Below are 112,973 nucleotides of genomic sequence, written 5' to 3'. Positions count from 1 at the left end.
GTAGGCAGACAGAAGCGGGAGGTCCGAGCGGGCGACGCCCCACGGAGCGCTGCGGCCTTGAGAAACGCCACCCAGGGCTGGGAGCGACCGCCAGGGAAAAGGCGCACCTCGGGCTTCGGGTTTCTCCGAGGAGCGAGGCGGGGCGGGGCGGGGCGGCGGGCCAGTGGCTGAGCCCGGAGGAGGGGCGTGGCAAGTAGCGTAGCCTCCGCCCCCTGCGCTCCGCCTCGCCCAGAGACCCGTGCGGGAGGCTGCTGCGGCCAGCCTCGGTACTGAATGGGCTGGTGGCGCCCGGCTCCGTCCCGCCCGCCGCCGGCCCCCGCGCCTGCTCCCGCCCCGCCCGGGCCTCGGCCGGCCGCCGCCAGCCCCCGCATGGGCTGTGAATGAAAGGCGGGCGCCACCAGGGGCTGGCTGCAAGCGACGCGGCGACGCCGGCCTCCTGGGAGGCGCGCGCCCCGCGGAGATGTACGGTAAGGAGGGCTCCGCTGCGGGGCTCGGGCCCGCGGGGGTCGACTCCGCAAACTTCCAGGACGCGAGCCTTTGTCCCCCTGCGTGGCCCAGACATAAGGCGAGAACGCCGACTCGGTGCCCGGCAGGGCTGTGTCGGTCGCTCTATGCGCGGTTGGTTGTCTGTGCGGAGAGGACAAAGATGCCTCGGATCAGGAGACTCTGGGGTCCTGGGAAGTCCTTTGGGCCCGGCGTGTGCAGGCGCTGGGGCGCTGGAAGGTGGTCCGTCGCGGGCAGGGGAAGCCGGTGGTCTACAGCGATGGGGCTCTGGGGGAAGCAGGTCTCTCTTGGAGCCAAGCAGACAGGGTGGGTTCGTGGAGGTGGTCGTGTGACAGCATTTGCAGAATTAACAAAAGCGGTTTGTGCTTGGGAGTTTCATGCGGGAAGCTGGTTCAGGATGGAGGGAGTCTCTCGCTGCCGGCTTTCTGCCCGCTCTGAGGATGTGGGAGGCGGCGCTCTAGACGCAGGGGCCGGGGAGTGAGCCCGTGCTGGGAGGCTCATCTCTCCGCCTTGGATGGACTTGGCCTTTGCCTGCCTCAGGGATCCAGTCTCCCTAACTTCCAGAGTGGTCCTCCGTAGGGATGAAGGGAGTAGATGCTGACCTCGCATCCCCTTCCACAGCTTGCCTCCACTAATGTGCAACAGTTCCGCAGACCCTCGCCTTGCATTGCTCTGCTTGATAATTTGCCAGGAATTCCTCTGGTTTTGCAGGCAGTGTGGGTGAAGAAAGAGAGTGCTTTGGATCCCACATTGCAGCTCTGTTGAATGGAGCACTGAAGACCAGGACCAGTCTAGGAAGGGGCTGCATTATGGAGCCTCCAAGGGCTGTGTGTGTGTGTGTGTGTGTGTGTGTGTGTGTGTGTGTGTTGATCCCTATGGATCTAGTCCATCAGAACCCAGGTATCTGGTGGTTATTCTAAAGCCAGCAAAAGAATTGAAGCTGTGATCACTTCCCATTCTCATTGCAGGGTAGGGGCTCAGTCTGCACCTGAGGGGTGAGTGTTCCAGAAGAACACATTCCCAATTTAACCCATCATCACGAAGGCTGCTCAGCTGCCTTTCTCTGTGAACAGACCATGAGTCACAAAGTTTGTTAGTGGCAGAGGAAGCTGAGAACCTGCTGAAAAGACTCAGCAATTGGTGGGCCTCCCTTTTTAGAAGACAAAGACTCAACTTTTTGAATCAGCCTCTTCCTCTGTCTGGTTGGTAATCCATCTGCATTTTTTATCTAGGTCCAGACCCCAGTAGGTCCCCTTGGCAAGCATTATTTCTCTTAGGTGGACAGAGTAAGGGAAGCAGGGGAGCTGACCTCAGAGGCTGTGCTGCTGACCAGTGGGGACTCTGGGGGAAGATAACCCAGCACTAGTACTTTATAAGCTGGGAGGTTGTAAGGTTCCCAAGAGAGAGTTGCACTTTTTTTTTTTTTTTTTTTTTAACTCTCTGTTTCCCCCCTATTCTTCTCTGCAGAGGGAGCAGCCTAAAGCTGCAGATCATTTGACAAAAGCATGTGACTGCAGGGGCACCTGCAGTAGGGAAGGAGTTAGATCTGGTCCATCCGAATGGTTCAGAATTGGGAACCCTGATTCTTCCAGACCACCCCACTGCATTTGTAGATAATTTGGTAACTTATCCAGGATGTCTGAGAGTTGGGGGTCCTGGTCTGCCTCTTTTGGATGCAGCAAGTCAAGCAAGAGCTGGATACAACAGAAGGGTGAATGGGGAAGCCAACATATCTGGGTGCTATTTTTGGATGCATCACAGATTTTCATTTCTCTTTAATAATATGTTTTTATTTCCCCTGATGCAGAGTGGGGACTTACTCTGAATGATTCATAGAAAGATTATGATGAAGGGATCCTCTGGGCAGTTGCCTGCAGCAAAGTCACATTAGGGCTGGGTAGGAGATTATTACATAGTGTTGCTTTCTGGCTCTGTGCAAAGCCTAGTCTGGGGAGGTGTGAGAGGGAGCCCACTCTCTGCTCATCTGCCTGGATTTGGTATGTTCCTGACTTTGTGAAATGAAAGAATCCATGTGATACCTGTAATCATTCTTTCCCCAGAAGTCAATTTGATGATTTAAAAAGATGGGCACAGAGCATCCTAGAATTCTGTGATCGTCTTGTTTTCCCTCATTTTCCAAGTGACTTGTCTAAGATAACATAGTAAGATGGATGAAAACTGGGGACCCCTGGATCCATCTCCTCCTGACCCTACTCAGATGAAGGCTCCTTAGGATAATGCAACCAGGGATTTTATTAGTGATGGACTGTGAAACAAGTTACCTAAAAGCTTTAGGTAAAGGTGACTCTGAAGCACCCTGCTTTGGAACTTGATCCATTATAAATTCCTGTCCTCTAATTCTGTCTTCCCATCTTGTCAGCTCTGGACAGGTCTTCATTCCCTCTCTCTCCCCTCCTCAACTCAGTCTTCCTGGGTTCTCAGTCTTTTATGTCTTCTTCCTTCAGCCTATGGGAAACTAAGGGCCTCTTGTCTTTGCTGGAAGGCACAGAGCTATCTGGGACAGAAGGAATCCTAGACCCAGGGTCAGGCCATCTCAGTCCAAGAGCCAGTTTCTTGCTCTGTGACCTGAGGCAAATGGAGTCGTGTCTCAAATTTTTATCTCTGTATAAAATGGTGAAATGCCATCTTCCTTCCACGTCTGCTGGGAGCCTCAGAGCTGGACAGTGATGTCACTGTGCCTCCTAAGAGGTTCTGCACTTGCAAGACAAGTTACATAAGAGCTTGTCCCTTTCAGGTCCCCTTACCACTCACTCATGCCTAAACCCCAATCACTTTCTGAAAATGACTTTCCAAATGAACATAAGTGATTTCCCACAGTCTTGTTTATACCTGTGAACATGGATTGACAAGAGACTTGGAAAAATAAGAGCACTTTGTACTGGGTTGGGAAGGTCATGGATACATTCTCAGTTAGTCTCTTTGTTAGGTTTCTTTGTTTTTTAAATTTTTTTTTAGTTGTAGATGGACACAATACCTTTATTTTATTTATGTGGTGCTGAGAATCAAACCCAGTGCCTCACACGTGCCAGGCAAGCAAGCACTCTACCACTGAGCCACAGCCCAGCCCTGTTAGTTTTTCTTTTTGTGGGAATTACAGAATTAGGACTTCCCCCACTCCTCTTACCCAGGCCTGATCCCTGGCTGTCCTGCCTGGGAGCACCTTACTTATCCTGAGGTGAGCAGCTCTCTGAGAAATGCTGTCTGCAGACTGAGGGCAGCCAGCCACCAAGAGCCACTGGAGAGGGTTTCCCAGTGGATGCCACCCAAAGCTACTTTAATTCCTCCACATCTCCAAGTCCTGTCTCATCCCCAGGACCCCCATTCCTTTATTCCTCTTAGAGGGGTCCTGGGAGGTCATTTGTTTTCTCTCTTGCTGCTCACAGCTCAGTGATTTAGGCAGTTGCTATTTTCTTCTTGCATATAAATAAAAATAAGAAATTAGTAGCACCTTACTGATAATCTGGAAAAGAGAGGGGGGTTAAAATATATATATATATATATCATCCCCCAAAATTGTACTCATTAGGGTTGGAGAAATAACTCAGCAATAGAGCCCTGGGTTTAATTCCCAGCCCCACAGAAAACAAAACAAACAAAAAGTCTTGTATGTTATAAAATCAGTTGCCTCTATGATTTTGCCACTCATCCCCATTTGCCTTTCCCTTTCTCTTTCTTTCCCAAACCTGTTACCCCTGATAGGCAGGCCTATGCTTAAGGGGAGAGTCCACAAGCCTGGGTCCCAACCCTGGCTCTTCCCTGCGGATGACCTTGGACATGAGCTCTTCAGAGCCTTTTTCCTGGCTCTAAGAAGGTAATAATGCCCACCTCACCACGGCGTTTAGTTAGAATAAAGAGCTGCCATCTCTCCACAACCCCCTTTTTAACTCATTCTTCTCTGCTTCTTAATTTTTTAAAGAGGCAAAAATCAAATGAACAAACCAAAACTTACGTCCTAGAGCTTAAGAACAGTGTTTGTGATACTGTTCTTTGCATTGAACAAAGGAAAACCTAATTTTTAAAAAAATGACCATTTTTTTTCTGCTAACAAGTCACCCTAAGAACTGCTAAGAACCCCCCCTAAAATACAGCAAGTTATAAACAAATCTTGTTTTGACATCTTTCCTTCTATGCATTTGTTTACGTGGCTGGAATTATTTGTTTTGCACAATTTCGTATTCTATTTTTTTTCCACCCCACCCCCACCCTGTTAACAAAAACTCACTGGCTGCTATTAAAACTTATATTTACATGGGACTAGGGTTATAACACAGCAGTAGAGCATGCACTTGGCACAGGTGAGGCCCCAAGTTCAATCCTGTGTTAGTCAATTTTCTGTTGCTATAACACATACCTGAGAGAAATCAACTTAAAATAGGAAAGGTATATTTTGGCTTACAGGCTTGGAGGATTCAGTCCATGGTCAGTTAGCCTCATTGCTTTTGGGTCTGTGGTAAGGTAGCACACAGTGGTGGAACCAAGAGGAAGTAGCTGCCCACGTCATGGCAATCAGGAGGCACAAAAAGAGAGACAGGAAGGGATCAGGGCCCTAATATGCCCTTCAGGGACACCCCCACTCCAATGATAAGGAGCTGTGACCTTCAACTAGCCAGGTTCTTAAATGTTCTACCAACTTCCCAATAGAACCAAGCTGAGAACTAATCCTTTACCTCATGGATCTTTGGGGGACATTTATACACACACACATATAATTGTATGTATTTACGGGGTACCAGGTGATATTTTAATACATGTATACATAGTATAATGTTCAAATCACGCTAAGTGTATCTGTTGCCTCAAATATTTATCATTTCCTTATAGTGAGAACATTCAAAATCTAGTTTTTTAAAAATAAGCAGGACATCCTTGTGATCTGGAGTCACCCTACTATGCAATGGAGCACCAGCTGGCTGCCATTTTTAACAGCTATATAATAGTATACTGAATGGAGAAGTAGCTGGTACCCCAAGCCTTCTCTGAACTTTGGAATTTTCCCCTAGGTTATAGCTCTCCAAATAGGCTGGTCAAAGTCCATGGGTATAAAAACATTTTAAAGACTTGTTATATATTATCACATTGTTTTCAATTTGTATCAGTTACGCTCCCACTAGCAGTTATGGGAATACCTATCTCCCTGTACTCCCTGTACTTAATGCTGAAAATTAAGTACTGAAAATTTCCAACCAATCTTTGTTAACTTGGTAGAAGAATTTATATCATTTTAACTTGTATTTCTTCATCACTAATGAAATTTAATATTTCCTGTGTGTCTTTTTTTAATAACTTATATTTATTTATTTATGCGGTGCTGAGAATCAAACCTAGTACCTCACATGTGCTAGGTAAGAGCTCTACCACTGAGCCACAGCCTTAGCCCCTCCTGTGTTTCTTAATCATTTGCATTTCCTGGAATTGTCATATGGGTGTGAGTGCTTTATTTATTGAAGATATTAACTGTATGCCTGTCATTTGTTTTATACTGTGTTGAAGGGAAACAAACATAAACCATGGGGTATTTGTGGAGTAGCAGCTATGTATGATACGATATAAGGACATCAGAGGGGATACAGATGTGTATAAAAGTTCTTTCCAGTAGAGAAGATTATGATTTAAGTGGACAAACAAGTTGTAAAATGTACAAAGAAGTAAATGATATAAAGGTACATTCAGTAAAATCACACAGGTTTGACAAGTCGGAAGCATGTTACCCATCCTTCTGTAACAAGAGGAGCTTCTGTTTTCCTGATAATTTGGCTATGAATTAAAATTTCCAGTGGTCAGTCAAGACTGAGTGCATTTTGAGTTGATTTAATTTTCTCCAACCTCTATGAATTAAGGACTATCATTTCCATTTTAGAAATAAGAAAACTGAGACACTGAGAACTTGCCCATGGCCATACCCAGTCATATGATAAGGCCCCTCTATAGCACTGTGCCTAGAACTTGCTAAAACTTCCAGAGAATTCAGGTCTTTCCTTTGCAGAGCTCACTGTACCCCGCAACAGACTCGGGTGCGTTAGGTTGAGCTGCTGAAAGGGACATGCTTCTCTCTGTCCCAGGCCAGTTCACAGTAAAGCTGGGACTGCTCACTTCCAGATGGAGTCCCTAGCTCTTGGCACCTTTTCCATCAACCTTATCCTTGTTTTGCTTTGTTAAAGACAGAAAGGATGCTAGGAAGAGCCTTGGGGATCTAAAGGAGGATGGGTAAATTAGGAAGAGCCAGGCGAGTAGGTGGATGAGGCGGATGGCAGAATGCAAAAACCGTTGGTGGCTTGAGAGAGGAAGAAGCCTGGGTATGGACTTCGGAGACAGGCAGGTGACAGGTAGATAGACAAAGCAGAGTGGGGCTGTTACCTCCAAGACTGGGTCGCACACAAGCTTGTATTAGCAGTGTTAAAGAGTGTTCCCTGGTCAGTGCTCTGCCTGGAGATAAGTAGACATCAGGGGACCTTCTGTAACAGGAGGAGCTTCTGTTTTCCTGATAGTTTGGCTATGAATTAAAATTTCCTTAGGCAAATGTGGTGTGGTGGCATACACCCCGTAATTCTGGCTACTTGGGAGGTTGAGGTAGGAGGATTGCAAGTTCAAGGCCAGTCTCAGCAATTTAGTGAAATCTCAGCAATTTAGTGATATGCTGTCAAAAAAAAAAAAAAAAAAAAAAGGACTGGGATGGTGCCCTTGGGTTCAATCCTGGGCACTGGGCAGGGTGAGGGACAACTTTCCCACAACTTCAGGTCCAGGCAGTCTGCATGCAGCGAGTGCTGTCTCTGGGATGTGGGATTGGGACTGTGCTGTGTGTTGCAGACCCAATCCTGAGCAGATCTCATACTTTAGACGGCAAAGCTGTACAGTGTTTGGGCCTGACTAGAATTAAGAGAGACAATGGTCTGAGTCCCAGATGTCCACTGTTGAGCCATAGGACCTTGGGCAACTCATCTTTCTCTGAGCCCATTCCTTTCCTAGAAAATGGGGATACGTAGTTTGAGGGTATAGTCAGGGGATCAAATAAGATAATATCTATATAAAATATATTCTCCATTACAGAGCTCTCTGCTTATAAAAGACAACATTATTACCATCCAGGCAATTCTCACGGACCCTTCTGGGACATTGCTATACCCTTTCTAGAACCTAACAACCCCTGCATATGAGGATGAGTGTGTCATGGTTAGGCTGGATTTGTAAAAACCCCTGGAGAGGGAGGTCTAATAGGAAGAAACAAGAAACAGCTCCCACATTACTGGCGAGTCTGCTTCAGTGATGTCTGCCCACAGACTGGGGCCCTGCAAGGCAAAAATCTTGATTGCTTCTTTGTCTCCTAGAGAACGCCCACCATTGCAGGTCAGTGGTCCATGACTGTTCCTCTCATCCTTGCACCAGAAAGACACACACACACACACACACACACACACACACAAAAGGGGGGGCGGGGGGATGTAGCTCAGTGGTAAAGTGTCCCTTGATTCAATTCCCAGCCCCGGAAATAGTCACAAAAACCATTCTTACATGCCTGTATGTATAGCAGCCCATGCTTCCAGGGACTTAATGACAGTGAATTGGGGATTTTTCTAAGATCAGAGAGAATCCTACAGTGAAAGTAACAGTAAGTTGTGGTCTTAATTGTGCCTTCCCACATTGATTGTAAGTCTGTATAAAGAACAGACCAGAGCATAACCATTGGCTTTTCCTCTCACTTGGAAGTATTAGTCATAAGAAAGGGCCATTGTTGGGACTGGGGTTGTAACTCCGTGGTAGAGCGCTTGCCTAGCATGTGTGAGGCACTGGGTTTGATTCTCAGCACCACATATAAACAAATAAATAAAATAAAGCTCCATCAACACTCCATCAAATATTTTTAAAATATTTTTTAAAAAAAGAAAGAGAAGACCATTGGTCTACTTGCTGAGATGGTTAAGGAATTAGAATTTGTCATGTATTTCTTCCTTGGTTTGGGGAGCTCAAGTTAACTGTCACAATATTTTCAAAAAAGAAGGTCCTTTAGTGATATAATTATGGATAAGTCTTTATTTTGATTTCTATTCATATTGTTTCTATTATTATGATTATTATGTCACTGGGAATCGAACCCAGAGTAACTTAACCACTGAGCTACATCCCCAGCCCTTTTTTAAATTTTTATTTTGAGACAGGGTCTTGCTAAGTTGCTTAGGGCCTCACTATGTTGCTGAGGCTAGCTTTGAACTTGTGATCCTCCTGCTTCAGCCTCCTGAGCCACTGGGATTACAGGCATGCACCACTACACCCAGATTGTGCATTATTCTTTTACAAAACAAAGATGAAAAGGCCCTTTGAGTTAAAGGCAGCCAATGTGTTTCTGGTTGCCTGGAAGCCCTGGCCAGAATGTTCCTGATAAAGCACCATGAAACCTTGGGCACCTTCAAGCTCCAGATCAGAGTGTGTGGGCACCGTGTGAGTAGTGGGTGTGCAGATAAGGCAGCAGAGGGAAGACACAGCAGAATCTTCTGTTGTCATCAGATCCCTAAAAATGTGGTCCCATTAGCAGATCTGAGCCCAAAGGCTAGCAAATACAGGAAACACACTTGATTATCCAGGCGCTACTCTCCAGGACTGCTAGAAATGTCTTCTTCTGCCTAAGACTCACTCCCAGGACTGAGTGTTCTGGAAGGTGTGGGCGGCTCCGGGCATCACCAACACTGTCCTGTTTTATCAAGGATGTTTCTGGAGTGCGTGTGTGTTGGGAGGGGGGATTGGCTAATAGGGTTGATTCAGGCTCTGTTGCTGTGTGAATTTGGCCAAAATTCTCATCCTCCCTCCGTGTTAGCGTCACCATCTGTAAATTAGAAGAACCAGAGTAGGTTTCGGAGCTCTTGCGTTCTGTGAACAGATCTGTCCCCTGGCTAAGGCAGCAGGGGCCGGGCTGCACCCAGAGCAGTTTGCAGATCTTGGTGGGAACGCCAGCCCTGGCACAGTGGGCTTAGGCTCTCTGCGGAAGCTGGCTGTGCATCAGCTTCCTCATTGGAAGACAAGGATAAGGATCTCTTTGTTAACACAGTGCCTGCCCTGGGGTCCTGTCCAGTAGGAAGACCCATGCTGCCAAGAATGCTGGGGCAGGGCTGGGGCTGGGGCTCAGTGGTAGAGCGCCTGCCTAGGCCGGGTGAGGCGCTGGGTTTGCTCCTCAGCACCACATTAAAATAAACAAATAAAGTAAAGGTATTGTGTCCATCTACAACAACAACAAACAAACAAAACAAAAAGAAAAAAAGAAAAAGAAAAAGAAAAAAGAAAAGAAAAAAGAAAGTAAAGGAAAAGACTGCTGGGGCAGGAGTGGGAAAGAGGCATGCTCCTTCCAAGAGCCCCGAGTCCCAGCTTGCTTTGAATGCATTCAAGTTTCTGAGAAATGCTGCTGATGGCTGTTCCTTTCTCCACTCGCTCTCACATTTTCAAGGTTAATAAGGCTCAGAGAAGTTAAATGCCTAGTCCAAGGTCACCCGGCTCACTTGGTGGCATAGCTATGAAAAGAACCAGGTCTGTTTTATTCCACCACTCTTCTCTTCTGTTCCACATGGACTCTTCCTGAAAACACTATTATCCATTGGGCAATGTCAAGATCCAGAACTTTTGTGTATCAAGGGATACTATCAACAAAGTGAAAAGGCAGCTCAGGCTATGTAGAATTGCAGAAAATATTTGTAGATCATATGTCAAATAAGGGGTTAATACCCAGAATCTTTTTAACAAATTTGTATTTGTTCTTTTTAGTTATGCATGACAGTAGAATGTATTTGGACATATTATACACACATGGAGTGTAACTCTCCATTCTTGTGGTCGTACACGATGTGGAGTTACACTAGTCGTGTATTCACACGTGAACTTAGGAAAGTTATGTCCAATTCATTCTTCTGTCTTTCTTATTCCCATTTCCCCTCCCTTGCCTTCATTCCCCTTTGTCTAATCTAATGAACTTTTATTGTTCCCCCCTCCCACCACTGCTCTCATGTGTTAACATCTGCATATTAAAGAGAGCATTCAGCCTTTGGTTTTTTGGGATTGGCTTATTTCACTTAGCACGATAGTCGCCAGTTCCATCCATTTACTGGCAAATGCCAGAATTTCATTTTTCTTTATGGTTGAGTATTGTGTACATATACCACATTTTCTTTATCCATTCATCTGTTGAAGGGCACTTAGATTGGTTCAGAGCTTAGCTATTGTGAATTGAGCTGCTATGAACATTGATGTGACTACATCACTGTAGTATGCTGATTTTAAGTCCTCTGGGTATATGCTGAGGAGTGGGATAACTGGGTCAAATAGTGGTTCCATTCTAAGTTTTCTGAGGAATCTCCACACTGCTTTCCAGAGTGGTTGTACCAATTTACTTTCCCACCAGCAACGTATGAGTGACCTTTTCCCGCACGTCCTCACCAACATTTATCATTACTCACATCCTCGCCAACATTTATCATTACTTGTATTCTTAATAATTGCCATTCTGACTGGAGTGAGATGAAATCTAAGTGTAGTTTTGATTTGCATTTCTCTAATTGCTAGAGATGTTGAACATTTTCTCATATATCTGTTGACCAATCAATACCCAGAATCTTTAAGGAATACTTATAGCACACCAATACAAACAACTTAATTCAAAAATGAGCAAAAGACTTGACTAGATATTTCCTCTAAGAAAATATACAAATAACCAAAAATCTCATGAAAACATGATCAACATCACTAATAAGGGAACTGCAACTCAAAACCATGGTGATATACCACTCCATAGTCATTAGGATGGCTATTGTCAAGAAAGCAGAAAATAACAAGTGTTGACAAGATGTCGAGAAATTAGTACCCTTGTGTACTAATGAGAATGTAAAATGGTGCAGCTGCTGTGGAGACATTATAGTAACTCTTCAAAGAATTAAAATAGGATTACTATATGATCCAGCAAGTCCCCTTCTGAATATATCCAAGAGTTGAAAGAGGGAACTTGAAGAGATATCAGTATGCCCGTGCTCACAGCAGCATGATTCACACTAGCCCAGAGGCAGAAAACTTTTGATGACATTTGACAAAAAGAGCTTTGGAGATGAATAGCGGTGATTATTGTCCAGCGATGCAAAAGTTCTTAACGTCACTGTCTATCCACAGGTGAATGGGCAAACAAAACGTGCCATCTCTCTACAATGGAATATTCCTCAGTCTTAAAAGGAAGGCAATCCCGGCAGACTCCAGCATGAATGAACCCTGAGGACATCATGCTAAGCCAGCCACAATAGGACAAATACTGTCTGTTCCACTAGTCTGAGGGCCCTAGGAAAGTCCAGTTCATAGAGACAGAAAGTCGAATAGAGAGCAGAGGAAGGCAAGACAGGGAGTTGTAGTTGCAGTTCTGCAGGAATGAAGAGCGCTCTGGAGCTGAACGGTGGGAATGGCTGGCCACAGCGTGGGTGTAGTTAATGCCACGAATGCCCCAGAGGTGGACTCTTCAAAGTGATTAAAATGGCAAATTTCATGTTATGTAAATGATACCAAAATTTTTTTAAAGTTTTCCTCTCACACATACACATACGCACTCCATTATCAGAGCTGATCATACCCTCTGCCAATCACATGGATCATGTCGATGACAGTATTAGTCACCTTATTGCTTAATCAATGGAGACTCAAACTGACATCATCATATTCTTTTGGATCTCTGGAAGAGTCCTGCAACTCAAAATGAGAATGTAATTAAAACTTTTTTTTTTCCCTGTACCATTAATAGCACCCAGGGATGCTTAGCCACTGAACCACATCCCCTGCCTTTTAAATAATTATTATTGTGTTTTGTTTTTTTGAGACAGGTTCTCACTAAGTTGCTGAGGGCCTCACTAAGTTGCTGAATGAGATTGACCTAAAACTTGTAAACCTCCTGCCTTGGCCTCCCAAGTCACTGGGATTACAGGTGTGCACCATCCCACCTGGCTAAAGCAATTTTTTTTTCTTTTCAGTGCTGGGGATTGAACCCAGGGCTTTTGCTTGCAAGGCAAGCACTTCACCAACTGAGCTATTTCCACAGCCCAAAGCCATTTTTTAAAGAAAGTTTACATAATTAAGATTAAGGGCATGTCTGGTACTGTGGTTTGTGAAAGTGGTTGGAGGGATGATCATGAGATCTGTAGGGGAGGAGATCTCAAGGAGCTAGCCATTGTCCTTCTGAGCAGAGAAACAGATACCATGTGACTGTCAATGGAGAATCAGATGCATTCTACAGAAGAAAATAAATGTGGTTGGGCTTAGCAGTGGTGCATGCCTGCAATTCCAGCAACTCCAGAGACTGAGGCAGGAGGACTGTAAGTTTGAGGTCAGCTAAGTCTCAAAAAAAAAAAAAGGGGGAGAAAAGAAAAGAAATTCAGATCTCAGCTTCAACTGAGTCATAAGGATTGGGTTCCTGGATTATAGGTTGATTCTTCATTGAGCTGTCTCACATGAGCCACTCTAGATGGCCTACTCTGAAGTGAGTAGCAAACTTCACGTGTTTAAAAAAAGGAAAAGAAATGAAAAAGCTAATGCCACACCAGGGAGCCAGCCTGTAGTTAATGGTATTTACCAGCCCTGAAAGAAACAGGAGAACTGGAACAGTGGTATTTCTGGGTGAGAGGATCACAGATGATTTTTAATTTTCTTTTCAAAAACATTTTGTGTTTTTCATACTTTGTATAATGAGCATTTTAATGGTGGAACATAAATATAATTAAAAGTATTTTTCATCACTAACGACTTTGTGGATAGTTATCTAGAATCTTCTAATTATGTTTTAGAAATGGTTATGCAAGGAAACATGCAAAAACAAATTTAATTGATAGGAATTGATGGTTGGGTGGGGGATTGGTGGGAAAGGGGAACTTTTTGAGGGAACTGGAAACATCTAGCTGTTCTTTGGTGGTTACAAAACTCAAGGTGCTGAACTCTTAAAATCTGTCTTACTGAATGTTAATTGGATCGCAATAAAACAGTAGGAAGCCCAGAAAAAGAAAAAAAAAAAAAAAAAAAAAAAAACATGCATGCAAACAATCACAGGGCTGTTTTGCAGCTGGGGCAGTGGGTGTGCTAGGAGACAAGGCCTGTGCCAGCCTGCACCAGGGCTCTTACCACAGCCCAAGACGGTCCCCAGCACACAGCTGAAAGGGCTCATTGAGGGCTGCTGGGCAGAACCCTGTGCTACAAGACAACTTAGGTGCTGAGCAACCAGCGGAAGAAGCTGACTGGAGAAGTCCAGCCTGCTAGCAGCTGGGAGGCTGATGGTGCTGGCAAGGCACTGGGCAGACAGCCCATAAACAGGGCCATCTGGGTGTAAGACCTGGCCTTTGAGCACTGCCATTGACATCACTGACTCCCCGGGGACCTGGAATGACAAAACCAAGCCCAGCTCTACCAGGCCTCCAGCCCTGTTGCAGCACCGATGCAGGCTGTGCAAAGGATTGGTTTTTTTCCACTTCCTCCTTGAGACTTGTGTGACCTCACAGTAATGAGTTCTCCTAAGAATGCATCGCCTTTAGTGGCCTAATCAGTCACCTGCTCCTTAGTAACTTTCTGGCTGGTGACATCTCTGCCCAAAGACCTATATCTCCCTCAAAAAATAATTTTTTTCTCTAATGACACATTGAAATGAATAAATCTCAGTGTCTGTTTTGCAGGCCATGGATGATAAGAGGAGTCAGACAGGCCAGGGTTTGAATCCAGCTTCCCCAAATACCAGTTATGTGACTTTGGAAGCATTACTTAACTGGCCTATGCCTCATTTTCCTTATCCATAAAGTGGGGACTACAGACTCCACCTTAATGCCTTGTGAAGGATTAATTTTTTTTAAAAAAGGCACTCCCGATACATGGTAAGATGTGATGAGTGGTAGCTTGTGTTGATGGTGCCACCAACCAGTCCTTTCTGATGACAAGACAGTACCAGGTCCCCTCCCCAGAGGCTCAAGGATCTTCATCGGAGGAAGGACATGCCTCTCTTCATTTAGAGCTTTTCACAGAGCTGCTTTCCCACTCTGCCCTTTGCTACTTGCGGCAGGCAGCCTCTGTGGAAGGACTTTCTTCCTCATTCAGGTATAACAGAATGCCCATGCGCACTAGAGCTGCTTTATTAAAAATGGGTCTTGGCTCTGCTTGGATTGCTGCTTACTTGGCATTTTTAGTAGGGCTCAACCTAGTACTGGGTTTGCATTTTTGCAGAATTCTGGTGCTTGCTCCTGATTCTGTTTTGCATTTCAAAAGCATGGTTGCTGAAATTTCCTGTTGGCACTGTGTGAGCACCCTGGCCTGGCTTTATGATTTAGTGGACCTGGGCACAGTGCCTGTTTTGTGTCCTGGCTCCCCATGTGTGCTGCTACTCTTTGATGATATCTTTGGGCATCTGAATGATTGATCTTGAGTTCTTAGCCTGTAAGAGTCTACGTCTTAAATCTGTTAGTTCATCTGAATATTAAAAGCACTAGCACTTGTTCTCCATCAGTTTGGCACGGTAACAATGAAGCTTCCTCTGGTTTCTATATTTGATACTGTGTGTTCATTTGGAAAACTGGAGGTGAGTAACCCTGCTTTTTATAGGTTGGCTGGTGACCACAGTAGGAAACTGGGTATATTTTGGGAAAGAGGAAAGCACAAATGTGTTATACATCCCAAATCCTGATTCTTAGCTCCAAACTTAAACCAAATCACCAGTGAAATTTTTAATGCTGTATTTTTTGCTTTCATGTGATAGGTTTTCTGTGCTGTAACCCCTTTGAGAATGGGATCTATTTGTTGGAGTGCTTTTTATCCCCCATAGTTCACATATACTAGGGAAAATAAAATTTTCCTGCAATGTGCCAAGAAGTAGGTATTCAGATGAATGAATCCCCAGGAGGAGCTCAAATTACCTTACAGAGAGTCATACACACAAGCGAAACTTCATTTTTTCCCTTTGCTCTCATTTATGGGCATTCCTGGTGTTTAAAAGACCCACAAAGAATTTCCTCCCATAAATGTAACCAATATGCTATTTATATTGATAAACAAGGCTTATAAAATGAGTACACTGTACCAATCAAATTATAAAATAAAATACCAACAATGCTCCGACAATAATTTCACCATCAAAGCTACAAAACATATTTAGGATCCTAAAGCCATAATTTGAAACTGGAGGTATCAGGACCACCTTAAAAGTTCACCTCTGACCCAGTGCAGACAGGCTGTCGAGGGCCTGCGCGCACGCTGTTGGCAGCAGCTGTAGACTTGTTAGGCACATCTGGCAAGGTGGGGAAGGCCTGAGCCACACATCTGTCCCAGGCTGTGCAGAGTTGCCATTGTTAAGTCAGTGATTCCCATAAGGTGCATGATGCTCCTCAAGCCGGTGGTCATTGCAGCTGAGATGACACCTCTCCTGCTTTCATAGGCATTCTTCATTTACTCTATTTGAAATTCCAGTGTCACTCACGACTGAAAGTCTCCCCCGAAGGGCACCAGTGAAGGCCTGGTGGCTGGGCTCTGTGCCTTTGCCTCCTTCCCCATTCTCACGGTTTCTTCCTCTCTGGGCCATTCTTCCTTCTTGAAACTCCAGCTGCCAGAATGTGGTACCCCTCTGTGACCATGTTCCATTGCTCCTTGACTGGCCCATCCATGTCACACACTAACCCAGAGTGACCAGGCCAATGTCATGAGGCTCTATCTGCAGCCCTCTGCCATTCTGTCTCTAAATGTCTTCCCTCAAACCCCTCCATTCATGCTTGGCTGCCAACTCTATTCAGAGACCCTCTGGGTAGTTCAGCCTGTGTTCAGCCCTTCTTATCCTCAGGTCTCTACCTATGCCCATCACTTGACTGTGGGACAAGTGGACACCAGTCAGACACCTCTGCTTTCTCTGTTTTTTACCTAGTGCTTCACCAAAGACTCACTGTGTCCCTGCCCACCTGTGCCACACCGTAACCCAGTGTGGCTCTCTCCAGTTTATCACACTTCCTACTGGACACTGCTAGTTCAGGGCCTTGTCTTGCTCCTTTTCTGCTCCTTTTCTGGCACAGTCATGTTCTTAGTGGCCTCTTAGGAGAGCCCAGCAGGCTCCATCTGTTGAGCTGCTGGCAGTAGCTCCTTTCACATTCCGAGAGCACAGTACAGGTAATGGGCTGTTCCTGGGTAGTAATGGCAGTTCTCCCTGCTCAGCCTGGCATTCGAGGGCATTTCACCATGTGATCCCTTCCCGAATGCTTCCAGCATCCCTAATGCTGCTCTAGACAGTGGGCCAACTGACTTCTCTCAGGATGTCCCCTTGAACTCGGCTCCTCTGTGCCTTTGCTGATGTTGTTCCCATGGCCTGGAACGCCTGCCTTTCCCTTCTTGGCCCCCATGCTGTTGACACCCTGGCTCCATGGGGAACATCTTGACAATCTAAACTTCAACATGGCCACCCTCGGAAGTCCCAGCCTGCTGGCTATATAACTCAGGTGACCCTGTTCCTCTTGTTCCTCTTTTTGTTATGACTGGGGCGCTTGTGCTGTCACTCCAAGGGGATGGGACTCGTGCATTCTATGTCCTTTGCTGCCCACCGTGTCTAATGTCCTCGATGCTTTTGTGCTGCACGTGTGCACGGAGGAAGAGACAATACGACTTCCGGTCTTGAATCAGCTCCTTTGCATCAAAATCCCAGCAAGAACAGAGCCAAGCAAATACAGAAAACTGTGTGTGTGTGTGTGTGTGTGTGTGTGTGTGTGTAACTCCAGGATTCCAAACCTTGAAACAGAAAATTATTAGATTTTGTGAATTTCATCCTGAAGAGAAAATAGGGGAAACATTAAAAATTATATTTGTTTTCAATTAAATGAGTAATATGTAAAACATTTCTGTTGAAGAAGAAAATTCAATTAAAAATGAAAGCCCTAAGTCAGAACTCTCCGGGGGACCTTTCTCTCATAAAGCATGTTTTATATCTGTGCTGTTTATTTTTTATTCTTATTTTTCTTGTTTAAAACTTTATTATTAAATCTATTTTTTAATTAATTTTTTTATTTTTACAGACTGCATTTTGATTCATTGTACACAAATGAAACCGATACATAAAAACAAAAATTGCTTATTCTCATAGGGTAACCTGTGATGTTTAATACATGTATACATTGTGTAATGTATAAATCAGGTTAAACATGTCACATACCTATCTCCTCAAACATTCATCATTTCTTTATGGAGAGAATATTCAACATCCTTTCTCCTAGCTTTTTGACAAATACAGTACATAGTTGTTATCTACAGTCACCCTACCGGGCAATACTACACCAGAACTTCTTACTAATCCTATCGACCAGTATCTTAGTGCCCAGTCACCAGCCTTTCCCACATTTTGCTATTGAACACATAAAATGTAGCCTGTGTGCTGGAGCAGCTGAATTTTAAAATTTATTATTATAGCCACAAGCAACTCCAGCTACCATATTGGATGGTGCCACTTAAGACCTTCATCACCTCCTCCCACTTCTCCTAGGTCCCCCAGCTCCAGCCAGTAACCAGCATGAACACTGTGCTGTGGATCCTTCCAGTCAGTCTTTGTGCATTTGCAGCGTGTGTTACACACATATTTACACACTCGGCAAGCTTGTTGCACACAATGCCGTCCTACCACACATGGTCCACAGCTTCCTTTTTCATTTCCAGTGTGTGGAGAGCTGACTTGGGTGGTGCTCATAGCTCTGCGTCATCCTTTCAGCTGCTGCATAGTGTCCACAGCATGCATGTCCCCTGGTTTGTTCAGCCAGCCCTCCGATGAAGCACGTTAGGCTATTTCTAAACAAAGCCACCAGAGCCATCTCTGACCTGCTTCCCTGTGCATAAGAGCAGGAGCAGATACTAAAACATGGAATTTTTGAGCTAAGGGGAAGAAAAGTTTCCATATTTTATCTGTGGTTTCCCCACTCGATTCTCCTGACCTAGCCATACAGGGTAAGGGCTGAGGTATGGGGCTGGCCCTGTATCTGAGACTCTGCTGGACAACCATTATTTATTTTCTGTAGGAAGCTGGCAGCCATGCCCTACTCTGATCTCTGTTTTCACTCCCCATGCTGAGAGGCTGGAACCTAGATTTTTATCAAACAGGCTGTGAGGAGCTTTGAAAATACTGAGACATTAATGACAATTTGAAGATGACAGACACAGACAGTGTTCATCTGCTGACCGAGTTACGTGCCGACTTGAGGAAAATCCAGAATGCTCAGGGCCTTGTTTGTGAGTTAGACTGCTCAAGCCACCCTGTGACAATCATCTTGGGACGATGTATAAGATCGCTGAGGTTAAAGACCCATGTATTTGCTACTATTTGGGGCATACGTTCTAAGACCACCAATGGGCACCAAAAATCGCAGAGCATGCTGAATCCTACATAGACTATTTTTTAGCAATGAATAAAACAAAGATCCACCATGTGTTTTGTGGAGTCACTTTCTAAATGAAGTGAAGGGGCCGTGACAGGAAATTCAGCAAATTAAACTGAACCAAGAAGCCACTGCCTGCTTCTGGCGGCCCCAGTGTATCTTACCCAATGTTATTTACCTCCTAATTTCAAAACATGCAGAACTAAAGATTATTAAAGATTCCTACTAAGTTTTCTTCTCAGTAACTGTCGAGGGCTTATGATGACTTCAAAATTCAACACAAGAGGAGTTGGTGACACCTGAGTTGGATAAAAAATGGAGGAGCAAAGTAGTGAACAGCAGGTAGCATCCTTTCAGTGGTCCAACAGAACTGAGGGAAGGAGTGAAAGTGTGAAGAGGTGAGGGGAGAGAGGCTCTGAGGAGTGGACCCTACTATCAGGCACAGGGGCAGGCTGTGAAGGAGCACCAAAAAATCGGGGTGAAATTGCAAATTTCTACACAGCATTAATAAAAATGAAAACAAAAGAAAATTCACTGTGGTTTGCTCCTCCAGCAGATCAAGCTGCTTTCTTTTCTGAGCATTTTCTATTTTTATTTAATCTCATTTTCAGAGTGTCCTACTGTGGGTATAGTTCAGTATACAGTAACAACTCCTTTCACCTTTTCTGAAGGGAATATGTTTTAAGACCACCAGTGGGCACCTTGAAATCACAGAGCATACTGAATCCTACAAAGGCTGTTTTTTCCTATACATACTACTTAAGATAAAATTTATAAATTAGGTACAATAAGAGATGAAAAATTATAGTAATGAAATGGAATCATAATAATAATAAATAATACAATAAAATAATCCACATCAAGGGTACTTGAACACAAGCAACAGTCCATCTGATAGCCAAGATGTCTACTAATGGGGGTAGGAAGCAATATATAGTATAGATATGCTGGACAAAGGGTTAATTCACAACCCAGGCAGGATGGAACAGGCCCTAATGAGATTTCATTGTGCTACTCAAAATAGCATGAAATCTGAAATTTATGAATTTTTTATTTCTGGAATTTTCCATCCAATAATTTTGGACCAAAATCGACATCAGGTAACTGAAACTATAGAAAACAAAAACTGGATAAGGGGGGACTATTGTATACCTTTCCCATTAACATTCCATCCTAGGAATTTTTCCATGTTGTCATATAGTTTTTACAAAATGCCAGTGAGGTTTGTACCTAAATGGTTATTCAAATACATTTAAGCTAGTTGGCTAAGTTCCACCCAGAGTGCCTTTGTTTACAGCCATCACAGTGAAAAGGTGTCCTGTGCTTGTGATTAGTGAATACCTACAAAATACTGTGCCAGTGCTGGAAGCCCCCTCTTCATTGTTTTCCCTTCGGATTTTGAATCCGCTTTTCAGCACGTTGATTCTGGGCAGTTTTCAGACTCTGGCTCCACCTGCCTTGCTCCTCATGACTCTTCTCCTGTCACTCTGGTGAGATTATTGCTAGAGTCATTTCTCAGTCGTGGGATGAGTTCTAACCCACCTTTCAGACCAGCACCCTTGGGAGTGGGAGGGGGCCCCATTTTGGTCACCAGTTCCAAGCTTTTGACTCCTGCTCTGCTGTCAGTGTAGCCAGAGGAGGTTCTTCTGCAGTCTTTAGTCCATCTGGCCTTTCCTCTCTTGCTCTCTTTGCCTCCACCCTGGCTCTGACCCATGTTTCCTTATTCTCTGGCTTCAGATCCTTCTCATGATGGTCTCCCTTCTGTTCTCTCTAAATTCAAATTCACCTAGCCAGATTACTCTTCAGAACATGATGCTCTCATCCTCTCACAGCTCAAAAAATCCTTCAGTCTAGGGATGTAGCTCAGTGGCAGAGAGCATTTACCTAGCATGTGCAAGACCCTGGGTTCAATCCCCAGTGCAGCATTAAATAAAAATAAATAAATAAATAGATAGATAAATAAAATTTAAAATCCTCAAGTAAATCCCCTCACCTTTAGAATAAAGGCTGAGTTCCATACCTGGACAATGAGGGCTCTTGAACCCGCAAGGCTCTGCATGAAGCCTCCTCTCCAGCCACACTCAGTCGTGTCCTGTCCCTGAAGAGACAATTCAGATGCTTGAATCTTGTGAACATTCGTACCTTTTGACTTGGCTTCTGGAAAATCCTTAGGATTAAGGGAATAATCCAGAAAACAAAAAAAATGTGCAATGCATATACACTCTTTCCAGCAATATTTTAAATAGCATGAAAGTATAAATAAGATAAATGTCAAATAATATTGAAAGATTCAGTAATTATGGATCTTCTTACTGTTTTTTTCCCCTCTCCAGTGCTGGGATTGAACCCAGGGGTGCTCTACCACTGAGATATTATCCCCAGTCCTTTTAAAATAATTTTTATTTTGAGACAGGCTCTGTGTTGCCTCAAACTTGTGACCTCCTGCCTCAGCCTCCCAAATAGCTGGGTGTGCACCACTGCTATTTTAAGCAAACATTCAAAATTATGATTATGATGACAGTTTGACAACAGAAAAATGCATATGAAATAGGATGAAGGGGGCCAGAGAGCCCACATTTCTGGCATCTACTGTGCACCAGCTGTGCTAGGTGCTTTGCTCACCTCTTACAGACAAGGAATCCAACCGAGGGCTGAGATGAACTGCCCGAGGTCACATAGCTCATAGTCCCAGTTTTGTGGAATTCTAGCACATGTTTTTGCTGTGTTGTAAAATACAGAGCTGTATCTACGTCATGGTATGATTTCTATTTGGAGTGACAATATTGAGGATCATTCTTTAGAAATCATCTTCTGTGAATATTATTTAAGCTGTTCCACCATTTTATTGAATGCCACATTGAGCCAGGAGCCTGCAAGAACTCCCAGACAAGCTTATCTTCCAAAGCCACTTCCACGTGCACCCTGGGTACAGAGGTTTCTCTCACCTGGACTTGCCTCTTCCTCCCTTTGCCTGGAGGCCTACGTCCTTCAAGGCTCTGTGTACATTCCACCTCCCCTGCAGTGTCTTCCTTGACAACCCACTTGAGGAGCACAGGTGCTCCACAGAATCTCTGTAACACGAGACTTCCTGTGAGAAGCCTCGGTACGTCCAGGCCACCTAATTTTATTTAGGTGGTGGTGCATTTTCTCTCCAATTTGACTAGTAAGAGTTCCCCAGACTAGATCTAGGTCTCATAAAGCTTCATATCCCCAGGTAGCCCTTGGCACCATGGGGACTCATAATGGGGCTCGATATACTCATTGACCAGTTTTCTGCCCTCCAGTCGACGCCGCTCTAGTGCAGGTCTGGTTGGCCACTCAAAGGCAGTGGGGAGACAAAACCATGCTCTTGATCCCCCTGAGCAGATCAGGCTGAGTCAGCTCCCATTTCTACTCAAAAGAAGCATATTTGCCTGCATTATAAACAAAGTTTTTGAAAATTTTTATTCATTTGTACACAAATGGGGTACAACTATCGTATCTCTGATTGTACACAAAGTAGAGTCACACCATTTGCGTAATCGTACATGTACGTGGGGTGATGACGTTTGTCTCATTCCATTATCTTTCCTTCCCCCACCCCCTCTCCACCCCTCATTTCCCTCTACACAGTCCATCCTTCCTCCATTCTTCCCTTACCTCCCCCCCACCCCGTTATGTATCATCATCCACTTATCGGAGAAAACATTCAGGCTTTTGCCAGCTTTTTCTCAGCAAAGGAAACAATCAACAATGTGAAGAGAGAGCCTACAGAGTGGGAGAAAATCTTTGCCACACACACTTCCGATAGAGCACTAATCTCCAGAATCTATAAAGAACTCAAAAAACTTTACACCAAGAATACAAATAACTCAGTCAATAAATGGGCTAAGGATATGAACAGACACTTCACAGAAGAAGATCTACAAACAATCAACAGATATGTGAAAAAATGTTTAACATCTCTAGTAATAAGAGAAATGCAAATCAGAACTACCCTAAGATTTCATCTCACCCTAATTAGAATGGCGATTATCAAGAATACAAACAACAATAGGTGTTGGTGAGGATATGGGGAAAAAGGTACACTCATATGTTGCTGGTGGGGTTGCAAATTGGTGCAGCTACTTTGGAAAGCAGTGTGGAGATTCTAGAAAACTTGGAATGGACCCACCATTTGACTCAGCTATCCCACTCCTCAGCATATACCCAAAGGACTTAAAATCAGCAAACTATAGTGACACAGCCACATCAATGTTTATAGCAGCTCAATTCACAATAACTGGATTATGGAACCAACCTTGATGCCCTTCAACAGTTGAATTGATAAAGAAACTGTGGTATATATACACAATGGAATATTATTCAGCCATAAAGAAGAATAAAATTATGACATTTGCAAGTAAATGGATGGAGTTGGAGAATAAACAACTTTTAAAAAATGTTTTATTTTGAAATATAGATTTCTGAGTTGTTGCAAAGAAATGCATAGGGAGGTCCAAATACCCTTCATCCAGCCTCCCCAGTGCTAATATCATATTTAGTTGTGGTTCACTGAACAAGGAACTTGGGATGATCTATAGAGCTGGTTCAAATCTCACCAGTTATAGATGACTTTAAAAAAAAAAAAAAAGTGATCCATCCTGGAAATCCATCCAGGGAGCATGTTTTCTTCATACCCCTCTCTGATATATGTACTCTTACTTCAGATCTGTATGGGTACCAGTGCTCTGAGGTCAGAGGGCCTCCCTGGCTCTGTTCCTTGATCCCTGCATGACATTTCTTTGGTCAATTAATTAACTTCTCTGAGCTTTGGTTTCTCTCATCTGAATAGTGACAAAACTAACCTCATGGGATTTCTTTTTTTAATGTAAAGTGTTCAAGTTAGGCACATAAGATAATATGCATTCAGGAAATGTTTTTTGTCTTCTGCCCTCTCCACGGAGAGCCATCTTTTTCTCTCAATACAATGGAATTCTTCTTTTTTAATAATGTTCAAAATTAGTCTCCTCTGACACTTTCCCATCCCATCTCTGGTCTCCTCAGCAGCCCTGCTCTGTGCATGTGTAACATTTAATTCGTAGGATCCTGATGATATGCTCTGAATTCCTGTTGGGTATATTTCCATTTCTCTTTTTACCTAACACCAGTCTGAGGTGTTTGCAGGCAGAGGCCTCTCAGTTCTGTCATTTCTACAAGTCCACATCATGGAGAAGAGCCTAGGTCTGGTGCCATCTGTAAAAGGAGGATAAGTTGATCAACGTCAGAGACGTTCTGTGGAGATTAGTGAAAGCATCAAAGTACCTGGCACAGACAAGCTCAGAACGTGTCCGTCCACTGCTGGGGCTGGGGTGGTGGCTCAGTGGTGGCGTGCTTGCCTAGCACCTGTGAGGCACTGGGTTCGATCCTCAGCACCACCTAAAAACAAATTAAAAATAAAGGTGTTGTGTCCAGCTGCAACTAAAGAAATATTTTTAAAAAGAAAAGAAAAAGAATATGTCCACTGCTGCTGCTGGTCACCGTGACACCCTTTCCCCACTCTTTGTCCTTGGGCATCTCAGAGGCGATGCTGGGTCTATTTGGATTTGGACATGGCTTTCTTAACAACTGTTTGTGCCCCACACTTCAAGCTCAGGTGAAAGACCGCAGGGCCTTCTTGTTCTGTTATTCCATTTTATTCTACCCTGCCTCATTTCTCCTAGAGTGGGAAAGAAATCTTACCAATAATGAATTACCTTGTGGTGGTGACAATGAAGCAAGCTAGCAGTCACTGAGAACTTGTCATGGCCAGGGACAGTTCTAAGAACTTTGCGTCAGGTTGCCCAGGCTCTGCCACAACCCTGGGAAGTCATTCCCTTAGTCCCATCTTGTAGATAAGTAGGCCAAGGCACATGGCTTGCCTCAGTTTGTTCAGCGTGGAGAGCTGGGGCTGGGGTTTGAAGCCAGGCAGCCTGGCACTTGAACGTGGTTGAGATAAATGTTTCCTACTGTTAGTGGTCCCAAGAGACAGTGCATGGGAAGAGATTCTGTTTATTTTTATCTATTATTTGCTTGAAAAGTGATACCAAAGCTTAAGGAAGCCTACAGTTAATAAAGACTCAAGGCCTGGCATTAAATCAATCAGACATGTTTCTCTCTTTTTAAATTCCCATCCTCAATTAAGGTGGCAATCAGATGAACTGAGACTGGCCGGAAAGCGGTGAGCTTTGGAAGCTGTGGAGTGCGGAAAGGTCAGGCTCCTGACGGCTGCTGGTTTGTCTGCCTCCCCAGGGAGAATTCAGCTGCTTTTTAATTCCACTTTCAGTGAGATCTGTCTAGAAACCCAGGCCCCGCCTCCTCCCCTGTGTCATTTTCCACAGCACCTCCTCTTGGTCTCTTCTATCCAGAATCTTCCCCAGGTCCTGGTCCCTGTGGACGTTCCTCTCTGAGGCACACCGGTCCTACAGCCATGCAGCACCATGTGATTTCCTTATCACCAATAAAACAAAACCAGGCTCCGGTGGGATTCTGGGCTTCAGTTACCAAGGGCAAGTGATTGCCTCACTCTGAATGATGAACAATTGGAAACAACAGAGAATAATTAAATAAACTGGGGTCTGCTCCCAAGATGAAATAAGTAACCATTCAGACAAGGTTTTTTGAAGTGGACTGGGAGTGTGGCCCAGCGCTTGCACTTGCTAACACTTGTCCAGCATGTGCTAAGGTCCTGGGTTCAACTCCAGCACCACAAAAGAAAAAAAAAATGGAGCTTGAAATATCTAGTAAGAAGATAAATTTTTTTAGAAATATGCATAAGCAGAAACACAATTTAGAGTGAACACATTACAGTTTTAGTAGTTGTCTCTGAATACGGTGATATTTATATTCATTTCCCCCCTTATTTTACAAATTTGTCCCCATGAGCATGTATTCCTTTTGAAAATGGAAGCAAAGGAAAGGAGAGAAACAGGAGGGGACCTCTGGTTTTCCTGCACCTTCCCCAGCACTCCCCGGCGCCTCCACCTTAAGGATCCAGTCAGGCCTCACCTCTTTCAGGAAGCCTTTCTAGACTCATCCGACTGGGGAATTTCTTCACTTTTATGGACTCCTTGGGCTCAGCGTGACCCATCATCAAATTTAAATTGCGAGTTCCATGTCCCCAACTTGAGAGTAAGTTCTTTGGTGGCAGAGCCTTCAAGTTGAACCTCCTCCTGTCCCCCCTACCACTCAGCCACTCCAGGGCAACTGCTGGAGTTTAATTAATGTCAGCTGAGCACAAGGCCTGGCCCTCCCGGGAGACACTGGATGCAGGGGGACACTGGATGCAGGGGGACACACCTTTCTCTCTGAACTGTGTTCCATTTCCTCCAATTCATTTGAAAGTGGCGCCTGTGCCAAGGCCCTGGGTTAGACTTTGTTGCGGATGGTTTAAAAGAATTCCCTTTGCTTTGGTAGGAACGACCAGGTCCAGCCCTTGTCTTTACAAGGAGATCGTAAAGATAAGAAATAAATGTGAACTATTTTGAGCAAAAAGGCATTTTTCTGGGTGAATGGGGATAATGGAGTTGATGTTTATAAAGAGGAAACCGAGCGCCAGGGGAGGTGGTGATTTCCCCGGGTCTCACGCTGATCAAAGGCAGGTGAGACCACCGGCCCTGCCGGCCTTCCGCCTGCCCCGCTGGGCGCGCGGTCCTGCACGGGGCGGGAGGCAGAGGCGAGGAGGAAAGAGGAGCTGAAAGGGCGCGGCCTGCGCAGCGGCGGGAGCGGAGCGCGCCGGGCGAGCGCGGAGGTGCGCGGATCCGAGCTGCTGGAGGAGCCTGGGCCCCGCTGGAGCTGCGGGGAACGGGCTCCCAGGGCGTCGCCGCAGGGACCAGGACCCACCCCGGACCTGGGCTCTCGCTCTGCCCCCGTGCGTGCCCGGCCGCTGCCCCCTGAGCACCCTCGTCCACAGCGCGGGGCTCCCAGGCTGCACGCCCCGCACGGGCCGCCCCTCCTGGGACCTCCGCCTTTGTCCCTCCGGTCTCTGCTGTGGCCCCTATTGGACCGCGCCGCTCCGGGAGGCAGAGCCTGGACCCGAGGAGAAAGGGCTGCGGGGTGGAGCGACTGCCCACCGTTGGTGGGCGCAGCTTGTTAAATACTAAGTGGCAGTGTTGACACTTTAACGTAGGAGGGAGCCACACTAACTGCTTGACTGTGAAGCAAACCAAATCAAAGATTTGCCTTAAAGCTACATAGAGAATGAATTGAAGCAAGATGGCCAGGTTTACAGGCCTAGTGTCAGATGCCACCAAGGAGGTTTCCAACCGTGATGGTGGCAAAGGAAAGCATGGACTGAACTTGAGAAGTTGTTGGGGATGTACTGGGAGTGCGGAAGTAATGGGAGAATTAAGGGAGCCTCATGGCAGAAAGGCACATGCTGTTTGACCTTGGACAGGGTCCTTAACTTCTCTGATCCTGCCTCTTTATCTGTGAAATGAGAATATAGTACTTACCTTCTGGGGTTATGACAAGTATTATATGAAATATTGGTCAAGTGCTTGGCCTAGTGCTTAGCACAGCACAGGGGTAAAGCCTGAGACTTTTTTTTAGCTACTAAAGATCTCCCAAGGGAGATGTAAGGCAGTGATGAAGGAGAGGAAGGCATCCAGCAGGACCCACCCTGTACCTCAGTGGGCCTGGCAGATGATAGGGGTTGGTGATGGGAAGTCTCAGGGAGGAGGCCTAAGTTTTTAAAAGTACACTGTGTCTAGTGTTGAGACTTTGTTTCAAACCTCCATTCGCCCCGGGTGGTAAGCAGGTCTGACCATGGGGACAGATGAGTCAAGGACTCAGAATCAGGCAAGCAGTTCCAAGAAGAGACAGGGCTGCCCTGCACAGGAATCCAGGACGTCGCTGGCCCTGGCCGGGCAGGCGAGAGGCGAGTCCAGGCTGGCAGCAGGGGTGTGACCCACTGCCGCCTGCGGGGCAGCCCGGGAGCCGGGCCAGGCCTTCCCGCCCTGGCTGCGCGGTCACAGAAGGGCATTTCAGACACCTCTGCCGCTCCTCAGGACCAACGGGCAAGTCTGAAGGGCATCAGGGCATCCAGTGCTGCGGCAGAAGGAGCCGAGCCCTGGCTGCCCGCAGGCAACGCGTGTCTCCACAGCCTCCACCCCAGGGAGCCACGCCCCGAGTTCGGATCTCTCCCCGCAGCCTCCGGGAGCACTGCCCTGCGCCCCCTGGAGAGCCTCCCACCGGCCTTCCCTGCCTTCGCGACCCTGGCGTCCCCATCGCTCTTCGGCTTCTTGGGCTGTTCCGCCTTCATTGGGCAGAAACGGGTACAAGCCGCTTCTACCACCTCCGCTCGTGGGTTAGACCCTGTTCCGGCCCAGACACAGGGGCGACTCGGTGTGGGTGCAGACAGGAGTCGGCTGGCGAAGAGGAATAAATTGGGCACAGAGAATCAAAGGGTAGTGGTAGCCAGGGGGCCTCTGGCAACTGGGTGACATGGTGTCAGAGACCCTCAGGAAATGAGGAGTGGGTCCCTGAAGACACTGGGAAGAACATGCTGGAAGGGGATGTTTGGTGCATGGGCGCTAAGCAGGGGCAGAATGAGCCAAATGACAGGAGCAGGAGGGCCGGGGACTTGGACAGGTCATAGGGTTTGAAGCCCCTGACGTTGAACATTCTGTTGGTGACTTGGCTTTTCAGTAACCATTGCCCTTCATACCAGTGAAGTTGCTCGTATCACTTTTTCTTAAGATTAGGTAAAGCTAGGTGCAGTGGTGAGGCCTGTAGTCCCAGCTACTTGGGAGGCTGAGACTGGAGGATCCCTTGAGCCCAAGAGTTTGAGGCCAGCCTGGGCACCATAGCAGGACCCCTACTCAAAAATAAACAAATGACATACTACAGATCCGAGGGGATCCTTTGTAAATCAGTCCTTGGTGTAACATGCTTAGATCTGCCAGATACCATCCCCGGGGGGGTGAGAGGACCCTGATAGAGAGCGAAACTCACCTCCAAATAAAATGGCTCAGAATTAAATGGCTCCCCATGGGCATGTGGCTGTGAGAGAAACTCTACCTTCTTCTTCGTGCTGGCACTAAGAATAACTGCCCTCAGAAGTAGGATATAAAAGCATATTATTAAACACTCTTACAATCAACTGTCTTCAATTTTGTTTTAATGTGCTCCATTCTTTGTTGTTGTTGTTTCCTAGCTAGATGGCGGCTACTCTGAATTCCCTTAGAGCTGGAAGCTTTCTAGGGGCACCTGGGTTCCCAGCACCTCGGGAGCTGCTCTGGCTCCCAGAGGGGGGGCACCTTTGCACCTGACCGAAGCCCTCCCCAGCGCTGCCTTATCTAAGAAGGGACTTTATCTCCCACATTTTGGGTCTGATTACCTACCCAGGAAATGCAGGCTTTCTGCCCTCTGGCCGAGATTCCAGAAAATGTCTTTAGCTCTGTGATTTGTCTCTTCCTGAAGTGGAGCAGATAGGATGGTACAGTATCAGCTCGGGTTCCCTTCTCCCCAGGGAGTCTTCTCCGTGTTTCCTCCCCCGCTCGGGAATTCACTGCCTGGCTTTGCCCATACCCAGGACAGCCACTTTCGAAATTCAGCCTTTGGGGAACTACTTCAAACAAACAAAACTATTGCTTTTTCTATGCTTTTCCTCCTAAGCCAGGCTATTAATTTTGCCTCCCTACCTTATCTTTTCTCAAAACTGGGTTTATAAAGGATTAAAAACAAAAAGTGAACAAGCAAAACTCCAGAGCCCAACAGAGCAGGATTGTCTGCCAACACTTGTGTACTGGTTTTCTCGTGTAAACACCCTGATGCCCAAATTTCTTGAAGGTTCTATTGTTAGAAATTATTTTCTTTGGCTTGACTCCAGGTGTCTCAGCTTAGAGAAGCTCAAGGAAGAAGAAGAGAAATGAGGGAAAGAAAGATGAAATGTTCTACAGAAAATGGTTGGAGGGGAAACTTGGAGGAATAGGACAGGTCCTCCCTCCCTGGGTCCCTGAGCAGTTGGATCCTCTCCCACAGCACAGTGGGTCATATCCAGCACATGATGACCTCCAGGGCTTCAGCCCTGGTCTTTCTCAGGAGCCTTTGCTGTCCTCACCAATGCTGGCTGGATGGTCCCATCTAGGTGTTCACCTCCCCCAACTCCAGCCACTGCTGTTTCCTGCATTCTGCAGGAGACCTGCTCTTCCCTAGGTGTCCTGTGGAAAACCCAGGCGACTTTCCTGCCTTCTTCCTCTTGTTCCTCTTGGGACCACTCAGGTCTGCTGCTTCTGTCCCTCCCTGTCCTGCTGTCCTCTCTCCACCCAGACATCCCACCCCCAGCCTTGGGCCGTTCACTCACCCCTGTCTCTGCCTGAAATCCTGACATTCCTTGGTCCCATCTTCCCAGCTACCTGTAGATAGATCGTCACTGTCACCTACTACTCAGGAAGCTCTTGGAGCACCTATTCAAATGAAGGCAAGTCCCCCACCATTATGTATAATTATAGTGCACCAGTAGAATATATGGGAAAATTTAGGCAATTAGTTGGAGCCCAGCCTAGTCCTCCATGTCTTTTTTCAAGGGAGTTGGGAATAGGGAGGAGGCAGTGGGATTCATTAGCTCATGTAACTCCTGGGCAGAAACCATTATTATCTTCAATACATACACATACACGTACATACACATATACATTTATATATACGTGTGTGTGAGTGTGTGTGTGTTTGGACTTAGGTTAAGTAATTTATTCAAAGTCATACAGTAAAAAATTGAAAGATCTGGGATTTCAGCCTAAGTCTGCCTGAACCCTGAGCCCAAATCCATATTCACTATTCACCAGTCCTCTGCAGACACCAAGTGTGGTTGCTGACCAGGGGCATCGGCATCACCTGGTGCTCGGTGGAAAGGCAGAGTCTGAAGCCCTAATCCAAAGCTGCGGGATCGGAATTGCCTTTTAACAAGATCCCTGGTGACCTGGCGGTGCGTTGCCCTGTGGTCCTCTCTTTGCATATGTGCCTGGTGTTTTCCTGGCTCTGAGAAAATGTGACCCATTCTTCCCAGATATGGTGGGTAATCGCACAGCCTCTGAGGCTTGATTTTTAGGATTCAGATCCTGGGCTGCCGTTCATTTGAGTTGTGTGACCTTTGTCGGGTAACTTAACCTTTAAATACCTCAGTTTCCTCTTCTGTAAAGTGGGGATGAAAATACTATCACCCCATGGTGTTGTTGGGAGTAAACACGTTGATGAAAGTTCTTCCTGTGCATCTGGGAAAAGCATCCTGAGAGCCCTACTGAGCAGAGGACAGGCACGGCCACTGCACAGCCCAACAAGCCCCTCAGGAGCTGCCCTGTCATGAGAAATAACCCTGGTGCCAACCAGCCGGAGCCCTGACACCTTCTCCCAGAAAGGGGCGGAGTGGGGGAAAAAGATGCCAGGCCAAACCTAGAGGTCAGCCTGGGATGGAAGCTGAAGACCACACAGCTTTCCCTGTGCACGTGGGGGCTGGGGTCACAAACCAGTGACCCCATGTCCAGAGGTCAGCCACCTGATGCCCTGTCTCTGGGTGCCCCTGGGCTTATCCAAGGACACCCCCATTCCCTCACATCCAGATCAGCCCTAGAACCCAGATCCTGGCTCTGTCCCCCTGGGCAGCGTGGCCCCCATCCCTCCCCACCAGAACCAGGAAGCGGCTTCGCCTGTGTGGGGCTCTTTGTGTGGCAGTAATTCCCCCTGAAGGAATTCATTCTTTTCTCAACGACCCACAGTCTTAATCTCCCCCGGGCACATTTGCATGTCAAGTAGAACACTTGTCCAAGCAGAGTTCATCTTTAATTGGTGGAATGAAGGGGTGCTTATTTTTCTTGGCGGGGGATGCAGACCTTCCCAGGCCCTCAGGCCCTTCCCAACAGCCGCCTCCCCTCTGCCTCCTCGCTGCTGGGGTGGCGAGGAAGAGGTTCCTGCATGGGGCAGAGGTTGGCGAAGGCCATGATTCCCGGGTGTTCCGATTTCCTCTTTGACACAACATGTACAGCAGAACCTGGGGTTACTTTGCCAAAGTTCGTTTTATCCTTGATTTCCTAACGCCATCGCTTCACGGTGAGGAACCTCAAGAAGGAAGTTACCTCGGTCTTCTCAATGGAATAAGTTTAGCTTCCTGAAAACATGCCACGTTGTTAGTTTTTCATTTTGCCACAGATTGATGAGCCCTCCGGGGGGCTGGCCTTTGAGAACCACGCACTGGGTGGCCCTCTGGGCCCCAGCCTATCTCTCGAGTGCTGTAGTTCCCAATACCACAGTCGCACTGCATTAAAGATGCATTTTCAAATGTTAATAATTGATCTATCACAGTTTCACGTGGCCTTCCGCAGTGGAAATGGCGGCAGGAGAGAGGATGGTAGGAGACAGAGACACAGAGAATAGAGGCAGCTGGGAGCACAGGGGGGCTCTAGAGAGGAGCAGCGAGACCTGCAGGCTGTATCCATCTAACCAGGACACCTGGTTAGATTTCTGAGGCTGCAAGGAGGCACTTATATAGTCTGTTCCTAGAAATACACATCCCGTGGTGTGTGTGTGTGAGTGTGTGTGTGTGTGTGTGTGTGTGTTTGACAGTGGGGGGCACCTGACCTTTATGTGACCTCTCACCCCACCCCAGGCCTCACCCCTCCAAGTGTTCCTCTGTGTCCTGGCTTCACCCCTGCATAGTCCACCCTGCTTGATCCCCCAGGAAGGACATGGCACAGAGTGGCCACTGTCCTGGCAGGTGGGGGGCGGGTAGAGGGCAGAGCCCTCTGCTTCTAGCCAGGATTCAGTTCGTCAGGCCTGGCCCTGGCGCCCAGTCCTCAGTCAGACCAGGAGGCTTCGCTCACGGGTTTTTCTCCTTCCTGCCCAGGTGTGTGTGGCTGCTGTGGCGCCCTTCGCCCCAGGTACAAAAGGCTGGTTGACAACATCTTCCCTGAGGATCCCGAGGTGGGTCACGTCTCTGGCAGGCGCTGCAGCTCTTCCAGCCAGGCAGGGCCTCTGCGGGAGACTGCATGGGGAAGGAGGGAGCATGGCCCGCCTGGCCACTGGACCTCCCCACACCAGCTGAGAAACATGGAGGGAAGGGTGGAGGCTGCGGGGACAGGAGGGACCCTGGCATTTGGAGTGCTCCGAAGTCAGAATGTGCAGAAGAAGGCAGCTGAAGTTTGTTTGGTGTGAGACGCTTCTCACTCCTGTCTGGGGGATGGTCCCTGGAGCCGCCAGCCCTTCTGGGAATTTTCTCCTCTCAGCTTAGCAGGAGCACTCCCCCATCTTGCACTGCAGCTGGGGGCCCCATGTCTCTGCCCCACTCTGTCCAGATCTGCCAGGAGTTGGTTGTGCACCCACAGGAAGCCTGCTTCTCGGCTTCCAAGCTGCCACTCCACACATCGGGCTGCCTTATGGGCTGTGGTCTAAGAAATGTCAGGATTTGATGTACTTGAGTTGCTCTGGGACTCAATGGCTCTTCTGGATGGGTGGTTGGAGGATCACGTTTCTAGCATCCTCTGGAGACTTCTGTGAGAATAAAGAGCTGCCTTCTTTATGTCTTGGTGGTGGAGGCCTAGCGCATTTTAATTCTGAGTCATGTTTAATGAGACCTTGTCATCATTTTTGCACTCATCCAACATACATGTACATTCATTCATGTATGTGCATACACACACGTATATACGTGCACGCACATTTATATTTCTGTCACTCACTATTCTTATTTGTAGCTAGCACACATGGGGCTAGATTGTGAATACCTGGAGGGCAGGAACTGTGTCCTAATTGTCTCTGTGTCCCTGACACCTGGCCTGTTGTCTGGCAGATGCACAATAGGCACTGTGAATGTTGATTCGGTTGAATTACATCTACCTCCAGACCCGAACCCTTCTGCCCTAACCCGGCTGGCCGTGATGATCTTGAACCATCTTTTCCAGGATGGCCTGGTGAAGACCAACATGGAGAAGCTTACCTTCTATGCCCTCTCCGCTCCAGAAAAGCTAGACCGGATCGGTGCCTACCTCTCTGAGAGGCTCATCCGTGATGTGGGTCGCCATCGATATGGGTAAGTACTGTAGGATGGAGGGAGTTGACCAGAAACTGTTATATCATTAGGGGAAAACAATATATGTCATTTTAAGAAAATCCAGTAGACAGGATTATTGAACAGACAGAACATGGAACTTGAACCGAGGGTGGATTCTATGTGCTCTTCTCACAGCAGGATGAAACTGGGTGCCTGTGCCATGATTTGGGAGAGGTGGTGTTGGCTCCTCGGAGCACCTCTTTTGGCATCCATTGAGGCCCAGGTCTCTACACTGAAGCCCTCCCACACATCAGGGGCACAGGACACAGCGCTGCTCTCATCAAACCTACCCCACCTCACCCAACTTACAGTTTTCAAAAGTCAGGGGGAGCCATCCATGGTCTAGTGAGAAGGCAGGGTTGGGGCAAACTGTCTATGAGAAATACACTAAGTGAGCCTGGCACAGTGGCCCACATCTCTATTCCAGAGACTTGGGAGGCCGAGGCAGGAGGATTGCAAGTTCAAGGCCAGCCTCAGCAACTTAGTGAGACCCTGTCTCAAAATAAAAATGAAATGGCTGAGGATGTACCTCAGTGGTAAAGGGCCCTGGGTTCAATCCCTAGTACCAAAAAGAAAAAAAAAAAAAAAAAAAAAAAAAAAGGAAAAGAAATACACTTAAGTGAACTATTTATCCATCTTCTGAGAGGGAAGGACTTTCTGTCTTTAGGAGAAGAAATCTTAAAGAAAATGACTAATTAATAGATTTAACTCTTTAAAATTTTAAATATTTTGATGTCAAAAGAGAAAAAAATAAAAATTTTAAAAGCAAACACCAAAAATAAATATCATTTAAAAAGTGAGAGCTGGGGTTGTGGCTCAGTGGTAGAGCACTTGCCTCACATATATCAGGCACTGGGTTTGATTCTCAGCACCACATATAAATAAATAAAATAAAATAACAGTCCATCGACAGCTAAAAAAAAAATTTGAAAATAAGACAAAAATTCAAACATACACAAGTAGTGTATAACATATAACTTGGGGTGGACTAGGAAGGTTGAGACACTAAAAGGTTTGAGGCAAAGATCATAAATAATTTGCAGAAGGGAAGCTAGAACTTGTTACAAAAATGAAACAATATTCAACAAACTTGTGATCAAAGATGAGGTTTGAAATACTAAGATACCATCTATCAAATAACAGAAAACTAAATAACGTCCAGTACTAACCAACAAATGGCACAATTCCTAGGAAGAGTTAAAACTGGTTGAACCTTTCTAGAAATTAATTCTGAAATATGTGTCAAGAGTTTCACAAACACCTACATCCTTGGACCTAGAAGTTCCCTTTTATTCACTATTCCCAAGGAATTGATCTTAAATACAACCTACCTTTACCTGTGGAGATGTTCATTATGGTGTTTTTTTATAATAATGAATAATAGAAATAACTTAAGTATCCATCAAGAGAAGAGTTCAGTAAATTATGGTGTATGTTATTTGATAAAATGCTATCGAGTCAATGAAAATGGTATCTCTGGTGATGCTTACCTTTTATAATATGAAAAATGCCTCAAGTGAGTGAAAAATAGACCACATAATTATATTTGAAGAATAATCAAGTTAAAAAACAAACATCCACAACAAATCTCCGTGGCTACAAAATTCAATACAAAGATACCAATATGTTAAGAATACTCATTTTGAGTGGTGCATTTGGGGTCTTCACATACAGACCCAAAACTATACCTTCCTGGTTCCTTTAGAATAAAATCCATATTCTTCAGCTTGACTTCTGGCTTCTCCTACAACCTGCCCCTAACACAGCCACGGCCACCACGCCAGCTGTAGAACCAATTTCAGATAGACTGGCTGAGGATCCCCTGGTTCTCTGGGTCGTTGTGGTTCTCTCTGACCTGGACCCCTCTGGTGCGCTCCCCGCCACTGCCCATCAGCCCTCCAAGGCTTCTTCCTCCTGTGGGGAAGTTGGAACCCTGAACTAGAGTAAGATGGTTTGCACCAGGGCTAACAGTGTGCTGAGGTCCAGAATTCTCAGGTACCACCAGCAAATCTTTTGCGTGTGTGGAGGTTTGTGGGGTTGTTCATGCCAAACACACTCTACCACTGAGCTCTACCCCCAGCCCTGGAAATCTTATATCAGGCTACCCCTGATGTAAAAGCAGAATGTAAACTAATACATCTCTATAATCATTTTATATAATAAAATTAGGTTATATGCTCAATAAAAAGAGCATGAATACTCTGCATGCTGATTATATAAAGGGCCTTGCCATATTGTAGAGTATACCCGAGCAAGCAAAAATGACTTTATCCTAGATTGAACCTAAAACCAGTGTGCCGGTGGTCACATTAAACATTTAATACTGATTTTGCCTGCCCCCCTCTGCAACAAAAATGCCTGGTAGCCAACAGAGCCACTTAGAAACCTTCCACGGCCCTTAGAGTTGCAATTCAAAATTGGCATCGTCCTGTTAAAAATAGCCATTACAGCATCTAGGTATTTAAAGCCTGAAGGCTTCATCGTGGGCTTTGATCATAAACAATTGGAGAAGAAAAATCTGTCAGTGCTCATCTCTCATTCTCTCTCCTGGCCTTGCTGTCTTTCCCTCCCAGACCCGGTGCCCATCTTTATCTCCTTCGTCACTGGCAGATGCAGACAGCAGGAGGCCTGTGTGTCTCCCTGGCCTCCTGCAGGGGCCTCTCTTGATGGTTTGACACAATGGGTGTGAACCTGGGGTGTGGGTCCCTGTGGTAGAGCCACCCTCTTCTGGTCACTCCTCCCTGCATCGTCACCCCATTCCGCAGTGTGGGTGTCCCGGTTCATGCAGGTGTGGGCAGAGAGGATCGGGGTAAATTTCAAGATGTTCATCAGCATGGAGGAGGACCGGCAGCCATATGCAGAGCAGCAAAAAAATGTCATTCCTTATATTTCTCTCCTTCCTCTGTACATGTCCCTTCCAGCCCAACCCAACTGCTGGAACACACCCTAGAAACTGGGGAGCAGGGGTGGTAATAGCAGTGCTGGGTGAGTCGTGGGCCTGTCCACAATAGCCACTGAGCATTGACCATGGCATGTAGGATGCCATGTCAAACACTGTCAGTGCCCAGAACTGTCACCTAGCCTAGGGCTGCGTCCTGGGGACAGAGACACTGAGGCCAAGGAAGGTTAGGCTACTTCAGTCTGAGGACCCTGTCTCAGAGATGACCCAGGGTCACTGCCCAGGAGGACCCGGAAGTTGGTGGGAGGATGGCTGACCCTGTAGACAAGCAAACTGCAGACCCTACTGGACGAGAAAGGCCAGCCTTCCCTCCCTTAGCTGAGGCCAATTCCCTTTCTTTGCCTCTGGGCTTGAAAACCCAGAGTGGGCTGTTTTTAGAATGGGCTGACCAAATGCATTCACACTGCCCAGAATAAGAGGTTCTTTGTCAAGGCCAATGCCCTTTCAGTGATTCTTGGGCAATGGCTGGCCCTACTAAATATGTCCCCTCTTCCTGCCTGCTGATCCCAGTCCCTAGCCCTGGATCTGCCTTTCCTCCCCATCTGAGTTTGGTTCCCAGACTAGAGACCCCATTCCTCCTGACCTGGAAGCTCCACGCCTCCCCCTGTTTCAAGAGCCACTCCTGACTGAGCACAATGGTCCAAGTGGAACCAGTAACCTCTCCTGGGATTCAAGGCACTTGCTTCTCTCCTAAGCATCAGGCTCCCTGTGTATCTGCCTTGGTGACTCTAGCCCACCTTTGACTGTGGTCCCCAACCCTGAACCTCCTCTTACTGTAGCCTGTCAAGTGTCCTTCCCTGGGTCCCCCTGCTGCCCATGAACTCCAGTCCATCCCAGACACTTGGAGCTCCGCTGGCCTCACCTACTGGGAAGCTCTTCTAGGAGGGAGCTAGTTGTCAGTGACTGCTGTGATCTGCAGTCCACGCTGGCCTTCCTAACCCACTCTGCTGCAAGTACTCAGGTAGGCCAGATCAGACTCCCAGGCCTGTTGCTACTCTGGACTCCTTCCAGAACACCAGCACCAGGTCAGATCTCTGCAGATGGTAACCTTCTGACCGTGGTTCCATTGAGTAGACATAGCCCCTGGGACCCCAAGCTCTTTTCCTTCTGAGAGCATACGCCTAATAGACTCCACATGCTTGGAAAGGTTATGATAAAATTGAACAAACATGGAGAACATGGGGTTGGGGATTCCAATTTCTAAAATACTTGGAAAAGTTCAAGTTACAATCATGCCATCCTTGAATTGGAATCAGAGCTAGAGAACACAGGGTCGTCTGTTCAAAGAACTAGGCCTTGTACTTCATTACTACTTTGTGTTTCACTTTTACTTCTACCATAACTTACACTTCCCATCAAAATTTCCAGTCCTGGGCTGGGTTTGTGCCTAGCACGTGTGAGGCACTGGGTTCGATTCTCAGCACTGCATATAAATAAATAAAATAAAAGTTCATTAACAACTAAAAAAAATATTTAAAAATAATTTCCAGTCCTGGTCAGTAGCTTTTTAATTTTTTTGTTTGTTTTTGTTTCCTAGCAAAGGAAGGTTTTTTTTTTTATCAGGATATTCTGGAATTTTTCTTTTTCTCCCTCCCTCCCCCCCAGGAAAAGGAAAAGCAGTAATCCAGGCTCTGGGGTTTGGGAAGCCTTCTGATTTCTTCTCTTGCCTAACCCCACCCACCCCACCCCTTCCTTTATTTACCTCATTTAAACTCTAAAATAATGGTGAGATGCCCGCAGATCACTTCATACAAAAAGATGTAGAGATGATTCCTGAGAGCCTGCCCTTCTTTCCTACCTACCATGCTTGGCTGCCTCAAACTTTCAACTTCTCTGCAGGGAAAGCCAGGCCCTTCTGCAAAGGCTCCAAACCAGCCTACTTCCCCAGCCTTGCAGGACTCAGGCTCTGTCTCTCTAGCCCCCACAACGCCCCTGCAACATGCCAGGACCAGGTCTGCAAGGCACAGAAGGTTTCCTGGGCTGTGACTGTGACCTCTCTGAAGGCAAAGCTAGAGAGAGCCAGGGACGTACAAAGAAAAAAGTAGAGGGACTTTTTTTTTTTTTTTTTTTAATGGTTGCTTGGTATAGAAATTAGTGCAAGGGTACCTGAGAAATGGTATCTGATATCTTTAAAAAAAATTTTAGAAGACACCATGACTACTGTAACTTTATATGTTTGCATTTGCAAAGCTGGCTTGCATCTGAGGCAAGTTTGACCACACGGTGTCTGACACTGGGCAACTGCCACCAGAAGTATTGTGGGGCCAGAAATCATCTGGAGCTGAATCGTATTTTAGCTCCAGAAATTGTCCTGTAGTCCTACTTCCTGTGCTTTCTGTTTACCCAAACTTTGTTAAACACACCACACACACACACACACACACACACACACACAAGAGAGAGAGTAAGTAGCTAATCAAGAATTTTAAAATACCTGCCTGGTACTCAAAATATGATTTGGATCAAGACATAAAGAAGAAATGTTTGACCTCATCCTTTGTTAGATGACGACACGCGAACCTGACTTCAGACATTTTAAGGGCCCTCTTGCAGCAGTTCTGGGCAGGAGCAGGTGCTGGTTGGAATGGCCGCCCCGACACTGGCAGGCTGTGGTGGAGTCTCCTTCCTTGGACTGGTGCCGGGAGGTCACTGCATTAACAACGGGCTTGCCCAGTCAGGCAGTAGGGGTGGGGGGGCAGGCGATGCGGTAAAGGCCACCATGCCCCTCTCCCCAGGTATGTGTGCATCGCCATGGAGGCACTGGACCAGCTGCTCATGGCCTGCCATTGCCAGAGCATCAACCTCTTCGTGGAGAGTTTCCTCAAGATGGTGGCCAAGCTGCTGGAGTCGGAGAAGCCCAACCTGCAGATCCTCGGCACCAACTCGGTAAGGAGCAGCCCAGGACCCCCGAATCTCCCAGCCAGGACCTGGGGGTGGGAGTGTGGGCACGGTGGGCGTGCCAGTGGAAGACCTCTGGGTCAGCACTGCTCTGCTCTGTTCCTATTTGGTTCTGACCCTAAGCACAACTCACTGCTGATCCTTCTGGTTTAAATCAATATTACGTAAGTTACCCAGGCGTGGTGGTGCACACCTGCAATCCCAGCATCTCAGCAGCCTGAGGCAGGAGGCTTGCAAGTTAGAGGCCAGCCTCGGTACCTTCACCGTCTCAAAATAAAATAAAAAATAAATATTATATAATTTTATACTACCATTTCCATGAACATACAACAAAACAGTTTTTAAAAATAAATTTACCATTTTAAAGCATACAATTTAGTGGTTTTAGTGTACTGACAAGGTTGCACAACCATCAACAATATCAAATGGACTTATCTTTAGACTGATGACCTTCAAACTTCTTTTTACTAGATGACTCCCTTAAATAATCTTAACTGAGGCCTCCGGACATATAAACATAGATCCAAACAGAGACATTCCTTAAAGGGCAGGGAAGCCCAGGGATCTCATACCCAACATCCCAAGGGGCATCTTTGGAAAGCTGGTGCCGGTTATACAGGGTAAGCTGATGTCCACAGGACCAAAGCACCAGAGAAGTGGCAAAGCCCTGGGGAAGCAGCAAACAGGGCTCCCCACTCCTTCTGCCCTTTCTCAGCTGTGTGGCCTTGACAGGTTACTTTCACGGGCCTCAGTCTTTCTGTTCACACCTAGCAGGTTGCACTTGGTCTCTGTAGCCCGCCTGAGCTGGCCTCAGTACATGTGCTGCTGTCATGGGAGGTCATGACTTGTGAGAGAAGAGCTATCAGAGTCAAGAGCTCTGGGCCACGCGTGTATCTGTACACTCTCGCGTGTTCCAACTGCTCTCTTCAATTACTGGCCTTCTTGCCCAGTCCCTCCCCTCCAGGGCAGGCTTTGAGCTCCAGGTCTTCAAGCAGCTTAGATGTGACTGTCCTCCAGGTCTCAGGTGAGGCCTTTATCTACCTGCAGAGAGCAGGAGAGAAAGGTGGAAAGCTTCTCCCTTGTCTTTTCCAGCCTGACACTTGTGAATTTTGATTGTGCAGGTCAGGACTTCTTTCCTGTTCTAGAAGTTGGTTTAACCAAAAGGGTCTTCTAACATCTTTTCCCAGGACCAGGAGTGGCAGCCTATTCCCCTCCCTTCCCTCTCCCTCTGCTCCAGCTGCCTTCGATGGATTACATGTACAGTAGCTGAGGGCAAAGTCCTTTGTCAGGTTGCCCTGGCAACAGCTTCAGATACTGTTTTAGTTGTCTTGTTTAAGATAACTACAGTCTAGAAGGGAATGTCTGAAGGGAAAATAAACTAGTCATGGTGTATCCGTGGGGGCCACAGAAGCAGGTAGCTGCCAGCTCTCGCATTTCCCGTTTCCCATCCTAGCCCAGGGTAGGTATTTTGTTAACTACAGCCTTGAACATTGAGTGTCCTGCAAATTCCCACCCCAGTGAATCTCCGCACCAGCTAGGGAGCAAGCGAATGGTCGACTGTGTGCACCAATGAAGATTGCAGAAGCCGGGTTGTTCCAAGTCAGCAAGCTCACACATCGCCACGGAGTCATGCTCTGACTCGGAGGCAGCCTTTCTTCCTGTTGTCCTTCATCTGCATGCTCTTTCCAGCTTGCTAAACCTGGAACCTTCTGGAACCTTCCTGAGAAGAGCATTCTTTGACTCTTCTTTATTTTAGACTTGCCAGCATGCTAGTCTTTAACATAAGCTTGGAAAATTTAGCCTACAAGGGTCAAAATGGTCTTCAGGGCTTTGTAGGAGTGACAGAGGTGGAGGGAAGAGAAATCGAAGGCTCGGGGCCCTTTCCTCCTGCTTCATCAGGCCCCCAGCTCCTTCAAACTATTTGTATGGATGATCACAGCATTTTTTAAATTTAGATAAGTGGTTTTGCGACTAAGGAAAGAAAAAAAAGGAGACAAGAAAGAAAAAGAAAGAAAAAAAAAAAAAAACATTGAACTCATCTAAACCTTCCTTTTGCTGGGTTTTTCTGCCTGGAAAGGTAACTTATTTGTGCTTGCACAGCTAGCACCTAGCTTCACCTGGTAAGTTATTCAGTCCCTGTATCCTCCACAGAATCTGAGAGTCTGCAAGGCCAGAAGCCTCTTGCCTAGTCCCTCTCAGTGTGGGGTCTTCTCCCCAGAGCCCAAGTCTTGGATCCAGCCCCTGAGCAGACATTCCCTGGGACCAGACTCCATCTGCCACAAGGAGACCCGTGGTCTTGTGGGTGAGAGGTTGAGGACATGCCTCTCCCCCAAGTAACTCCACCTCCCTGTGGCTTTGTCCTCAGACCTGGTCTCACTGTCTAAGTCGGCTCAGAACAAATCTCCCCTCTGCAGAATGTCTCTTCAGAAACCCTCACCACTTCAAGGTCCCCAAACCTGACCAATGACAGTCTCCTGAAGAGTCTGGGAACCCCACAGATTCCCACATTCCTACATACTTCTTGGGGGTGCTGGGTGCTGCACCAAGCAGAGTGACTGGGCACTAGTGTGTGGTGTCCCACTTTTATGGATACACAGTGTGATTTGGCTGAGGGTGGCACCTGCCATCCTCTCCACTGGAGAGTACCTCTTACCTCTGCCTTTGCAACTAGAAATCTATAGAAACCATGCCCATATCCCACCCTTCTGCTGTCTTTCTCCTTCGGTGGCTTCTTCCTGTCCTCTGCACCCTTCTTCACACTCCTCTGTCTACATGGCTCTCTCATCTGGGCTCTTCCATGTGGCTCATCCTTCTTAGTGGCTGAGTAATCTTCTCACCATGATGTCTGTATCCTAATCCCTGGACTACCTTATGTGACAAAAGGGACTTGCAGATGTGGTCAAGCTAAGGAGCTTGAAATGGGGAGAATGTCTTGGACTGACCAGGTGCGCCTGATGTAATCACAAGGATCACTATCGGAGGGCCACAGGAGGATCGGTTAGGTAAGCAGAGTGACGGAGACTGTAGATGCTGTGCTGCCGGCCTTGAACATGGAGGAAGGCACAAGGCACGGGAAGGATGTGAGTGGCGCCCCTGAAGTGCCCGTGGTCTCCCAGGCTCTGTGCTCCTCTGTGCTCCACCATCTTCCCACTCTGCATGCTCCATGGTTTTAATTGTCATCTGTAGCCTAGAAATGGTCCAGTCTCCAGGGTCGGCCCAGTGATCAGAATTTCTGGAGACCAGCGGCCTGGGATCTGGTGAGTTCAGAACTGCAGGACCAGGAATGCTCAAGTCAGGGGCTCAGCAACAGAACAGGAGCACAGAGGCGCCAGGTGCATCCCTAGGTCTCAGCCTCCTGAGTGCCGGCCCTGGGATCCAGCACGTGGGGCCACTCGGGGACAGAGGGGCTGGCTTCTCACAGGCAGCAAGGACTAGAGAGGGTTCTCAGAGTTTGCAGAACCATGGCTGGTTCTGCAAAGATCCTTGAAGGAGGGATGGTGTCATGTGTGAGTCAGGATGGTTTGTCCTTAGGTGTAGGGAATTTCTGTGCCTTGGTTGGTAACGGTCAAGTTACTTGGGACTGTTTCTCTGGCTGTAGTGAAGGTTGCTCTAGGGAGTCCCTCTAAACAAGGACAGTGAGGAGCAAGGGGCAGGCAGCAGGCAGGTCAAACTATGGGATTTGCAAGATCTGCTTTCCAGCCAGGATGTGTCTTCTGAAACCAAGAGGGAGTTCCCATTTCCCCTCCGGTAGGAAAACACAACAGAAAAAGCCAACAGTCCTTGGACTGGGAGAGGCGACCCTCCCTCTGCCCAGCGTGTTTGCCCATCTGTTGTTGACAGCTGGAAGTCACTTGGCTCAGAGGGCCCATCTCCAGGAGAGGGAAAGGTGAACTCTGCTTAGACAGACTTGGTTGGTGCCACAGTGAGGCCAAGCAGCTCAGCTTCCCTGTTCCAGGCCAGGGGAGAGCTGTTTGTGCAGTGTCAATATTTGGAGTCTGCTTTCTCTTTTTTAACGAGGCCCTTAGTAACCCTCAGCTTTCACACAACTGTGTCGCCTGTGGCCGGTACTGGAGGGTGGGTGATCTGCTCCAGCAAGCTTGGCACCCTTTGTTGTATCTAAAGAGCTGAAACTTTGATCTTGAAAGGGTGACCCTAGCCATGCCTGTGGCCTTTGAAAAGTCACATGTTCAAAATCTTCAGTTTGTTGCTATAGAGACCTTCCTCCTCATTGCACTATCTTAAAAAAAACAAAACAAAAACCCAACTCTATTCTCTCATGATTTAATGCTTTAGGCAACTAGCATTTAAATAAAAGCCGTTTGTAAACTGTGAATTAGCAATGTTAGAGGCAAAGCAGACAGGAAGTCCCTGCTGCCTCATGCATTTAGAAAAATAGTGCCCAGTCACACAGGTGAATCCCAGCGAAAACCCAGGATGCCCCAGGGGAGGAACCGTGAGTGTCATGGGCAGGGCTGATGGAGGTCTGGTCCTGCCAAGCAGGCAAGGTGGGTGCTCAGATGACCCTCATTTGACAGATGGAGCCATTGAGGCTCAGGGAGCTATAGAACTTTCCCCAGATCATCCTGCTGATAAAGAGTTGGGGTTCAATTACGCAGTCTGGCCCCAAGACCCCCCCCGCATAATCATAACACTCCACTGCCTCGCGGAAGAGGGACGAAGCCCTTACACTGTAAAGTCCAAGAGTCCCAACACCATCTTAGCCAGGTTGGGCCCATTTCCTAGGTAGACTCGCACAGTGCACGTGCTCCCTGTGAAGTGCCCCTGTCGGAACCTCTGAATTATGAGCACCGAAAGTGTCCTGTTTGTCCCCCTGTGTCAACCCCTGGAAGGCTCAGGAGCAGTGTGGGGTGGGCTATTTGGAGCTGCCCCCACAGGGACACAGGCCAGCACTCCCTGGCCCGGTGGTCCATCTGGGTTGATGTGTCTGCTTTCATGCTTCAGACCTGGAGGGAGGCGTCAAGCCTAGGGGTCCTAGGGTGCCCACAGAGCCTGGTACCAAAAAGGCACTTCTTTTATTAGCCAGCCCTGTTCCCACCCTTAATGCTCTACATGGGGCACGCACCCTCTTCATAGGAGGCTCAGGACTGGTGCTCAGTGCACTTGCACCAGACCCCGTAACTCAGCAGGAGCTCTAGCAGAACAAGGGAATGGAATGATCCACAGCCTGAGCGCCAGGGCTGCAGCCCCAGGCAACCCTGGGCCCCGGATGGGCCCCGGAGTGGAGGACGCTGCCATCCAGAGCTGGAGCCCTGGTGGAGCCACCCAGTCAACCCCAGTTTCAACCCTAGTTCTGTCCTTCGAAGGAGATGGCCACAGTCCTCGACCGACCTTCCCTGCCGACGACACACTTCCCTAGGTTTTCTCAATGATACGCATCCCAGCCAGCCTGGGCATGTGTCTACAACCATAGGTCCAGCTCACCCCAGACCTGTAGGACCCCTGCCTCAGAATCTCCAGGGTGAGAGGTAGGGAAGGCTTAGGAATGCAGACACCTAACCCCTGTCCTCAGAGAGTCCTGTTCAACAGACCTGAGGTGGCTCAGCAATTTGCATTTTAAAGAAACTCCCCAGTTAGTTTCGATGAACATTAAAATTCAAAAGGCAAAGAGCATGGGACCCAGTATTAGAATTCCTAAATTTGAGTCCCAACTCCGTGCATGCAAGCCGGCTGATCTCAAGTAATAATACCTTTGCTCTCCTCAAGCCTCAATTTCCTCATCTTTACAATGGGAGCAATGTATATCCTGCTAAACTCACTAGTTTGCTAAAAATTATACCAGATAATGGATGTTGTGGAAGACTGAAAATGAAACCCATGAGAAGCTATGCCCCCATCTTTGGAATCTGTCACCTTGTGTTTAAGCAGGGGTTTTGCAGATAGGATTGAATTAAGGATCTTGGCATTGGGAGGCAATGCTGGATTATCTCAGAGAGCTAAATTCAGTCACAAGCATCTCGTTAGAGAAGCAGATTGACACTCGGAAGAGAGGACGATGTGAAGGCAGAGATAGACATGATGCAGCCAGCAGCAACTAAGACAGGTCTAAGCAGCAAGTCCCTGGAAGCATTTGGTGCTATGGTTATGTAGAGCATATGTGCCAACTGCTTTTGCATGTGGCTGACATCCACTGACTGCACTGAAGCAGGGTACAGTGGTGCACACCTATGATCCCAGCTACTGAGGAAGCTGAGGGAGGAGGATCATGAGTTCAAGACCAGCCTTGGCAATTGAGTGAGACCCCAGTTCAAAAAGTAAGAAAAAAAAGATAGGGCACTGGGCCTGGTGTGGTCGTTCCCGACAGAAACTCCTGTCTGTGAATAGTCTCTTCAAGAACTCGTGCTCTGGAGAATGATTGAAGGCTTCCAACAGAAGGAGCCGGGTTAAACCAAAGCAAACTTTACTACAACCGTATTTGAAATTTAGCTTTCCAATCAAGTGGGGTGGGACAATGAGTGGCATCCTGGGCATGTTCAGAATGGAGTGCTGTTGATGTCTAAGTGGCGTTTAGGATGTGTTTGTACCCTGCCCAGCAAACACTGCTATTCAATGGTTGTGCGGTGTGGACTCCTGCAGAGCCCTTAAAAACTCGCTCCGCTGAGAAGCAGCAGCTTATTAATCGTGTGCATTGACTTCACAGTCTCTGCTGTTCAGGAGCTTGGAGAGCTTTTCTGAATCTTGTTTTGCACATGTTAGAGAGAAGAAAACAGGTGCTCAGTCTCTGCTTGCTGGAGCTCCATTCCTGTCAAAGCCCTCCTGCCCCCGGTGCACTGCCCTGCCCTGTAGCACCAGCCAGCTTCCAGTCCCAGGACGGTGCTGCAGGGGGCTTGGCTGCCATCAGACAACTCCCCCTGCCCTTTGTCCCTACTCAGGCGCCCGCCTTCCTATATCGGGTCAGTGAGGTGGCTGTCCTTTGTTCCCTCCTCTCCACACCCACCAGTGTCACACTGGAGGTGGGTTGCCTGCTACGGTCCATGCTGCCCAGCTGGGCTCCTGGCTTGGTGCCATGAAAATGACACAATTCAAATCACATCTGAGCCTAGCCCAGAGCTGACGGAGCTGCCCATGAACAGCCACTGTCACCATGATGCTCTAGCACTATGTCCTAAGCAGACCTCGGTCACTCTGCATGTACCCCCTCCTTCTATCTGAGTGACCAGCCTAGGACGTAGTTCCCAGGTTCTCCACTTTACAGGTGAGGAGCAGAAACTCAGAAGTTACACAGCTTCTCTCCAGTCACACGGGTGACGAGAGGTGGAACGAGGAGTTGGGGGTCTGACCAAAGGGAGCATATGTGGGTGGGGTCCTGTCTACTTGCATGGAACCATCAGTAGGTCAAAGTCAACATTTAAAAGATTACTAAGTTTCCAGAGAGGAAGAGCACAAATGAGGCAAACTCCAAGGACAAACGGATTCCCAGAAGGAAAGAAAGCAGGGCTTTCTCCACGCAGTTAGCAGCCATGGCTGGCCGGGTTAGGGGAGTCACAGGAGAAACTGCTTGTCCCGTCTACAGCAAGTCCGTCTGGGCTTTTGGAAAAGGAATTCCCGTGCATGTGTTCTACCCTGCATTAGCTCAGGGGTTATCATGGAATTTTTAATTTTAAAAAAATGATTTTAATAAAAAAAAATCCGAGCTTACAGCCAGAGGGTAATTGTTAGGTTGAACTACCTGGAGCCTGGGCAGCAGGGTCAGTCAGGACACACTGGACATGCATCTCCTGCTGCAGCTCCAGAGGATCTTTTTTTTTTTTTTTTTTTGCAATGCTGGGGATTTGAACCCAGGACCTTGAGCTTTCGAGGCAAGCACTCTACCAACTGAGCTATATCCCCAACCTTCCATAGGACCCTGAAGAAGAGGAGAGTCAAAGTGGAGTGTGGAGGGGTCTTGATGTCACAATTCCACCAAGATGGGGAGTGACTTCCAGGGAGAACCTCTGGGAAGGGAGGAGGAGAGGAGGTCAGGCTACCCATCAGTGACCAGTGCCTACGGTGGCTCTCCATGTGGGCTGTGGACAGTCCAGGGAGACCCCAGACGGCCTCAGTGTGACTGAAGCTGGGGGCAGAATCCTCAAGGCCAGCCAGTCACCACAGGTGTCCTCAATCCTCCAGCCCGTCCTGCCTGCGCCACCTCCTAGTCAGACCAAAAGGACTCTGGGAGGATGAGGTCATTTCCTCAGGCTCCTTTTGCTCCTCCCTAAGAATACTGCACCCCCACCCCAGGCAACTCTCCTGGGCCCGTTGGGCCTGAGGTGCTACTGGAAGCAGAGGGCAGGGATAAAAAACGAAGGTTTATACCCTTTGCTCAGGACCTCCCCAGGTCCCTGCTCATCCCTGGCAACCAGTCTGCTTCGTGAGGTTGACTATTTCAGATTCCACATAGAAGTGAGATTGTGCCAAATCCATGTGTGTCTGTCTGACTGTGTCACTTAGCATAATGTCTTCAAGGTTTATCCATGCTGTCAAAAATTTGGCAGGATCTCCTTCCTTTTTAAGACTGCATAATATTTCTCTCTCATGTGTATGTTTTCCTTATCCATTCACCCAAACATCATTGGATGTTTAGGTTTTTTTTTTTTAATAGCAAGTACTTTTCATATACCTTTATTTTATTTTTAGGTAGTGCTGAGGACCGAACCCAGGGCCTCTTGCATGCTGGGGGACACACACTACCACTGAACCACAACCCCAGTCCTAGGTTATTTCTTAAACATTCTCACCAAAAGAAAATAGGAAGGAATGGTGGGAGGGGTTGAGGGAAAGAGGAAGGAGGAGAGAAAGTGGTGACTAGGGGAGTGAGATATTAATTAGCTTGATTGTGATCATTTCAATGTATATATACATTAAAACATCAAGTATGCCTTGGGGCTGGGGATGTAGCTCAGCACTGTAAAACAAAACATTAATACACTTTAAATATATATGGTTTTTTTTTTTTTTTTTTTTTTAGTTATACCTCAACAAAGCTGAAAACAAAACAAACCCAAAAGCTGCAGGCAGCTGAGGGGCAGCTGGGCAGTGAGACCCGAGGCCTCCTCCAGGCCTGGGCTGCTTTTATGGGTCTAAGTCTCTTTGTGAAATGAGAGGAATAATCTCTCTCTAACATAGAGAGTTGTTTTAGGAAATAAAAGGGATGAGGTATGTGAACTGCTTAGGGCAGTTCCTGGTGTTCTGTAAGTTTCTTGAATCTTCATAGCTGTTAGCCATAAACTCCCAAATCAACGAACGTAAAATTTGGTTGTTCACTCTCCTGGTGTGTTCTTGAGACTGCACAATCACCACACAGTAGGGACCAAGTTTCCGTTTGACTCTTTCCCCCCCTTTATTTGTTTGTTTATTTATTTATTTATGTGGTGCTGGGGATTGAACCCAGGGCCTTGTGCATGCGAGGCAAGCACTCTACCAACTGAGCTACAGCCCCGGCCCTTCCCTCTTTATTACCGGCCTCTTTAAAAAAATTTTTTTTCTAAAATGTGTACACCCTTAAACACCCAGGAAGTCTGACTTTAAGCATCCTCATATTTAAAGTAGATAGAACATAAAAGCCTTAAAATAAAAGAACATTAGTGAACACTAGACTGCTTATTTTACACATGGGAAAACCAAAACATGAAAAGAAGTGAAATGTCCCACCAAAGGTCACACTTCCAGTTAAGAGATAGACCTGCAGTTAGAACCTTCTACAGCTGACTGCCCCCTTGGTGTGAATGGACACCCTAACTGGACCAGGCTTTGGCTGTGAGTGGGGTAGCCTGGGAACAGCCTGTCGGGGGTCAAGAGCACACATGCACTCACTTAGCTTCAGCCAAACCCACCTTCAGCCTTGGCATTTGACAAGTCTGTGGTATAACCTGGGGTAAAGATTAGGAGGCCATGCTGTCAGGGGGACATGCTTTAGCCTTGTTTCTGGAACTTACATGGAACCACCAGTTCTGTCATCACACAGATTATCAGGCTGCCTCTTCTGCATCCCCACATCAATAACGCAACCATGTCATTTGAATTTATTGCTAATATCAGAACATTCATTCTCAGGTATGCATTCTAGATGCAGCTTGGAAGGAGGGCCCCTTATCTGTATGTTGAGAGTCCGCCGGAAATAACTATATTTACCATTGCAAGAACAAACATAACTGATTAGTGATGTTCATGCAAGTTGCTCATTTTTATTCAGAAAAAGGTAACAACTTTTTTTTTTTCTTATGGTAACTGGGGATGTTGCTAAGCAAGCACTCTACTACTTAGCAACATCACCATCCCTTTATTTAAATTTTTATATTGAGACAGAGTCTCACTAAGTTGTCCAGGCTGGCCTCCAACTTTTGATCCTCCTACTCTAGCCTCCAAGTAGCTGGGACTACAGGTGTGTGCCATTGCACCCAAGTTAACAACTTTGAAGTAGTTATATAAGTATATAGACTGATTATAAAGAGTTAATATTGTGTAAGTGCATTAAGTAGATACTTTTAGGAAGAATGGTATATTGTTTATATATCAAACAATTGGGAAAATTAAATAATAATACATAGCAGAATAATGGAGAATGTAATTTATTGTAAATCTAATTTTTTTTAGAGATGTTTGGGGTACTAAATCCGCCCCCCCCTTTTTTACTATATAAATCGAACTCAGTGCCTCACACATGCTAGGCAAGCGCTCTACCACTGAGCCACAACCCTAGCCCTTTATTGTTTTTTTTTTTTTTTTTGGGGGGGGGAGGGTACTAAATTTCTAGCATTTAAATAAAATACCTTGTGAGGATCATGTTAATTTTTTTATAATTTACCTCCATTTAGTCCATGATACTTGCTTCTCGGCAGACCCTGTTGAAATTAAGTTCCTGTTTAAAATTGTAAATGTGCGGCGCAGTGGAATCCAGCTGATCAAGACTTACTGAACTGAAAATGGCAAACTTTAAACATTTGCTCAAATTTTCAAAAACAAAATGTAATTGCATTTTTACGTCACATTTCAGGTGTTGATTTGGGGTCCCAGTTTTCACGGGTGCTTGGTGCTTTAACCCTGGCTTCCGCTCAGTTCAGTATCATTCCTGACGGAAGAGTGAGCCTCGGTCATTTTCCTTTCTCTTCCCTCCTCTCCTCCTCCCTGGGGAAGGCCTAAGCTGTGTCATGATTTCCAGCCGGGCGTAGAGAGGAACGCGGAGGATTGCAACGGGTCTCCCGCGTGTGTTTGGAGAGGCAGACCAGAGCTGGTCCCGGAGGCTGGTCCTGGAGGCTGCTCACGGCTCACCACGCGGGGGTCTGGGGATACCCAGCGCTGAGGCAGAGCCGTCACCTCTCACGTGTGTTCTCTCCCTCTGTCCTGATAGTTCGTGAAGTTTGCCAACATCGAGGAGGACACCCCATCCTACCATCGGAGTTATGACTTCTTCGTGTCCCGATTCAGTGAAATGTGCCACTCGAGCCACGACGACTTGGAGATCAAGACCAAGTGAGTCGGGAGGGCGAGGGGCTGCTGGGTGCCAGCAGAAGCGTCCAGAGGTGCCGGAGAGGCCAGCTGGGGACTGCCTGTCAGCTTTCTGTGTTGCTGGGAGGATAGAGCACCTGGTGGGACCATAGGTGGGCAGGTGGGCAGACCAGGCTTCTACCATGTGGTTCTGAAGGAAAAACCTATCAGGTCAGAAAACGGCTAAGTATACGATAATGGTCCCTTGAGCCCCATTTGAGAGCTGAGGACAGAACACCCCCCATTCACTCCTTTGTTCAGAAGTACATGCTTTTATATACTCCAGAAACAGCCCGCCCACTATCCAGCCAAATCCGTGCCCACCAGTGAAGTCCCAAGTCCTCACTCCTCCTCCTGGACCCTCGCCATCCCTCAGCCTCGCAGGCCTCAAACCCACCAGGGACACCCTGCCCCAGGCTCACCTCCATGCTGTGCCTGTGGGGGAAGACTTCCTCCCTGGCTCTGCAGAGCTCACCACTTCCGGTCTGTCCAGCCTTTGCCCAGTGTGCTCTGTCCACAAGCCTGGCCCCAGCCTCCCACACGCCTGCTCCCCTCTCCACACCCTGCTCTGGTTTCCTCCCACCATGGTCATGCCCTTTTAACACGTTTTTTAATGTCCTCACTGTGTGTCTTATTGGTCGTCTGTCTCTCCCCTACTAGAATGTCTGCTCTAGAGGGACAGAAGTCCTTTGATTCACTGTTGCAACCCAAGTGCTAAAAACCCAGAGCAGCAGACACTGCATACCTGTGTGTTGAATGGATGACTGAGCGAGCGAATGCTTTCAGATAAATATCTTTCCTTTTTTTTTTGGTACTAGGGATTGAACCCAGTGCCACTCTATCACTGACCTACATCTGTAGCCCTTTTTAGTTTTTATTTTGAGACAGGGCCTCACTAAGTCGCTAAAGCTGGCCGCAAACTCATGATCCTCCTGCCTCGGCCTCCAGAGCACTGGCATCACAGGCATGTGTCACCACATCCAGCTAAATGGCTCAAATTACAAAATACACCTGTATGTCCACATTCTCAAATTTATAGAGAGTCAAAGAAATAATACAGAAGTGAAACATCTCAAATAAAGTCACAAAGAAACTAAAATGAATGATGCTGACGTGGGTGTTTGACGTGTGGGCTACAGTCAGGCTGATGAATCAGCATACATGTGGTGGGAAATGGGCATTTCATTCCAGGCGTAGTCCTTGGACCTGTAGATGCCAAAAAATGAGAGGTAGTTCTCTGTCCCCAGCCTGTTGTCAGCCCCTGAAGACTGCCTGCAACTGGAGAGTGTGTGAGGAAAAAGGAGAAGGGAGGGTGAGCGGGAAGGCCAGGGTCCTCAGCAACCGGACTAGGCGGGTGGAGGCAGCGAGGCTGGGGCTGAAGGGGTCACGTGGCCAGTGTGCCAGGAGGAGGCCGATTCTCGTTAGGTGGTTCCAGACCCCAGCTCCGTCCTTCACCACAGTAGGGCCTTAGAGGAGTCCCAAGTGTCACTTAACTAAGTATGCCCCTTTATGACAGCTAGTGGTCTGGGTTGGAAGAACAGGAATCCAATCCCTCCAGACAAGGTTGAGAGACCCAGGCGGGTCCCAGAAAGACCACATGGCAGCTTCTGGACCTTCTCAGTCCCCATGTCCTCTCTCTTGAACCAACTCTGCATGGACTCCCTGGGGCTGTGCTGCCCAGTGCCTCTGAGGCAAGCAGGGGTGCAGGAGGAGGACCCCACCCCTACGTTGGCTTCCTGAGTAGCCCCCTCCCTCCAGATGGCTGTGAAGAGGCAGCAAAGGCTGGAGCAGTTGGAGTGTGTCCTGAAGCAGGTGCTGCTGGGCTGGCGTGGAGCTCGGTGGCACAGCCCGTGTGAAGCTGTAGGCTTGGTCCCCAGTGCTACAAAAGCAAAGCGACGCTACAGAAGCAGGTGATAGGAAAGGCGGAAGACAGAGTCTGGCTGTCACAGGTGCTGCCCACTGGAGCAGGGCAGAGCCAGGGGGTGTGGCAGGGTCCAGGGGACGCTGCTCAGGCTGCTGCACGGACACACACACACACACACACACACACACACCCAGGCATGGTCCGCCCTCCAGCAACACTGGGAGTTTCCTGAAGTTTGCCACTGGATGCCGGGCAGTGCCGTTAGCACCACAGACTGGCACCTGTCACTCACTGGATAAGAATGGGGGATCCTCTGGCCTCCACCTTCTTCTTTTCTTTTCGGTGCCCTCCCTGTGTCCCCTTTTCCTGCCGTTTCATCCTCAGCCTATTCAGAGTCCTGAGGCAAGGACCTCTCGGGTGAGACAAATGAGTTCTCACATTTTTTTTGAAGTATTGTACAAATTTTAATTTCTAAACGAGTCAAGATCAGTCCCCGTAACCCACGGAGGCCCAAAGCTTACAGAGTGCTTTCTTATGATGAAAGTGGAAAAGGTCCCGGAGGCCCAAAGAGAGAGGACCACGGGGGTCACCCCTAGGCGTGAATGGGCCATTTCTTGCTCTGACCTCACAAGGAGCCGTTGGGAGGGAATTTCAAACACTGAGCGTAGAAGAGGCAGACTGCGACTGGGCCTTTGTCCACAGGTACAGCAAGCGATGGGTGGCAACCTGTCAGACTCTTAGGTAGTTAGTACGTTTGGTGGTTGGTGGCTGTGGCCTTTGGACGTTGGGTTTTGGTTTGGAGTTTTTTTTTTTTCAGCTGCATCCTTAGCTGAGGATGTGCAGTCAGAGTAGTCAGAGTAGTATAGTGCCGTAGGGGCCAGCTGCTGCCAGGACACCACCTTCATGGACCATTATGGGGTGGTGAGGAACACTGCGCAGGGTGGTTTTGCCCAGGTTAAACTAGCCTGCCATCTCCTCACTGGGACAGTGGTGGTGGTGAAAGTCCTGCAGAGCGGAATATCCCCGTCCTATCTGAACTGGATATGATGATGGCCACGGAACACCAAAATGTGATCCAGCTCTTTCAGAGCATGAAGACCATTGAAAATATCTACATCGTCATGGAGTATGCAGGTGGGGGGCAGCTACAGCGCCACATCCCAGAGGCTGGTGGCATGCAGGAAGAGGGGGCCTGGAGACTTGGGGCAGATTGTGTCATGTGCTGCGGCCACAAGAAGGGAATCAGGAACCTAGACCTGAAGCAGAGAGCATCCTGGTGGATGCCAGAGGCAACATCAAACTCATCAACTCTGGCCTGAGCACCAGGTTCACAGCAGGGCAGAAGCTGAACAAGTTTTGGGGCACTCTCCTGCACTTGGCCCCTGAAGTCATCCAGTGGAAAGAATATGAGGGCTGCCACCCCCACCCGTGGGCATGGAACTTGGGTATCATTCTCTATTTTCTGGTCACGGGGGGATACCTATTTGTGGTGACCACTGCTAAGCAGCTGAAGAAGCAGATTGTGCAGTCAAGGTACTACATTCCCCCAGGTTTCCAAGGTGCACAGAGCCCCATCAATCAAATCCTGATGGTGGACCCCACACAGAGGCCCACAGTAGAGCAGATAATGGGGCACCCAAGGCTAAGTCAGCGTGAGGAGCATTGACCCAATCATTCTAGTGAGCCACTCCCCAAACCCTTGGATCCTGTAATTATGAAAACCATGTTTGACATGGGTTACGATTATGACCTCAGTAATTCCTACGTTTCCCTGGCAAATCAAAAATATGAAAAGGTGATAGCTATGAATCTGATATGCCAGCACCAGATAACATGGGGGGTGGGGCACTGCAAGTTCCACATGAAGCATGTGATAGGGAGGATCGGGCCTCGCCCAGGCCCAGTGGGTCCTCCCAACATCTACCCAAACAAGAGTGCCAGTGAACCTGCCCTTCCCACCGTCCCCTTGCCCCATGAGCACAGCTGCCTGGGAGGCCAAGGGCAGAAGGGCAGTGGAAGGGCCAGCTTGCCTACCATTCATCTCTGCTTCCTGTGTGCAAGGACCCCTGCTCCCAGCATGACCCTGTGTCCCTCAGGCCCAAACCCTGGACAATCCTCAGTAGGTGGGTTACAGCAGAAGGCAGCACACCCTCCCAAGATACCTCCACAGGGCAATCCCATGACAACAGCAAGGACTGGAAGAGAGTGACTCGGAGGATTGCCACCTGCATTCAACAACGGTGCTGTTGCATGCCATGCTGTTGCGGGCCAGAGTTCAGAAAAAGAAGCGGTTCCAATGAAAACGCAGAGCTGAGATAGACAAAACCAGTGGACATCCAGAAGGCCCTGAGCTCTGTGGATCCTGATCCATGGCACGGGCATCGGGCAGGCACGGACTCAAATAGCTGCAGGAATGAGGTGTGCCAACTGGCTCAGGCTTCTCGGCTCAGATTCCAGCCAGGAGTACATCTGGATCCACCAGGAGTCTCCTCCACCCCCTCCTGCAAGAAATATCAGAGACTCTTTTCCCTGGGACACTTCCCCTGCCCTGTTCGTCTCTGTCCTTTCTCCCATGCTTCCGGGATAGCAGAAATGGTTCTTAGTAAATTTCTATTTCTTACAAATTATATAATAAAATTGATGTTCCCCAAAAAATGTTTTTAAAGGCAGATTAAAAAAGAGAAGGCGAGTCCTCCGGGCAAGAGCAGGAGCCCAGCAGCCCTCTTCTCTACCCCAAGGCCTGGCCACTGAGCCTCCCGCTCCTCTGCAGTGTATACACTCACTCACCTGAGCCAGTGTAGACAGGGACTCATTTGCCTTGAGCCATTGCAGAAGGAGACTCACTCCCCTTGGCCTAGTATAGATGGAGACTCTCCCTTTGGGCCAGTGCAGATTCATTGACTTTGGGCTGGCTGCTTTGGTCAGGAGTCCCTTTCCCGGTCTTCAGGCCCTTCCTGAGTTGTGTGGAGTGGGTGGGTGGCAGCTGTTGGAGAAGACAGGTATGGCAAGGCAATGAAGACCCCAGAGTGTTCTCCGGCATCCTGGGTGCTGCCCGTCTGGGATGTACTTTCAGCAGAGCATTCAGGAGTGCTTTTAACCTAGGGCCAAAAATAGTAAGTGGAACAGGATTTCAGCTCGCTCATTCTCAAGTCTGGATAGCCTCTGACGCTGGGTCTTGAATGGGGGAGGTGGGCAGAGGGTCCAAGTGTTTCCCCAGGGAATCCCTGCCTGTAGCCAGCAGCCCTAACAGGTCCTGGGCCAGGGATCCTGGTGCTATTAGGCTCCTGCCATCCCGCAGTGACTGTCACCCAGGAAGTGCCAGGGTTCTACCCTGGTAACTCCACTTAAAACTGAGGCTGAAAATACAACGGGCAACTAAACTTTTAGAAAAATGGCTCAACTCTAATAATCAGATGGATGTGAACTGAGGGCACACTCTGGAGTTTGATCCCCACGACCACCCACCAAACCAAAGGGTGGGGACTGAAAAAGCCACAAAGATGGGAGGATCTTTCAGAGCCACTAAATGACAACAGATGTTTCAAATGAGATACCCGGTGCTGCCAGAGGGACAGCGAGACACTGCAGCTTGTGCAGGGGGCAATACCGGGGGCCTTTTGTTTCTTATCTTGTGATTTGAAGCATGATAAATATTTTATACAACAATGTCCATCATAGCATTAAAATACTAGCAAAAGAAATCAGAAATAACGAAATGCCATATGGGGTCCTAGTTTTGAAAGTTCTATGGTAGTAAAACCATTCAACCTGTTTATGAAGAATTAAGGACGTAAGAAAATGCTTATAACCAAATGTTACGTGGAAAAAAAGTCAATACAAATTGAATATGTCATCAGTTCTTAATTGTTATAAATTATGCACAGAAGAAAGAAGAGACGCCAAAATGCAAATAATGGTTATCTTTGAGCGGTGTTGGTAGGGGCAAATTTTTTCTTTTCTATATTTTTTATAATTAGTATAATTGTAATTACTACTTCATAATCAGAAAAAAAAAATTTCTATTTAACAAGGAAACTTCAGGCTGAGATAAGTGGGCTGTCAAAAGCACTCCTTCCCACAGGGCCAGTACAAGAGGGTCTGGGGATGTGCTGAAGGGCAGCCCCTACCCTTTGTGCTTTACAGGATTTCTGGTATGGTTTCTTGGTCAGCTTAGTCCCAACCACAACTTCTTTGTACCCAGACAGCCTGCAGCTCAGCGCCTCTCCCTACAGATCCACCTCCCTGCCCTAAGTGCTCCCAGCCCTGCGTTCTGCCTCATGAGTTCTCCAAAGCACTTTGAGCTCTCTATCTGGAGCAAACCCACTTGAGCACTAACATGGGGGATCTGGGATGAAGCCCTGATGGCACCAGGGCACAGGCAGCCTGGGAGTCTCCAAGACAAAGCCAGAAGCCATGGTTTCCCACCCAGGAAGTCAGCCAGCAGGTCAGGTCATGTGAGGAGGAGCAAGTGGTCTCCCTCTGCCTTTGGGTGGATGAGTGTGTCCTTAACCTTTGAACTGTGCTTTTCTCCTGGCCACAGAAACTGTCCTTCTCAGGGGAGGAGGACTTCAAAGTCCCATTCTGCTTTTCCTTGCAGAATCCGCATGTCAGGCATCAAAGGTCTGCAAGGGGTGGTGAGGAAGACTGTGAACGATGAATTGCAGGCCAACATCTGGGACCCACAGCACATGGACAAGATTGTCCCATCGCTGCTTTTCAATCTGCAGCACGTGGAGGAGGCAGAGAGGTAAGCTGGCCAGCCCAGCAAGGCTGCCTCCTGGGTGACTGGGAAACCCTTGGCTTTGTGGCTTGTTCTATGAGTCCAAAACCAGCTCCCTAGGAGCCTTGAGTCTGGTATTCTGCCAGGTGCTGTACCCCGTCTGTCACCTCTGCAATAATGAAGGAAGACAGCAATGGCACTAGGTTCCCAAGGGGTGAGTGTGTACACCAAAGGGCCAAGAGTCAGGTTACTTTTGTCTCTGGAAGCAGCAGGTCAAGGAGTTTTAGAATGCCTTTCATGGCCTCAATTACTGAGGACTTTCCCTTTGGACCTTCCTTCCTCCCTCACTTCCTGATACTATTTTGGGCCTTAAAATGCTGCTTAGGGCTAGGGAGTGTAGGGGGACGTGCTAGGGAGTGAGGCTGACCAAATTATATTGTTATATTGTGTGCATGTACGAATATGTGACAACAACAAATACCATCTTACATACAACTAGGCTGCACCAATGTAAAAAAAAGATACTGCTTGACTAGCCACAGCCGCCAAAAAAATTTTTTTTAAGTTGCAGATAATTGGGTTTTAATCTTGGAGCCCCTAAGTATGGGATTCATTTCCTTCCCTGCTCCTCACTCCCCGCCTCCTGGACCCAGCACCCCTGCTATAGAGCAGATGGAGGGAAGGTTTGTGTTGCTGGCCAACATGGCTGTGTGCATGCTGCTGGGGAAAGATGTGCACTTGGCTTCTCACTTTCAGTGGAGCCGATGATGCTAGAAGGGCGGGAGAAGTAAGTGTGCCCTCTGGTGGTCATTTCTGGAATAGACCCTCTCTGGCAGCCACCTGTTGTGATCTCAGTTGGGCTGAGGATGGGCTCCTGGTTCTGTCCAGATCTGAGCCCACTCTTGGTGACTTAGGCACCATTGAGTCATGCCTGAATCAGCTTATGCCCTTCCTCTTCCTTCTTTCCTTTCTTCTTTCACTTTTCTATCTCCCGCCCTTTCCTCTCTTCATATCTCCTTTTTTTCCCTTTTGAAGCCTTTAGGTGCATGAGACACTCATGGTCTGCACCTCACCCAGCTCACGGTGCTCGGAGCACTCTCCCACAGTCACAGCAACTTATCCTTAAGGGTTTCCAAAAGAGAACTCTATCCCATCCCCCCAGTTTGTCTTATCCCATTTAATTTCTGACAGCCATGACGCCCTCCTGTTGCCTGGTGCAGCCTGTCAAATGAGTCCCTGCTCACCCTGTCATTGTTTGCATAAAGCCTGGCTTCCAATTTGGCATCCCATCCCTTAACTCTGTGGCTCATGTTTCCACAGCCGGTCTCCCTCACCCCTCCAAGCACCAGAGAAGGAAAAGGAGAACCCAGCAGAACTGGCTGAGAGGTGCCTGCGGGAGCTGCTGGGCCGGGCTGCCTTTGGCAATATCAAAAATGCCATCAAGCCTGTTCTCATGTGAGTTGAGTGTTCCACCCACCCCAGCCTTCAGCCTTGAGATGTTCTAGGACCCAGCATCTCCCCACTGACACAGGGAAGAGGGAAGAAGAGAGCACAATCATGGTGCCATGGCTAAGTCACTTCCTTTTTTGTGCCTGCGATCCCTGTGTTATTACAGCCTGCATTAGAACCACAGGCAGAGTTTGGGGTGAGGAGTTGATAGGAGGGCACCCAAAACTGAACGAAGGTACCCAGCTTCATTCCATGTATCCAGCTGCAGAGCCCCTGTTCTGGACTTCCCTCTAGCTCTTGGGCTACAACTGCCCCAAGGTCCTTCATGATCCCTGCTTTCAGGGCCTGCAGGGCCAAACCGTGCACACCATGGACTAATTCCATTTTCCTGTAGGCCCAGCCTCACTTACCTGGGAACTGCAAGGTGCTCTCAGGAGGTGTCACTGTCCCTCCAAGCTTACCTCTCCTTCCTAACATCACTTTGAGTTTCCCAGTCAATCCCCATGCTTTCTCCCTCACAGCCATCTGGATAACCATTCTCTTTGGGAACCCAAGGTGTTCGCCATCCGTTGCTTTAAAATCATCATGTACTCAATTCAGGTACGGTGGCTCCCCTGGTCCAGCTTGTCTCCCTGGCCCAGGGCAGCTCTGGGAGCAGAATAGTGGAGAGCCAGATGTCTGCTGATTTCTCCTAAGGCCCTACTTGTCTGAGTGCTGCTTTGGCTAGCTGTGGAGAAGGGCCGCTTGAGTTCTATTTCTAAAAAATCATAGTCCAAAACTTTCATAAAACACAAAAGAAAAAGGTGGGTGGTGATGCATTCCTGTACTCTCAGTGACTCAGGAGGCTGAAGCAGGAAGATCCCAAATTCAAGGCCAGCCTGGGCAACTTAGCAACATGTTTCAAAATAAAAAGTAAACAGGGCTGGGGATGTAGCTCAGTGGTAGAGTGCCCTGGGTTCACTCCTAGTACTGCAAAAAAGAAGAAAAAGAAAAATTCCTAGGAAAAAAAAATGAAAATCTCACCCAAAATGGGAGCCCTCAGACCACACCGTTGGCTGCTGTGGCGATGACACACTTCCTCTCCATTTCTGTACTTAGCGTTGTGTTGTGAAACAGAGCTTGAATTGGCCCTGGTCCGTGGACCACACTTTGAGCAGCACTGGATTAAACCGTGTGGCCTCTACTGGCCCTTGCCAATAAGACCTAGGAAGGCGGGGAATCAATGAAGACAATATTTTTAAATGGACTTTTAACCCTTTTAAGTAAAAAAGGACTAGGAAAAAAGGGAAAAAGCAGGTCTTCACTAGGATTTGGCTCTGTCTTCTTGGCCCAAGGTGGGAGGGCTACAAGAAAGGGAACTTAATGTCGCCACCTGTGGTGTCCACTGGCCCTGGGACATCACTTTAGCTTCACTTTAGTTTACCCCCAGCCTCCGGTCACAGTAGAGGGTTGCCCGGGTCGCCCAGGGGTTGCTGTTTGGGGACCAGCACGTCTTCCTCCCCCCAGCCGCAGCACTCCCACCTGGTTATCCAGCAGCTCCTGAGCCACCTGGACGCTAACAGCCGCAGCGCGGCGACCGTGCGCGCGGGCATCGTGGAGGTCCTGTCGGAAGCTGCGGTTATCGCAGCCACCGGCTCAGTCGGTAAGGGGACCTGAGAGAGAGAGTGAGGGCCGGGGACCTCTGTGGACAAAGAACTGCCCTTGTGGGAAAAGGCCAGGGGCAGGAGGGAGGTGTCGGGTCTGTTCTGGGTAGAAGTCGGCTGGGAAGGTGGTGGGCGGAACAGAAGGGCGCCGGTCTCGATTTCGGGTCTCGCCCCTCGCACTCAGGGCCCACGGTGCTGGAGATGTTCAACACTCTGCTGAGGCAGCTGCGGCTCAGTATCGACTACGCGCTGACCGGCAGCTACGACGGGGCGCTGAGCCTGGGCACCAAGATCATCAAGGAGCACGAAGAGCGCATGTTCCAGGAAGCGGTCATCAAGACGATCGGTGGGGAGGGGGCGGGGCCTGGAGGGGCGGGGCTCGGTGGGAGGGGAGGGCGTGGAGGGGCGGGGCTCGGTGGGAGGGGAGGGCTACGGAGGGCGGGGCTCGGTGGGAGGGGAGGGCTATGGAGGGGTGGAGCTCGGTGGGAGGGGAGGGCGTGGAGGGCGGAGCTCGGTGGGAGGGGAGGGCGTGGAGGGGCGGAGCTCGGTGGGGAGGGGAGGGCTATGGAGGGCGGAGCTCGTTGGAGAGGGGAGGGTCCTGGGGGCGGGAGCGGGCCACCAGGGAGCGGCAGGGCCTGGAGCTTGGAGCGAGCGGGTGGGGCGCGAGCGGCGGACCGCACAAGGGTATCAGTTGTAGGGTTGTCAAAAATCCATATCTTGGTTGTCATGGACAGTGGGGAAAATGGAATCTGTTCGTGGTGTGCACGGTCTGGCCCGCGCGGGTCCTGAGAACACAAAACGATCTCATGGGTTTACCAGCCTGGACATCCTGCACCCTAGTCCTCATTAGGCCTGCCTGATGCTTCCAGTTTGGGGCGACTGGATGGGAGGGGGAACTAAGGAAGAGAAAAGGAAGAAAAGAGGAAAGGAGATGGCCATGGAGAAAATGTATGTGCACCCGAATGTGGAGAATTGTAAAGCCACCCAGAGTGTGTGAGGGGTCCATCACCTTCAAAGCCTGCCTGTCCTAGCACCATTTGAATTTTCCATCAACTTCGAGAAGGAGGCAGGGCAGAAGTAATGAAGCCATGGCTGTGGGTGGAAGCATGACTTGCCCCAGGGTGCCCAGCAGGGCAGCCCTCGAAGGAGCCCAGTGAGAACCTGGGACTCCTGTCCTTGTCCAGCCCTAGGGTTCTCCAGCCCCTAGAAAATGAGCCCTTACCCAATCCCAGTGAAAGAACCAGAACCCAGAAGAGCCCTCTGGCGTCCTCTTCCTTGAGAGGCAGAATCACACCCAGGCCATCCTGAGCAGTTTCTCCCTCTGGGTCTGAATTGTCCCTGGAGAGCGGGAGCCATCGGTCTCCACAGTAGCTCCTTCAGCAGAAAGGCTGCACCAAGAGTGGAGCGGCAGCTGTTGGCCTCCCCTGGGCCAATGCTCTCCACCTTCTTCCCCCTCAGGCTCCTTTGCCAGCACGTTGCCCACTTACCAGCGCTCTGAGGTGATCCTCTTCATCATGAGCAAGGTCCCTCTGCCTTCCCTGCATCATGCCATGGAGACAGGAAGGACAGGGTGAGTCCTCCACCCTCTCCCAACGTAGACTCTGCCCAGTTTCCCCTTCCTGTGTTTTCTGGCTCTGTCCTCTATCCATTCTAGCTGTGTAGGCTCTGCCCTCTCTTCTGCCTTTTTATTCCCAAATCCCCCAGCAGTGAGACCCTTGAATACCACAGCAGTTTCTCAGGCTGTCCCACATACCCACCCCTCACTGTACGGTGAGCCATTAATTCCCTGGTCTGCTTCCTGGGAATGGAAGTCACTGTCTATAACCTAACAAGCTAAGCCACATGGAGAAACTCAGCAGAGGGAGAACTGAGCAGGCAAGTATGGGCTCTCCACCTGTATCACCATCCTGGTGAATGTGTCTCTGGTCTACAGGGAGAACAGGAATCGACTGACCCAGATTATGCTGCTGAAATCCCTCCTTCAGGTGAGTCTCTCCCATCCCTGTTCCTGCCCTTCCTGCACAGGACACACTCCTTCTAAGGGACCAATAGAAGACCACCACATACAGTCATGCAGGTTTCATACTGTACAAATATGCCCAGCCAAAAGGGTGAGTGAGGGGCTGGAATTTAGCCTGTTTTCCATTCACTAGCCAAGCTGGACCCCGAGATCCAGGTCATCCAGAGCAGGGCAGACTCTTGCTTCTAACTTCTACAAAGGCTCCCTATCAGTCACTGGTAGCCTTATCATTCAAACCTTGTGTCCTGAGATGGCATCTGTTGGTTCCCGCCATTTCCCCTCCCCAGGTCCCATCCTGGATTCTCCTGGCATTCGAAGCCTCTCATTTCAGCCACCATCTTTCCCTTCGCCAGTGTTTCACATACCTCTTCTTTTCGTCCCTGTGGCCATCACTGCAGTCAGACCGTCATTCTGAAACAGTTCACATGACTGACTAGTTAAAATAAGTAGGTTCCCTAGAGGGTGAGCAGGGAGTGAGGTCCTGAACTCTAACAGGCTCCCCAGGTGTGCTGGCGCCCGGCCTGGCCTCAACTCTGAACATCTCACAACTGCATTATTCTCACAGTTGCTCTCACCTCCATCTCTCTTCCACCATCATAAACATAATCATGAGAAGAACTTTCTAGAAATGCTGTTCCCCATGCATTGCCCCATATTTCAGAGTGGACCTCAGTTTCCAATGCACAAACATCCAGACTTCTCAGATGGAAGTTGAAGGTCCCCAGTACCCTTTTCCTCCCTGACTCTCCATCTCACTGTTTAGTGCCTGTCTCTGACCCAGACATGCTGGTCTGGACAGATCCCTGCCTCGCTCCCACTCAAGCCTCCCCTTCCCTCTTTTCCATCCCTCACCCTTCTTGTCACTGCATTTACCATCCTCCTCCTCCTCCTCCTCCTCCTCCTCATCATCATCATCATCATCACTGTGTTTTGCCCTGGCACTGCCCATGTCTCAGCATCTAGTTATCTCCTTGGTCTTCATATTCCCACCACGTCTTTGCTGGGTTTACCCTCATTGATTTGTACCAGCATTTGTTAAGTTGACAGCTTGGCGCACACTCACATGCGTCCCTCGTCAGTGAGCATTGATGTTCACTAGTGATACTCCCAAGTTAGGCTGGATCCTTGGAGGCCTTCTGAATCATCAAAGGCATTGTTTTGCAATATGGGCTTCACCCTAAATATGCTTTGGCACTGTTGAATGCTGTGACATCGTGTATGATGGGTCTGTTTATGCCAACTGACTCTGGTCAAAAGGTCCTCTTCTCAACCCGCTAGAAGAGATGTAACCAGATAAGGTCTGTGAGTGCTCTGTGGTACTGCTGGGTGTGAGTTCTGATTCCTCCACCCAGCTGCAAGTTCTTCCACTGTCCAGTTTCTGAAACTGTCTGTACTCTTTTTTTTTTTCCGTGCAGTACTGGGGATTGAACCCAGGGTGCTCTACCACTGAGCTACATCCCCAGCCCTTTTTATTTTTTATATTTGAGTCTTACTAAGTTGCTGAGGCCAACGTCAAGCTTGCCATCCTCTTGCCTCAGCCTCCCAAGTTACTGTGATTACAGGTGTGCGCCCCCACACCTAGACTCTACTGTTAATGAAGCACTGTGTTCATGGTGGGTGCTGGTCAACTGTGCCCTGACTGACTGGAATGTTAGGTTTTTAGATTTCCTGCTCTTGCTTCTCTCTGGTGCTCATCCTTTGCTTGCTTTTAACACCTAATCTCCCTCACTCACATCTGCTAATCCTCCCACACATCTGCTGAGCTGTGCCAAGTAGGTTATCTACGTGGTTGTTGGAATGTTCAAAGAAGTTGCCTGTGGCTGCCAGTCACAGTGGAACACAAGTGTAATCCCAGCTACTTGGGAGGCTGGGGGAGGAGGTTCACAAGTTCAAGGCCAGTCTGGGGATCTTAGACCCCATTTCAAAATAAAAAATAAAAAGGTATGGGGATGTGGCTAAGTGGTAGATCATCCCTGGGTTCAATCCCCAGTACTGAAAAAAAAAGTTGCCTGTGGTGCCCAGGGATTGGGAGGGTAGGATGGAAGGAAATCTGGCTTGGGAAATGTCTTGGAGGATGGCTGCTTTAGGCCCAGCTTCTCCTATACCTGTACCTTCTCCCTCACTGTACCTGAGAGGGACAGTGTTCCTAAGCATGCCTGCCCTGGGTTGCCTCACAGGTATCCACAGGTTTCCAGTGCAACAACATGATGTCAGCTCTGCCCAGCAACTTCCTTGACCGCCTCCTGTCCACTGCCCTCATGGAGGATGCAGAAATCCGTCTCTTCGTTCTAGAGATTCTCATCAGTTTCATTGATCGTCATGGCAACCGCCACAAGTTCTCTACCATCAGGTGAACTTGGGAGTCTCTCCTTAGTTGATGTGTGTTGGGGCCTGTCTTCTTGGCCAGTAGCCTCACATCCCGGTGGGAGGACAATTCAGATCCTTGTGAGACCTACCAGGAAGTAGATCACTGATATTGACCCTGGGGTCCTGTGAGGGGAGAAGATACCAAAGGACTCTTGTGCCTGGGGGCCGTGGGGGTGAGGATGGAGATCTGGGAGATGAAGAGAAGGTCCTAAAGAGAGCTCTTAGGTGGAAGGAAGAGGATGCGGGTCAGTACAAACTGGAAGAATTGGGGAAAGAAGGGGAAGAAGAGATAATCAGGATCAAAGAGCTAAGAGAAAGGAACAGGGACTTGAGACCTTGGGAGAAAATGGAGATCGGAATTAAACTCAGAGTCAGAGGAACACCAGAAGTCTGCACAGCTCTGGGGGTAAAGCCCAGTGACACCGTGTGAGCTCTGCTAGCCTTACACAAGGGTTCCTTCCATCCCCTCCCAGTACCCTCAGTGACATCTCAGTCCTGAAGCTGAAAGTGGACAAGTGCTCCCGACAGGACACTGTCTTCATGAAGAAGGTAAGCAAGTGGACCTGCGGACCCAACCTTCCAGCCCCTAAGTCACGGCTGATCACTGCCCCCGCCAGCTTGCCTCCCTTTGCACACATGCCTGGTCACATTAACCAGCTGCCTCCTCTGGGTGTCCAGCCACAGTGGTACTCGTTGCAAAGGCCAGGGCCAGCATCCCCACTGGTGAGCCAGTCCAGGGCTATGGCTGTGTTCTGCTCCTGAAGCTGGGTTTGCAGCTTTGGTTGCTGGCGTCACTGGAGTCCCCCATCCCCCACAAACATGCTCTTTCTCATGTGTTCCCTTCAAGGGCCCCTGAGGTCTGCTTTAAAGGCATCCCTGCCTGAGAGTGGAAGTGGGGCATACACAACCCTCTCGCCCCTCTTTAAGTTGGTCTTCATTCCCATTCCCCTTGTCTCTCCTGTCCCCACCCCATGCACTATGGCTGTCCCCTGCCCACACTCCTGTCCCCAGCACTCCCAACAGCTCTACAGGCACATCTACCTGAGCTGCAAGGAGGAGACGAACATACAGAAGCACTACGAGGCCCTCTACGGCCTGCTGGCGCTCATCAGCATTGAGCTGGCCAATGAGGAGGTGGTGGTGGACCTCATCCGCTTGGTGCTGGCTGTTCAGGTGCGGCTTGGTGTGGGCAGGACACACGGGTTAGGATTGTGGGGAGGGGCCCTGACCTGGACAAGTACTGATAAAGAAACTGAGTAGCAGTTGCTTAACAATTGTTTTGGAGCCTGGGAATTTTGTGCTCTTGGTTGGCCATTCTTCCGCGAAGCCCCTAAAGCATGGTATTGTTTGGGGCACCCCAAAGATGGCTTAATTCATGGCAGTGATTCATCCTCAAGTTAAAGGAGACCTAGGGAACAGGGTCATTCAAACACCCCTTATCCCTGAGTATTTCAAGTCTCTCTCAGGGTCTGAGAATCCAAGGAGTCCCAAGAAGATATTCATAAGTCCTGAGTGATCCTGAAAAAAACTTGTTTAGACAAACCTATTTGTCTAAAGAGCCTCTGGTTCTCAGACATAGGTATTCTTCCAAATTGGCATGAATGCTTGTTAAAAATAAATATTCCCCAAACCAGTTTCCCAAGCCTGAAGATCAGTATATTTAACAAACTTTCTTTGCAATTTATAACCCATGTGGAACTGGGTAGGACCTGAGACTTTCAGGGTCTCTCTGAGTGGAAGTGTACTTCCAAGGGAGTCGGGGTGGATCCTTCAGACCTCAAAGGCTGGAGCTTCCAGGTCCTGAAGCTAGATGGGCATCATATTCCTGAATCACAGCAAGCCTGGGAATTCAGTGATGGAGAGTCTTGTTAACAGCTTGGCAGTGCTAAACCCTGCAGTGTTAATCTGCAAGTGGTAAATGCTAAAATTTTCTTAATTCTTTTTTATGCTCACGAAGCAGAATTAGAATTCCTTTGCATCCCAACCCCTTGGTGACTCCCACAACTTTCTCAATTTAACATATGAACCCAGTTTAGAAGCCAATTTCTTTCTCCAAGAATTAACTGTCGTGAAAGAGACAGCATCCTTATGGTGGAACTGATGACGAGATTTTGGACAGTAAAGGTCACTACAGCTGTCACTAGAGTAGGGAGTTGAGGTCATTGCCACCATACTCTGTATTTAAGGACCTCCAGCTCATGGATTGTTCTAGAGATCATCCCCTTCAACTTTAATGAGGATGACTTTTTTTTTAACTAGGGCAGTTATGGGGAAAATGCTGAGAAAGACTGTCAAGAGAAAGGAGCCATCTCTAAAGACTGGGGAGGGGTTGGGTGGGGGAGGCAGACACCAGAGTAGTTGGTAGATAAGAACTCCAGAGGCCTGTCTGTTTCCCCAGGACGTGGCCCAGGTCAATGAGGAGAACTTGCCTGTGTACAACCGCTGTGCACTCTACGCTCTGGGCGCAGCCTACCTGAACCTCATCAGCCAGCTCACGACGGTACCTGCCTTCTGCCAGCACATCCACGAGGTTGGTGTCCTCATGATCCTGAGAGCTCAGGAAGCCCAGCTCAGGGCTTTCCAGAACCAGCTTGGACTTAATCATATTAGTACCATTCTTGGTCTTCGGTAGTGAGGAAAGAGTCAAAGGAAGAACTAATGACAGTGAGAAGTGACAAGATGTGGCGTCTCCTCCTGTCTGATGACAGAGCAGATGGGATCCAGCACAGGGATTGTCCTATACCTGCTTCCTATTCTCTGTCCTCTCCTAACTCATGGAAGCACACACCCCTGAGATCATATGGACAAAAGCTACTTAATAAATTTTTTTCACCATGAAAATTCTCAGATACCAAAAGCAGTGTGAGAACGGTCAGCATCTATTAGGGATCATTCAGAGTAATACTTCAGAAGACTTTCCCATATTTGCTTCAGCTGTTTCCTTTTCTTTACGTCTGCTGAAATGTTTTAAAACAAATTCCAGCTTTCTCTCTCCTTGCAATTTACATAAATCAGTCTGCATGGCTAAAAAACAAAACAAAAAACCACAGTTTGGGCATCTCCCTTGTGACTGCCATGTTAATCACATACCTAATTAAGTTTTCAAAAAAAAATCCACTGATATTATCTAATATACAGACTACAGTCAAATGCTCTCTGTGTTACACAAAGATCTTTTAAAATATGCTAGAATGTTTATAGGTAGAATGATATGATGTCCGAAATAACTTTAAAATACATTAGCAAAAGGAAATTAAACAGAACTCCAAATCTCAGCTATCCTGGGCCAGCTGAGCATGGGAAGGGGTGCCATGACACTGGATCAGAGACCACCCCAAGGGAGTTGGACCCTCCTGGCCTCTGGGCCAATGAGAGAGTGCAAGAAGGTCAGTGCCCAGTTGTCCTCTCCACTGGAGGTCATGGACCATTGCCAGCCCACCTGCATGCCCACCATCCCCCAACTACTCACCATCTTAGTAATTTTCACCTTTCTTACCAAAAAGTTCCAAAAGATGCTGAGGAAAACTCAAGATGTCTCTGTCCATCAGGATTGTTCGCAGTACCCAGGTCTGGGACGTGGTGCAACCTGTGTCCCCCTTTTTTGTGTTTTAAGTAGATAGCACAGGAGTAGGACCCAGGAGCAAGGCACTGCAGTTCCTTAGCAGTGCCCTGCACTTGGAGGGCACGTGATACTCCTGTGTGGTTGTGGTTGATGGCAATAGCTTAAGTAGGCCCCTCAGGCTTTAAAGGCAACTCTGCAGGTTACTGGGGATCCTGGTTTCTCTTGAGAAGCCCATCTGCAGAGTTCCCTGCGAGGAGGTGCCGAGAGGGGGTGGGCATCAAGACTGAGACCAGGACAGCAGCAACTTCTGTTGCCCGTTCTGAGCTCCTTTGCCCTGTTGCTCTCATCATTTGACTCCTCCCAAATTCCAGGTGATCGAGACCAGGAAGAAGGAAGCTCCATACATGCTCCCTGAGGATGTGTTCGTGGAGAGGCCCAGGTGAGGAACACCCCTGGGACATGGGCGAGGATTTCCCATGCAGCTGAGTAGGGACATGGGCAGCCTGAGGCCAAAAGAGGCTGCACATCAGGAGGCTTGGACTTCTGGGGAATCCAGGGCAGAAAGTGGACCCTGCCTGTGACCTGGAAGTCCTGGGCAGTTGGATCCTATCACATTACAGTGGTCCATACCCCAAGCAGGCAATGGTGGCAGGCTGCTGTGTTATGCTACAGAGGACTTGATGTGACCTCTGGGAGTTTTGACCAAACCGATGGGAAAAGTGTCCTGCAGGAGTCATTCCTGACAGCACTCTGCCATCAATCCAAGTGACATTCAGAGACCACAGACTGTGCTGAGGATCATTATAGTTTCAGCATCAGACAAACTCAAGGGAAAGATACTTTGAAAAAAACAAGGTGTCCAACAAGAGGACATAGTTTTACAAACTACAGTCCGTCCATGCAGTGAGCAAGTGGTAAATAATGACAATGACGATTTGGAAGAACATTTAATGGGAAAAATTCACTACACAATACGTGAATAAAACATTTCAGAACAATGTGTTGGGAAAGGAGACATTCATGTGGGGGCAGGAATCTATGTAACTGAAGGATCCTGCACAAACGTAAATAGTAGTTATCTCTGGAATTGGGACTGTGGGTGTTTTTCTCTTTTGTTCTGTGTCATTATACATAACAAACATGTTACCTTTAGTACAAGGAATTTGTTGGGGAGTCACTCTGGTTACCCTGAGTTCTACCTTGCCTCTCCCCTCCTTCATCATCCAGGCTGTCTCAAAATCTTGATGGCGTGGTCATCGAGTTCCTCTTCCGCCAGAGCAAAATCAGTGAAGTCCTGGGGGGCAGTGGCTACAATTCAGACAGGCTCTGCCTGCCCTACATCCCTCAGTTGACAGGTATGAGCTGTGTGCAGTGTGACTCTCAACCTTGCCTCTGCTTTTTCTTGGCCATGTAAGGACCTGAGTGTAAGGGACTTGTGAGCTCTTTGATTACCTTTGGTGACATCCAGCTTGCATAGCACCAGCTGCCAACAGCACCTTGCAGCTGTCATCTGTAGGGTAAACAGAATCACTCTTGTTGCACAAGAGTCAAAAGACACAACAGAATTTCCCTGCCTTTCCTTTTCAGTAGAGGAGTCTAGGAAGCAACTGGCCCATGTATTAGCCTGGCCTGTGGATGTGAGTCCAGCTATTGTCCTGGAAAGAGCACGCACAGGTTATGGAACCAGAGACCAATTTCCATGCAACTTCCTGACTTAAAAATCTTAGACAAGGGGTTGGGGATATACCTCAATTGGTAGAGCGCTTGCCTTGTATGCACAAGGCCCTGGGTTGAATCACCAGCACCACCAAATTAAAAAAAAAAAAAATCTTAGACAAGTCTCCAGGCATTGCTGAGCTTTGGTTTCCTTGCCTGTGAAATGCCTCAGAGAGGATCAGTGGGAGAAGTCTGTGAGATAGTGACGGCAGATGCACTTAGCACACCCTCCAGATGACAGCTGCAGGTGCTGTTGGCAGCTGGTGCTAGGCAAGCTGTATATGTCTTCCCGTCATAGCCGCATCTTAGTTTTCATCAGTGCCTGCAAAATCTTAACCCAGTGCAGCAAACAGACCATCCTGAGATTGGCGGGGAAGGCTGTCAGCTATTGGAGGCTTCTGTAACCTCCAGGTGGAGCTTAAGTGTGAGCCACAGAGGACTGTGGACCAAGCAAAGGCTGATGGGACCAGGGTCTCAATCCTGGCCCTCCAAGGGCTGGAAACTCCAACTTGAGGACTTTTCTTTTCCAGATGAGGATCGCTTATCCAAGAGAAAGAGCATCGGAGAGACCATTTCCCTACAGGTGGAAGTGGAATCAAGGAACAGTCCAGAGAAGGAGGAGGTGAGTGCCCTCGTTACTGGCCTGGGGAAGCTTCTGGACACCCTGCACCAGCTCCGCTGAATGGCACGACACGCTGAAGCTTAAATGGAATTTATTTTCTCAGTGAATTCATTTTCTTACCATCTGAAAAACTTATCAGTGCCCCCCACTCCCATGAGAGTGTCACAGAAAGCGCTCTGGTCACCATTCCCTACTCACGATAGGGGCGTGTGGGCTCCATGTTGGAAGTGAGAGGCTCAGCAAAGAGACGAGGGTGAACATAGCTTTCATAGTGTGTCTTCCAGATATACTAGTCGTTTTTAAGACTTATTTTTAAAGCAGTTTTAAGTTCAAAGCAAGTGTAAGACATACAGCAAATGAAAGAGCATACAGACATATCCCATATACTTACAGCTTTCTGGGCTAGAACTTGCATTCTTTCTTACTAAAATTATTTAAAAGGCCCCCAACACTAGCATAGCACTTAAATTTGACAATTTTTTCTTGAGAGGGAATCTCTAGGTCAGATTTTTAAATCCAATTATAATTCCATCTAGAAACAAGTTTTAGCCCAATTCCAAATTAAGGCCATTTTCAAAACTCAACAATTTTCAGAAAGTTTTAAGCTTTCCACAAATACATAACCTTCCAACCTCCACACCAGAGGGGTGCCTGCCTTACAGGTGATTACCCTACACTGACACATCATCACCAGCCAAGATCCATGGTTTACATTAGGGTTCCCTTTGGTGGTGTCCATTCTGTGGGTTTGCCGTGTGCCTACCGTTTCAGTATCCTACAGGCACTAATATCCTTTTCGTAATCCCCAAGATCAGCCTCCCTCTAACCATGCCCTCAACTACTGAGCAGACCTCCAGTTCAGGGCTTTCAAAACTTGTCTGGAACCTTCCCAGGGAAGGCAGCAAGCTCTGAATTGGGCCAATTTGACAACAAAATTGAGGAGGTAGGGTCCTCAGGTGGTCCTCTGAGCCCTTCCTGCTGTAAGACTGGGAACCTCCAGGGCTTCAGCCCCAGGGTTGGTTGGCTGCTGTCTCCCACTGTGGAAATGATTCTCCCTTTCCAAGAGTCAAAGACCCTCAAGGAATTAATGAGTTAAGTGGGGCAGAAGGAGGAGGAGAAATGGTTACCTGGCTCCACAGCCACCTTACCAGTTGCCTTTTGAGGAGGCTGATGAATCTAGGCTAGTTTGGTCAAATCCCAGTACTGGTGCTTGGCATTTGGAGACATTTTTAATCTGGGCTGGTGCTACCATGTCATTTGATCCCACCCACTGTCCCTAGCGTACCTCCACACCACCCCAGCCTGGTAAGACAGCTCTCAGTCCCCCCTGCTGTACACCATGGGTTTGCTAGTGCAGAAGGCCACGCGGGACTCACCCTTCCTCTCCACGCCCGCGTGCCTTAGCACCTGTGAGCTACCTGTTCTTCAGTGCTCATCTCCAGTTCCATTTCTTCCATTTACTCCTCTCTACCCATTCTTGCCCAGTGAGTTTCTTTTTCTCTGACCGCACCTAGCGCCCTGCACATGAGTATCTGACACTGGACCGTGCTGACCATGCATTCGTGGATGTGCAAAGGATGAATCCTCAGAGCGAATTGCAGTTCAGCATGTAATTCCAATGCTGGAAGTTTCTCTGGTTTCTATTGAGAGACCCACTTAGAGCCCTGCATGTGATTGGCACTCATTTAATATTTGTTGAATAGCTTTGTCCCATAGCCACACTTCCGTCCTTTCCACTCCAACAAGCATTTACTGGATGCCAAATACATTTTTTAAAAAAAAATATGCAGCTCAATGAATTTTCGCAAAGTAAATGCACCCATGTCATCACACCCAGATCAGGGAATAGAATGCGATCATTGTCCAAGGGCCCTGCCCCCTCTCTCTGCCATCCCTTCCCCTTGCCTGACTTGGTCACTTCTTGAACTTCGTGTCAATGATATAATTTTCTTCCGTGTCTGATTCTTTCACATACTTGTGTTTAAGTGATGGAACATAAGGAAGTCACAGGTCTTGCCTCAAGCGGTTCATAGTCTGGTGGGGCATTTCTGAAACTCAGTCCAAGCTCCTTCACTGTTTTCTGCACCTGACCTAAGACCACACATCCTTGGAGTTCCCTTCTTTGGGTTTTATTTTTCATAGACTCTGCAGAAGGCTAAAGTCCGATGACCCCATGTCCTTGAACCAGCCTCTGTAGTGAAGGCCCACCAATATTAAAATTCTGCTCATTTCAATAGATAATTTAGTATTATTAAATCTTCAAAAATGTCATTCAGTTTTTAAAACTGACATTTGAGACTATGCTTGCCAACTGTCTCCTCTTTATTCCAATAGTTTCTGTTATTCTCTAAAGATTTTTTTTTAAATTGCATGGTATTTTCCTCCCCCGGAACTTGATGGGACAGGCTTGGGCGAGAGGCCCCGGGCAGAGAGCCTTTTAGATGAGGAATTAGTTTCCCCGCCCTCTCTTGCTCTCCTCCATGACCACTCAGGGAGCCTCAGAGACCCTGGAGAATGGGCGGGGGGGTGGGTATCCCCTAGAACATTCTTCTAAGAAGCAAAGGGGCTGCCAGATAGCCAAGAGGCCAGGGCGCCCTTTTTCTCTCCACTTTTCTGAGCATCTCGGTTCCCTCTCCTTTAGCGAGTGCCGGCCGAGGAGATTACCTATGAGACCCTGAAGAAGGCCATAGGTAAGTTAGGGGCCCTAGCAACTGTGGTTAGAGGGGAGGGTGGGGCTGGCTTCCCCAGCTGAGTCCCTCTCTGCTGTGACTCAGCACTGCCCTGAAGGCAGAGGCTGCTGCCCACTCGCCAGCAGTCAGCGGGCAGAGCTCGAGCAGCAATCATGGCCAGCACCCGGCACCCAGGAGTCCACACCCTGCACCCTGTCCACCTCCTCAAGCCCTTCTGCTTCCTCAGCGGTGGGGAGGACTGGCACTAACCCTGCTCTCTGTGGCAGTGGACAGTGTAGCAGTGGAGGAACAGGAGCGTGAGCGGCGGCGACAGGTGGTGGAGAAATTCCAGAAGGCGCCCTTCGAGGAGATTGCAGCCCACTGTGGGGCTCGGGTAAGCCTGGCATCACATGCCTCAAGGGCTAGGGGTCAAGGCCCAGGTTCTGGACAAATGTGAGTGAAGAAAGGAGCTGCCACTAACTGCGACTCTCCTGTCATGCCCAGCAGTCCCTACTACCCTACTTTGGGGGCGGGCAATGACCTTGAACTCAAGAACTGCCTGCCAAAGGCCTCCCTGCTATTCCTGGACATCTGTCCTGCCCTTAGCCAGCCTTTGACAGTGGCTCTCCCCACTCTGAATCTGTAGTCAGGGCCCAACAGGCAATTCACACCTGATTGTCCTCCTTTGGCTGTGCTTCCCAGCCTCTCCAGGATGTCCTCAAGACGGGTGGGTGGGCTGTGAGTCACCTGGGAGGGGCCTGGGAGCCCCCAGCTCACTCCCCCTCTGTTTGTGCCCAGGCATCACTGCTGCAGAGCAAACTCAACCAGATCTTTGAAATCACCATTCGGTAAGTGGCACTTCTGGGCAGGGGACCCCTACCCTGTGCCCTCAGCATCAGGGCCCTCATCCTGAGTTCTCGTAACACTTGACCTTCAGTCTTTCCACAAACCACAACCTCTATTCCCAGGGCTGGAGTCAGCCACCAACTCTCCCTAGACAAGGAAACTGAGATCAGAAAGGGAAAGAAGCTGGCTGAGGGAGGCCTGGAAGGACCAGGAATCCCTGTGTCCCAGGCTGGTATTTAATTTCTAAAGCAGTGGTAGGTATCACTGTAGAGTCTTCCAGGGACTTGACTAAGCTCTAGACTCTGGAACAACTTGAAAACCTGGGGCCCCAGGAAGTGACAAATTCTCTGGTCCCTGGGCAAAAAGAAACCCAAATCAGCTGCTATGTTTAGCTGCCCAGGAATAGGACTCCAGAATTCCCACTTCACGATTTTCTCCTTCCTGTGTTCCCTCAGGCCCCCTCCGAGCCCATCAGGAACCATCACTGCAGCCTACGGCCAGCCACAAAACCATTCCATCCCTGTCTATGAGATGAAGTTTCCCGATCTGTGCGTATACTGAATTCCAAGAGATGGAGCCCCTCAGAGGAACAGGGTCTGAGGGAGGGGCTCACCTTCACACCCACCCCTACCTTGCAGAAATGTAGCTGGGATCTCCAAGAAACAGTCACCTTGGATGGCGACCGGCTAAGCAAAGGTGGCGCCTCTGGGCCTTCTCTGGTCCTTTATGGCCCTCCTGCCTCTGCCTTGTCTTCCCTGAGGGAGACCCAGCCACCTGCCCCTCTGGGGCCAATAAGCATCTCACCTGCACCTTTTTTCTTCTCTTTTGTGTCAGCCAGGGACAGAGAATCATGGGGGTGTCTGCAGAGAGAAGCGGAAAGGTCGGGAAAGTTCCATCTGTGTTGCGGGGGCAGGGGTAAAGGGCTTCTACTGGGGCTGTGTCTATGGGAGCACATCTCATCTCCTGAGGAGAGAAGTAGGTGGAGACTTGGTTGGTCCAAAGAGGCCACCTACAGTTGGCACTGGGAGGAACCAAGGAATGCTCCCCTTGTAAAGTGACAGTGTCAGAGGTGGAAGATGGTGGCAGTTATCCCGAGCAGCCTTCTTCCTCCTCTACTCAAGTCCTGAGTGTGCTGCATGCTCTTGTCCACCCTTCAGCTGTCTGTGTTTCTTTCTACTGTTAATGAACATGGAGCCCTTCCAGGGTGAAGACACCCTAGGGGCAGCAAAGGTAGAGGGAAGGGCAGGCAGGCCTGGCGATAGCAGGGCTGGTTCTCCCAGACTGGGCAGCAGGGCGCTAACAAGGACCTGCCTTCTGTCTTGGACAGACAAGCAGGGCAAGTCCTGCCCCTGTGTAGCATCTTCTCACCTCCTTCTTTTCCTCGGAGGGGGCTTGTGCTGGCCCTCCCATGGTTCTCTCTTCTGGATGTTTCTCTGAGTTAGTCACATTCTCTCTTTGATATCTTTCTTCCAAGGATCCCAAGACATTTCCGCAGCCTGTGGGTTGAGGGAAGGCAGAACAAGGTAGTCTGATTCTTAATGACTCAAAAAAGGGAAGGAAGTGCAGGGGCCAGAGGCCTGCCCTGCTGCCTTCCCTGGAAGAGGCTCGCAGCCTGGGCCTGGGAAGGAGTGATGGGGAATGGGACAAGTGGCACTTTGGGACTCAAGAATGTCCAAAATCAACCTTTGGGATATTCCGTTTGAGCATATTGGGATCTGGCATCTAACACTGGAATGGTTTCTTCACTCTCTACATGAAGTCGGGGACATTGAGGCCAACTGACCTTGCCTGTGTCCTGGGGAGAAATGGTAGAGACCCCGTTGGGCTCTGGGACTCATTTTCCCCAAGGTTTGCCTGCCTGTCCTTGTGTGGCGTGCATGTTCAGAGCCAGGCAGGGCGTAAAGGAGGTCACTTGCTGCTTTCTCTCCTGTCTGTGCTTCCCTGTCCCTCCTCCAGGTACCTTTATGCCTCCTGGAGAGCTCCTGGCAGATTCTCACCTGGGTCTCCTCCACGGCAGCACCCCATGGTCCAAAATAGCCCTTTCCTTTTATTGCAGTCAAACTTCCCAGTGGCTCTTCAGAGCTGATACAATTCACAGTAAGGTGCGAATGGTCAAATAATCCCTCCCTGGGGAATTTGCTTTTTTAAAGAGAGGAAGGGAGAATCAATTTATTGGGCTAAAGGAATCACTGTTTAGGGTATAATTTTAGGCAGTGTGGCATGGGGTCAGAAGGGAGCTGTTTCTGCTGAGGGGAGAGCAGGGTGCCCTCAGATCACACCCCTGTGCGTGGCCCTGTGTAGATACACAGTGAGAACCTGCTCATTAGGACAGAAGGGTACTTATTCCAAAATTGGGAGAAACTTAGCACAGGCAGTTCCCCATTGTGTGAGCAGTAAACGTTGTGATGGGGGCTGCTGGACCCGCATCCCTGTAGTCTCCACACTGTGGATGCAGCTTTTCCCCATGGCCACCACCCCTATGCTGTGGGCACGTGGCTTCTGCATGGCCTGCATGATCTCAGGCCCAGGGGGTGAGGCTTCTGTTACCCCATGGCTTTTTGATTCAGTTCTGTGACTTTTGGCTTATGATCAACCCAACTTTGCAAGCATGAACTTAGATTACTCTTTAATATCTCTTTATTAAGAAACCAAGTTTAAAATAACTTTAAATAAACTTAAAAGTTTAACTTTAACATAAAAAAAAAAAACCTTTGGAAGAAACATTAAAGAAAACCTAAACCTTGAGCCACAAACATGTCTTTCCCCACCAGCTCTTCCCATCTTTTAGACCCTCTGTTTCTTTCTTTCCTCTCATGCAACACTAGGGTCCACCCCATGGCAGTTTCTCCTGAGCAATTTCTCCTGGTTCTGAGACTTGGGAGTCATTTCCCTGGAGTTTCTTTCTAGAACCAGTTTTGGAACCAGAGACCTGCAGGTCTGCTTAGATGTCTCTGTCCCTCACCCACCTCTGGAGAACAGGAAAAGCAAAAAGGCACAGGGTTTCCATTCTGAAGAGACACCTCTGCTGTCCCATCTTCATTGAGCCAAGGCAGGTTTTTCTTTACACCATGGCTGCTTAGCAAAGATGTGCTCTTTTTGGAGAGCTGGCCTTTTCTCGTGTGTCTCCTCTCAGTTTCAGTTTATACTCAGTGGAATATTAGTTTGCCTGCTGATATGGAATAGAATCTGGATCCTGGCCAAGTATGCCTTAGAATCAGAGAGTTCAAGGTGAATGCTAACTTAGACAAAAATTTAATGAATGCAGAAGTGTCCATCACTGCATGACAAGGCCTGGGAAAGAGGCAAAGCAGAGCTGGGCAGGGTCTAGGGGGAGGAACCTGGTGCCTTGGCTTAGTGTGCTGGCACCTGCCTTTCAGGCCCTCTGGCGTCTGGCAGCGCTATCTCATGCCCCTTTTGCTATCCTCTCTCATTTGAGCTTGAATCAAGAGAAAGCAGCAAACTCATTCAATTCAGCTGCCCCAAATGCTGCTGAGAACTCTAGCTTTGTAGCCAAGGGATAACATGGTTGTCATCTGCTGGTAGAAATTAATAGGCATGAACGTATTTGAGATTTGGAAGTTCTGTTATTTTGGTTGAGTCATAAAAGCACAAGTCGCAGATGAGCAGAAATCACGTGTGTATTCCTAGGGCACCTTCTGTTTTCCTTGCCCTGGGATCTCCGTGCCCTGGGCCTGTTCCCGTTTTCCTCTCTGAAGTCTAGAAATAAGTGGTTTCTTAACTCCTAACTGGCCTCCTCAATAGAGAAGGAACCTAAGCAGGTCAGGAGAAGAACCAGAAAAGTCCTCAGATACTCCCCTCTGTTCAGTGCTCCACCCATGCACAAATCAAGTGGATGAGCAGGAAAAGTAGGGCCTGGGCCAACAAATGTACTCAAAGGAACCCAGTGTCACACGTGCTGCTCTTTGCCCGGATGTTCTGGGTCCCACAGGACATGTTCTAAACTGGAGTAGGAGTCAGAACAGTCTTAAGCTTCCTTTAATTGGCAGACCTCTAAGCTTGGGGGCCCTGGTTCATGAGGTCTTCCAGCTGCCATTCTGCTGTCCCCAGGCCTTCCAACCTGGTTACGAAAAGTGCTGTTGAGAAGTAAGACTACTTTTCCCAGTTCCTCCTCATGGCCAGAAAATGGCAACTGGGCAGTTTAGTGCTGTTTAAAGGTGTGCAGGGAGGCTGTCTCATCAGGACAGGCCATGCTTGCTTCCTGTGTCCCTGAGCCCAGGCAGGCTGGTCATTCTGAAACAAGACATTGCTTACATCTGGGGAGAATACTCAGGGCCTCTTCATTCCATTGGCCCTAAAAATCTTCTGGTTACTGTGCCCTTAACCCCAAACTCGATGTAGGTCTGAAGACTGCAGAAGGAGGTTCATGGTAGGCTTTGTCCTGAAGACTGGCTAGCTGCAGAAGTGGTAAGAAGGAGCCACCAGGCAGTGGGAAGGGCTTTGTGGCCAGCAGGCAGTTTTCTGTGCTCTCCTTGGCCACCAACCTGATAGTCCAGGGCTTCTTTCCTCCAGGGGACCACAGGGTTGCCCAAGCCTACCATCTTGCCCTTTCTTGCTATTCCTCTATGACTGTGGATTCAGGCATGTGGAGCACAGAGTTGTAAGTCCACAAATGCTGCAGCCTGTACATTGTAATATTTGTGTCCATTTAGACCTTCACCACCTGGCTGAGTGTGTGTGCCCATGTGTGCATGTGTGTAATGTAGTTCTTAGTTGATAATATATGTATATAACAGCTGACATATTTATATGTGAGTGCAGAATTAGTGCCTGTGGCAGTTTTCTGTATTTTAAATTTGTTGAATCAAATTAGTTTTATTTTAGGGAAAGGAGAAAAGGGGGATGAGGGGGAGCATAGGAAGGATTCTTAGCAAAATCATTCTTTAGGATTATTAGTTGCCATTTCCCAATGAACCTTCATGATGCCCTTTTTCAAATAAATGTTAATGTTGTCACTACCTGGCTGTCTGTTTGATTTCTTTAAGGAAAATGGTTTTATGGGAATAAAAACAGAATCTGCAAATACCAACTATGTACCACTGACATTTAGGCACACCCCCCACACATGCTGACCCTTATTTTGCCTGTCTCAGCAGGAAGGAGGTAGGGGAAAGGATGCTACCAAAATGGAAACCTGAGGCCAGGATTCCCACATAGACACATCCTCAGTCATTCATTCAATCTAGTTCAGGTCATTCTTCAATCTAGTTCATTTCTTATAACCCTCATTGAAGGAGACCTTTTCTTAATCTAATTTTCTAACTCTCCTCATAGCAGGGCTTCCCAGGGGCAGTTCCCATTTTCTTCCATTGTGGACTTCCAGAGCATCAACCATGGGGGTTTTTGTGTAAGTGTTTCCCAGCTGGCTTTGATGTATACTGTCCACTGGTGTGCCAAATGCAAGTGACAGGTATGCATGCAGCTTTGTAGTTACCTGTGAATCTCTTGGGAATTGTAAATGTGTGGCTGCAAACCTGTGGCCCCAGCATTGTGAGAATGCCACAGGGAGATTGAAAAGAACATAACACACAACATCTGCCCTGAAGAGCTGAAGTTTCCCTGAGAGGAAAGAACAAGACATGCAGACAGCAAGTAACTTGCCATTCTAGCCAGAGAGCATCCCCTCCAGTATGGGGGGAATTGGCTGCAGAAACCCTGGAAATGAGGAGTAGCTGGAAGAGATCAGATTGCCCAGCAGAACTGGACTTGAGCCTGGGTTCGTGTTGAAAAAAAGGCAGCATTGAAAATGGAGGTCCGGATGCAGTGGCACATGCCTGTAATCCCAGCAGCTATGGAGGGAGGAAGATTGTGAGTTCAAAGCCAGTCTCAGCAAAAGTGAGGTGATAAGCAACTCAGTGAGACCCTGTCTCTAAATAAAATACAAAATAGGGCTGTGGGTCTGGCTCAGTGGTCAAGTGCCCCCAAGTTCAATACCCAGTACCAAAAAAAAAAAAAAAAAGGGATGAAAGAAAATATGGGTGGGGGGATGGGAAGCAGGGTCCAAGTAGTGAAGAAAGATGCCAGAGGAACAAGGAGAAGACTAGAAGGCATGAGGAAGAGCTGAATTTTGAAGTTGCCTAAGGGACTTGCCCAAGGTCACACAAGTAGCAAAGGGCACAAGTCGCACCCAATTCCAGAAAGGCATGACCACAGCTTCCCACTTGACAGTCCAGAGAGCCCTCCCATTGATGAGTGGGCCTCACCAGGTTTCTGCCTGGCTCCCTAAGTCCCCATGATCACTCTTGTAGGAATTCTGACTTTTTGGCTCATCTTCACTTAATGCAGGAGGGTGAAAAATGTAGCCATCCTCGGAACACTGGATGGAAAGCCACCCTGAATCATCCAAACTATTTGGTCCCCAGAAGACCCATGGGTCGAGGACGTACATTGTCTTTTCATTTTACCTCCAATTAATGAAATAGTCTACCACTTGGTCACACGGAAACCACTGTTTCTCTTCCAGTATATGCTTCTTTGTATTTTAGTTCTATTCACACCAAGTCAGAGACGGCTATGAAATTTGAAAGGCTTTATTTCCTAACTACAGACATCTTTAAGGGGCTGAATGCCTGCCATCGCCACCGCCCGGGGAGAAGCTCGCCCAGGCTGCGAAGTGGCAGGAGGGCAGGCGAGCCCAGGGGGCCTCAGGGTGGGCTTCCCTCCTGGGCCCCGCTGCGCCCTCACTGGCCCTTCTTGTGGGCGTTCTTGATGATGGCGTTCTTGAACAGCGTCACCAGGGGCGTCTGGCTCTTCTCCGAGGTCATGAAGCCGCCATAGCGCTTGTCCTTGGGCGGGCTGCCCCAGCGGAAGTGCTCCATGCGATAGGGCCCGTCGTCCTTCTTGTCGGCCGCCGCCGCCTCGGCTGCGGGCACCAGGCCGTAGTCCAGGTCGGCGAGGGCTGCCTCGGGCTGCCGGCCGGCCAGCTCCCTCTTGAACTCGAGCGGGAAGGACTCGGCCGACTCGTCCTCCGCGCCGTTGGGGTACACCTTCACTGGGCGCCGCTTCTTGCCCACCGGCTTGCCCCAGCGGAAGTGCTCCATGGAGTAGGAGCGCTTGCCCTCGCGCGGGCCCGGCTCGGCGCCATCGTCGCGGAACTCCGGGCCGCCGGCGGGCAGCACCACGCCAACCTCGCCCGCCGCGACCTCCTCCTCGCGCTTCTGCCCCGCGCCGCCGCCGCTGCTGCCGTTCCGGCGGCCGAACCGGTCCCAGCGGAAGTGGCCCATGACGTACTTCCGGGGGTTCTCGGTCAGCGGCTGCTCGTCGCCGTTGCCGGGGAACACGGGCGTCTCCGCCGAGAGATCGGGCTCGCAGGCCCGGATGCACTCCTGAGGGAGAGCGCGAGCGCGTGAGGGGAGCGCGGGCCCTGCTGCCGCCGCCCTCGGGGATGGGGCGGGACAGCGCGCCATGTTTCGCCTCGAGGCCGCCTGCCCAGCGCGTGGGCCGCGAGCCCTCCCGGCACTCGGGACATCTTCTCAGACTCACCCCACAGCCCTCCCGGCACTCGGGGACATCCTCATCCCGCTTGCGGCCCTTTGGTCCTCTTGCATACTTGCAACTATAGCAAACACCCCAATTCACCCCGTCCTACAGAGGGAAGGAGGAACCCACCATGCGCGCCCCGTGTTGCACTACCCCGTGGTTCACGTCCCTGTCCTCTCCAGTCTTTCGTACCATTATACCCCTGATATCTAGGAATTGCTGCAAAAAAGGCAGATGGGTGGTAACCGGTGGCACCTAATGAGTATTGAGTAAATAGATGTTGTTCAGTTCAAGACCAGGAGGGGCATGGGGCTGAAATTTGGGGATCTCTCCAAGTGGTAGAAGTCTGATTTTCAACAATGCCTTATTCTTACCCCTGTGGGCTGCAAATCAACTTTTTGCCCCACCCCAACCCTATCCCTGCCCTGTGTCTCAAAACTTTTCTGCACCCACTTGGTCTTTTTCTTTGATTCTTTTGAGTCTTCTTAACTCCTCTGGCCATACCTTCTCCCCGACCTGTAGTCTTTGGAACATAATGGTTCATTTTCCTGTCACCTCATTCTGAGTGAAAGGAGGGATGGAAAGTCAGGGTTATTTCCATGCACATGTCACAAGCTGGTGTCTCTGCTCCCTATCTTTAGAGGATTCAATTGTACATATTTGCTGAGGGAAATGACCCATAGACTGCAGCCTGGAGTTTTCTAGCTACTTGGAAACTGCAGAGTAGAAAATAGAAGGATTCCAACCACTCTGTGAAGTTGAGAATTTTCTACTCGAGGGATTTAGAATTATAACACTACAGAATGTAAAGAGCAGACAATAAGAAGGACCTAATTTAAACTCCATTCCCCTGAGCATATAACGGAAGGCTCAGAGAGATGGAAGGAACTGGTCACCAGCCCCCCAACACACACACACTCGTTGGTGACAGAAGTGGGACTAGAACCCATGGACTCTGACGGTCCAGTGCTCCCACTCTGGTGAGTTCTCAACAGGAGAGGCCATGTAGTGGTGTCTTGGGCCTCTCTGAACTAAAAATCACAGAATACCCCAAGCTCTTGTTTCTGCCTTGTAGATGAAACCTGCTTCGTGTCTGAGGAAATCTCTTCCTTCGCTGTAGCTCAGCTTCCCACTGACAAGAAGCATAGGATGTAGTAATGGAACTTCCACCCTCACTTGGCAGGTGCTAGATGTGTGTGTATGAGCATGCGTGCACACACACACCACTGTGGTGACCTGGAGGAAGCTCCTTTCTGGCACAACATCCTTTACATTTCTGGAAAGACTGCAGAGGAACTTGGCAGATGAGTTCTCCAGAATCATAAGATCTTCGGCACCAGTTACCGAAATAAAGGTACTTTGGTTTTTCCTTCTCCCTCTACAGATGTTTTGTGGAAATACCTAGCTGGCTTTGTTACTGGTAGTAGATAAGAGGAAAAGAAATATGGAGTAAAAATGATGAGGATATTTTATAAGGAATAATTTGAGAGCCAAAAGATTGAAGATATAGGGTCAGCTGAGAGAGCAATTATTATAACACTATCTCTGAATAGGTTAAATGGTCTGAGCTCTCCACAGAAAACAGGGCAAGGAGTAAGGTAAATCAAGCAGAAATTGTGGTCCTGATCCCCCTCCCTGAATCTGCTTCCTCCTCCGTTGGCCCAATCCTGACTTCACAGCAAAGTTCTGCTCCTGCCCTGGGTCGAATCACCCCAATCAATGGAAGTGAGATTTCCTCTTCCCCACGTCCCTTTCTTTTGAGTTGTCCCAGCCCCAGTCCCATCTGATGCCCAGCGGTGGCATCCAAGGCCCACATACCAGCAGGTTGCTTTCCGTGGTGAGGTCCTGACACTGGCTGCTCTCCAGACACCAGCCACGCACTTCCATGGAGGCCTGAAGCATCAAGACCAGCAGCAGGGCCCCCGAGCGGCTATAGCACGATCTCGGCATCTCCCAGGTGGCCAGCTGAGCTCTGCAGAGGCAAACAAGATTGGAGGGACCCCTGCAAGGAGTAGAACAATGTTGGCCACTTACCAGGAAGGACTGCGAGCCAAAATTAACAACACTCGCTTGTGGAGTCCAAGGCTTTTTGAGGACAGGAGCAGTGCTGAGAAGAAGGGAGATGTGCAAGGTGGAGCGGTGACAGGGAGCGGGAGGAGGACCTGGGAGACTGCGGGCAGTTTCATTTCCTCTTAAAACCTGACCCCTAAAGAGGTTAGGGCTGCAAGGTGTTTTGGAAATCACCTGGTCCAACCCCTCACTTGAAGGAGGGGGAAATTAAGGCTCAAGAGAGACAAGATGAGGATAAGTTCTCCTGGTTCCAGCACAGAGCTTGCTTATTTCACTCCCTGCATGAAGCCAGATTTCTACCACTCTAAATACAGTGGCTAGGAATAACACGAGAAAGATAAAGGACTCCAAAATTCCTGCCCAGGACGATCATTTCCCCTCCTCCTCCACCAGGATCCTCGTTTCTCTGAAATTCTGCTTCCAATGAATATTAGGTTTGCATAAAGACAAAATTCCTGAACCATTTGGTCAAGACCTTAGGCAATCCAACTGATGTCCTTTATACAAGTCACTCAGGTGATCACCATTTCCCAGACAGATTTTGTTTAAAAGTCAATTCTCTTGAAACTGACTCATCTTTTGAACACATTCCACATCAGGCCTCTTGTTCATCTGGGTCTCTCAGATGTGGTCTGAAGTAGCTGGACATGAAAAGGATGTAGATGACGAGGAGAAAAAGGACAGACAGATTGGAAGGGAGATACCTCCAGTGTGAACAGCCACTAAAGGTACTTCTTGAGAGTCCAGGGAGTACCTTTGGCCCATCTGGGGTCAAGAGGTCATGATGCAGCACAGATGGGAGCACCCACAGTGCCTTTGGCCCCCGGTGCCAAGCCCTTTCCCTGTCACCACTAGCTCTCATGCTGCCACATTCCCCCTCACCCAGGTGGGCCCTGAAGCTACCCCACGCTCTGTAATCAGCTCACCACCCACTCTGCAATCATTCAGAGTTTCAGAAGAGCTTCCCCACCAACTGTTAGGAAGAAATCTAATTAGATGAGAAAAGTAATTCACATTAAGGTGTGGATGACTAAGTGTCTTGTCACTTCTAATGAATATTTGCATTTTAAAATAAGTTACCTAAAAGAAATCTCTCATTTGGAACGTCATGGGCCAAGACTTTTTCAGAGAGGAGGCGTTGGAAGTGCAAGTCCTCTTGGCCTTGTCTACTTCAGGAAACCACTTCCTTCTCTGTGCCCCATTCCCCAAGAGCTGGGCTTTCTCTGGGATGGCGGCAGAATGGTTGCCAGACTCAGGCTGAGCATTTTCAGAATGGCCATTAGATGGCGCTGGCAGCCAGTGAGTTGGGTCTGCAGTACCTCTGCCATAGGGAGCAACTGGGAAGCACTGGTCAAATTTGCTGTCCCCTCCTGATTAGAGATAAGCTACTCCTGTTACAGCCTGCTAATGCTTCTAGTTCAAGCAGGCAGTCTGAATTCGGTGGACAAGACAGTTAGCTCAAAGTGCTGAGATCACACAACACATTTGGGTCAGAAGTATAGCCAGATGTTACAGGAGAAGCAGAAAAATGGTAGTATAAAATAACATATGAGGGTTGTGGCTCAGTGGTAGAGCTCTTGCCTAGCATGTGTGGGGCACTGGGTTTCATTCTCAGCACCACATATAAATAAATGAATAAAATGAAGGTCTATAAACATCTTAAAAAATTGTTTTAAATAACATATTAGCAGAAAAAATGAAATCATACAAGTCTGACAGTCCCCTCAACCATATTTCAGTTCTCCTCAAAGTTGGCCATTGTAGCTTGGCTTCTAACTTCTAATGGCCAACCTCATGATTTCAGACCTTGCTGAAAAGTCCCTAGAGAGCATTGCCTCTCCTTCTGCCCCATTGACTGTACAGCATATCATGGTGGTATTCACACTCCCTCCCTCTCAGAGCTTCTATTTGTAAAAGCGACTTGTTGTGATTTTGCTTAGTTCATGTTCCATCTTTGTCCAATGAACAAATGTCATCATCTTTGTACCATTTTTTAAAAGCAACAGAGTGGTGGGGAGATATCAAATGTCTTGCTTTTTGAAGTAGGGGAGTGTAATAATCCAAAAATTGAAAGCTCTGGAAAAATAGACACAATTTGTTAATCTTGACATTAACTTTATAATAGAATTAATGGTGGGGGACTCTCTGAACTAACCAACATTATGTTTGTGGCTGTAAAACTGCACACTGGCCATGCCTTTCAAAAAAGATGAGAGAAGCAGAGGGAGCATTGCACCATAACGCGCACATGACAAGTCCTATTGCAAGTGCCAAAGGAATATTAAGTCCTTAAGTTAGCTGTAACTTTTACATATTTTATAAAATGAAAAAAAAAAAAAAAACCCACATTTTTATTTTCCTTAGCTCCTTCCAGTCATTCTGTGAAAACTCCCCCAGTCACGTTTATACATGAAGAATTTGGGGGATCCAAATGCTCAGCGGACAGTTCCTCGGTTGGAAACGCCCCTTGCCTGAGCCTCAGTGCGCTGCCGACTGCAGCAATGTGGGATCTACAGGATGAACGGTTCACTCCGCCATCCCGCTGAGGACATTCGCAACTAGACAGGGTGTTTCAGGACCTTGGACAGTTCCCATCCCCGCCACCGGTTTTTAACCCCATCAGGGTCTTGGAGATGGAGGGACTCAACTGCCTTGTCTTGTTTTTGATACCAGAAGCATGTAGTTATCACAACGCCACCACCTCGGCGTCAAGGTGGGCAGGGAAATGAGGATTCTGAAATGCAAATTTCTCTCCTGCCCCATTTCCAACATTAATTTGCGCTAGACCATATGGCATTTTACCCTAAAGAAGTGACACTTTCAGAAAACCGGGAAGAGGAGGAACGCAAGGCGGGGGTCGGGGGAGCCCTCCCTGGATGTCCCCAAGGGTGGTCAGAGTCTCACGGGGTCCTAGCAGCCCACTGCCCCCCTTTTTCCCACTCAGGAACCCTGGACAGCTGCGATCCCCGGTGGACCCGAGGCCACCGGCTCCCTGGAGGCACTGCCCGCGGCGTCGCAGCCCTTCACCCACCGTCGGGACGCTGGCCTTGCTGTTCTGCGGCAGCCGGTGGCTTCTCTCCTCAGTCAGCTCAGAAAGTTTGCACCGAGCTCAGGACCGCTGCGCCCAGTCCTCCTTCGGGGCCAGCAGAGAATATCCCGAGGCCGAGGACAAGGGGGTTCAGGGTGGGAGTGGGGTTTGGGGCCGCTGCACGCTTACCTGTCGCGGGGAGGCTGCTTTGTGGGAGGATGCTCGGTGGCCTCTCGGTCACGTCTTTCCCCCTCTTTCTCCTCCGTCACCGCTGCTAGGTCCCTGTCGCTCTCCTCGGTCCTTAAATACTTGCAGGGCTCGCCCGGTGGGCGCTGGACGTGAGCCTCCGCGCTCCTGCAGCGCAACCAGCAACTCCCGGCCCTGCGAAGCAGGGCGGGGGCGGGAGGGGGGCTTCCAGGAGGGGCTGAGCGCAAGGGCAGGCGTGCCCGGAAAGCCCGGAGGCTGGCATTAGCACCATCCTGCTGAAGGACACACCTGGCGGCCTGTGGTCAGGAAGAACGTAATTAAGGACGGTGTAGGGTCTCAGCTTAGGACAGGCAGAGACTTAGCATCCCGGTGCGGGGCAGGCCTAGGTCGCAAAGTGCCTGCTAAGGCTGCGTCGGCCTCATTGGCGAAAGGAGGTAAATATCACCCCCGAGGAAGTGCGTCTGCTCTGCCTGAGATTTCCCCAATTTTCGGAAAGTGTGGTGGAGAATCAGTTTCTCTATTCCACTTAGGGGACAGGGAAGGAGCAGAGAGGGCGAGGCTCTGGCCAAGGACAGATTGCCTCTTGGGGATGTGGAAGTGAGTTGCACTTAGCCCAGGACAGGCTTTCTGTGCCCCAGCTCCAAGGAAAGGGTCCTGATGATCTTAGGCCCCTAAAGGGAAGGAGGTGGCAATCTGTGAAGAGCAGCTGAAGTACCTTCCCTCTGGCCTCTGAGCCCTCCCTGAGCCATGAGCTGGCAGAGTGGTCTGGGGAGTTTCAGTCGGCCTTTGACATCTGGCCTACCCCTGAAGTTCTGTCTTGAGTTTAGGCTCATAAATCAGGCCAAGGAGAAGAAAACAGCACTCACCACTGCAGTGGAAGAGAGCCTACCTGTACCTGGATAAAGAAACAAAACCAGGTGTTGTGGAGTATGTCTGTGATCCCAGCTCCTTCAGGCAGGAGGACTGCAAGGTGGAGGCCGGCCAGGTGGAGGCCGGCCTCAGAACTAAGCAAGACCCATCTCAAAATAAAAAATAAAAAGGACTGGGGGTGTAGCTCAGTGGCAGAGCACCCCTGGGTTCAAACCCCAGTACCACACCAACAAAATAGAAAAAAGGAAACAGGAGGAGGAGGAAGAAGAATCAGATGGCGAGGAGCAGCAGTGTGAGGCAGGAAGAATTGGATGACCCAGCTTCGGATCCAGGTGCTTATTTAATCTGGGAACTGCAGGAACATCCTTTATTCCCAGTTAGATTCTTTGGGGACTTCAAGATTCCTTGGTAATTCACCTTTTCTGGTTGGTGACATTGATTTTACATTCAGAAATCTTTTCCTTTTGAATCACAAGAGAAAACCAAGCTCCTTCATATTAAGTGAACTGCTTTAGCCCCAGGTCTGGCTTCTTTCCAGGGTCATCCCCCACCCTCCATCTTGCATGCAGGCACCTCAGCCATCCCCAGTATTAACCTTTCCATCAGCATTCCTTTCTCAGGCTTCCATTTGTCCAAGCTGTGTCCCCAACTAGGGAAACACTACTGGGAAACTCGGACTCCCTTAGCTACCCACCATCACCTGTTCTTTTAAGTCCTCTTTGGCCACCCCCTTCCAGGGGCAGGAGACATGGCCTTCTCTTCCCTACAGAGCTCACACCTGTACTCACAGCCTGCACTGCTCAGGCTGATTGACCTCTGCCTTCTATCCGCCCTACCCTTACCATCACCAGGCTTGGGAGCTCTTTCCATCAGGTGATTACTGTCTATTTTTCTTCATTTTTCGTTTTATAATTTTAAGAGGTGGCTGGTGGTAGTACAACAGTCAGACCAGGAAAAGTTCAAACTGGTCTAGTTTCAGTCCTGCTCGGTCAGCTGGGTTCCTAATCACAGACAGAAGAACCCACTTCGGCCCCAGTGAGCTGAAAGGTCATTGAATCACATTAGGAATCACCCAGCAGGTTGGGGAAACAGGATCCAAAGTTGGGCAGGGACAAAGGATGGCTGGAACCATGACCAAAATCAGGCTGCTGAACTGTGTGGAGAAAGAAGACCAGGAACAAGACACAGGCAGCAGTGTCACCCCTACAGGCATTGAACGTAGATGTCACTACTATCCCCAGGGTGGGACTTGCTGCTCTTCAGCTGATGCCAAAGGGACAGGGTCACCACTGCCCTTTCGCTCTCACTTCCCCAGCTCCTCTCTGAAAGCCTAGAACACGTGTCCCTGGCTGTCAGAACGCTAGTACGACGTTCCCCCATGCTATGGTTTGGATGTGAGGTGTCCCCCAAAAGCTCATGGGTGAGACAATGCAAGAAGGTTTGGAGGAGACATGATTGGGTTATAACATTAACCCAAGCGGTGAATTAATCCCTGGTGGTAACTGGAGGCAGGTGGGGTGTGGCTGGAGGAAGTGGCTCATTGGGGGCGTGGCTATGGGTATACATTTTGTATCTGGAGAGTGGAGTCTCTTTCTCTGCTTGGCTCCACCACACTCTTCAGCCATGATAGTCTGCCTCTCCTCGAGCTCTGAGGAATGGAGCCGGCCTTCTGTGGACTAAGACCTCTGAAACTGTGAGCCCTCAAATAAACTTTTCCTCTCCTACAATTTTGTTTTGGTTGGGTCACAGCAACAAAAAAGCTGACAAGGGGCTGGGGAGATAGCTCAGTCGGTAGAGTGCTTGCCTTCCAAGCACAAGGCCCTGGGTTCGATCCCCAGCACCCAAAAAAAAAAAAAAAAAAAGCTGACGAAAAACACCCTTTTAATCTAGTAATGTGTGGATGGTTGTATTGTTGCTATTTCAGTGTTAAACCTACTGTGCACTCTAGGGTTAAGCCCAATTTGATTATAATGTGTTAACCTTTATAGCACTGGATTCAATTTGCTAGTGTTTTATTTAAGAACTTTGCATCGACATTCATGAGATTGGCCTGTAATTTTCCTTTCTTGTGGAATTTCTGTCAGATTTTGGCATCAAAATTATGCTGTCCTTGTGAGCCATGGCGGCTCTAGCCTGTAATCTCAGTGATTCAGGAGGCTGAGGCAGGAGGATTACAAGTTCCAGGCCAGACTTTACAACTTAGTGAGGTTGTCTTAAAATAAAAGAGGGCTGAGGATGTGGCTCAGTGGTAGAGCATCCTTGAGTTCAGTCTACAGTAACCCCCAAGAAAATTGTGCTGTCCTCATGAAACAAGTGAAAAATCCCTCCCCATTTTGTAATGCAGCAGAAGAAGTTACATACAATGGCGTGATCTCTTCCTTAAATAAATGTTTGGGATCAATCATCATTGATGCCATTGAGATCTTTAAGGTTGTTTGTGACAGTTTTTATTTACAGATTCAGCTGCATAAATGGCACTATTCCCATTGTCTATTTCTTTTTGTGTCAGTTTTATTAAGATGTATATTCTTCCCCCCCCCCCTTTGGACAGGGTCTCAATAAGTTGCCCAGACAGACCTCAAACTTGCAATCCTCCTGCCTCAGCTTCCCAAATGGTCGAGTATACACCCCTTACAGCCGTACTGCCTAACTATAATGTGTGTATTTCCAGGAATTTGTCCATTTCATCCAAATTCTTTAATTTATGGACTTAAAATTATTTATTATTTCTTCTTAGTATCTAACTTCTTAGCATTTGTGGAAACTGTATTTATGATTCCTTTTCATCTCTTTGTTCCCTCTTTATTCCTTCCTTGGCTTTCTTAGCTTATCAATTTTATTAGTTTTTTTTATAAGAATCAACTTTGGTTTTGTTAATTCTTTCTATTGTATATATACTTTTTTTCTATTTTTGAAATTTTTACTCTTACTTCTTGCCTCTACAGTTTATGGGTTCAATTGGCTCTTCTTTTTTTTTATTCTCTTAACTTACATCATCAATATTCAAGCTTTTTTCTTTCCTTTTTTTTTTTTTTTTTTTTTTTTTTTGGTGCTGAGGATTGAACCCAGGGGTGCTTAATCACTGAGTCACATCCCCAGCCCTTTTTTATATTTTATTTACAGACAGAGTCTCACTGAGTTGCTAAGTGCCTCACTAAGTTGCTGAGGCTGACTTTGAACTCTCTATCCTCCTTCCTCAGCCTCCCGAGTCGCTAGGATTACAAGCGTGGGCCACTGTGCCTGGTCTTTTTTTTCCTTTTTGACATAGATAGATATAGCCACAAATTTCTAAGTGTGACTTTTGTTGCATTCTATAAATTTTCATATATCACATATTTATTTCAATTTGTTTCAAAATGTCTTTTTCTTTACATCAAGATATGTTCTTTGACCTATGGATTAATGAAAAGTGATCTGGTTAACTTCCAAAACTGGGAGATTTTCTAATGTTTTGAATCCAGTTTTTACCTTAATTGCCCCATAGCCAGAGAACACGCTCTGTTTGATTCAGTCCTTAGAAGTTTTTCAAGGCCTGTTTGGTAGATGAACATATGGTCCATTTTGATCCATGTATCTCATGCACTTCAAAAGAATATGTGTCTCTAAGAACCAGGAAGTAGAACACCCACTGAGTCTCCAGGACTCTGATCTTGGACTTCCCAGTCTCCAAGAATGTGTATTCTGTGGTTTCTCAGATAGTATATAGCCTTTCCTTACCGACATCCTTCCTGACTGTCATCTTATTCTGTTAATGAGAGAAGTATGCTTTTAAAAATCTATCCTGCTGGGCACAGTGGCCCACATCTGTAATCCCAGCAACTCAGGAGGCTGAGGCAGGAGGATCTCAAGTTCAAAACCAGCCTCAGTAAAAGCGAGGCAATAAGCAACTCAGTGAGACCCCTTCTCTAAATAAAATACAAAATAGGGCTGGGGATGTGGCTCAGTGGTTAAGCACCTCTGAGTTCAATCCCCAGTACCAAAATAAAAACAAAAAAATGCAATAAACTAAACATCTACAGTAGCATCTGAGAATTATGATAAAGCATACATGAATTACAGTCAATTCAAATAATGTGGATATTTTATTTCTAGGTATATTGTTAAGTGGGGGAAGTAGAAGATGTAAGTGTGGATATGGACAGAAATAGAGATAAAGATGAAAAGATGTTAAAGTATTAATAATGTGGTTGATCTGCTTCTCTGGGTAGGTCACAAGCTACCCTAATATATACTGGTTAAAGCAACATTTATTCTGCTCAGGAATTGTGGTATGACAGGGCTCCGCAAGGCCTGCAGGTCCCTGCTCCTCCTGGGGACAGCCTGGCAGCTCAGAGGCGGGATCTGTAGTTACCGGAAGCTGCTCATTCACAAGTCTGACTCCTGGGCTGGAAAGGCTCAAACTGCCAGGGTCAGGAAGAGCTGGGGCTCCGGGACAGGGTGCCCTTCTCTGTCTCCATGGAGTCTGGCCATGTCACCTCTCCAGCTCGGCAGCTGAAATGTGGCTGGACTTCTCTCGCACGGGCTCAGGCCTCGCAAGCGTGTGTCCGAGAGGGCAAGTCAGGCAGAAGCCAGTTGCCTTTACGGCCCAGCCTTGGAAGTCGCAGAGCAGCACTCTGCCATATGGGTTGAGGCAGTCACGAGTTCCACCCAGGTTCAAGGGAAAGGGACATAGATCCCAGCGTCACCGTAAAAAGAGCATGTGGGTTGGGGCCCAGCTCTTTTGGAAATACGGGCTGCTGAAGCCCAGCTTGTGGCCCCACCCATTCAAACCCCTTCTCAGAGCGAAATACCCCAGTTCTTGGCCCGTGGTGACGTCAGCTTGACGTCCCAGATCTCCTCATCTAAAGCCTGCAGTGGGGCCTTGAGAACAAAAGACGCATAACGTGAAGAGGCAGGTCCCCCGCACCCCACGAGCCTCGGTGGCACAGGCCTGGGGTTCGTATTTCAGGGGTTCAAAGCAGGTTTCCATCTTTGTCCTCCGGTTCAACCCCTGCCTGTTACATGGGTCAAGCTCTCAGCAGGACATGGCCGCTAGTTAGCCAGAGGCAAGTGCCAGTCCTTATCCTGGAAGCCATGGGAGCTGGTGAAGGAAGGAGGGAAGTGGGGGGGACACCCGCGCAGCTGCAGGGTCCTTTGGATGAGGCTGTTTGGAGACGTGGAACGGGAGGGCTCCTAGGGTAGACTGCCCCCACCCCTGGCGGCAGTCACGCCAGGTGGCTGCAGGTGCGGAGCTGGGGCTGCTTTCGTCATCCCGGATCTTCACCTCTAAGCTCTAATTGGAAAAGAGATGTCACCATGGTGTGATTGCGATGCAAAGGCAGGTGCAGAAGTGGCCTCGCAGGGAGGCAAAGGCCTGGGAGGACAGCGAAAAGGACAGGGTGACAGAGAGCTCAGTGCCTGGTAGGGGGACACAAGGAATGTGGCTTGGTGCATCAGGGGACATTCATCTCACTGGGAGAGGAGAAGCCTCGGGGACAAGGCTGTCATCCATCCGTCTCTGAGGACTGGGCTGGAACAAGCACCCACTCAAGCCTGAAGGGTGGGAGCGAGGAGATCGGCTACGTCCTGGCCACCTTCCTCACCCACTCTCCACGGCCTCTGGGCAGCTGGGTGACTGCCCTGTTGGAACCACTGTGCCTTCCCAGGGCCTCCGGGTGGCTGATGGCCTTGTCTCCAGGAACACAGCTCCCAACCCCCGGTGTGGGAGTTCCCGGCCAGGGGCTCCAGGATGAGTCCAGGGAGGGGAGGCCAGGGGAGGAGGGGGCCAGGAGCCCCGCTTGGGTTTGCAGAAGTCCGTGCCTCTCCACACTCCCCTGGTGGGGAGCACAGCCTTCAGCCAGGAGGGGCCCTGCCTGCAGTGTGTCTGACCGGGGACTCAGCCAGCACCTGCCCCTCCATTAAGTGTGGCAGTGGTACCTGGGCGGGGGGAGCTCACACCTGCACGCGGGGTGTGAGATTTGGGACGTGGAGATGGGATGCGGGATGTGTGCCGCCCCCCCCCCCAGATGCAGCTCTTCCAGAGCCCTCCATGATGGCAGCAGCCCTGGGACCAGGGACAGCTCTGGGGTCGCTCCTGTCCCCATGATCCCAGTCTAAATCACCCCAGGCTTCTTGCCTTGAGGGCACCTCCCCCCATCATAGGTAAGAAGAGGTGGACACCGAGGTGCAGCCTGACGGGCGGAGGCACCTGCCTGGTTCCATGGGTGTCAGGAGAGTGGCTTCCTGGTGGGGGCAGAGCAGAGGGGCGGCAGACCAGCCCTTCCCTGGAGAGACAGGGTGAGTGGGAGAGAGAAGAGGAGGAAGGCTCAGTCCAGGGTCCCTGGAGAAAAGGGGCAGAACAGGGCAATAGCCAGGCCAGTGTTGGGAGTGAGGAAAGCAAGCAGCCGGGCAGGGTTTGCACGTGGGGATGGGCGACCTGGGGACTAGGAAGGGGGCGGATGTGGGGGAAGCACAGCGACACTTTTAACACTGAAGCTGCTACTGGTGCAGTCTTTCCTCAGGCCAGGGCCAGGCACCCAGGCGGCGCTCACACTCTGCTCAGGTGTGGTGGGAAAAGAGCCGGTCTGGAGTGCCCGGATTTGGTTCTGTCAGTCATTCACTTGCAATATTGATTGATCCCTACGCGAGCCCTGCTCCCAAGGGGCCATCAGCTCCGTGGGGGAGACCAGTAATAACAGTCAACAAATAAGTACACATGGTGTTAAACACAATGAAAAAACAAAGGGGGAGATCGGGAAAGGGAGGATAGAAGCTTCTTGGAAGAAACAGAGAGTGCAAATGTCCTGGGGCAGAGAAATAAAAGAGGTTCCAGGAACTGCTAGAGTATGGGAGGCAGGGAGGGAAGCAGTCCTTGGAATGAGAGCCAAGGGGCTGATCTTCAGAGGCCATGAGGATTGCTAGGTGTCGGCTTAGATTTTATGCCGTAGGAAACAAAATGTGCCACCCCAAAATAGGAGGGATTGTTGAGCTAAAGACCATTATGGAGCAGGTACAGGAAAGCTCTCTGTCCTCCCTCTATTTGCCAAAGAAGAAAACAAAGTCGAAAGGTGTCCTGCCCCACTACAGAGGGAGAAGGGGCTGCACCCTGAGGCAGCTCGAGACCCTGCGTCTGTCTGGAGATGAGCCCAGATCCCCACTTAGCCTTTGGCTACGGGTTACTTGCCTTCCTCCAAGCTGCCTCCCCCCACAGACTCAAAATCCTTTCCCCTTCTCATGGCCCTTCTCTGAAAGGTCACTGTCTTTGTTGAAAGCGCTACGTGAGGTGGAACCCAAAGCCACCTCTTTGAGAATGATTCATTCCTGGGTATGAAACGCACATTCCAATTAAATACCTAAGGGTGTTGAGCAAAAGTCATCTTCTTCCCCTGAAATGCCAGGAGGAGGAGGAATCATTGCTGTTTCAAACCAGGCGGGGACCCGATTCAGTAGGACTTCTCTGTGGGATGCCTCTGACCGTCTGTGGAAAGCCATTCAGAGGAATTGATAGGACCTGGAGTAGACCTGGAATTTCAAGCAAGGAGGGATTTAAGATGGCTCTGGATTTGTTGTTTGAACTTCTGGGTACCTAGTGGTGCCATTCAGGGATGTGGGGAAGACAAGGGGTAAATAGGTTTGGAAAAGGAAACCATGAGCTCTGTGACCTTGAGCAAGTTACTTAACCTCTCTGGGTTTCTCTGGGCAGATTCAGAGACCCACTTCACAGTGCTTGAGAGGGTTCATGCAGGTTGGAGAGATCCCAGCGACCATCAAGATGGTCAAGGCAAACTCGATTTCCTCCAAGGCAGCCTGCTGGAGTTTGGGGGAGAGGGACAGAAGTGGCCTCCAGTAAAGGGCCATGAAGCCTGGGGGATGGCAGAGGAGAGGGTCCCTGGTGCCCCAGCTGCCCGGGGAATGGGGAGGCTTCCCCTGCCCTCCCCCTGCCACTCACAGAGCTGCTCTCAATGGTGCACAGCTGGGCCTTTGCTGGCCTTCAGTGTGACCCCAAGGGCAAAGAGGAATCGATTCGTTCAGAGAACCAGAATGAAAGAGATTTCAACTGACCTTTGAATGGGGTTTTAATTTGCTTTATTACAGCCAAAGGGGCCTCGTGAAGACACCCTTGAGACTGCTCTTATCCACTAATGCGCACATTAGCGCAACCACAGCCACAGCCACGCCTGGACGGTCTGGACGCCGCAGAGCGAGGGGCAGGCCCCTCCCTGAAGAGGCTTCCAGCACCCAGGAGCTGAGGCAGCGCCCGAGTAGAGGGAGAAGCCAGGGGACGGGGGAGGCGACCCGGGCTGCAGCCCCAGCTCTGTTGCTGGCCAGCTTTGGCACCTGGCCAGATACATCCCCCTCTGAACACTGGTGGGGGGCCCTATGGCCCCTGGTCCCTTCCGGGCCTGACATTCTGTGGATTCGAGCTCAGCTCTAGAATAACAGAAACACGAGTCATTAAGCCGAGCGAGGTGGCACACACCTGTAATCCCAGAGGCTCGGGAGGCTGAGGCAGGAGGATAGCAAGTTCAAGGCCAGCCTCAGCTGCAAAGCGAGACCCTGTCTCAAAATGAAAAACAAAAGGGGCTGGAGATGTGAATCACTGAGAAGAGCCCCTGAGTTCAATCCCTAATACAAAAAATGAAAAAAAAAAAAAAAAAAGAAAAAAGGAGAGAGAGAGAAGCCACAGTCATTTAGAACGTGGCCCCGACTGGGCACACCAGAGCCCTCTGTACTGAGCTGAGCTCTGTCCCGTCCCACAGGCCTTCCTGATGCTAGTTCTCTGAACACCTGCTCCTCGTGTGGGTGACCAGTTCTCTGTTCTGTCCACTCCAAATCCCAGAGGAAGTCAGCGGGGTCCCTTGTCTAATCAACATGGTTCCTCAGGCAGGCAGCCACCTATAGAGGCAAGAAGGCTCCTGGACAGTCCTCCCAGTCTGGCCAATCTCCACAAGATGCCCTGTTGCTGAGGCCTGGGGATCTGGGTGTCCAGTGCCGCCGGAGAAGTGCCCAGCTCTCAGGGCCGGGAGTTTAGCTCAGCTGAGCCCTGTCCTGCGTGTGCCCCGGGTTCTGTCCCAGGACCAAGCAAAGAAAAAAGGAGAGTCCGGCCCTCTTGCCCTGGGCCAGCTCTGGGCATGGGTACCGTCACCTTGGGAGCCACACACGTTCTCTCAGAAGCAGGCCTCATCCCAGTGCCTTTTTTCAAACTGGGGGTTTGTTCTGGGCCGTCAGAGTGAACTTCCTGGAGGCGGGATCTTGGGTGAAGATGTGGCGGGCGTTACAGACGCACCAGGCTCCTGAGCGCGGCCCTGCAGCCTCCCGCTCCAGACAGCCCGGACGCCAGCAGCCATCACTCTGACTCAGGGGTGACCACATGGTCCTTTTGTAGGGGACATGCCTTTGTTGGGGCTCAGGCATGACTTCTGCTTTTCCAGGAGAATGCAAAGCTCTCCCGCGAGGGGTGAGGGGAGGAGAGTGGCGTGGTGGCCAGGAAGGACACTGGTAATGCACATCCATTAGTACGTCCCGGGAGAGGCATTCAGAGCCTCGGAACTGTCCTCCCTCCGCCAACAATGGGGCCTGAAGTGCTCTCAGCCCCGCCCCGCCTGTCTCTTCACGTCCGCCGCTCAGAGGAAAGGAGCTGCCGGCCCGGGGCCTGCAGAGCCCACACCGGGCCCTGGGCAGAGGTGGTGCAGGGTGACCTGCTCCTCAAGAGCCCACTGCTCTGCCCTGCCGTGTGGGAGACGGGAAGGGCGCAGAGACGTCTGAAGGCAGCTCACCTGGTTTCCTTTGCTCACCGAGACCTTCCTTGCGACTGAGAGTGAATCCCCACAAAGCCTCCCAAGGACGGCTGTCCCGGAGCCCGGGGTGGCTGGGTCTGAGCCGTCACAGGCCCCCCTCCGGGAGCAGCCTCCAGATTGGGTCCAATTCATCTGAGAAGGCCAGCTGGACTTCCAAGTCACATTTTTTATGTAAAAATGTACCAATTGCGTGCCTTTTATTTCCTCTTTATATTACAAGTTAGTCTTTTTATTGAATTTTTTTTCCTATTCATTATGGGCACAAGAAGGTTATATTGCAAGGTACAGGGTGGCACACGCCTGTAATCCCAACCACTCTGGAGGCTGAGGCAGGAGGATCACAAGTTTGGGACCCTGTTTCAAAATAAAAAATAAAAAGAGGGCTGGGGTTGCGGCTCAGTGGTGGAGCACTTGCCTAGCATGTGTGAGGCACTGGGTTCGATTCTCAGCACCACATATGAACAAATAAATAAATAATAAATAAATAAAAGGTTCATCAATAACTAAAAGATATTTTTAAAAAATAAAAATAAAAAGAGCTGGGGATGTCGTTCAGTGGTAAAGCATCCCTGGGTTCAAAAAAACATATATTTTTGATCTAGATCATTTCAAGATAGTAAGTAATATTTTACCACTTAACTTATATGCTTTTAAGAGGAAATTTTTGATACTGATGGGAATGTAAAATGATCTCACTTTGGCAAACAGTTTGGTAATTCTTCAAAAAGTTAAACATTGCTGGCCACAGTGGCACGTGTCTGTAATCCCAGAGACTGGAGGCTGAGACAGGAGGATCACAAGTTCAAGGCCAGCTTGGGCAACCTAGTGAGATCTGTCTCAAAATAAAAAAATTAAAAGGGCTGGGGATGTTACTCAGCAGTAGAGCATCCCTGGGCTCAACCCCTAGTGCCAACCACAAACAAAAAATATTAAACATCAGATTGCCATACGACCCACAATGTATGACCCTAATGTATGCCCCAAATTATATACACAAATTTTTATAAAATTTTATGCTCATTGCTTATTATTATTTGTAGCAGCATTGTTGCTAAATAATAACCAAAATATGGAAACAACCCAACTATCCATTCATGATGAATAAATAAGTAAAATGTGGTATATCTATACCGTAGAATATTTTGCAGTGATAAAAAAGAATTAAAGTACTGACACAAGCTACAACATAGGTGAATATTCAAAGCAAGACTGGAAGAAGACAGATGCAAAATTTTCAAACACAAAACCTTAGGAGGGAATCATACAGGGAACCCCCTGGGCCACCAATGATCGCTGGACCCTTTGCCCTTCTTGTATTCAATACTCTCCTTTAGGGGCTTCCCTACCCCTTGGGAAGATGTGAAGCCAATCCCAAACATCAGCACCTGCAGTGCTCTGCATGTAACAGAGGGGACTTAAAAAAACAACCCCACACCCTGATCCAGGTCAACAGGTCCTTCACGTCACCTGATACCCAGAGCACATTCGGGTTTCCCAGTGGTTTCAAGTCCTCTACGTTTGTCTGTGTTCTAATCTGGATCCAGACTCAGTCCAGGTGTTGCCTGTCGCTTCTGAAGTCCTTCTGGACGTACCAATTCCCATCTCTCCTTTCATGTTGTTTATTTATTTTTCATTTTTATTTTTAGTTGTAGATGGACACAATACCTTTATTTTGTCCATTTAGTTTTTGATGGAGTGCTGGGAATGGAACCCAGTGCCTCACACATGCTAGGCTAGCGCTCTCCCACTGAGCCACGACCCCAGGCCCCTGTTGTTTATGTTGTCAGGAGCAATTTTTAATTGGCCTCAGATGATCTGCATCACGTACCTCCTCCCTCCACTGTAGGCCTCCTCAGGGCTAAGCCCCACTCCTATGTGCCCTGGGACCCCCTGCCCTGAACTTCTAGAAGCTACTCAGAGCAACCAGGGGCCCTATCCCAAAGGGGCCAGCATCTTGACAGGAAAACGGTGGCTCCATGTCCAGATGAAAATGTATCCTCCCCTGGACGTTTCAGGCAGGCTGGGGGGACTTGCCGGGACCAGACCAGGGAGTCATCTGACCTGAGGAGGAAACTAGGTCCCTGAAGCAGAAGACCTCTGTGTCAAGATTCGCCCCAAACAGTCATTTATTCATTCAATTAATATTTACAAATCTCTGTGCAGGTGATGGGCAGAGGAGGGCATTGTCCCCTTGGCTGTGGGCTTGAGGATCGACTAAAGGAGGACCCAGCAAGGCAACGTTACCATGGCAACACAGTCCAGCTTGGAAGCAGAGGGGACAGGAGGAGGAGGCAGAGTTGGGTGTCCTGTGAAAGTCCAGCCGCAGGATTGGCTAATGGATTGGGTGGGGAGTGAAAGCAAAGGAAGAAGCCGAGATGGTCCAGCAGGCAGTGGAATTTCTCGGTCCAGTACCGGAAGAAGGAGGCTGGGCTGAAGATGTGCATTTGGAAGCCATCCATGTACAGGCAATGGGAAGCCAGGGAGGAAGTCCGTGAAGACTTAAGAAAAATCCCTCAGGGGCTTCTTTCCATTAACAAGCTGATTCTAAGGCGCATCCAGAAGAATAAATACAAATTAAAATTTTCTTAAACATCAAGAATGTTTTGAAAAAGAAAAGCGTTCCCTGACCTACCACCAGATTCCCTCTCCTGAGGGGTCAGGCGGGGTGTTGGACCCCTGGCCAGCAGCCATGGTGACAGCAGGAGGTCCTCATCCAGGGTCCTGCAGACACCCTGCCTCTGCGGAAGGCTGGGACACGCCTACGTAGCTTCCCTCGGTCGCTTTGGTCCTGTCCTTCTCCAATTCCATATTTTCGTCAGCTCGGCAGTGTGTTTTTATTACATGTTTATGACATACTTTTAAGGCTTTTCAGTCCTGTTCATTGGAAAAGGCCTTCAGTTACCTCGTTTGCCACGAGAATGGACAGAGAAGTTTCACACGGAGTCTTCTGGCCAGAATTCACATTTGTTTTTTTAACATATACCTATCGGGCTCTATCTGCGTGCTTGTTTTGGTATGGGGCATTAAATTCGGGGAGGGCACTCTACCACTGAGCTACATCCCCAGCCCTTTTTATTTTTTTATTTTGATACAGGGTCTTGCTTAATTGATGGCCTCAAACTTGTGATCCTCCTGCCTTAGCCTCCCAAGTCACCGTGATTATAGAGGTGCACCACTGAACCCCACTTATTTATTGGGGTTTTCCGGGACGTTATTTCTGAATTCTTATTTTTGAGTCTCTGATACTTCTAAACTCTGTTGTAAAACTATGAAATCACAATGTTTTTGGAGAACTCCCTGATTCCAACAACACAGCTCTCTTTTGGCAAAGGCAGAGCTTTTGTAAACACAAAGATACTAAGTCATGTGTGTTATTCTGAAGGAATCTTTCTAATTCCCCAAAGCACTCTGCAGCTCCTCTGACCTTTCCATCAGCGCTGAGTTCATCTGGGGTCGTGTTTGAGAGGGATTCTGTGCAGAGAAGAAAGTTATTTTGGGGGGTTTTGGTCAGTATTTAGACAATTAGAATCTAGGGTTTAAAAAAAAAAAAACCTTTTACATAACCTAAAAATGTTAAATTTACTTGTAACTCAAATAATTATTCATTTTTGCTTAACCTCAAATGGAGACTCAATTAGCTTGTAAATGTGGTAAATTAAATCTCCTAAACTTTGAGCTCCATCTGTGCTTGATTCAATTCCCTTCGATGCTTCAAATTATGTTTATAAATGTAATATATCTGATTATATTAAACACTTCCAACTTCAAACCTCAGTAAATCTAGCAAGCAAAATTCTACTAAGCTCTTAAGCAACTCTAAAAAGCTAGTAAATCAATCTTGTGTGTTTATTTATTTATTTGCTAGTTCTAGGGATAGAACCAGGGGCCTCACACATGCTAGGCAAGCGTCCACCACTGAGCTATTCCCCGAGTCCTCATGATTTTTTAAAAAAATATTTTTAGGGCTGGGGATATAGCTCAGTTGATAGAGTGCTTGCCTTGCAAGCATAAGGCCCTGGGTTCAATCCCCAGCACCACAAAAGAAAAAAAAAAAAAAAAAAAAAAAGAGAAAGAAAAAATATATATATATTTTTAGTCATAGATAGACACAATGCCTTTATTTTATTTATTTATTTTTACGTGGTGCTGAGAATTGAACCCAGTGCCTCCCATGTGCTAGGCAATCGCTCTACCACTGAGCCACAACCCCAGCCCTCATAATTTATTAAATTAGATCTCCTTAAGGGTTTGAATGATCTTTTTTGACAATGGCAGTATGCAAAAAGCCACACAATGATGAAAAAATGTGTTAAGACACCTGTATAAATAAAACGTTCAAAATGTACCAATACCATATGGTTCAGTTATCTGTGGCTGCACAACAAACCACCTTAAAACAATAACCCATGATTGTGCTCACGAATTTCTAGAGATCAGAAACTTAGGCCACAACAGGGATGATAATCTTCATTTCACAACATCTAGAGCCTGAGCTACGAGAGCTATTCCTCAGTGACCATGACGAATTCAAACACATGACGATAGAAATAAGCCCCAAACTGTTTCCCTCGCATGTCTGGTGCCTGGGTTGGGGTGGTCGGAGGACCAGGTCTAGCTGGGTCTGTTGGCTGAGGACTCGCACTCGGCTCTCCAGGTGGCTTGAACTTTCCAGCGTGGCAGCCTCAGGGAAGCTGACTTGTTACACAGGCGCTCCGGCAAGCTAGGTGAAGAGTGCCCAACTCGTCAGACACCCGGCCCTTGAGGCCACACTGCTTCTGCCATGCTTAATTGGTAAAGCAGCCATAAGCCCTCCAAGATCCACAGTGAAGGGACACAGAACCCCACCCCTCGGTGAGAGGAGCATCCACCTTCACAGCCACAGTCCCCGGTCCCAATCGTTTCTTCAGTCTGATTCACAAATTTTACCCACGTATTAATCTACCTGATCGGATCTCAGATCCATTTCAGGAACTGAGCCTATGGATCATTCATCAAGTTCCAGGAAGGGTCTGCCCAAGTCCTGAAACCCCTTTGATAAGGTGACAGAACTTTCCAGAAACATGCTTTTTCTTATGACCCAAGGCTTCATGCTTTCCTCACGCATCCTCCAAGATTCTCCCTTGCCCACCTTCCTCCCTGGCTATTCCCGTACAGTGTGACGTAGTCAATAGCTTTTTCCCTCGATGCTGGGGATGGAACCCAGGGCCTCCCGTGTGCTTGGCGAGTGCCTGCCACTGAGCCACATCCTCATCCCCTCAACTGCTTTATTTTTTTAAATTTTTCAGTTGTAGATGGATACAATACCCTTTTATTTTTTATTATTTACTTATGTGGTGCTGAGGATTGAACCCAGTGCCCCCCGCAGGCGAGGCAAGCACTCCACAACCCCTGGTCCCCTCGACTTTTCACTGTGAACTTTTGCACAGTCGACGTGACCAAATGGGACTTAGCATGTCACTTCCAGTTTGCAGTTAGTCTATTCATTCTTTCCATCAGTGAGTTTCCGCCCCCTCTTCAGAGTTCTCTTTGTGTGTTTATCTTGGGCCACTCTGCGTCTCCGTGGTCTAGCTTCTTCCTGGACGTCATACGGTCGCCTGCAGTGTAGCCTTCTCAGCCTGCTTCCTAGCAGTATGAGTTCTAAGTTTCCTTCATAGCTCCTTTATTTTTATCTCTCTATGACACTCCACTCTCCGGATGTGCTTAGTCGGATTACCCATTCGCCTACTGGAGTATATCTCCATTGCGTCTGAGTTTGGGTGATGGTGAATAAAGCTGCTATTTTGGTTCATTTGAGTACAGTCATGCATCCCTTAATGACAGGGACACGCTCTGAGAGTTGCGTCCTTGGCTAAGTTCATTATTGCACGAACATCAGCTTCTCACACAAATTAAGGCAACTATGACATCACTAGGCAATATGATCTCAGGGGACCACTGTCGTAGAGGCTGGAACATCACCCAGCAGCCCTTGACTATAAATACCTAGGACAGTTAGGACAGTGAGTGCCGGATCCATACTGGTATTTTTGGTTTTGGGTTTTTGCGGGGGTGGGGGGGTTGGGTCAGGGGAGGGCACCAAGGATTGAACTTGGGGCACTTGACCACTGAATCACATCCCCAGCCCAGTCCTATTTTATATTTATTTAGAGACAGGGTCTCACTGAGTTGCTTAGCACCTCACTGAGTTACTGAGGCTGGCTTTGAACTTGCAATCCTCCTGCCTCAGCCTCCTGAGCCACTGGGATTACAGGCGTGAACCACCATGCCCAGCTTGTACTGGTGTTTTAAAAAGAGTGGATTCTGCTGGACACAGTGGCATGCACCTGTAATCCTAGAGACTTGGAAGGCTGTGGCAGGAGGATCACAAATTTGAGGCCAATCTGGGCAACTTAGTGAGACCCTGTTTCAAAAAAAAAAAAAGGTCTGTGGATGTAGCTCAGTGTTAGAGCACCCCTGGGTTCAATAACTAGTACCACAAAAATTTTTTTGAGATTTGCTTAATCCACCTGGCACATCCTTCCAGTGAAAGCTCTTTATCTGACACTGTGACCTTGAGGCTGTATCTGGTGCTGGCTCTGCCCTCTCCCTAGAAGTCTTCACCAAATCAGTTGCAGAGGGAAGGTCCCTGAGGCTGTAGAAATTCATTGTCAGAAAACAGGGGTGTTTTCGAGCAATGAAAAAACTGATTAAAACAGCCAGCCTGCATTAAATTTGTATAATGCTTTTAGTAGTGTGGCCATTTTGATAATATTAATGAATGGATAAAGAAATGTGGTGTATATATAATGGAATATTACTCAGCTTTAAAGAAGAATGAAATTCTGGCATTTGCAGGTAAATGGATGGAGTTGGAGCGTATCATGCTAAGTGAAGTAAACCAATCCCAAAAAACCAAAGGCCGAATGTTTTCTCTGATATTCGGACACTAATTCACAATAAAAGGGGGACACTAGGGAAGAATAGAGTTATTTTATATTAGGTAGAGGGGAGTGAAGGGAGAGGAAGTGGTATGGGGGTAAGAAGGATAGTAGAGTGAAACAGACATTATGACCTCATGTACATGTATGACTGCATGACCCATGTGATCCTGCAATATGTATAATCAGAAAAATGAGAGATTACCCTCCATTTATGTATGAGGTATCAAAATGCATAAATGTATTCTACTGCCATGTTTAAGTAATTAGAACAAATAAAAAATTTTAAAAAGCAGCCAACCTGTATCAATATGTCACATTGTGTGTCACTATTATGGAAAATTGCAATGCATCAATAAAATTAATTTAAATTTTTTTTAAAGTAAAGTGCAGAGAGCCAGAAAACATGATCCCTGGAGGCTTCTCCCCACAACTCCTGCAGGAAGCAGCCCAGAGGCAGCCTGGCCTGGTGGTGTCCTTTAGTGGCTTGATTAATTTCGCAAGAACCCTGAGGGCCACACAAGTGCAGCTGCCAGCTCTAGAGAAGTCCAGAAGCCGGGGCCGGGGGCCACATTCATGGACTCTGCTCTCACCAGCTGCCCCTCTGCTGGTCTGAGTGCCTGGGAAGTGCAAAGACACCCCGCAGGGTGGGAGAAGATATTTGTAAATCATCTATCTGGTAGGAGTCTAGTTTAATCTGGAGAATATACAACTCAGGGATGAAAAGGCAAATAGCCTGCCAGGCGTGGTGGTGCACGCCTGTAATCCCAACTGCTCGGAGGCTGAGGCAGGAGGTCAAGAGTTCAAAGCCAGCCTCAGCAACTTAGCGAGCCCCTAAGCAACTCAATGAGACCTTTTCTCTAACAAATTTTTTAAAAATTGGCTGGGGATGTGGCTCAGTGGTTAAGTGCATCTGGGTTCAATTCCTGGTACAAAAAAAAAAAAAAAGATAAATAACCTGATGAAAACATAGGCAAAGGCTCTGCATAGACATTTCTCCAAAGAAGACAGAAAACTGGTCAAGGAGCACAAGAGAGACTCCACATCATCAGTCACTAGGCAAATGCAAATCAGAACACCGTGAGACCCCCACCTCACACCCCCTGGCTGACGAGGTTTAAATAATAACAACAAGAACCAGAAGACAAGGAGTGCTGGCAAGGATGTGGGAAAACGGAAAGGCTCAGATCCTGCTGGTGGACGTGTTCAATGATGAGGCGCTGTGGAAGACAGTTCTGCAGTCCTTAATAATTCAAACATACTCTTATCGCGTGACCTGGTCATTCCATTCCTAGGCATTTATACAAAAGAAATCAAAACCCTATGTCCACAGAAAGCCTTTTACAGAACTTGTTCATAGAGATTTTATTCATCATAGTCATGAACTAGAAACACATTATGTGTCCACCAAATCAGCATGGTGATGTGTGCCAATAATCCCAGTGGCTCAGGAGGCTGAGGCAGGAGGATTGCAAGTTTGAGGCCAGAATTAACAATTTAGCAGGTCCTAAGCAACTTAATGAGACCCTGTTTCAAAATAAAAAATAAAAAGGGCTGGGCTGTGACTCAGTGGTTAAGTGCCCGATGGTTCAATTCCAAGTACCAAAAAAAGGCTACCGATACATTCCATAGCATGGGTGAACCTCCAAAACATGATGAAGGCATGGCTCTGTGGTAGAGCACTTATAAGGTCCTGGATTCAACCCCTAGTACTTAAAAACAAACAGAAAAGCATCATATTGAGTGAAGGAGGTCAGAAGTGGCTAGACTGTATGGTTCATTTGTACGAAGCCCTAGGAGAGGCAAATTCAACTACAGCAAGGGTAGCGCAAAAAGATGGGGAGGGACACAAACTTCATGAATCAGCTCAGCTCCTTTATTCAGGAATGAAGTTTCACACAGGAAAAGGGGATGCAGGGATGAAATGGTGTCGGTGGACCCGCTTCCCTAGAGGAAAATGAGCCCCTGAACATGGGATGAAGGCTGTCAGTGTGTGGCCTTCTTCCTCACTCCTCTTCCCAGGCCGTATTACCTTGGGGATTTTTTCATCTTCCATATCTAATATCCCAGACTCCGAAAGGAAGGAGGAAATTGGGCGTTGAAATCTCTAGCTGCTTCAAGCTGGGAGGGGCGGGTGGGGGAAGGGGCTTCCTTTCGGAGTTCTGGAAGTGAACATGGGGGTATGCAGAGGGGGATGTGTGGGGCAAGTCTCGAGGTCATCGAGAGCGATGACAACTCTTTATGCTACTCCAGGAGTTCCAGTGGCGAGCAGTGGGCGGAGGGATGTTCTGGGATGTTTCCCAGCAGTTGCAACTGAGCTGACCACTTTATTAAAAAACTGTAAAACTAAAACTAGGGAGAAGAAAAACATTATAGTAATATGTAAAGATTAACTAGTTTGTTAGGTGAGGGGAAACAATCGTAGGATGAAGTCGAATTAGTTTACTAATGTTAAGGGTATAATTCAAGCGTGGAAGATTAACTAATTTGTCAGTGTTAAGAAAGTAGCTTTAGCATATAAGGTAATTGAGGAACCTGTTATTTCTAGTCAAGGCCCAATCAGATTTGGGATGTTCTTACCTTAACTTCACGAGCTTGGTTCTTTGGGAGCACAGCAAGCCTGATTAATCTTGGAACCATATCTTCCTGGTGGTCTAGTCATTTCCATCCTGCTCAACAAATTGCATAAAATAAGGCCAGGGGTACAATAAACAGCATAGCCAAGGTTAGCAACCCAACTATTGGTGTAGAAAAGTACTTAAAAAGGTTAAGGGAAGATGTCCCTTCAGCTAAACTGCTACAAATTTCTTCAATATCAAAAGTAGAGGTTTGGGCATTAGCCATGGCCAGGACCTGGGACTATTATTTTAATACATCCAAAAAAGTATTATGAAAAGGATCAAGTCCCATTAAATGATTGCATACACTCTGCCATTGAACCTCAATGTCATTATATGGAACTCTAGCAACATGAAAGTGAGTAATATTATAATGGCCTTGGAGTCTCTGAGTCCATCATGAATCTTGTACTTGTTCTTCTCGCCATGTTTCAGAATCTTTCAGTTGCTGGGCCTCACTTAGAATTTCCTGATCAATATGTACTTGAGTTTGCCAGGTCTCAGTAAAATTCAGAGACAATTATCCTAAGATAACAATGCCAGCTATGAGCCACCAGATAAAATGTTTAGCACTTTTACAGAGAGCCAGGTGGTAATTTGCCTTTATAACAATTTGTCCTACACTCTGCCATATAATCTGATTGACACATTGTTGTAACATATAGTCCTCATATTTAACATAATCCATGTTTTTTGGGTCATTATATTGTACTTGAATAGGTTCAGACAATAAAACATGGAGATTTAATACACATGCTGTGAGGTAGAATTTTTTAATCCTGGTGGATGTTTCTAGCCCTATTAGTAAAGGAATAAGTTGGGGCTCTCCTAGTCTAGTGTGTGCTATTATTGGAATGAGTAGGCTTTGGTTGTGGGGTTACATGTTGACTTGAGGAGTAAGGAAAGTTAGGGTACAGAGGCTAGTTTGATTTTGGTAGGCAGGAATAAATATGAGCCTTGTGAAAAACAAATCTCAGAAATTTAAGGGCATCAGGGCTGTGGGACTGACACAAGTGTACATCTTAAGTTTTATTTAAAAGAACTCTTGTTTTTCTTCCAAATGCCCAAGTATGACTGTATTTCGGTTATAACTGTTTTTGCTAGGTGTTTAAGATCAAGCTGCTCAAATTGACCTTGTTCCTATCTGCTGTTAAGAATCAACTGAGTTCCCATAGAAGTCACTCTTGGGGAACTTAGGAGCAGCTTCTTAGCTCCTTTCGTGCCACCTTCTTGCCAGAATGGGTTAGGGTTTCCTTGATGAGGTGGCTTCCCTTGGAAGCATCAGGGATGTCTCTCTTCTCCAGTGACCCTCCTCTTTGCAGCAGGTACACTGATTGACTTTCCATTCTCCAGTGGTCTCATTCATCTCCCTGATCCATAGGTCATGTGACCCAGAGTTGAAAAGCTCCTTAGATAAGTTCTCTAGTTCCCTGGGTTCAGACTGACTCAGAGGGCAAGAGCCAAGTACTGGTTTTATTTTAACCTTTTTAAGCCTTGATGTTAAACACCTTGCAAATCAGTCTCACCAATCTTTAAATAAGAGTACTGGACTTTATCTTCAATGTCCATAACCTTACAGTCATTTACCCCTTATATTTAATTGGAGTCTGTATTAGTACTAGAAGTTAGCTTTATATCCTATCTGTCTTTTAGGTGATGGCTTATTATCTCAAATGAGCCTAGGCTGTGTGTTCTTGAAGTAGTACCTCTGCAAAACATTAGCAAGCAAGAATTATAGAATTTATAAGGAAAATACAAAATGAAATTAACAACAATAAAAACATGTTCAGTTTGTGTAAGAGCTATCTTGAATTTTAGCAGCATTATACATGATATCCCTGTTTGAGATCACAGTAGTCTTTACAACAAACATCAATCTTCTGAACACAATTTTAAATGAGCAGACGTCCAGCCTATTTTGGAGCCATTCTAACATGCAGTGAGGTGGGAGGCAGAGTCTTACCTCAGGTAAGGCAGGGCTTTGACAAATTTTAGGTAAAGCGTTCTAGTTCTGAAGCTGATCTTTGCCTCTTTCTTAAATGTCATTTTACAAAGTTTGCATATATGGTTTCCTGAGTCCACATGAACATTAGTTAATATAGTATAAAATTATGTTAAAACATGAATCAAAGAAAAGCTGAGAGAGCTTTTAACTTTTTCTTTTATGTGGAAAATTGGCAAAATGTTTTCATGTTTTATATTATTAACCTTTAAATTGATCAGGCTCTTTTTATCTTTTAGAAATACGTTTATATTTTTATCCCAGTGTAAAAAGTAACATAAGACTTAGATTTGGTTACAGAACATTAAATGATATGAATAAGTCCCCAGCTAAATTTGTTATTTTTATAAGTTTAAAATCACCATTTCAGACAACTTTAGCTTGGAGAGCATTAGCTTAGTACAAATAAATGTTCTTCTAAATTTCCTGCTTTAAAGACTTGTATGCCCGGAAGATATGAACACATTCAATATATAAAGAAGAGTAATAGCACCACAATTATATTAACGTTTTTATATTAACCAATTTTAACTTTTAAAGGAAAATTTAGACTGTAAGGTAGTGTAATACGCTAAACAGTTGCTGTTTAATTAGAGTTGTATAAAACCCTAATTTCTTTAAGACTCGTTGCTCTAAAATATAAAACTTAACAGACACAATGTTAAGAGTGCATTAATGTTTTAACAAATTCATGTCAGTTTAACTTATAGCTTAAACCTTGGTTTTATGTCAGTACATTAGTACTTGACCTTAGGGAAAAACCTTGAAAAGCTTTAACTGATTGTTTGACATACATACAACCAACTTAGTTACACATAAACTGGCTGAAAGTTGCCCTTTACTTACATAGACCCTCATGTTGTTTATTTCCTCACACAAAGACTTTCTACCCAGAAACATCTTTCCTTCTATTAAATGTATTTTTATACCCAGAACCTTCAAATTTCTTGACCTGATGACCCCCTTTTTCAAATTTACATTCTGAAACAACCCTTATGAAATTTTTGAATTTAGATAGATCACTCCATTTTAATAAGAAGAAGTACTTTATGTGACTTACAGTACTCTCACTGAAAACACAGTTAAAATTTTTGGGCACGGTGTACATAGAATTTCATCTGTTTGTTTACCGATTTAAGAGAACACAAACTGCTCGCACCAAAAGACAGGGCAGGACGCAGATCTCATGAGTCATCTCAGCTGTTTATTCAGGAAGGGGATGCAGGGGTGAAATGGTGCCCGTGAGCAAGAATTAAAAATTTTGTTTTTACTGGACAATATTTTTACTTGGGGATGAATGGAGGGTCTGGGGTCAGCATTTGGTGTTTATCTCCTTCCCTTTTGGGTCCCATTGTGCTGTCGCTGGGAAGGAATGCACTGAGAAAGCTCTCAAATGTATGGCTTTCTTTTTCACTCCCTTTTCTCAAGCCTGACTGTGTTGAGGTTTTTTCATTTTCCATGTCTAATACAAACAATGTTCAAGAAGTTAGGAGTACTTGATGTTATATTAGCCATTAGCATTTTAACTTTATAAATTAATCAGGTATCTTTAGCAAACACATTCATGATTAATTCCATACATGTCAAATCTAATTTGCTTTTTTTTCCTGTAAAAACCAAGCTATCAGACAAGTGTATTGAACAGTCTTTGCCATCTCTTCCTTGTTGAAGAAGAGTCCTAGAAACAATGGATATTAGACATTTTATAATAAACACTGAAGGGTTATGGAAAATAATATTCCTACAAGACAGCTCCCCAAGAAAAATGGAGGAACTGCGTGGCTCAGGAGGAGGGAGAGGAAATTAGCCAAACATGAGACCTCTCCAAGTACATCCTTTCCCAATAACAATGGACCCTGAAGGAAAGGGGCAGATACTGAATCCTGGGTTTTGGACTTTAACCTTCCCCCCACTGCAAATTAATCCTAAATGGAGGCACAGAAAGTATCAAAGGCAATGGGCAAGATTTGAGTACTTGGCCCTTGGGATCTGGACTCCTGTCTCCCCAGATAACAATGAGTTTCAACCTTCTTAAACTGTTGGCACAAAAAGGAGAGAGACCAGGACAAGTGCAAACAAACTCCGTGAAGCTCTTTTTTTTTTTTTTTTTTCTTTTATCTTTTTTTTTTATTAAATTTTCCTTTTCATTAATGGATGGAATATTCTATATATATTTGTTAAGGCTAAATGATTGACTGTATTATTGAGTCCTATGGTTTCTTCAGTTTTTGTTTGGAGGATCTACTCCGTGAATCAGAGAGATGTGTTAAAGTCACCCAGTATTATTGTGTTGTGGCCTATTTGATTCCTGAAATTGGAAGTGTTTATTTGATGTACATAAATGCTCCATTGTTTGGCACATAAATATTTACAATTGTTATATCTTGATTTATAATTCCCTTAAGCAGTGTGAAATTTCCTTCTTTATCCCTTCTGTCTAACTTTGTCTTGAAGTCCACTTTATATGATATGAGGATGGAAACCCCTGTGTTTTTTACTGAGTTATATGCGTGGTATGTCCCATTCTTTTACCTTCAGTCTGTGGATGTCTTTTCCTATGAGATGAGTCTCTTGTAGGCAGCATATTGTTGGGTCTTTTTTAAAAAATTCAATCTGCCACTCTATGTCTTTGATTACTAAGTTCAGGTCATTAACATTCAGGGTTATTATTGAGATATGATTTGTATTCCTGGTCATTTTGGCTTCTTTTTGGTTTTTAACTTGAGTTGGTTTCTCCTTTATTGGTTTTTTCTTTAGTGTAGTTCCTCCCTTTGCTGACTTTCATTGTTGGTTTTCATTTCATTCTCATGGGATATTTTACTGAGAATGTTCTGCAGTACAGGCTTTCTATTTGTAAATTCTTTTAACTTTTGTTTATCATGGAAGGTTTTTAGTTCATCATCAAATATGAAGCTTAGTTTTGTTGGATATAAGACTCTTGGTTGGTATCCATTTTCTTTCAGAGTTAGAAATATGTTGTTCCAGGACTTTCTTTTAGGGTCTCAACTGAGAAACCTGCTGATATCTGTATTGGTTTTCCCCTATAGTTAATCTGATACTTTTTTTTGTGACCTTTAAAATTCTATCTTTATTTTGTATGTTAGGTATTTTCATTATAATGTACCTTGGTGTGGTTCTTTTGTACATTTGTACATTTGGTGTCCTGCAAGCCTCTTGTATTTGATTTTCCATTTCACTCTTCAGGTTTGGGAAATTTTCTAATATTATTTCATTGAATAGAT

General features: G+C 47.8%; 2 protein-coding genes across 4 annotated transcripts; one reads left to right on the top strand and one right to left on the bottom strand.

Annotated features, from left to right (window-relative positions):
• Positions 1-218: 218 nt before the first annotated feature.
• On the top strand, positions 219-77,518 carry Efr3b (EFR3 homolog B). 3 transcript variants are annotated; one of them, XM_047522215.1, is made up of 23 exons: positions 219-467; positions 32,728-32,804; positions 33,782-33,909; positions 39,625-39,775; positions 51,132-51,253; positions 57,730-57,879; positions 59,173-59,307; positions 59,823-59,901; positions 60,838-60,943; positions 61,129-61,290; positions 62,403-62,514; positions 62,878-62,929; positions 65,142-65,314; positions 65,805-65,880; positions 66,343-66,504; positions 67,730-67,861; positions 69,265-69,332; positions 70,121-70,248; positions 71,140-71,231; positions 73,873-73,921; positions 74,188-74,294; positions 74,699-74,748; positions 75,202-77,518. In XM_047522215.1, exons 1-23 carry the CDS (start codon positions 461-463, stop codon positions 75,305-75,307), a joined length of 2,424 nt encoding a protein of 807 aa, XP_047378171.1. In that variant the 5' UTR covers positions 219-460; the 3' UTR covers positions 75,308-77,518. The 3 variants fall into 3 exon arrangements, with proteins under 3 accessions (XP_047378171.1, XP_047378170.1, XP_047378169.1); XM_047522214.1 differs by having other exon boundaries at positions 60,835-60,943; XM_047522213.1 differs by having other exon boundaries at positions 60,808-60,943.
• Positions 77,519-81,278: 3,760 nt separating this feature from the next.
• Positions 81,279-84,193, bottom strand: Pomc (proopiomelanocortin). Its single transcript, XM_047523030.1, has 2 exons — positions 84,062-84,193; positions 81,279-82,089 (listed from the first exon to the last, which is right to left on the bottom strand). Exons 1-2 carry the CDS (start codon positions 84,191-84,193, stop codon positions 81,445-81,447), a joined length of 777 nt encoding a protein of 258 aa, XP_047378986.1. The 3' UTR covers positions 81,279-81,444.
• Between the last annotated feature and the right edge of the window lie 28,780 nt (positions 84,194-112,973).

Source organism: Sciurus carolinensis, chromosome 13 (assembly GCF_902686445.1).
Source record: "Sciurus carolinensis chromosome 13, mSciCar1.2, whole genome shotgun sequence".
Taxonomy (NCBI): domain Eukaryota; kingdom Metazoa; phylum Chordata; class Mammalia; order Rodentia; family Sciuridae; genus Sciurus; species Sciurus carolinensis.
Note: the sequence above shows the minus strand (reverse complement) of the source record. Positions and strands in the feature narration are given on the sequence as shown.

Bases quoted from the DNA above. Each gene is read 5' to 3' on its own strand.
- Efr3b (XM_047522213.1), top strand. The intron at 65,881-66,342 runs GTAAGCAAGTGG...TCCTGTCCCCAG, and splicing joins ACACTGTCTTCATGAAGAAG to CACTCCCAACAGCTCTACAG. The intron at 67,862-69,264 runs GTTGGTGTCCTC...CCCAAATTCCAG, and splicing joins TCTGCCAGCACATCCACGAG to GTGATCGAGACCAGGAAGAA.
- Pomc (XM_047523030.1), bottom strand. From the start codon at position 84,193: ATGCCGAGATCGTGCTATAGCCGCTCGGGGGCCCTGCTGCTGGTCTTG. The intron at 82,090-84,061 runs GTATGTGGGCCT...GCTCTCCCTCAG, and splicing joins CCACGGAAAGCAACCTGCTG to GAGTGCATCCGGGCCTGCGA.